Source organism: Castor canadensis, chromosome 11 (genome assembly GCF_047511655.1).
Source record: "Castor canadensis chromosome 11, mCasCan1.hap1v2, whole genome shotgun sequence".
Classification (NCBI taxonomy): Eukaryota; Metazoa; Chordata; class Mammalia; order Rodentia; family Castoridae; genus Castor; species Castor canadensis.
In genome coordinates this window covers 60,523,066-60,667,244 of record NC_133396.1, presented here as the reverse complement: position 1 = coordinate 60,667,244, position 144,179 = coordinate 60,523,066, and the positions used below count along the sequence as shown (strand labels likewise).

At 40.8% G+C, this 144,179-nt stretch overlaps 3 protein-coding genes and 1 long non-coding RNA gene across 11 annotated transcripts; 1 reads left to right on the top strand and 3 right to left on the bottom strand.

The window, feature by feature from the left end:
- Positions 1-38,925: 38,925 nt before the first annotated feature.
- Positions 38,926-42,819, bottom strand: LOC109701215 (C-type lectin domain family 10 member A-like). The gene is made up of 10 exons (XM_074047040.1): positions 42,561-42,819; positions 41,727-41,794; positions 40,990-41,103; positions 40,443-40,538; positions 40,288-40,359; positions 40,136-40,207; positions 39,897-39,983; positions 39,652-39,803; positions 39,471-39,577; positions 38,926-39,331 (listed from the first exon to the last, which is right to left on the bottom strand). Exons 2-10 carry the CDS (start codon positions 41,791-41,793, stop codon positions 39,175-39,177), a joined length of 924 nt encoding a protein of 307 aa, XP_073903141.1. The 5' UTR covers position 41,794; positions 42,561-42,819; the 3' UTR covers positions 38,926-39,174.
- Positions 42,820-78,964: 36,145 nt separating this feature from the next.
- Positions 78,965-121,329, bottom strand: LOC141413832 (C-type lectin domain family 10 member A-like). 4 transcript variants are annotated; one of them, XM_074047035.1, is made up of 12 exons: positions 108,229-121,329; positions 85,677-85,817; positions 83,153-83,357; positions 82,401-82,501; positions 81,629-81,742; positions 81,070-81,165; positions 80,913-80,984; positions 80,762-80,833; positions 80,522-80,608; positions 80,277-80,428; positions 80,096-80,202; positions 78,965-79,949 (listed from the first exon to the last, which is right to left on the bottom strand). In XM_074047035.1, exons 4-12 carry the CDS (start codon positions 82,465-82,467, stop codon positions 79,790-79,792), a joined length of 927 nt encoding a protein of 308 aa, XP_073903136.1. In that variant the 5' UTR covers positions 82,468-82,501; positions 83,153-83,357; positions 85,677-85,817; positions 108,229-121,329; the 3' UTR covers positions 78,965-79,789. The 4 variants fall into 4 exon arrangements, with proteins under 4 accessions (XP_073903136.1, XP_073903137.1, XP_073903138.1 ...); XM_074047036.1 differs by having other exon boundaries at positions 80,319-80,428; XM_074047038.1 differs by having other exon boundaries at positions 79,826-79,949; positions 80,055-80,202.
- On the top strand, positions 93,420-102,357 carry LOC141413833 (uncharacterized). The gene is made up of 3 exons (XR_012438768.1): positions 93,420-93,735; positions 97,385-97,453; positions 100,036-102,357. It is a non-coding gene; the product is annotated as an uncharacterized lncRNA (long non-coding RNA).
- Positions 121,330-121,485: 156 nt separating the features above from the next.
- On the bottom strand, positions 121,486-135,775 carry LOC109673998 (asialoglycoprotein receptor 2-like). 5 transcript variants are annotated; one of them, XM_074047034.1, is made up of 9 exons: positions 135,588-135,775; positions 135,091-135,245; positions 127,010-127,126; positions 126,695-126,790; positions 126,093-126,164; positions 125,459-125,545; positions 125,238-125,383; positions 122,131-122,237; positions 121,486-121,881 (listed from the first exon to the last, which is right to left on the bottom strand). In XM_074047034.1, the coding sequence occupies exons 2-9, from the start codon at positions 135,212-135,214 to the stop codon at positions 121,725-121,727; spliced, it is 906 nt and encodes a 301-aa protein (XP_073903135.1). In that variant the 5' UTR covers positions 135,215-135,245; positions 135,588-135,775; the 3' UTR covers positions 121,486-121,724. The 5 variants fall into 5 exon arrangements, with proteins under 5 accessions (XP_073903135.1, XP_073903132.1, XP_073903133.1 ...); XM_074047031.1 differs by lacking the exon at positions 135,588-135,775 and adding an exon at positions 135,407-135,430; XM_074047032.1 differs by lacking the exons at positions 135,091-135,245; positions 135,588-135,775 and adding an exon at positions 130,278-131,008 and having other exon boundaries at positions 121,486-121,772.
- Positions 135,776-144,179: the final 8,404 nt, after the last annotated feature.

The following is a 144,179-nucleotide window of genomic DNA, read 5'->3' as shown; positions in this document are numbered from 1 at the left end:
TTAAATACCCCTCAGTGAGACTCGGCATGATCTGATTGGTTAGGATCTTATGGTTCATGCTGATTTGAGGTTGGGGCAGAAGGAGAATTCAAGCTAGACTTGAAGCAAGACCATGACCCTGGGAAACAGAAGCTTAAGGGTGCAGTAAGAACCAAAACCTATCGGCGCCATTATTGCCAACAGGAGCCACACACCCAGTCCTGGAAATTCTTAATTAGATTTTTTTCCAATGTCATTTAGTTGTTGTTTTTATTTGTTTGGGTTTTGGTTTTTAATTTAACAAAATACAATTGTTACAGGTATAGAAACTGAGCATTGCAGAAATACCTTAACTGAAAAATCTGCAGTAGATCCTATTTGAAGCTGCAAATGAGACCTTTGGGTCCCTAGCATCAAAGCCCTTTGTCATCATGATCTTGCCCTACAACTGGGAGCACAGACCATCCATCCCAAATGTCCTTGAGTCTGTTTGAGGGGCTTTTATGCCTCTCCTCCCTGGGCCTGTCTTCTGGGTAGCAGACCTGGCTGATGTTCACACCTCCATGTCTAAGGGATAGCCACAGACAGCAGTGGGGAGGAGAGGGGAGGGTGTGGGCTGTGCTGGGCATCACACAGGCACCCCTGAATCCTTGGGGTGTAGGACTGAGCCACAGGGATGTGAAGGGAGTAGCTCCAGAGGCACTATCTCAGGCCCCTGAAACTTGTGGGAATGACCGATCACTGACTATCTTCTTACCTTTTCTAAACTGTTCATTCTCACTCTCCAAGCACTTGAGGGTTTCATACCTCACTGGGATCCTTGGGATCTAGTGATCGCTGAGGCTGTGGGGCTGAAGAGAATCTGGGATGGGGAAGTGTCAGGACTCCTTGGAGAAAGATGGGTCTTAAGTTGGTTTAGACCTTGATTTGGGACTAGGATTAGGGTGGGTTTTCAGCAAAGGTTGAAACAAGGATCAGAATTGGGGTTCAATGTGAGATTGGATGGGCTGGGGATTGACATCTGAATCAAGATGGAGATAAGAGGGGTTCTGTTGAATGAGATTTGGCCTCAAGCTGAAATTGTGCAGTGCTCGTATTGGGTTGGGGCTAGGTTCTGAGGTTGGAAATAGACTATCAGCTGAGGCTGAAGGTAGGCATGGGAGGGGCAGGTGGGAACTGCAGTTGGATGGAGGTTGGCCTTAGGGATGAATTTAGAACTGAAACTGGGGCTTACATTAAGATGGGTTTTGGCTCAAGCTGGTACTGACCTTGAAACTGAAGTTGAGACTAGGATTGTGTGTTTGGTCTGTCCAGCCCAAACACACTAAGATTGTGTGTTTGGGTCTGGCAGTTAGTGGGATAGTTCAATCTGTTATCTATACTCCCACTTATTTCCATACAAAACACTAAGTAACCCTTCTCCTGCTTCCCCCAATACACTTTCTGCCTCCCCAGTTACCTGCATAGAGTTGGAGGAGGTGATTGTTAGTTTTCTTGGACAGCACAGTAACCAGGGTCAGGAAATTCTGAAGGGAGAGCAGTAAGGTCAAGAAGATTTCTCACAAGAGACTGGGTCCTTCCTGTCTGTGTGTGTGTGAGGACCCAGGATTTTATAATCTGAGATCTCTTGTCTCCCAACTATGGACAGTAAATACAAAAGACATTGGTACCTAGGCAGAGGGTATAGGAAGCACTGGGCGATGAGCCCCATTTGCCTCCTCCAGGGTATGTTTATTCCCTTCCCCTTCTTTCTAGCTCCCTTCACTTCCTCATTTTTACCATTTCTAGCAGAAGGGACCACAGGTGCAGTTTATTCTTTCTCCTCTGTCATATCCTTTTTCACCTCCTGCTCTGAAATCCCTTTGATAAGGTCTCCAGATGTTTTTGGGCTGGTTTCAGTAGAAACCACTTCCCTTCTCTTGCCCAGTGCAGACCTAGCCTCCTACTATCTGAACCACTGACCCAGCTTCATCAGGTGACTCAGCCGTTAGGGTATCTATCTCTGGCCTTCCCTGCACTCAGAAGCAAAAATCAATCCAAGACTCAACCACAGGGGAAGGAGGAGAGACCATAACAGAAACAAAGATTTCCTGACTGGAATGGGAGGAGAGAGAAGTTGGGAAAAGGAGCAAACTTCTATTGAGCATCAAATCTCTGGTGGGGATTGTGCCAGTTGCTTGCCTAATGTAACAAATTTCTTCAGAGTCATTTTGGATGATGGATGAAAGGCTCAGACATTTTGAGATGTAACTAATATCACAAGATTCATAAGGGAGACAGCTGGGAGTCTGTTATAGTTTGGATTTTGAATGTCCTGCAAAAGCCCAAGTGATAAAGACTTGTTCCCCAGCTCATTGTTCCACTGGGAGGTGTTGGAACCTTTAGGAGATATAGCCTGGTGGAAGGAAGTTAATTTACTTGGGGCATGCTCTTGCAGGGGATATTAGGACATTGGCCCCTTCCTTTCCCTCATTTTTCTTCTTGTCTTCTATGACATGAGCAGCTCCCTCTGCCGTACATTCCTGTGCCTCACCATAGGACCAAAGGCAACGAAACCAAGCAACCATGGACTGAAACCTCTGAAACTATGAGCCAAAACAAACCTTTCATCTTTATCAGTTGGTTATCTCAGGTATTGTGTCACAGCAAGAAAAGCTGACTAACACAAAGTGCTGCCCAACACCCTGACCTGGTTCTGCATGCCTGATCTTCACAAGGGATTTCCATTTTATCTCATGATCCTTGCCAGTGCCCATAGCGGGCTGCCCTGGGTCTATGTATGAATCCCTTTGAAGAGGAAGGAACTTGAGTGTGGAGAAGAAAAGCAAATACATTATAGTTGATATATTACAGGTAAATGAAATCTTCTTCTGCATCTTGCCTTTTTAAAATTAACAATATAGCATCAATTTCCCTTCATGTCAAAAATAAAACTGTATTTCACTCCTTTTATCACCTATATAGTATCTTATGGGTCCTCTCTTGGGCAGGGAAATGATGAGGAAACTAGTGTCTCTGGAGTGCAATGAACAGGAAAAAGAAGAAGCAGATGAGTCTGGAGAATCAGGTGTGTGTGGATTATCTGGACCCTAAGTGCCATGATAAAGGATTTCCCTTGCCTCTCAGTCCAACAGGGAAGACTCTAAAAAGTTTTAACATACAAATTACATAATGAGACTTGGTTAAAACAGGATCACTTGGCCTGCAGTGGTGTGACTCATATGAAAGATAGCAAGGGCAGCACAAAGGATAGGAGTGAGCTTGTCTTAGTAATTTGTACTGCTATAACAGAATACTTAAGACTGGGTAATTTATAAAGAACAGAGATTTCTTTCTTTCTGGAGGCTGTGAAGTCCAAGATCAAGGGGCTGGCAATATGGAGAGAGACTTCAGGTTGCATCACCCTATAGCAGAAAGTAGAAGGAAAAAGTCTTGTGGAGTGGGGGGGTGAGAGAGAGACAGAAGGTGAGTCTTTTAAAACTTATCCACTCCTAAGATAATGATTCATTCATAAGGTCAGAGCCTCATGGCCTACTCACCTCAAACACATGGACTTTGTGGGACACATTCAAACCATAGCAGGGCTATTGGAATATTCCAGGTAAAATACAATGATGGCTTGATCAGGGTAATAGAAATGGAGTGGAGATGAGCATTCATATTGTAGACATATTCCAAAGGTTAAAGCTATCAGGATTTGTTTATGGGTTGGATACGGAGTTTGGGAGAATGAGGTCAAGGATAATTCTAGGTTTGAGGCTTGAGAAACTAGAAGAATAGTTAATTGAGATGGGAAATATTTTATGACAAACTGCTTTTGTAGGTGAGATAGAAGATAGAGTTTATTTTGAACAGGTTGAGTTTAAGAAGCTTGTTAGACTTCCTAATGGAATTTTTCGTTTTTCTTTTTCCTGTGCCCCATAATGAACATTTATTATTTTCTTCAAAAAGGTTACATCAGTCCCAGCAAGATATAGTCAGGAACACAAAAGAATTTATTTTAAAGATTTTAATGCACAGATAGTTATAGAATATCAGTGGGCCTGAGAAAATCAGCAAGGTTGGTTAATACCTTGTGATTAGGAACAGCAGAGCCACTACCATCCTTAGACCTGAAGGTAAAACTGGAAAGACTAGTGATCCTGGAGCCCTAAGAGATTTGGGGGTGTGGAAGGGAGGCCAGCAGGAGCGTTAGAACACAGTTCTACCAGAGTCATGGCAATGCTGAGAGGAGCGGCAGAACCAATACATGAGAGAGTTCTCTCTTCCTGCCCTCTGAGTTACTATCAGTGCCTCCACTTGGAAGGACCCAAAAGAGGTCATTTGGCAAAGGAATCATCATAAACAGTCCATAGCAATCAGCTTTCTGGAGCCCAGCAGTGCAAAGAAGGATGGAAAATGATTCTGGAATGAGATTCAAAGGATAATTAGCTCAGTACCCTGCTTTCATTCCTGTTCTTCACTTGGATGAAGTTTCATGTCCTCAAAACAAGGGATAAACACAAGCAGTTTCTGTATCATCAAGCGGTGATGGATACTCAGTCATGCTTTCAACTGAAACTAAAACATTAGCCATGCAAGTCTGTTGCATCTAAGTTAAACAGGGAAGGGAAGAATTGATTAATATGAAAAACATCTCCAAGGCTGGAGGTGTGGCTGAAGTGGTAGAGTGCCTGCCTAGCAAGTGCGAGGCCCTGAGTTCAAGCACCAGTATCACAAGAAAGGAAGAGAGGAAGGACAGAAAGAAGGAAGGGAGGGAGGGAAGGAGAAAGGGAGGAAGAAAGAAAGACAACTCTACTGTCTGTTTCAGTAGCTGGTCACAAGGCATAAAATGGTTATATATGTATAAAACTTCTTTCTTCCACCTCTTTTTCCACCATCCATTTATTCTCTGTTAGACCCTAATTTATCAGGTTTACTTTTTACCTGGGTGTGGGGGGATGGCCCAAATCTTCATTCTGTAATGTACAAATCTTTTAGTTTCTGTCTGACTTAGGTTGCTACTATTTGCCACCAATCATGATTAGTGGTCATGCAAGTACTAAAGTCACCCTTGGACCTCCCTAAGTTTCAAATAGACTTCTTGTCCTCAAGAGGTAACCTCCTCCCACTTTCTCCATGGTCATTGTGATCAGTCTCCACAATTACAATGAGAACCCTTTCCTCTACCTGTTGACTCAGGCATATGAGCCCAAAATGAACAGGAGTTATTCATAGATAAGAATTTAAGAAAACAGTGACTGTTTTCCTCTCAAGTGCATTTCCTTGGTCTAAGATCTCTTATCCCATTGATCCCAAGTATGTAAAGCAGGGAGAAAATTTTTCCACGTGTAGAATATATTAGTGAGAGACATATTAGTAAGAAACAAGGGATGATCACTGTCTCCATGAAGGACATGGCACCATATATTGTATAAGACATGGGCATGTGTCCTATAGGACACTACCTCAACCTGGTAGATATTGTCTCATAGCTGGTTCTGTTATTGGATCTTTTAGAAGCTGTTCCATCACCCAGTCAAGTCTTCTGCATTTGAGCACTAGCACACATGGAAATACTGTAGAAATCAGTTTACTGTTATACTTCCTTTACCTGAGAATGAGTTCCTTAGTTGGACATGATGTTGGTGGTGATATCATAGTAATCTGTGTCATGAATGCTGGTGCTGATTGTGAGAGAAGAAGTTATATTAATATTCAAAATATGTACTTATTCCTCTGAGAATAAATTGCTATTCTTTTTTTACATTTTTATTAGTATATATTAATTGCACAAAGGTGTTTCATTGTGATACTTACATACATCCAAATAATGTACTTTGATCAAATTCATCCTGCTGCTTCCTTCTTGATGGATGGAGTCCAATGTAGCTACTGCCATAGGCAAATGATTAGTTTTCTTGAAGTACTGATGCCATATTGGTCTCTGCCTTGGGCAGGTTGGACACTCAGCAGTGGAATAAAATAAAATCTGTGCTTTGAGCGAATGTGTAGCCTCCATCCCTGTTACAATGATCACTTTTTGCATGGACCAATTGAAAAAGCATCACAGTGGCTGGGCAAAGCTGACTGTCATTCAGAAAAGAGGTCATCTTAGCTATCTGATTATTGGAGCCCTTTACCTGTGACTGTCCCTTATGGATATTTACATGGGATACAAATATCTTCATCCTTTATGATCATTTTTAGATGTTCAGTCATTTATCTCTCCCCCATGACAATTGTCAATAATTTTCCAATCTTGTTCCTCCCAAGGCAGTTCTTTATCAGCTAGCTAACTCATTAAACTCCTGCCTATGGATTAGTATAGATTCTTATCTCAGGCCACATCCCCTTCTACCTACAATGGACAACCAAAAATACTTCCCAAAGATCTGCCTATTGGGAGGCAGTCCCATCATTGTTGCTTTCTAGGGTGTACCCTAAGTAGGGATATATTGTGACTGCCCTCCACTTGTGTATAGTTTTTAGCACTACTTGAAGAGCCATCTTCAAATCAGGACTATGATTTTTACTCTTCTATTAACTCATGAGATAGACGCTGCATGAGGTCCTAGATCTTTAACTTAAGGAAAAAGGAGCAAAAACTTAGGAACAGTTACCACAGAAATTTAAGCCATCTACCAATGTATTAGTGCCCTCTGGACTTTGCTATGTGCATGAAATGTTTCCTTGTACAATTGACTTCAACCCATGTCCAATTCTATGATTTTGATCCTTAGCTAAAACCTAGACCACGTGGCATTTTAGTCACTTAAAGTCTAATAGTTCGGCAATGAATCTTTTTTTTTTTCCATTTTTCTTTTATTATTCATATGTGCATACAAGGCTTGGTTCATTTCTCCCCCCTGCCCCCACCCCCTCCCTTATCACCCACTCCACTCCCTCCCGCTCCCCCCCCTCAATACCCAGCAGAAACTATTTTGCCCTTATCTCTAATTTTGTTGTAGAGAGAGTATAAGCAATAATAGAAAGGAACAAGGGGTTTTGCTGGTTGAGATAAGGATAGCTATACAGGGCATTGACTCACATTGATTTCCTGTGCGTGGGTGTTACCTTCTAGGTTAATTCTTTTTGATCTCACCTTTTCTCTAGTTCCTGGTCCCCTTTTCCTATTGGCCTCAGTTGCTTTAAGGTCGGCAATGAATCTTTACCAAGCCCTAGGAAAAAGCCCAGGAATTGCTTTTCAAATAGAGAATGTGTCAACAAAAGAGAAAACAATCTAATTCCAAAACCTAATTCTAGTGGTCTGTACTGTGATTCTCACACTTAAGTTTGCCAGAGGCTCAATGACCTCACTTGCCATAGATCACTGGGTATGCTCAGTTATAATGCTAAACAGTGAAAAAAATCTTACCCTGCAGCCAGGATCTGATACAGAGCCTTTTCTTGCCCTAGGCCACTTTGTTATTGGAGCAACAAACCCGGATAAACTATTCATTTTTTCCAATACTCAAGACATTCAAAACATCTTGTTCTTTCCTCCTCATGGACAGTGCAAGGTATGGCAACCGACTCCAACTTTGGAGAATATTAAGACATACCCAAGACCACTGTAGTTCTTTCTGGGTTTATCTGTCCTACCAAGAATGTCTTATAAAGACATTGAGGGGGCTTGCTACGTGTCTCAGTATACATATCTTGACCTTATTTACAATTGTATGACAAGCTTTTTAATTTTCTCAGTCATTCTCTAAAATCCATCTGACTTTTGCCATAGCCAAACAGACAATTGGAGATGTGACAGAAAGTAAGATGTTACCAAATATAATAAATTGTTGTACAATAACAAAGTGATAAATCCCAAGTGCCTTCCAGATTATATCATAATGGAAGACATTAGAGTTGGTACAGAGTTGACTGTGCCATGCATTATGGTAGAGAATAGTAAAGTTGACATAGATAAGACAGTGAAGGCATCCTGATGTCCTTGCTACATGAAGACAAACTGTTTCTGATTATTTTTAAAAGCATTTAAAAGAAAGCATTTGCTAAGTGAAGAGCTGCACGTTAGGTAGGTGTTAGCACATGTGTTGACTTGCTTCAGTAAAGACAATATCATATTAACCTTATTTATAATTGTGTAGCAACTTAATTAAGTTTCATAATGCTCATAGTTATTCTTTAGGACCCACCTGATTTTTGCAATGGCTGAACAGACAGCTTAATTGGAGATGTGGCAGATATCACAATTCCTATCTTTCCCTAAGTCTAATATTTTTTAATATGGCATTGCTTTGGTTTATTACCTTGGTATTTCTAATGACTTCCACTGGCTCTTCCTCCCACAGAGTGACACAAATTTAACCAAGTATTAGCTATCACTTCAGTGGCATTGCTGGATGTGTACATTGCCAAAACAGATTTATGACCCCTTGGGTACATGGTATGTAGCCATTGATTTGGAGAATGCATTCTTTTCCATTCCAATAAGAAAACAAGATCAGAAACAAGTCATATTCACTTGAGAGAAAATTTTAACTTAGATCTTCGTCTTGGGGATACTTAATTCTCCCATCCTGTATCCTAATATTACCAAAAGAGATCTGGATTTCCTAGACATCCCACAGACACTACATTAATCTATGACATCATGCTGTTTGGACAAAAGAACATGGGCACTGGAGGCCCATGTAAGGAGCATGCCTCCAGAGGGAGGAGAGGGATAAACCTTATAAAATACAGAACTAACCAGTTCAGTTAAATTGTTCAAGTTCTTATGATTGGGAGATTTCAGAGATATTCCTTCCAAAGTAAAAACAAAATATGCTCTTTACATTCCTTCCATCACAAAGAAGAAAATACAGGGTCTGGAGAGCTTCTTTGGTTTTGGAAGCAACCAAGAATACTGCTCTGGTCTATCCACTAAGTGACACTGAAAATCATGAGCTTTGAATGGGACCCAGAGCAGGAACAGGCACTGTGGCAGGTCAAGGCTACAATGCAATCAGCCCTGCTGCTTGTGTCATGTGACCCAGAATCTAGGTTTTGAAGAGATCATGTGCAGAATAAAGCTTATAGCAAATCCCATTGAGAGAATCACAGCACAGACTTCTGGGATTCTGGAGCAAAGCCATCTCATCTATAGCAGAGAATTATAAGCCTTTTAAGAAATGGCTCTTGACATGTTACGGAGTCCTGGAAGAGATGGAAGCCTTGGCCACAATATACCATGAGATCATGTGTCTGAAACTTCCCAGTACAAGTTGGGTTCTGTTAGACACAGCAAGTCTTAAAGTTGGAAGGCCCAACAACATCAATTATTGGGTGGAAATTGAGCCTAAACAAGGACAGACCAAAGAGTACAAGTGAGCTATATGAACAAGTTACCCACACCCCTGTATAACCCACCACATTTGAACCAGTTTCTCTTCCCTAGTTTGTAGTTAAAGGTGGGGGGGGGAGCTGTATCTTGGTCCAAGGATGGGTCAGCTTAGTACTTGCATTCAATTTAATGGACAGTAGCCATTTTGCTACATTGAAAAATGGTCTGCAAGACAATAGGGGAAAATCTTCCCAATAGACAGAGTTATCAGCAGTGCAGTGGGCCACTCACTTTGTGTGTAAGAAGCAGTCTGGGTAACAATATATAGAGTTCCTTGGGTAGTTGCCATTGACTTGGCTAACTAGTTGGAGGTCTGGATGAAAAAGACTTGAAAACCAGAAACAAGGAGCTCTGCCTCTAGGCAGGTAGAACATATTGGAGTATATTGAAAACCTCATCAAAGGACAGGCACTGAATAATCAAGTAGACAAGACACCTCATCCAGTTGGTGTTAGCCAGACTTCACCTTTGGTCAACCGAGAACTGTCAGGATGCATACATGAACAAAGTGACCTATACATGGGCCCAATCAATTACTTAGACATGATATTGTGTTAGTTACTTTCTGTGTCAATGTGACAAAATACCTGACATAAACAACTTAAGGGAGGAAGGATTTGTTGTGATTCACAGTTTCAGGGGTTTCAGTCCATGGTTACCTAGCTCCATTGCTTTGGGCCTGAGGCAAGGCTAATCGTTATGGTGATAGCAGCATGTGGAGAAGGAGGTTGCTCACCTCATTGAGGACAGGAAGCAGAGAGTGAGAAAGGGACTGAGGACCAGATATAACCTTCAAAGTTCTGCCCCAAGGACCTACTTCCTCCAGCTAGGCTCCAGCTCCCAAAATTTCCACTATCTCCCCAAATAGCATCACCACCTGGGACTGAGCCTATAATACATGGTATCCCATAAGATTGTACTTTGTGTGTTTTACATTTCGATTAAAAATAAATTTGAAAGGAAAATATTTTTTCAGTGACATTATAAACTAAGAAAAGAAAATACTTTTAAAGTAGCATTTGCACCGAAAAAAATGAGGAAGTCAAGGGAGCTCAAAAGAAGGGGGAAGAAAGTAGACACACATTAGAAGAGGAGAGCCTGGTTGACCCCACACCTACTGACACTTCCTGGGTCTGTCTGTGTCCCAATCTTAATTCATTCTCCTTTTATCTTTTTGATGGAAGTACTGGGCCTCACGCATGCTAAGCAGGTACTCTACCACTTGAGCCACTCCACCAGTCCTTCATTCACCTTTTAATTTATTTGCCAAAGTCTGGAGACAGGAGATGTCAGATTATAGAGTCCTGGTCTTATGTAGTGACTCTCCCTAGCTTTCTCTTCCTCCACTGTTCGCATTCTCTATCCACAAAGCTCCAAGTCCAAGTCAGGACTTCCTGACCCTGGTGACTGTTGCCAGGAATCAAGTCCTTCAGGCCTTCTGCAGGTGACTGAGTTAACGAGGCAGGTAGGAGAGAGAAGGTGAAGAGGATGTTAGAGGACTGGTAGAGTGGCTCAAGTGGTAAAGTGCCTGCTTAGCAGTTCAAACCCCAGTACCAACAAAAAAAGGGGGGAATGTTAGAAAAAGCAGGCAGTGGTGGAGGAGGAACTTTGCATTTTAGTTGTATTCTCATATCTGCTTCCACATTAACTCTGTTGCAGTAGTATCTAGGGCTGCAGGTGTGAGTCATGGCATCCAACTTTAGGGTGGTACACTTCTAATTAAACCTATATTTACACATTAGTGTCACCCAGAGTCTTCAGTTTATACTAAGATTCACTCTCGGTGTTGGACAATCTATAGGTTTGGACAAATTATTAAATTGACATGTATCCACCATTACAGTATCACACAATATAGTTTCACTGCCCTAAAAATTCTCTGTGCTCCAAGTATACATTGCTCCTCTTGCCCAATCAATGGCAACCACTGATCTTTTAACTGGCTCCACAGTTTTGCCTTTTCCAGAATGCCATATAGTTAGAATCAACAGTATGTGTGGCCTTTTCAGACTGGATTCTTTTACTTAGCACTACCCATTTACATTTTTCTATGTCTTTTGTGGCTTGCTAAGTTCACCTCTATTTAGCACTGAATAAGAAATATTCCATTGTCTGGAGGTAGCACAGTTTGTTTATTCAATTACCTATGGAGGACATCAAGTTGCTTCTAAATTTTGGCAATTATGCATCAACTTCGTGTACAGGTTTTTGTGTGAACACAAGTTTTTAACTCTTTTGGGAAAATGTCAAGGAGTGTGATTTCTGGATAGTATGGTAAGAATGTATTTAGTTTTTCAAAAAACCACCAAACTATCTTCCAAATTGCCTGTTTCACTTTGCATTCCCACCAGTAAGGAATGAGAATTCTTGTTGATCCACGTCCTTTCCAGCATTTGGTACTGGGAGTATTCTGGATTTTGGCTTAATAGATGGGTAGAAGCCTCCCATCATTGTTTTAATGTGTATTTTCCTGATAACATATGATGTGAAGCCATTTTTCATGTTCTTATTTGCTATCTGTTTATCTTTTTTGGTGAGCTGTCTGTTAAGATCTCTGCCTACTCTTTAAATCCAGTTGTTTGTTTTCTTACTGATGGATTTTAAGAATTCTTTGTACAGTTTGGATAACAGTCTTTTATTAGACATGTCTTTTGCAAATTTTTTTCCTCCCTGTCTGTGGCTTGTTTTTTCACTCTCTTGATGGTATCTTTTGCAGAATGTAAAAATTTTAATTTTAATGAAATCTAGCTTATCAATTCTTTCTTTCATAGATTACGTTTGGGGCTGTATTTAAAAAGTCATTGCCAAACAAACATAAAATCATCTCATCCAGATTTTCTCCAATGTTACATTCTAGGAGTTTTATCATTTTGCATTTTATATTTAGATCTGTGATCCATTTGAGCTCATTTTTGTGAAGGGTGTAGGGTCTGTATCTATATTCATTTTTTTCCTGTGGATGTCCAGTTATTCCAGAACATATCTCTATGTATTGTGTCTACAAAGTCACAACAATCAGTTGACTATATTTATGTGGGTCTATGATTGGGCTATTTCTGTTCTATTTGTCTGTTCTTTTTTTCTTTTTTTGGTGGTACTAAGGTTTGAACTCAGGGTCTCACACTTGCTAAGCAGGAACTCTGCCACTTGAGCCAGACCGCCAGTCCATTTTGCTCTGGTTATTTTGGAGATGGGGTCTATGAACTATTTGCCTGGGCTGGCCTCAAATCATGATCCTCCCAATCTCAGCCTCCCACATAGCTAGGATTATAAGCATGAGCCACCAGCAGTTCTATTTATCTATTCTTTAACCAATACCATGCTATCTTGATTACTGTAGCTTTATAGTAAATGTTGAAATAGTGTCAGTCCTACAACTTTGTTCTTTTCTTTCAATGTTTGTGTTATCCTGGTGTTTACCCTCTCTACATAAACTTTTGAATCAGGTTGTCAATGTTCACAAAATAACTTTCTGAGATCTTGTTTGGCAGTGTATTGATCAAATTGAGAGGACTGACATCTTAACAACATTGAGTTTTCCTATCCATGAACAACGGACTACCTCTCTCCTTTATTTAGTTCTTCTTTGGTTTCTTTCTCTTTTTAAAAAGCAATAAATATTCTTTAGGTTTATCTCGGATAAAAACTATCCAGAGGACATCAGTAATCATTTTGGCCCCTAATCTGTTAAAACTGGATCCTGAAAAGCTTTAATGAACTGTTAACTGTTGTGGGTTTTTCCTACTGCTCCACATCATGTACAGTATTAGAAAAAAGCAAAGCATTCTATCAACTTAGGTTCAATGTGTGACTGCAACCAAATCAGCCTCTTTCACTTCTTATCTTCTTCTTCGACGAAATAAGTTTTCATGGAATTTTTATTGGAACTTTCTTTCCAACTTGACTCTCCTTTTGAGATTCGACATCCTAGACTACTCTAATTATGTCACCTGTACGTGCCTGTCTGTAGCATCTCAGGATGAACAGCTTCTCAGTGTCAACCGGTTGGTCTTGAAGTGCTAACATCCTCAGCAGCTTTCTCAAACTCAGCCTGAGACGTGATTGCAAAGATTCCTAGGCGCCTACAGAGGAAGTGAAGAACAGGAAGCAGAGATTAAGAGTCAAACTGCAGCACTTGATCTTTTTCATTAGAGTTTTATAGTTTTCCTTACATAAATCTTATACATATTTGTATTTTGTTAAATTTATACCTAATTATTCAGTTTTAGGAAATGCTAATGTGATAGCATTGTGTTTTTAATTTAAAATTCCAGTTGTTCATGGGTTTTTGCATATTAGCCTTGAATACAGCAATTTTGTTGTAATCACATATTGGTTCCAGGAGTTGTTAGTTGATTCTTTCAAATTTTCTACATAGACAAACATGTTGTTTTTCAACAAAGACAGTTTTCTTCCCTTTACAATCTGTGTACATTTTATTTTCTATTATTATCTTGCTCATTTTCTTGGACTTCCAGTACAATGTTGAAGAGCAGAAGTAAGAGGAGGCATCACTTCCTTGTTCCTGTTGAGCTTAGTGGGGAAGATTCAAGTTTCTCACCATTAAGTGTGATGCTAACTGTAGGGCTTTTATAGATATTCTTTATCAAGTTGAAGAAGTTCCCCCGTGTTCCTAGAACTGAGAGGCTTATTATTATCATCTTGAATGGGTGTTGGATTTTGTCAAATGCTTTTTCATCATCTGTTGATGTGGTCATGTGATTTTTTTTTTTTAGCCTGTCTATGTGATGCACCTCATTAGTTGATTTTCGAATGTTGTACCAGCCTTGAACGCCTGGGATAAATCCCATTTAGTCATGGTGCATAACTTCTTTTATGCACTGTTGGATTCAATTTGCTAATATTTTGTGGAGGATTTTTTTGCATCTAAGTTCATGAGAGATATTGTTTTATAGTTTTCTTTTCCTGTAATGTCTTTGGCTTTAGTATTAGGTAATGCCAGTCTCACAGAATGAGTTAGAAGTATTTCTCCTGTTTCTATCTTCTGAATGAGATGGTAGGTAATTGGTAGATTGTAGATAATTTCTTCCTTAAATGTCCATTAGAATTCACCAGTGAGCACATCTGAGCCTGGTGCTTTCTGTTTTGGAAGTGTGCTGATTATTTGTTCCATTTTTTTTCAGTACTGTGGTTTGAACTCAGTTCCTTGTACTTGCTAGGCAAGCACTCTACCACTTGAGGTATGTCCTCAGTCCTCAGTATCTTCAATAAATATACTAACTTCTTATTTATTGTTGTGTGAATTTTGGCAGGTTGTGTCCTTCATGGAATTGGTCCAGCCCATGTAGGTTATCACATTTGAAGGCATAGGGCTGCTCATAGTATTGCTTGATTATCCTTCTAATGTCTGTGGCATCTGTAGTGATTCTCTTTTTTATTTTTGATGTTAGTATTTTATTTCCTCTCTCTTTTTTTTCTTAAGTTAGCTAGAGACATCAATTTTATTGATCTTTTCAAAGAATTAGCTTTTTGTGTCTTTAAAAATTAGCTTTATTGTATTTTTTATTAGAATACATTAATAATATGAGGGGGTTTTCATTGTATTGATTCCACAAATGTATACAGTGTACTTTGAACAAGTTCAGCCCCTCCATTATATTCCCATTTCCCTCCCCCCCTCTCCCATTTGTTTGGTGGATTTCATTATGCTGTCTTCATATGTATATATGTAGCATACTTCACCCTCATTGCCCCTCAGTGTTCTCCCCTTTCCCCCTTCTCACTTCCACTGATTCCTCCAGACCATCTCTGTTTCATTCATGTCTTATTATTATTATCATTGTCGTCATCATCACAATCCTCACCATCATTTTAAGTCTACATTCCACAAATAAACAAAAACATGTGATATTTGGCTTTTTGAGCTTGGCTTATCTCACTCAGCATGATGATTTCCAGTTCCATCCATTTTCCTGCTAATGACATAATTTCATTCTTCTTTATGGTTGAGAAATATATATAATATATATTTAATGTATATATACTTTATAATATGTATAATTTTCTTTATCCATTCAGTGGTTGTTGGGCACCTTGACTGATTCCATACTGATTTCCATAGTGGTTGCACTAGTTTCCATTCCCACCAATAATGTATGAGGGATCCTTTTCCCCCAAATTCTCACCAGCATTTCTTATTATTTGTTTTTTTGATTGCCAGTCTGACTGGAGAGAGATGGAATCTTGGTGTAGTTTTAATTTATATTTAATTTATGGCTAATGATGTTGAACATTCTTCATGTATTTTTTTAGCCACTTGTATCTCTTCTTCTGAGAACTTTCTGTTCAATTTATTTGCCATTTTATTAATTAGATTATTTGTTCTTTTGCTGTTTAGTTTTTTGAACTCTTTGTATATTCTGGATATTAATTCTTTTTCTATTGAATAGCTGGCAAAGATTTTCTCCCATTCTGTGGGTGATCTTTTGATTCTGGTAATTGTTTCCTTAGGTGTACAGAAACTTTGCATTCCATTTGCCAATTCTTGCTCTTATTTCCTGGGCAATTGAAGTCCTATTCAGAAAATAATTGTCTATGCCTATACCATCCAGAGTTTTTCCTGTAGTCGTTTTAAAGTTTCAGGTCTTATGTTAAGATCTTTGATCTGTACTGGCAGAGTGGCTCAAGTGGTAAAGTGCCTGCCTAGCAAGTGTGAGGCCCTGGTTTCAAACCAAAGTACCACCACCGCCAAAAAAAAAAAAAAAAAAAAAGATTTTGATCTATTTGAAGTTGATTTTTGCACAAGGTGAAAGATAGGGATCTAGATTTATTATTCTACATATAGATATACAATTTTCCCAGCACTATTTGTTGAAGAGGCTCTCTCTTCTCCAGTGTATGTGTTTGGTCCCTTTGTTAAAGATCAGACGGCTGTAGCTCTGTGATTTTATCTCTGTTCCATTGGCCTTTATGTCTCCTCCTGTGTCAGTCCCATGTTGTTTTTATTGCTATGGTTCTGTAGTATAATTTGAATCCTGGTATTGTGATACATCCAGCATTGCTCCTTTTTTACTCAAGATTACATTTGCTACATTTATTCTCCCATATGCATTTTAGGATTCATTTTTCTATTTCTGCAAAGAATGGCATTGGGATTTTGATGAGCATTGCATTGAATCTGTAGATTGCTTTCAGTACTATAGCCTGTTTTTTTTTTTTTTTTTTTACAGTACTGGAGTTTAAACCCAAGGCTTCACACTTGTGAGACATGTGCTCTACCACTTGATCCATGCCTCCTGCCCTTTTTTTGCTGGCCATTTTGGAGATAGGGCTCACTTTTTGTCCAGATTGGCCTCGACTATGATCCTATGTTTTAAGTTTCCAGCCATTGCTGGGATGACAGGCACATGATAGGATCTTGCAAACATTTTTGCCTGGGCTTCCCTAGAACTGCAATTCTGTGAATTTTAGCTTCCTATATAACTTGGGATGAGAGGCCTATGCCACTGTGCACAGCCCTTAGTTGAGATGGGGTCTCATTATCTTCTTGCATGGGCTGGTCTTGAACTGCTCAAGACCTGCCTCGTTCTCCTGATTAGTTAGGGTTACAGCTGTTAGCCATCATATCTGGCTTATTTTGCCAACTTTTAAAATGTATTGACTTTTGGTTATTTATTTGTAACAGCTCTTAATACATTCAGGAAAGTAGCCTTTGCCTCTTATGTGTTGTACTTCTGGTTCATTGCCTTTTAACTTTGGATGAAAGTCTTTCTACATATGACTATTAGATATTTTGTTGTTGAGTATTTTGTTCCATAGCTCTTGAAATTGTGTCATCTTTTTAAAAGCTTCCTCATTCTGAGACTATAGGAAAATTATTCTACATTTTCTGTTAATCAGGTAAAAAGTGAGACAGAACTTGGAAGGATGCATTTGCATGTGTTGGGAACCTGCTTTGTGGACGGGATGACTTTTCCTTGTGTTTCTGACTAGTTCCACCTATGGAGAGCCTTATGCATATTTCTCCTGTGTCCCTTAGGATTACTGAGTTGCTATGAACATTCAGGGGTGAATGAACCCATTGCTGCAGGATCCCCAGCCTCCAGCTGCATGCTCCTAACAACTGACACTGTCTGCCTGGAAGTGGGTGTCATATCTTCTACTAGCATCCATGAAATGACTAACTCATCAGCTCGTACACAGGGTAAAATCTAGACCCTTCAAAGATAACCTCAGAGTCTTTGTTTTTCTTGACATAAGTTATGCTTTTTTTTTGAAAAAAAATATTTTTACCATTTTAAAAACATGCAAAAGTAGTGTATGGGCTAGAGTGGTTTGATTAGTGCAGTCATGAGCTCTCCTGGAGCTCTTGATGCCTGACTATGATAGACAGTTCTCAGTTACCTATCTCCCAATTTCCTGTATGAAAGAGAAGTTTATTTCCTTAGTTAGCAAAAATTAATCTAAGTAGTTGAGGTTATACTGAAATGATAATGACATGGAAATATAACTTTGCATTCAAGGAAATATGAGATGTTTTAGTAATCAAAGGAAAAGAGAGTAGTTTTCTCCTTAAAGTGTTTAGTTGTTCCAGAATGTAAAAGAGGGTAGTGAAGGGAAAAACCCAAATGGATATAGAAAGTTGTAGGTTTGTAGAAATGAAATAAATTTTCTTTGGACTGTATCTAATACCTTCAAATAATGACACTGAAGAGGAGCAATGAAATGTGTTAAAACTTTGGCATCTGGCTTAATTTCAATGAGTTTATTAATGTTTTAAAAGGATGAACATTCTTTCCTGCATCAATATGTTAAATCAATGCAAGACTAGAATTTTTTTTTCTCTGTTAAGTAACAAGCTGGTCTTGGAGTGTTTGGTCTGTTCTAAAAAGTAGCAAAAATTATTTCTTATCATATATGTAGTCTGCTCAGACAGAAGAAATTCTGTAGCACATCATAATAACTTTCTGTGCTTTTGTTCCATCGGTTGTGCTCTCGAATATTGAAACAAATAAGCAGAAGTTGTTGCTAAGATGCTGGTTGCCCAATGCATCAATGTTCTTTCAATCTTGTTATTCTGCAGTTTTTAAAATTATTGCTCTGTCAACTCTGTATGCCAACTACAGCCATTCATTTTCCACAGGGATCGGTGCTATGCTTCAAATCTAAGGACCACTTTTCTCTGAGAACTATTTTAATTTTGTCCTCCCAAGATCAGGCCCTAAATCCAGAATAATAAAAATTTGAAGATTTCTTTTATCTTAAACTACCTTTGGGGTTTCTCAGAAGATCACAGGACAACCACAAAATGTTTTTCCTCTTACTTTAGAGAAAAAGGGATGCTTTAAGAGGTTTGTTTAATATGTTCCATATTCTTAATGACTTCATTAAGAGCTGCATGAGATGAGCTATCCAATTTAAAGAGGAATTATGTGTTAGCAAAATATCAATAACATAAGCGTACTTCAGTGACTGTACGCTCGATGTGCTGGATAGGAAAGTTATTTGGAGATCTGTCAGTGCTTCAATGTCTATCAAATGTTTCTCTTTGGGAAACATCAATCAAATCCTCATGAAATAGCTCTGTATCACACTTCCATAGGTAGCCTACTCTCCTCTTTTGATATTGCTGGTTATGATAATAGGTCAAGAGAAGCCATCCCCCCACCCCCTTAACAATGTGTGGTTTCTGTTTCCTCTCATGTTTGACCGAAGACTCTGCTATAAACCACATGTGTTTTTCTTCTTCTTCTTTTTTTTTTTTTTGCTGGTACTGGGGCTTGAACTCAGGGCCTCATACTTGCTATGTGGGGATGCTACTACTTGAGCCACTCCTCCAGTCCTGTTTTTCTTTAAAAAGAGTATCTTACAAAGGACAGTCTCAAAGTCTCATGGAAGGCATTGTACTATTTTTATTTTTATGTATTTATTGATTTTACTTTTTGAGACAGAGCCTCACTATATAGCCTATGCTGGGTTTGAGCTCATGGTCCTCCTGCTTCTGCCTCTCTAGTGCTGAGATTACAGGTATGCAGTACCACTCCCAACTTCCAAGTATTTTTAAGTACTATTATTTCAAGGACCTACACATGGATGTGGGCTGCTTATTGTCATTGTTGATGATGATGTGCTTCTTCTTATTATTATTAATTCTTATTCTTCCTTCCTCTTCTTTTTTTTGCAGGGTGAGAGGGGGCCTGGAGGGCAGGGACTCACTATATAGCCAAGGCTGTCTTGGGACTACATAGTCCAGGTTGGAGCTCCTCCTGCCTCAACCTCCTCAGCACAGGAGACACTGCAAAGACCACTGTCGGCTCTATCATCAGACAGAGTCAGCAATCCCAATGCTATCCTAGTCAGATCCATAAGACTTTGTGAGACCCGAATACTAACACAACATCCCGCAGAACAAGAAGTAGGACTGCATAAGCTGATGCTTAGGGAGGTGAATGTGCAGTTAGTTTGGAATATAACTGGTATTATTTCGATGTTCTATTTTATAGTTTTATAACAAAAACCTTTCTCTTTCTTCTTAATCTGTCTTAAGTAATTTAGTAAATTATTCTTTGGACATTTATGTTCTCACAGATTTTTCAGCATTCATGTGTCACATTTACATAGATTCAATAAGAGTATGCCTTCCTTTTTATTTTTTTAAACTAGGATATAGTTTGAAAACTTGGTTGTGCAACAAAGTTGAATTTTTGGATTATCACATTGAGATACATTTTATTAAAGTAGACATTTCCCTTTTGGGGGGAGGGGAGGAAATACTGTGATTTTGAGCAGTATATGTTAGTGAGTCCCGCCCTCACACCATGAGAGGGGGCAGTTAGTCATTGGGTAGTTGGTTGATTGGGTTGGCATCCAGTTCCCAACGGGAAATAACAACTGCAAGCTAGGATGGTAGATGGAGCAGAATTCAGGTCCAAGAAAAAGACGCTACAGGTCAGATCTCTGAGGGGCACACCTGAAGGAGGACAATGGGGCACAGACACCCAGAATATACTAACTTGATGTTGTTCTCATAGCAGGTCCCACCCACCCATTTCTAGACTCCTTCAGGGTCACTGAGGCCTATTCAGGTATACAAAGAGTGTACAAGTCTCTGGACAAAATCCTGGGGTGACAGAAAAACAATGGTGACTTCTCCCTATCCCAACCAACTCCATGCACTAGCAATTCTGAACATGAACTGTGCATTAAGTCAGTTGATAAGCTTTGCATGTTTATCCCCATGTCCAGGCCAGTTATAACTCTGAGAGCACAATGTAGATGGCAGTAGATTCTAAAGCTTCCAGATTGGTTGCAAAGTGCAGCCAAGGTTAAGAACCATTTCCATAAATGTGACATGTCTTAGGTGCTGACGAATCAGAGGCCCTCACCAGCTACTCCCTGGAGCCAAAGACCAGCGGTAGGCATTCTTCAGCTGGCAGTACTTTTCAGTCGTAGGCCAGGACTTCATAGATTGAAAGAATCAGTAACAGATGCCTTTGTGCTATACCCAATAAATGAAGGAACAGCTCATTTCAGAGCCTGATGAAGGAAAGAGAGAGTGAAGAGCTGAGGAGCTCAAGAACCCAATGTGCCATCTGCAGGAAAGTAGAATAAGCCACATCCATAACTGTCCATTGTTCTTGAGACCATCCATTGGCAAGTCAGAGACTTCAGGTCACTTGCCAGCTGCTGGACTCTGAGGACCATGTCAGATTGATCTGGGTACACAGAGAAAACTGAGTTCAGTGCACTGGGCATGGGCTCTGCTCAGCGACTTTCTAGGACTCAATGCCCTGTGCAGGGCCCAGTCTAGGAACTTCCCTGCATTCCCACACACCCCATGCCTGGTGCAGGGGCACAGCCATCTGACCTTCTTTGAGTTCCTCCTCCTTCTGAAAGGTGTTCTCTAGGGAAATCAGCTTGTGGTTGAATCTGCTGGCTGGAAAGGAGGCAACTCAGGTCCTGGAGGCCAATGCCATGCCCACCCTTCCTACACTCTTGGAGACCAGGTGTCTCACCCGTTTGCAGTTCCTGCCTATGATCCTCCACCTCAGCTTTTAGAAATGCTATTGTTTCTTCCAATCTGTGGCCTGGGGGACACAGGTATTCAAATTCAGGAGCCAGCCTCCCACACAGACCCATCCTATCCCAGAACCCTATCCAAGCCCAGCTCACATTGGGAGGTCAGTGCCTGGATGTCAGCCTCTGTGTCTGAGGTGATGTTGCTGAAGGTGGTTCTCAGGGTGACCAGGTCCCTTTGTAGCTGGGAATCTGATGAGGTGGAAGGCACAGTCAGCACCAAAACTGATCACATCCCACCTGTGCAGCTCTGAGCAGGGCACTTGACACGTATCGTCTCTTTCCATAACCTCACAGCAACCAAGTGGGGCAGCTCTGTTGTTATCCATAATTGCAAGTGAGGACACCTAGGCTTAGAAGGGGAAGGAATGAGGCCACATAACCCAATAATGAGTGAAACAGCCAGCAGCCATCCTGATCACTATCCCCACCCTGCTCTCCCCACCGTTCTCATTAGTCACTTCATTAAGATCACTTTCCATGATGGCCCTACTGGCTGTTGATAGCAGTGCCATTGTCAAGACCTCATTGATGTTCACTGTGTCCATCACTGTTCCTACTAAAGTTCTCACCATCACCCCATCGCTGCTCCACCACTGCATGCCATAATTTCTCCATTCCCTGCCCACCCCTGGTCACGTACTTTGGGATCCAATCACACAGACAACCACAGCAGAAGAAAGCTAAAGCCCAGGGAGAACAGAAGGAGATGGGTCTCAGAGTCAATATTCCTCAGAACAGTCTGGAGAGGAGGCACTGAAGGAGAAGAAGGTGTCAGGATTAAGGTAGTCCAGGAGGATTGAGAGAGACAGAAGGAGAGGGTCACAGGGACCAGTCTAGGGATGAAGTGTCATGCATGGCACTGCTGGAGACATAGCTGGAGGAACATGGGGCAGGAGATGCCTAGTACTTTGATCCTTCTCAAGCACCAGAAGTCCTCTGTTACATGGTCCTCTCACAGCTCTGGAGATCACATACACAGGCCTAGGAGCCCACATGCATATAACCACAGACAGACAGGAACAATAGTGATATGTGTGGTCTTGTCATCACAGCTGGGGAAGGTACTGATAAGACACAGAGTTGGATGCAGCCAGGTTCACACACATCTGCGTGATCAGTGTGCAAATAGATTGCCCTCCAAACCCAGCTACCTATAACGCACATCTCTCATCCTCTGCCCACAGAGCACAGGAAGCTGGGTCACTGATGTCTTCCCTGTCTCTGTCTGTCTGTGGACCTTTATCCTCTTCACAATGAGCCCTCAGAGCCCAGGAAGTGACCTCCTCAGAGTAGGGACCCAATACTGTATATGGTAGAGGTGACATACAGCAGAAATCCTACTGGACATAGAAAGGGGGTGCTGTAGGAGACTGCATTTCTCCTTCCCTTCTACCTTTTCCAATCCTGAGGCTTTTTTTCTCCCCACTCCCCAAATGCTGGAGATTTTTGTATTTCATTGTCATGCTTGAACAAGCACACAGATTCTGAGGGACCAGAGTCCAGGCTGGAGTGCAGCTGGGACTAAGGAGAAGGCTGGGAACAGGTGGAGCTGAAGTAAGCAATGCAATTCAGGTTGAGAATGAGCCTTGGATTAGGGATGGAATCAAAATAGGCCTGAGTTTTAGATAATGTTAGAAGTGAGTCAGGATTCAGCTTTGGGGTTAAGTTGAATTTGTGATTAAAACTGAAGGAAAAATTGGAGCTAAATTTATTGCTTTCACTGGGCCTAACATTGGGCTGGTCTTGAGGTTGTCTCACAGGCTAAGATTGGCATCAGAACTTATGTTGAGCCATGGGTTGAATTGGGCCTAAGCTTGGCACTGGAAATGGAAGTATATTAGAGCTGAGGTTCAGTTTGGGGTTGGAGCTGGAGTTAAGATTTAATTTGAATCTGGGTTGAAACTGATGTTGGGGATAAAGTAGGAGTTGAGGTTAGAGAATGAGGGCTGAGGATGAGGCTGGTATTGGGCCAAAGCGGGGGCTGAGTTGAATCTTAGTTTATGACTGGGGATTGTGGTTGCCATAAATCAATCTAGAATCCAGTGAAGGGAACAGGGTCTCAGTCCTTACTTGGTAATTAAATTCCACAGTGGTCCTTTCTATTTTTTCCCCATTTACTCTCACCTAAGACCCAAATTTCACCTCCCCCTGCTTCCTCTATTACCTTCTTTGTCCCTTGGTCTCACAGGCATCCCCAGCCCACTTACCTGTGCAAAGTCTGGAGGCTGTGATTCCTGTTGTCTTTTGCATCAATGACCAGAGGTAGGAAATTGCTCACACTTTCAAGAAAACTAAATGCTTGTGGGAAGGACCAAAGGAGGAGCCACACAAATGAGGGAGGACTGCTGTCTGAAAGCATATGAATCTCTATCTTGGGACATTGTCTTTCTTTGACTTTGGACGGTAAATAATATTGAGAATGAATTGTAACTGGAACACATGCAGTGAGTGTTTCGGGGATTGGGTATGGAGCCAGCTTTGTGCTCATCCTTTAACCAGTGGGGATTATTTGTTCACTGGAGGCATGGTTTCTAAGTGGACTGTGGAATCGAAACCCTTCCTCTTTCTCTTTTGCTTCCTGGTCATAAGGTGAGTGGTTTTGTTCCACTACAGATGGTGTCTTCTCCCTTTCCTCTTTCTGTTTTCACTTTTTGCTTCTTAATATTCCAGAAATGTTGGTGTCTCCATCATTGACTCCTAAACTTGGAATTCATTCTGTGCTCTTGCCTAATCCTAGCCCAAGTTCCTGTTATCTGGGCATAATTTGGGGCCTCAGCCATCAAGCCCCCCAGCATTAGCCTCTCTCACTCACTCCACTCAAAGCAAGGAAAGAGGGTGAGCAGACTAGCATGTTCTCACCAGAATGAAAGAAAAGGAGTTGGGAACAGGAGCAAACTTTCACTGAACATCAAATCTGTTATGGGAATTGTGTCAGACTCTTCCATTGTATTAACCATTTGATTCCCACAGGGATCTTGGGAGACATTTTAGATGATGGACCAAGAATTAGAGTCTTTTTTTTTTTGGTGGGACTAAGGTTTGAACTCACAGCTTCACACTTGCAAAGCAGGTGTTCTACTGCTCGAACCATACCTTCAGTCCATTTTGTTCTAGTTACTTTGGAAATGGGGGGGGGGTCTCATGAACTGTTTGTCTGCACTGGCCTCAAACCATGACCCTCCCAATCTCATATTCCCAAGTAGCTAGGATTATAGGCATGAACCACTGGTGCCCAGCTCAGAGACATTTTGTGACATATCTAAGACCACAAGGCTTATAAGGTAGACAGCCAGGAGTCAAATCCAGTACTACCCAACCCCTTGGCCTGGCTCTGTACATGCACTTTCTTCATAACAGGCTTCCATTTCATCCCATGAGTATGACCAGTGACCCCAAGGGGGCTGCCACAAGTATATGCACATATCTCTTTCAACAGGAAGGAATCTGAGTGTGGAGAAGCAAAGCAAATGTTCTGTAGATTATACATGGCATGTAAATGAGATGTGTTCTGGAACTTTTTCATTGAATTCACAGTGTATCATAGATATTTCTCCATCACATCAGTTCATTAAATGTGCTCTGTTTATCCATATCACATTTCACTATATGTACCATCATTTATTTATTAAGAATTTACATATTAGACAAGAGTGGTGGTACATGGTTGTAATCACAGCACTAGGAATACTGAGGTAGTACAAGTTCAAGACCAACCCACGCTACATAGTGAGACCCTGTCTCAAAAAACCAGAAAATATCTTTAGTCAAGTTTATACCTACACATTTTGTTATATTATATTATTTAAAGCTATTCTCAACGGGATTGTTTTCCTGGATTCTTTTTAAGCAAGTTTATTATTAATGTATGGAAAAGTTATGGATTTTTGCTTGTTGATTTTGTATCTTTACTATTACTTTGCTAAAAATGTTTATCAAACCTAATAATATTCTGGTGGAATCTTTAGAGTCTTTTAAGTATATATATCCAGTCATCTACAAACAGGGATATTTTGACTTCTTCCTTTCCTGTTCATATCCCTTTTACTTCTTTTTCTTGCCTATTGCTCTGTCTAAGATTTCAAGCACTGTATTGAATAAAAGTGGTGAGACTAGATACCTTTGTCTCATTCCTGATTTTATAGAACTGCCTTCGGTTTTTCCCATTCAGTGTAATGCTGGCTATTGGCTTGTTTTTTTATATACCTTTATTATATTGAGTTATCCTCCTATTCCTAGTTTCTTCAGAGCTCTTACCATGAAGGATGTTGACTTTTTCAAAGGCTTTGTCTGTTGAGATGATGATGTAATTTTTTCCACTCTATTTATATGCTGTATTATGTTTATTGATTTGACTTGTGTTTCTAGTATGAGACTAAGTTGATCATAGATCACCTTTTTAATGTGCTATTAAATTTGGTTTGCAAATATTTTATTAAGAATTTTAACAGGACTGTAAAATAGGTACAGTGTGTGTATGGGGAGTACTAGAAGGAGGGAGGAGGGTGAAGGAAGGAGATTAAGGTGACAGTATATGGTAGATGGACTTCATATTATAAACAGAACTAAGAAACCTCTTGCAATGCTTTAAGTGGGTTGGGAGGGTGTTGAGGGGAAGAAACAATGGGGGCAATTTAACTATTGTACAGTATAAGTCTAATTGGAATTGTCACTATGAATCTCCCCTTGTATAACATATATTCTAATAAAAGTTTTTTAAATAATTTTTCTGGGATGGTGGAGTGGCTCAAGTGGCAGAGCGTCTGCATAGCAAGTGTACTGCCCTGAGTTCAAACCTCAGTACCACCAAAAAAAGAATTTTTGCACCTATGTTCATCAAGGAAATTGGTCTATAGTTTTCTTTTATGTTAAAGTCTGATAGAATTCGGCAGTGAATCTCTCTGGTCCATTCTGGGGGTTTCTTTGCTGGGAGACTATTACTGCTGCAATCTCACTGTTCATTGTAGATCCATTTAGGTTTTCTATATCCTCTAGGTTTAATTTTGATAGGTCATATTTGTCTAGAAATATATCCATTTCTTCTAGGTTTTCCATTTTATTGGAGTATAAATTTTTCAAAATAGTTCCTGATGATCTGAATTTCAGTGATATCTGTTATACTCTCCCCCTTTTCATCTCTAATTTTATAATTTTGTGCTTCTCTTTCTTTCTTTCTTTCTTTTGGTTAATTTAACTAAGGGTTTGTCAATCTTGTCTTTTCAAAGAACCAACTCTGCCTCATTGATACTTTGTATTACACAAATTCTGGTAAGTAGAAAACTATTGCTTCTTTTTTCTTCTATGATCTCTCTCCTTTTAGACTCAAGTTTCTCACTAGAGGACCAAAAAGGGGAGCAGCAGGGAACCAGAAAGATCATGAAGAGAAATATGCAGTAGAAAGCAAAACCATAAAGTTGTTTATAGACTCCAGGGGCCAACAACTGAGTCAAACATGTGAAAGCATAATCCTAGCTTGTGTACTAAAGATTTTGAAGCCAGCCGTGGTGGCGCATGTTGGTAATGAACAAGCTGAAGAAGATGAGGCAGAAGGATCCTGAGTTCTAGGGCAGCTTGGGCTACACTTTAAAATAAGACTGAGAACTGAACTACTGGATAAACTATGGCTTATGTCTCAGAATAACCCCTGGGTGGCACCACTCAGCCAAGGCAGAGAACTAAAAAGGCCTGAGACAGCAGAATGTATCAAGAGTTTTATTTAACAGTAGATTTTTCAATCTCTTTAATAAGTTATGGAAACAGCCAAGATGCCCCACCACTGACGAATGGATTAAGAAAATGTGGTATCTATACACAATGGAATTTTATGCAGCCATGAAGAAGAACGAAATGTTATCATTCGCTGGTAAATGGATGGAATTGGAGAACATCATTCTGAGTGAGGTTAGCCTGGCCCAAAAGACCAAAAATCGTATGTTCTCCCTCATATGTGGACATTAGATCAAGGGCAAACACAACAAGGGGATTGGACTATGAGCACATGATAAAAGCGAGAGCACACAAGGGAGGGGTGAGGATAGGTAAGACACCTAAAAAACTAGCTAGCATTTGTTGCCCTTAACTCAGAGAAACTAAAGCAGATACCTTAAAAGCAACTGAGGCCAATAGGAAAAGGGGAACAGGTACTAGAGAAAAGGTTAGATCAAAAAGAATTAACCTAGAAGGTAACACCCACGCACAGGAAATCAATGTGAGTCAACTCCCTGTATAGCTATCCTTATCTCAACCAGCAAAAACCCTTGTTCCTTCCTATTATTGCTTATACTCTCTCTACAACAAAATTAGAAATAAGGGCAAAATAGTTTCTGCTGGGTATTGAGCGGGGGAGAGGGAGGGGGCGGAGTGGGTGGTAAAGGGAGGGGTTGGGGGCAGGGGGGAGAAATGAACCAAGCCTTGTATGCACATATGAATAATAAAAGAAAAAGGAGAAAAAAAGAGTTTTATTTATAAGGATAGGTCTCCAACACAAATGTTCTTAATCAGTTTCCCTGGCATGTACTTTTGTCTTTCAAGATACAGATTCAACTCTCATTTTTTCAGGAAGACTTCTTTGAATTGTGCCTTGAACTGTCTGTTCTATCTATTGTTTTGGTTTTCTTCTCAGAAATTCATCTATGTGTGTGCTGAATCTCCTTTGCCTGTCATACATGTGAACCTCTTTTGCATGTCGTATATGTATTTATTTTGCATATCATTATATATACATAGTGTCTCCCTTGGTTTTGGGTGCGTATGTGTGTGTATGTGCATTTGCTGTTGCTGCTGTTTTTTTGTTTTCTGAGACAAGCTCAGGCTGGTCTTGAACTCACTCCATACTGCTGGTATTACAAATATGTCCTCGTGTTGTTTTTAATTCTACTTTTATTTCCACTTCATGAGTTCACCTTTCTCATTTTAAGTCTTCACTTTCTTTACACTGCCTTCCATAGCATCTGTCCTTCAGGTTCCTTCCAATCTCATTTTAATTTTTCCAGGGTTTGTGGTTTTCTCCCATTTCTTTCTGAAATTCAGCTCTCACCTCATCTACTCCTGTTGTCTCATAATCTCTTTTCTGAGCTCTTACATTTTTGCCTTATCATTTCCCTTCATCAGGATGATTGCTTAATTATTTTTTGAAATTCATAACAAAATATTTAATCACAATTTTCAGTGGCTCCATGGCAATTTTTTTATGAGTATCCTTTATCTATTGCCAAATTTTACTGCTGTTTCCCACACTTCTTTCCTTTCTTTGTCTTGCTTGTGCTGTGCTAATTACTTCCCCTAGACTCATCATTGCATGGGTTGAATATTCCTGGACCAACTATTTGCACAGTTACTTTGCCAACATGACAAAACCAAGGTTCTCTCATTTTTATAATAGGGACAGTCTACTCTCTCTAAATAAAGCTCAATTGTGGCTTTCTCTGTGGGGCTGCAATTCTATATCAGCAGACAGACAATGGATGGCATGCTGTCCCTACAGCCTTGCTTCCTGAAGTTCTTGCTACTTGCTAAACCCCAAGGGTATACCCGAGAGAACTTCTCAAATTCAGAAGAGTATTTTTTTGCTCAGGGCTTCATAAAACTGAAGTTCCCTTCACTTTCCCATCATCTTCCTCCTTTTTCCTCCAAATCCCAGGTTCTGCCTATTCTGAGCTAAGGTTTGGATATGTCTATTTGTCATCTGCCATGGTTATGGCCTTGTGGACAGCAGAGCTAAGAAAACAATGCTAACAGAGAAAGAGGGAGTCCTCAGAGCATTTGAGTTCCTTCTGGGGTCTCAAAGATCAGCCTTGTCTGTCCTTCTCAAGGTTTGTTTATGGGAATCAGTAATTCTTTTTGTTTCTATCACCAAACAGGGTGTTCTAACACAGCAAGTGGACATGCTCTCTGGTGGTCCTGCCTTGCGTGTTTGTTTACTCCAGCCTACACCATAGTCTTGCTGCCCCAGCCTGACAGCACAATATGGCTGTTGTGCCACACTGGGAGCAGAAAATGGGTAAGCTACTATGGATTGGCATCAAAGATACCAAGAGGTGTGATCTGGCTGACCCATTTGAATCCTTACAGCAAAGCACAGCAGATCATGCCCACCCTCTAAGCCATGTCCCCCTCCTCATCATCTTCTCTGCTGTGTATTCCTAATCTACCTAGGACATCAATTTCCAAAGCTGCTCCCAAGCTCCCAGAGTTCACTGCCAGTGGTGCTGGATACACAGAAAGACATTTTAAGCAATACATAGTGATAAAAGATTCAATTTGCAAAGAATATGCACCAATTATAAAATTATATGAATTAAATGATTAACCTCAACAAATATAAACACTTGATAGAAGTAAAGAGAGAAATTTGATAAACCTACTATCAGAGTGAGTGATTTCAATGTGCCTTTTGCAATTAGTGATTAAAATTAGTATAGGTAATATACATATATGGCAAAGATTTGAAAAATATAATTTAAAATTTGGATTCAAAGACATATATAAATATGAAAGAGGGGGTGAATTTGTTTAAGGTATACTGTATTCATATATGGAATTATCACAATGAAGTCCCCTCATATTATTAATGTGTAATAGCTCAAAAATAAAATAAAATAACTAAAAAAGAATATATAAAGCTCTGCTCCAAATAATTAAAGATTATACATTCTACTGAATCACACCTGGAAGTCACACTAAATTAAGTTGGTAATAGGCTATAAAACAAGTCTCAACAAATTTCAAGAAAGGAAGTTCATATAGATCTCTGACTAAAATACAGTTAGTAAGAAGTCATTAGCAAATAAAGACATTTATGCAGTCCTATACATTTGGAAATGATAAAACTCACATCTAAAATCATATAGATCAAAGGAAAAATATAAAAATATTTGGAATTGAAGAATATTGTGAGATGCAGCAAAGGCAGAATACAGGAGAAAATTTATATTCATACATGCTTCTATTAGAAAAGAATAAAAATGAAATATCATTACCAAAGGGTATAAAATCCATGAATAGGTCGGGTATGGTGGCTTATGCCTATATAATCCTTGCTACCAGGGAGGCAGAAATCAGAAGGATCACTGTTTGAGGCCAGACCAGGAAAAATGTTCATAAGACCCCATCTCAACCAATAAGAAGCTGAGCATGGAAGCATGCACCTGTCATCCCAGCTAGTTGGGAAGCATAAATAGGATTGTGGCCCAGACAGGCTCAGGCATAAATGTGAGACCCTAGTCGAAAAATAACTAGAGCCAAAAGGGCTGGAGATGTGGTTCAAGTGGTAGAGTGCCAGCCTAGCAGGCCCAAGGCCCTGAGTTCAAACCCCAGTACCACCCCACACACAAAGAATAACCCAAAAGAAGTGAAAGAAGAAAGCTGACAACTAAAATTAACTCAAAAGAACACAAAGACAAAATAAAAACAACCACCAAAGGTAAAAGACATTTTTTTTTTTGAAATAGACATGCCTGTAATCCGAAAATACTGACCAATTAAAAAACAAAGCTAAAAAAGAACATAACTACAGATATAGGAGAGATTAAAAGGAAAAGAGAACACATTAAAAATCAAGCCAATATATTTGCCAACATGAAAAATGGAAAAAATACTAAGAAAATCAATTTTCAAAAAATTATTCAATAGCAAATAGAAATCCCTAATAATATGTAAAGCAAAGTGTTACCTCACAACCTCAGTAAGCATTGAGGTGGTAGAAGTATAACAAAGTTAAACAAGAGTACATTTTCTTGTTTCATAATAAGGTAAAATATATCTATATATGCTTACCTGGATAAACCCCAAAGACAAAGTACTGAGTGAATAATAGCAATTTGTGGAATGACTTTTAGTAGAACATCTCATTTAAAATTTAGAAATACACAGAGCAATGCAATTCATTCAAAAGATCATATCCTGTGATCAAGTTGGTTTCACTCCAGGGATACAATTTTCAATATATGAAAATCAACAAATGTAATACAGCACATAAATAGAATTAGGATAAAAATCTCATGGATCATCTCAATAGATTCAGAAAAAGCCTTTGATAAAATTAAATACCTATTCATGATAAAAGTCCTAAATAAATCAGTTACAGAAGGATCATACCTCAATGTAATAAAAGATATACTTGACAAACTCATAACCAACATCATACTAAATTGGAAAATAAAATTGAAAAGATTCCCGGTAACATTAGGAACGCAAAGTTGTCCATTCTCATCACTCTTATTCTATGTAGTGCTAGAAATTTTAACCAGAGCAAAGAAATAAAGAGTATACAATGAGGAAAGTAGGAAGGCAATTTATGCGTGTTTGCTGATAACTCCCTTAAAGACTCCACTAGAAGATTCTTAGAACTGATGAACAGATTCAGCAAAGTAGCAGGATAAAAAAAAAAAAACCAATAAACATCAATCAGTAGCTTTTCTATGCAACCAATAATGAAGTCACTGAGAAAGAAATCAGGAAAGCAATCCCATTCACAATACTCTCAACAAAAATAAAATAGGAACAAACCTAATAAGAAAGTTCTTGGATTGGGAGAATTAATATTGTTAAAATGTTCATACAGCTGAAAGTGAGCTACAGACTCAATGTGATCTCCATAAAAATGCCAAGGACATTAGTCACAGAAATAGAAAAATAATCTTCAAATTCCTATGGAAGCATAAAAGACCTCGAATAGCCAATGTAGTCCTGAGCAAAAAGAGCAACGCTGGAGGCATCAGAATACTCAATATCAAAATAAACTATAGAGCTATAATGAAAAAAACACCATGTTATTGGAAAAAAAGACACATAAATGAATGGAATAGACTAAAAGACTCAGAAATAAACTCATGCATCTATAGCCAACTGATTCTCAACAAAGGTGCCAAAAACATACATTGGAGAAAAGACAGCTCATCCACAGATGGTGCCAGGAAAACTAAATATTCACACGTAGAAGACTGAAACTAGACTGCTACCTCTCACCCTATACAAAACCCAGTTCAAAGTAGATCAAATATCTACATGTAAAACAAAGTTTGAAAGTACTAGAGGGAAACACTCCAGGGTATTGGCAAAGGCAATGATTTCCTTTGTAGAATTCCAGTTGCTCAGGACACAAAAGCAAGAATTGACAAATGGGGCTGCATCAAATTAAAAACCTGACTGGGGTGTAGCCCAAGTGGTAGAGCACCTGCCTAGCATGTGTGAGGCCCTAGGTTCAATCCCCAGAACTGCAAAAGTAAATAAATGAATATTCAGTTTAAAAAATAAAAACCTTTTGCATAGTAAAGGAAACAATTATCAGAGTGAAGAGACAACTTAAAGAATGAGAGAAAATCTTTACCAGCTATTCATCCAACAGAGGATTAATATCCAGAATATATAAAGAACTCAGAAAACTTAACAATGACAAAAAAGCGATCCAATTCCAATCCATCAGGGCCCATCACAGGTGTCCATGGGATCCTTTCCATCTGGTCAGCTAAGGAACAAAGACAAAGAACGAGAGGTACTACGGTTGGGGATGTAGTTCAGTGGTAGCATGCTTGCCTAGCAAGTGTGAGGCCATGGTTTCAATCCCTGTATTGAAGAGAAAGAAAGAAAGAGATAAAGAGACAGAGAGAGACAAAGGAAGAGGAGGAGAAAGAAGAGGGAGGGAAAGGAGGAGGGAGGGGGGTGAGAGAGAGAAGGGAAGAGGAAAGAAAAGAAAGAGAAAGGAAGGACAGAAGGAAGAAAGAAAGAGACCAAGCATGAGTCATTACCATCAGGCCCAGAGGTTTAAACATTTCACAACAGTGTCATCCAGAATCCAGTCACATTGCCCCAATCCACCTGCAAGGGAAGCCTGAAAGTCAAGACTCCTGTATCCACAGCAGAAGATAGAGCCATGTCTATCTGATAGTCTCTACTGCACGGATAAGGGACATTCTTAACTAATTGCTGCCATTTTCCCAGTGAAATAAGCAGCAAATTCCTTAGTAGAAAGTAGAAAAAACTGAAGCAAGGGAACAATGACTTTAAAGAGCTCCGGAATGGGTTGGCTAAAGGAATCTATTAAATGATGAAGATTCACTTGAAACTGGTCAAAATTTTGGAGTCCGATGAACTATCATGAGGTGAGGGCATTGTTTTTCCTACAGCCATATTCAGCCACTCAGGAACAAGAACAGGAACAGAGTAAGGGGAAAGGAGGATTTAACTGAGGTTGGAGCTTTTCGTGGAAAGAAAGAGGAAGAGGAGCAAGGGAATTCAGGATATGAAGGGTGTGGTTATAATGCCGCACTGAAGACTTCAAGCTCACTAACAAGAGGAGTGAGAAGACAACGTACAACTATGGGGAAGTGCTGTGTAGAGCCCCAGTGGTGCCCTTTAAAGACTGGCTCACCAAAACTGGACTGCATACTGTCCAGGAAATTTTGAGGAAAGTTTTGAGTCCCGAGACTTGTAGAATTTGCTACAAAGCAGTCCTGTTCGGTCAGGAATATGGACTTTTGCCAGGCAATCTACCATGGCCACCTCACTGTTGATTGGAGGCATCTCTGGAGGTCACAACAATCCTGTATCTCAGGAAATTGGAAAACCAACTGTAACAGCTGTGAGAGGTAGCATTTGCTTTTTCTCCTTCAGTTTTCAAGCAATGCTGGTCACATCAAAGTTAACTGAAAGTAAAAAAATAAGAATATTGAAAGAAAGCCAAGGACACATTAAAAGCTCCTCAGAGCAACCAGACACCTGCTGAGGTCAAAAGCGAACTGAGAAGGTGGCATTATTTGTGACAAAGAATGTTCTAGTGACTAGAGAATTTTTTGGAGGCTTTCTTCTTGTCCACCCTAAAAGTGACAACTTCATTTCCATTTGCCTGGTTTGTTTTTCTTGACTTTCATCAGAATACATTGATTTTTTTTTCCACAACCAGAAGCCTCTTCTCTCCCTTATAGGTATTGGGACTCTCCTCCTCCTCTTCTCCTCTGCCTACCTCCCTAAAGTGCAAATATAAATGACTTAAGAGAGGTGTTTGTTGGTACATGTTACCTAATATGGCCCTAGCAAGAGCTTGGTGATGGTGGAAGAGCCAGCAGAGATTCGGCTTCTCTCCCATGACACTGTTCACTTGGCTAATCTGGAGGTCAGCAAGAACGCTTCTTCTCCCTCTGCATAAGATACTTCTCCAAGCCTGTTGCAAGATGATGACTCAAGGTTGCAGATACGCAGATCCTCAGAAGTTGTCCCAACTGTTGATTTGGAAAAGAAATAGCAAGTGCGTAGGTACCTTGTTAGCACCTACTGCACGTAAAAGAACTAAATTTGGATGTAAGTATGTTAGTCAGCTTTCTGTTACTGTAGAAATACCTGAGATAATATACTTGAAAAGAGGAGAGGTTTATTTTTTACTAACAGTTTTGGAGGTTTCAGTCCATAGTCAGTTGTTTTTGGGCCTGTGGCAAGTGAGTACAACCTAGCAGGAATGTGTGGCAGAGAAAGCCCTCGCTGCATATTTAGAAGAAAAAGAAAGAGGAAGCTGCTGAGGTCCTAATATCCACTTCAGGGGCATGCACCCAGTAAAGAAAAGACCTTCCAATTGCCTCCATCTCCTAAAGGTTCAACATCTTCCCAATAGCACCACAGGTCTGGAGACCAAACCTGTGACACATGAGCCTTTGGGAAACACTAATTCAAACCACAATAACACAAAATATTTTGGTATATTGGTTTCTACTTTCTTTTTTACTTGGTATCACATTTCAGAAAGACAACTCTTTATACCTGTGCTTGTTATCCTGTCAAAAATGACAGCATAAATGCTACAATCAAAACATCTGAATACTTAATGAGGTATGCTGAATGTATGTGTTGTGCTGAAGGCATTTGGCAGAAAGGTCTTTGGGAAAAGAAGCCAACAGAAATACATCACTGAATAGTTAGAATTAGCAAATCAGTTAGGGCCACTAAGATATTGTCCATGGGATGTTTTCTATCATTCAGGATATGGATTTAGTGGCTGTTTCAAAGGAGTTGTGTTTTTTGGGTTTTTTTTATGATTAAGCCAGTGATTTTAGGTGGGTAAGGAAACAGTTCTCAGGTTGTTACTTCATAGAAAAGAAGCCATAGATCCATTGTACCAATTCTGCTATTTCTTTACGTAGTTAATATGAAATACAGCTTTTGAGGATACACTTGGAGAGTCAGAGCAAGATAGCAGAGTAGAAGTTTTCTCCATCTGTCTTTGAGAATAAGAGTCAAGACACTATATCTGGAAGAGTGTAAGAGTCCCAGGAACCAGAAAAAAAGGACAGAACAGCTGAAAAGCACAGAGAAACAGAAAGACAACAGAGTAAATTAAGAAAGTCTGCAGCTCAAGCCTCTGACAGACTGGCAGATCCAGGTGTGGGACAGGCTTCCAAGCCTTAAACCCAATGCAGGGATTTGATAGGACAGTGACTTCTCTGTTGTAACAGGCTAGTGTTGGACAAGAAAGACATTCTTTCTTTTTCCATATCTCAGAGAACGAGGGCCCACTATACAAGACTGAGATAGACACTTGGGGGCACTTGAAAACAAGGAATGATCATGACTCAGGGAATCTTGGGACACCATCTACAGTGTCTGCTGGGGAGGCAGCCACTATAAGGAGTCATGGAGAAGGAGAGGGTTTAACTTGTAACCATTGAGAAGTTTAAGCACCCAGGAGCTTGGGCAATGAAAGATGGGGTGGTAGGTAGTCCTGCCCTACCTGGTTAGAGTAAGTTCCATTGCCTGAGGATCACAGACAAAGCAGAGCACCAGGCTTGTGTCTGGTAGGATGCTCTAGCTCTATGAGCTTCCTGCTGCCCACAGGTGTTTGCTGCCAGGCAAGGTTTGATGCTGAGCTACTCTGAGAGCTTGAAAACCAAGGAACTGTGGCTCAGGGAGTCTTGGGATATCTTGCCACAGAATCTGGGTGGGAAACAGGCACAAGAGGTGGTTGTAGAGAGGGAAAGGATCTGACATGGACCTGCTGAGAAGTTTAGGCAACAGGAAGTGAAAGGTGCAGTGGCTGATGGCCCTGCTTCTCTGGTGAGCACAAGTCTCATTGCCTGAGGACCACTGCAGAAACAGCACCAAGCCCATGGCTGGCAGAGTGCTCAGTCTCCAGGCGCTGTCTGCAAGTTGAGGGGGTTTTCTTCCACATGAGGTGAGAGCTTTGAGCACAGGACCCCAGGGAAAAATGATAAGGAAGAGTAATAGGGGTTAATCTGATAAGAGTACAATATATCCATAGGTAGAATACCATGGTGAAGCCCATTTGAACAATGAACAAACTTTGGCTTTTAATCTGTTTTAGATATGTCTCTTAAGCACATAGTTGGATTTTTTTTTTAATTGAAGTCTGGAACTTTTTTTTTTTTGTCTTGTAACAAGAAGACTTACACTTTTACATTTAATATAATTAACAATTTATTTAGGTCCATAACTAACCTTTTATTTTGTGTCCTTTCTTATACACTGGTTCAGGGCTTTTTAAAAATCTCCTTTCCTCCCTTCTCCCTTCCTTTACTTTGTTCTCCATGTGTCATGTTTATGAGTTCAGAAATTATAACCTCAGCTAACAAGGAATTTATGTAAAAATTACTATAATCATAGTAAAAAACATGGAGTTTACATTGCCAGTTTATGTGTTTGTACACAGGATTTCCTTATGTAGCCCAGGTTAGCTTCCAACTTGAGACTCTCCTGCCTCAGTCTCCTGAGTGCTGGGATTATAGGTATATGCCACTAGGCACAGCCTACATTGCTGTTTTAAATATGAGAGTGTTAAATAATTCTATTCTCTATACCTTCACTTATTTAACATTTCTCCTTTCTAAACTAGTGTCTGAGGTTTTTGTCCTTCATATTTATATATTTAATTTGTTCACATTTTCAGGAGACACTTTTTTTGTTGTTGTTTTCTGTTTTTTTTTTTTTTTTTTTGCTTTTCTTTTTTTTATTGTTTTATTATTCATATGTGCATACAAGGCTTGGGTCATTTCTCCCCCCTGTCCCCACCCCCTCCCTTACCACCCACCCCACTCCCTCCTTCTCTCCCCCACCCCCTCAATACCCAGCAGAAACTATTTTGCCCTTATCTCTAATTTTGTTGAAGAGAGAATATAAGCAATAATAGGAAGGAACAAGTGTTTTTGCTATTTGAGATAAGGATAGCTATACAGAGAGTTGACTCACATTAATTTCCTGTGCGTGTGTGTTACCTTCTAGGTTAATTCTTTTTGATCTAACCTTTTCTCTAGTTCCTGGTCCCCTTCTCCTATTGGCCTCAGTTGCTTTTAAGGTATCTGTTTTAGTTTCTCTGCATTGAGGGCAACAAATGCTAGCTAATTTTTTAGGTGTCTTACCTATCCTCACCCCTCCCTTGTGTGCTCTCACTTTTATCATGTGCTCAAAGTCCAATCCTCAGGAGACACATTTGACTTTTATCTATCATATTTGTTCATTTTCTAATTCATTAATTTTTTACATGTGTTTCTCAATCTTTTTATCTTTTAAAATATTTTTATATATTTTTATAAATATCTTTCCTCTATTTGGGAGGATATTTTTGTTGTTATTCTTTATTTTTTATTTATTAATTTTTTTGGTGGGACTGGGGTTTGAACTCAGGACTTTACAGTTGTAAAGCAGGTACTCTACTTCTTGAGCCACATCTCTAGCCTATTTTGCTCTGTTTATTTTGGACATGGTGAGGGGTCTTTCAAACTATTTGACTGAGCTGGCCTCAAACCATGATCCTCCTGATCTCAGTCTCCCAAGCAGCTAGGATTACGGTGGTGTTGTTATTCTTTCTCAAGGTCCTTGAGTTAAAATATAGCTTATTCCACTACATCTTTTCTCGATTTTTAATAAACGTGCCATGGCTCCATGTACTTCCTCCTGAGCACTGCTTTAAACCATCCCATGGCTTCTGCATGCAGTGCTCACTGTACGCATTTCTAGAAGATTTGACCTGTTCCTTTCCATTTTCTCTTAAAACCAAAATTCTTTAGAAAGATGGTGAGAAAATTATATGTTGAGACAGCTCTTTTAGATTGTACCTTTATGTTCATTTCTAACTGCTTTACTCTGGTCAGAGCATTGCTCTGTTCTGGAATTAGCTGAGATCTTATTTATGGTCTAACATTTTGCTCACTTTTGTTAATCTGTAAATCCTAATTAGCTTGCCCTTGTTCCCATCCTTGGTTGTGGATTCCTCCATGGTCCTGGTTGTCCTTGTGTGTTTGGTGACTCTGGGTTGCTTTTCATGGTGTTTGTCACCTTTCTGTGAATGCAGATTCTGACTATTGTGATGCATGGCAGTGAGTGTCACTCACACAAAGTTTCTGGGATGGTTCAGTTCCAGGGGAGTGGCTGCCAGTAGGTGGTCACCAGTAACATTTTATCTTACAGCTGAGACTCAGAGAGGAGAGTAAGGTGCCCCAGTCCACACATCTGTAAATAACACAGCCGGGCTGCTAGTCAGGCCATCTGGCCCAAAGCCCACTCAGTTCTCATGATGACCTTGCTGGCCCAAAGCTTCCCAACACCGATGAGCCCATTCCCCAATGAACACAAAACTCATAGAATTTTAAGTGTACTTCTTTTCTTTTTTACTCTAAAAAAATTGACAATAATAAGCTGAACACTGCACAAAGTACCATGGGTTTTAATCTCCCCCACCCAAATATCACCCTACATTCCTCAGACACTACACTTTCCCCATCTCTTAAAATCCTACATAAAATTTCCCTAGAATGTAGCGACCCCAGACAGGAGGATTCTCAATTCCAGACCATGGCAGCTCAAGGCATCTAGGAAATAAATTAGTGGGAGGGAGGCTCCTAGCTGGCCTTGCCCAGCTCTGTCTCGCAGACCCAGTGGTAGAGCCTCTCACACACATCATCGTTCCAGCGTCCATCCCAGGTGAAGTGGGCACAGTCCTCGCCTCCTCCGAGCCCATGCCCATGCCAGTTATCTGGCTGCAGTGGGCTCCAGTTCCTACAAAGGGGAGACAGCCATGTGCCGCAGGAAAACAGACCAGGTCCTCAGGTGCCCCCAATGCTCTGGGACCAAAGATTGTGAAGGTGGAGTGGTAACAGGTGGAGGGAACCAGCTGTGGGTGGGCACACACACTCACTTGAATCCTTTGTCATAGTCAGTTCCGTCCACCCATCTCCAGGGCCCATTTTGATCAGTTAGACCCATCCAGTTAACTACTTGGCCCATGTGGTCTTGCAGAAATTTCTGTGGAGAGAAGGGTGGTGACCTCTCCATTACAAAAGCCAGCCTCCCAGAAGAGAGAGCCATCCAGGCCTCACCTGCTCTTCCATGGAGTTGACCACCACCAGATGGGCATTCTCCAGCTGGCAGTATCTGTCAGCCTGGGACCAAGATTTCCCAGACTGAGAGAACCAGTAGCAGCTGCCTTTGTGCTCCACCCAGTTAAGAGGGCAGCAGGTCTTTACAGACCCTAAGGAGAATAAAAGAGGGTAGGGAGGCTGAGGTGGTGCCATTGCAACATCTGTGGTATACTGGCATCAGCCATGCCCATAACCCTCCTCACCATTGCTCTTGACGTGGGCCAGCTCACAAGTCAGAGACCTCAGGTCCTTTTCCAGTTCCTTGATTTGCAGGACCATGTCAGATTGATCTGGAACACACAGAGAAGACTGAATACAGTTCACTAGGCATTGGCTCTGCTTGGTACTTGCTAGGGCTCAAATACCCTGCATAGGGCCCAGCCTAGGAATCTCCCCACGTTCCCACACACCCCATGCCTGTGCAGAGGCACAGCCATCTGACCTGCTTTGAATTCTTCCTCCTTCTTCTCAAATGTGCTCTCCAGGGAAACCACCTTCTCATTCAAACTGCGGGCTGGGAAGGAAGGCAGCTCAGCACCTGGAGGACATGGACACACCCACCCTTCCCACTCTCTTAAAGACCAGATGTCACACCTGTTTGCAGTTCCTGCCTGTGATCCTCCACTTGGACTTTCAAAAACTTTATCGTTTCTTGCAAGCTATGGCCTGGAGGACAAGAGAACTTGAGCTCAGTAGTCAACCCCCACCCAGGCCCACCCATCCCAGAGCCCTAGTCAAGCCCAGCTCACCCTGGGAAGTCAGTGTCTGGATGTCAGCCTCTGTGTGTGAGGTGATGTTGCTGAAGGTGGTTCTCAGGGTGACCAGGTCCCTCCGTAGCTGGGAATCTGATGAGGTGGAAGGCACAGTCAGCACCAAAACTGATCACGTCCCACCTGTGCAGCTCTGAGCAGGGCACTTGACACGTATCGTCTCTTTCCATAACCTCACAGCAACCAAGTGGGGCAGCTCTGTTGTTATCCATAATTGCAAGTGAGGACACCTAGGCTTAGAAGGGGAAGGAATGAGGCCACATAACCCAATAATGAGTGAAACAGCCAGCAGCCATCCTGATCACTATCCCCACCCTGCTCTCCCCACCATTCTCATTAGTCACTCCCTTAAGATCACTGCCCATGATGGCCCCTCTGGCTGTCAATAGCAGTGCCATTGTCAAGACCTCATTGATGTTCACTGTGTCCATCACTGTTCCTACTAAAGTTCTCACCATCACCCCATCGCTGCTCCACCACTGCATGCCATAATTTCTCCATTCCCTGCCCACCCCTGGTCACGTACTTTGGGATCCAATCACACAGACAACCACCAGCAGAAGGAAGCTGAAGCCCAGAGAGATCAGGAAAAGGCAGGTCCCTGAGCAGATATTCCTCAGGATGGACTGAAGAGGAGTCACTGAAAGACAAGAGGGTGTCTGGATGAGAGTGGTCCTGGATATCGAGAGACAGGAGGAGGAGAGAACTCCAAAGACCTTTCTAGGAATGACGACTTGACTCTTTTATTGCTCGGGTATAGCTATAGGGTTATTACCAGGACTTTGATCCCTCTCAAGCACCAGAAATCCCTTCTTACACAGTCCTTTCACAGTCCTGGAGACCCATATACACAGACCTATAAGTCCACATGCATAACCACAGACAGACAGGAACAATAGTGATATGTGTGGTCTTGTCATCACAGCTAGGGAAGGTACTGCTAGGGCACAGAGTTGGATGCAGCCAGGTTCACACACATCTTCATGACTGGTGTGCATATAGTTTGCCCTCTAAACCCAGCTACCTATAATACACATCTCTCATCCTCTGCCCACAGAGCACAGGAAGCCAGGTCACTGATGTCTTCCCGATCTCTGTCTGTCTGTGGACCTATATCCTTTTCACAATGGGCCCTCAGGAAGTAACCCCCTCAGAGTGGAGACCCTACACCATACATGGCAGAGGTGACATACAGCAGGAATCCTGCAGGACACAGTAGGGGGGCACAGTAGGAGAGTGTGTTTCTCCTTTCTTCCTTCCTACCTTTTCCAGTTCCGAGATTTTTCTCCTCACACCCCACGTCCTGGAAGTTTTCAAACTTCATTGTCATGCTTGAACAAAAACAAGGACTCTGAAGCTGTTAGAGCTGAAATTGAGGGACCAGTGTCCACACTGGTGTGGAGGTGGGCCCAAGGAGGAGGTGGGAGCAAGTGGAGCTGATGTAAGATATGATATCCAGTTTAAAATGAGCCTTGGTTTAGCCCTGAGTTTGCAATTCAGGGAGAAAAAGGGTTAGGATCAACTTTGAACCAGTGTTTAGTTGAATTTGGGATTAACACTGGAGGTAAAATTAGAGCTAATTTTATTGCTACGACTGGGTCTACAATTGGGCTGGATACGAGGTTGTGTCACAGGCTGGGATCAGCATTAACACTCATGTTGGAGCATATGTGGAACTGGGGCTCATCTTGCACTGAAACTGGAAGTAGAATCGAGTTGAGGTTCAATTTTGGGTTAGGTCGGTATGAAGATTCAACCCAAGTTGAATCCTGGGTTGTAGCTGAGGTTAGGGTTAAAAGTAGGAGTTTAGAAAAACACAGTAGGAGTTTAGGTTAGAACTTAGATTAGAGCTGAAGATGAAGCCAGAGTGGGAGCTAAATTTGAATCTAAGTTTTTAACTGGGGATCGTGGCTGCCATCATCCAATCTAGAATGCAGAAAAGGAAACCGTCTCGTATCTTCACTTGGTAACTAAATTCCACAGTGCTACCTTCTATTTCTTTCCATTTACTCCCATTCTAGACCCAAAGTCTCCCTCTCCCTGCTTCCTCTATGCATGCCATCTCCCTTGGTCTCCTGGCACCCCCAGTCCACTTACCTGGGCAAAGTCTGGAGGCTGTGATTCCTGGTTTTCTTGTGCAGCAATGACCAGAGGTAGGATGTCGCTCAGACTTTCAAGAACTAAATCCTGGAGAGTTGGGGTGGGAGGGATCAAAGGAGGAGCCACACATATGAGGGCGTGCTCCTGGTCTTGTGCCTGAAAGTCACAAGTCTATAATTCCATTTCCTCCAGTTTGGACAGTAAATAGCAATGAGAATAAATTGTAACTGGGACACATGCAGCTTGTGGGGGCAGTTATTGGGTGTGGGGCCAGCTTTGTGCTCATCCAGGGTGTATCTTCTCCTTTTCTCTTTCTTGGAGCTCTCCCATGACTTCCTCATTTTTCCTATATGGGAGGGGGAGCTGAACCAGAAAGGACAGACTGTTTTCCTCTTCTGCCATGCATCTTCATTCACTTCCTGCTTGTGAATTTCCCAGAATAGCTGTGTCTCCATCATTTACTGTTAAGATCAGGTGAACCCATTCTTGAGTTAGAACCCTCAGCCCTTAGGTTATAACCTAAGGCAGCTCCCTGGAACTCCTCTAGTGACCAGGATCCACAGTCCATCATCTTTGACTCTTTATACCCTTCTCTAAATTTCCACTGTTCTTTTTCATCTCTGCCACCTCCTCTTCCCAGCATCACTGCCCTTGGCCATTCTGTGGAACTCTTCAGTTGTCCTCTTGCCACTACTGCCACTACCACTTCTGCTTCTTTGCTGATACCGCACTGTTCTCTGTTCTCAGAAGTTCACTGCTCTCAGAATTCTCATGTTGCCAGCTCAGCCAATAAAATTCAAAAGTAGGCAAAGAAAAAAACATTTGGAAGAAGTCTTTTATTGGGCCTAATGTGGCAACACCAAAAGGCATCACAGTAGAGTCTCCTGGCTGGCTCAGAAAGTAAGCTGAACAGTCTGCTTACATAGCCAGAAAGAGTGGGGGGAGAGAGTGGTAAGAGTGTGTGTCAATCATGCTACAGTCATTCATCTAAGGACTGTGCTCGCACTAATCACAGCACAATCTTCCATGTAAATGAAGGACTGCCTTTTCACCTATTTGGACTTTCATTTGAAAGAAGGACTGTGTTTGCACCAATTATAACCCTTCTTCTGGGCCACCAGGGGAAGTATTTTCCCTCTGGCCTGGGTGAAACTGGCTGTTAGAGTTCACCAGGACTTGTAATGGCAAAAAAAGTATCTGGCACAAGTTATTTGAAATAGTTATGGCTGGAATAGTGCCTTATGGAACCAGAATTATGCTTTGACAGAAACAGCTGGGGTTGCAGTTTTGCTTCTTCAAGGTATCCATGGAGTGTTCAAATCAGCCAGGTTCCCATAAGGGCAGTCTAGCCAGCTGCTGAGCTGATAGTCCTTTGCTCAAGGCAGCTGAAACCTGGGAAGGGTTTAACAGCTATTAATTAGGGAGTCAAATCTCCTCATCCCCCAACATGTTAGCTTATTTAAAGGAAAAAAATCAACATTAAAAGGGTGCCTACAGGGGGAGGAGGAATAAAGGAGAATGATGAGGGGATGAATTCAACTATGATATATTGTAAGAACTTTTGTAACTGTCGCAATGTGCAACAAACAGTGCAACAAAAATAAAAAAAGAAAGAAAGGGGGTGCCTACAATAAAGGCCCAAATCAATATTAATAGTATTTTAACAGTGACTGCCTTACTCTTAACCAAATACCCTTAGGAAGAGTTGGGTCATTTTATCTGTCACATAAGCAGTCTTAGAGGCCTCAGTTGTCAAAGTCCGCAGCTCCAACTTAACTCTCTTCACTGCACTCCGAGGGAGGAAAGAAGGGGATAAAGAACAGGACATTCTGGCTGGAATATGAGAGGAGTCAGGAAAAGGAGCAAATGTTTATTGAGGATCTGCAATGGGGATTGTGCCAGACTTTCCTTGTATTAGCCATTTGATTTCCATAAGTAATTTGGTGGCATTTGCTCAGACCCATTTTGTGATATATCCAATATCACAGTTCATAAAAGAGAAAGTCAGGAGTTAAACTTAGTGCTGCCTGACACCCTGGCCTGGTTCTCTGACATGTACTATATTCACAAACCGGTTTCCATTACATTCTTGGAGACCTGCCAGTGCCTACAGGGGCATCTTGAGTACATGCACACATCCCTTTCAAGTGAAAGGAGTTCCTCAAGTGGTAGAGCACCTGCTTTGCAAATGCAAAGCCCTGAGTTCAAACTCCAGCCTCACCAAAAAAAAGAAATCAGAAAATCAGGAAGGAACCCAACTATAGTGAACCAAAGCAAACACCATGTAGCTTATATTTTCTACATAAATGGTCTTGTGTTCTGGAACTTACTTTTTTAAATTGAATTAAATCCAGGAATATCCTGGATACATATCATTGTGTGTACTGCCATTTATTTATGAAATATTTTTCTATTGGTAAACATGAAGTGTTTTTCCATTTTGTTTTTTTCATTTCCTTTAATTTGTTATTTAGTATTTTGATTAGTAAGTCTAGATTAGCGCTCTAGCTTGGATCTGAAATGTCCTTAGTACACAGACCCATGTCTCAGTGGCTTGGTACCCAGCTTGGCACTATTGGGAGGTAATGGAACCCATAAGAGGTAAGTCCTACTAGGAGGTCTCTAGTCAAGGACGCCTACCTTCTGAGGAGATTGTGGGACTCCAAACCCTTCCTCTTTCTCTTTTGCCCCCATCATAATGTGAGCAGTTTTGCTCTGTCACGCCATCCTGCCATGATATGCTGCCTTAACACAGCTCCAAAAGATCATGGACTGAAACTACTAAAAATCTGAGCCAAAATAAACCTTTTCTCCTTTTGAGTTCATTTGCACAGGTATTTGCTTTAGTAAAGGAAATCTGATTAATACAGCTGGTTTTGGGGAAGCTAATGCTGAGACTGAATTTGGGTGTGAACTATTTATTATCAAACAAACCTGGGAAAGGACAGGAGAAGAAGCAAAACTGGGCCAAGGGAGACCTGACATGGTGTTAGCCAGAAACTCTGAGAACTCTAGGGGTCCAAACAGTATTGTCATGAGAGTTGTCCTGCATTGGGCTGACAAGAATATTCTGTCTTCCCAGGATTGTTTGCTATTCCTGTTTGCTCTTGCTGGTGTTGCTGCCCTTTTGCTCAGTGACTTTCCTGAATTTATGCTATAAAATCTGTATTTGTACGATGGAGAAATAGCAGCCTCTTCAACAAAAACTGCTGGGAAAACTGGTTAGCAGTCTGCAAAAAACTGAAACTAGATCCATGTATATCACCCTATAACAATATTAACTCAAAATGGATCAAGGATCTTAATATCAGACCCCAAACTCTAAAGTTGATACAGGAAAGAGTAGGAAATACTCTGGAGTTAGTAGGTATAGGTAAGAACTTTCTCAATGGAACCCCAGCAGCACAGCAACTAAGAGATAGCATAGACAAATGGGACTTCATAAAACTAAAAAGCTTCTGTTCATCAAAAGAAATGGTCTCTGAACTGAAGAGAACACCCACAGAGTGGGAGAAAATATTTGCCAGCTACACATCAGACAAAGGACTGATAACCAGAATATATAGGGAACTCAAAAAACCCAAAATTAATGAACCAATAAAGAAATGGGCAAGTGAACTAAACAGAACTTTCTCAAAAGAAGAAATTCAAATGGCCAAAAAACACATGAAAAAATGCTCACCATCTCTAGCAATAAAGGAAATGCAAATTAAAACCACACTATGATTCCACCTCACCCCTGTTAGAATAGCCATCATCAGCAACACCACCAACAACAGGTGTTGGTGAGGATGCGGGGAAAAAGGAACCCTCTTACACTGTTGGTGGAAATGTAAACAAATACAGCCACTCTGGAAGAAAATTTGGAGGCTACTTAAAAAGCTAAACATTGATCTACCATTTGATCCAGCAATACCACTCTTGGGGATATACCCAAAAGACTGTGACACAGGTTACTCCAGAGGCACCTGCACACCCATGTTTATTGCGGCACTATTCACAATAGCCAAGTTATGGAAACAGTCAAGATGCCCTACTACTGACGAATGGATCAAGAAAATGTGGTATGTGTACACAATGGAATTTTATGCAGCCATGAAGAAGAACGAAATGTTATCATTCGCTGGTAAATGGATGGAATTGGAGAACATCATTCTGAGTGAGGTTAGCCTGGCCCAAAAGACCAAAAATCGTATGTTCTCCCTCATATGTGGACATTAGATCAAGGGCAAACACAACAAGGGGATTGGACTATGAGCACATGATAAAAGCGAGAGCACACAAGGAAGAGGTGAGGATAGGTAAGACACCTAAAAAATTAGCTAGCATTTGTTGCCCTCAATGCAGAGAAACTAAAGCAGATACCTTAAAAGCAACTGAGGCCAATAGGAAAAGGGGACCAGGAACTAGAGAAAAGGTGAGATCAAAAAGAATTAACCTAGAAGGTAACACCCACGCACAGGAAATCAATGTGAGTCAATGCCCTGTATAGCTATCCTTATCTCAACCAGCAAAAACACGTGTTCCTTCCTATTATTGCTTATACTCTCTCTTCAACAAAATTAGAAATAAGGGCAAAATAGTTTCTGCCGGGTATTGAGGAGGTGGGGGGAGAGGGAGGAGGTGGGGGCAGGGGGGAAAAATGACCCAAGCCTTGTATGCACATATGAATAATAAAACAATAAAAATTTTTTTAAAAATCTGTATTTGTTGTCATGTGTGGCCACAGATTCTTTAGCTTACTACACAACTTATGATTAGACAAAGATATTCTTAAAAGCTTTGGAACAGTCCTCCCAATCTTTGCCAGGGAATTCTGACTGTCTTAGGCATGCCTTTGTTATAGGTAATCATTCAAGGAAGTCTTGGTCCTTGTGCTCCAAATGGAAGAATTCAAGCAGAACACGTTAGCGTAAAGGGAGTTTATGAAAAGTTAGAAAAGGAAATACAAAGGGGGTGCAGGTGGCCTGCGCCGGCAGAGAGAGCGTGCTTTTATTTTTCAGGTTTTTTTTTGTTTTTTGGGTTTTCTTTGGTGCTGGGATCGAACCCAGGGCCTCACACATGCTAGACAAGCGCTGTACCTCCAAGCTACATCCCAGCCCTTTCAGGTGTTTTTAAAACCTACACTAACCCATGGGAGGGCAAACCCAGGAGATTCCCACCCAATAATGAACAAGTGGGGAGGGGCATGTGTGGTTCCCTGCTAGGTGAGGGTGGTCTGGGGGGCAACCTATATGAGTCCCAAAATTTACCTACTTCTAGCCTGCTTCAAATTCCCTGAGAGACAATATTCCAAAAAATTTGGGCTGGGATGTAGCTCGGTGGTACAGCACTTGCCTAGCATGCGTGAGGCCCTGGGTTCAATCCCAGCACCAAAAAAAAAAAAGAAAGAAAGAAAGAAAAGACAAAAAATTATTTTGCTGAAGGGGGGTGGTGGTCCACCTTCAGTGTCTGCTTCAAGTGGACAAGAGGCAGCAGACCCTACCTATAAAGGGAAATTGTCTTTCCTATTTCTTTCCCTTGGGGCTCATTTGGACACAAAGTGTCTGAATTATTGTCCAGCATAATTAAGGATTTTCACGGAGAATCCTTGAAGATGGGTTGCTCATGGAGATCTCGTTTATTTGTAGAGATTGAAAGCCTTGTTGCCTCATGATTTGGGTCCTAAAGACTTTTATCCTGGAAGAGATAAATTTGGTTTAGAAAGCATGACCTGAACAATGAACAATGATAGGAGCATCAGAAGGGGCCCTGCCAGGTGTGGCAGGAAGGATAAATTAATTTTGAAAAGTGACAGAGAGTCTTATGGTTACTTTGCCTACAGGTGTTTACATCTATAGCTATTTTTAACTCTTAGATGGCCCTCTATTTTGGACTGTTGTTATAGTGGGCAGTGAAAGGCTGACTACATTAGGGGTCAGGCATACTAGGGAGCAGGTGTCAGTCCAATTAGTTCTATACAGAAAGAAGATTCACAGCATCTCTAAGCGGAAGTTGGACTCCATTGAAAGTCATATTGCCTTTGCTTAAACAGAAGGCCTTGACTTTGCCTTTGCCAGAAGTCTAGAAGGCTTAAATATTACAGCACATGCATAAGAGCCCCTTTATAAAAATATCTTGGCTATGGTTACCTTTAGAGGCCTGGCATAATTGACTCCATCTGCATCCGGAGAGGTTCCCTCATTTGTGCAGTCTTTTCAAACTGTCTCGTGTAGCTGAACGCCACTTGTTTCTCTGAAAAGTTGGGGGACGCTGACCACTTGAGGGTCATGTCCTCTTAAACTGTTTTTTTTTAACAGTCGTCTCTGAAGATTTTGCCAGTTTGGCAGTTTTGTCCATCAGTACAGAAGTGCTTCCCTCAGAAAGTCAGATTCTGTCCCACAGAGGAGGGTGAGTAACATCAAACAAATCAGAAGTCTGTGCAAAAGAGACCCTTTTTGGCCAAATTAAGCAACAAAGAGACTTATTTAAAAATAGTTCTTAGGCTGGGCCTAATTAAATCTAATTGTCCCATAGAGGATGTACTGACACCTTTAAATTGCTGCAAAGTGTTAGCAGGTAGCAGTTATAAAGTTTTTACAAGGAAAATATAAAACTAGCTTAATACTTAAGAATGTCTGCCCTGGTTGATAGATAAGCACTTGTCAGAGTCATTTTTTATGGACTTGCCTGTGAATGTTCTTGAAGGATAGAACTGTAATGACAAAACTTAAAATAACCATGGTTAATTACAATTTAAACCTTGAATTTTGGTTAGGTAAAGTAACAAGTTACTGGTTGTCAGTACTGTCAAATCAGTACTGAAAATTAATAACCCTAACTTTTCCAATGGTTAGGGGAAGACAGTGCTAGTAATTTCAAATAGCCCTGTTTTGATGCTCAATTGTATATTATATATATATTAAACAATGTTTATGTAGCCAATGTCAGATAAACATTGGTTTATCTGACAGATGTCTGGCATAAATGGCAGAACTTTTTGCAGACCTTATTAGATAGAATGTATCTTAGAAAAAAGAACTATAGCTGTTTACACATATACATTTTTACAAGGCACTAGCAGTATAAGAGCCATTTAAAAGAATTTTTAGTTAGTTTAAACTTAGTTTTTTTGTTATTAGAAAAATGCCTTAGGGTTTTGGCAGGATGTAAAAAATAATAATCTTAAAAGGGTTATGAAGAAAACTAGTCATCTTATTTTTGGTTAGCAGGATCAAAGCATCTCCCAACACTTAAGGATACAACTAAGTTAATATGTTGACTTTCCCTACGCCAGCTGGTGGAAAGAGAAAGAGGAAAGGGGTGGGGGAGAATCCATTCACCCTTCCACCCCTGCATGAGGGCTCCTGAATGTAATTTACTATTCCAGCTGGTGGAAAAGTAAGAGAAAGGAAAAGGAGAGGAGGAAAGTTGCCCTTTCTGAGAGAGAAAAAAGAGAACTTTCTAGATTCTCAAAGTGTCCTTCTTGAAACTCCTGAAAACCTCAACACAGGTCCCTTTGACCTATTTTTGTCACACTCTGTGGAGCAAGCAAGTGGCATGGCACCTTGTCTTGAGAGTCAACTGTTCCCCTAAGGGTCTATCTCTTCCACCCCAGCACAAGGGGTTTTTTTAGATGGGATGCTGATCCTGAATGTTGACCGAACTATTAAAACACAGAACTATTATGCACTGGCCAAAGAGACTGATACCAAAACAACATGTAAAATGAAAAAAAAAATAACAATATGTAGGAAGACCACCTGTCGATTGTTACAAGGGAAATATCTTAATACAAACTTTTTGTACAACCAGTACAGAATTCACTATCAAATCTAATTCACACTGTAGTAGGAAGACAGGGAGGGGGAAGGGAGATAATGAGTACTACAGTGAAACAAAGAATAACCGGAGTTGGGGAATGTTACCTGGAGACCAGAGAAGGGTCATCTCCCCCCAGAGGTTAAAGCAGCCAATAAAATAGCACGTGATTATGTATGGGACAAGCTGTAAATCACCCCCATTTCTGTAATCTGCACTAAATGGTATATAAGGAAAGCCCCCTTTGTTCTTGGGGCTCAGCCTTTGGACTCAAGTCTGCTGGGTCACTGCCAGCTTGCTTAATAAACTGGCTTCCTGAAAGCTTTAGTCCCCTCTCAGTCTCTGTCTGAGCCCTCCTGCATTTCTCGGGTCCCACCCAGGATTTGGAGGGTGGTGTTTTCACCTCCTTGTCACCAGCTCAACATCCCTGACCTACCAGGAGGGCTGCCCCTGCCAGGCACCACTGGACCATGTTGATCTAAGGGAAGAGATCCCCTCTCCCAGCAAGCTGACAAGGCGAGTTCTGGTTGCACAAAGGAACCTGAAAAGGCTCAGGAACCAACCTGGGAGTCCCACTCATCAGACTCATAAGAAGCCGGGTTCAAATTCAGGCCTGCCTCAGGAGGTAGAAGGGGAGTCTGATCAACTCCCAAAGACACCCTAGTAACTGCCATTTTGGGCATGAAACCATGTCTTTGAGCTTCAGGGAATGGGGTAGAAGTACTGTGCTGTGTGAGAGTGTGTGAAGGTGTGAGCCTGAGACATAGCCTGGTTACAAAGCAAGTACGGAGTCCCAATCCCCAGGTCTGGGTAGACTCATATGGTCTAGGGTGAGACCTAAAGTGCCTTTGGTCCAGGGCTTATACGGACTCACTACAGCCAAGAGACACCTAAATCCCCACAAGGGGAGCAGCTGGAGATGGACAGGTGAGTGGTGTTATTTGTTCTCCCCTGTGTGCCAAAGAGGAGGACCCCTTACATCTTCTCCACAGCCTTCATCTTTCTTCCATCTTTGTCTCTGTCTAGAGGTCTCACAAATGGGAGGATAGGAAGGGGTCAGAGTAAGAACACCTCCCTAGAATGCATGCTTAAGAACCTTAAGAAGGGATTTAATGGAGATTACGGGGTCAAGCTGACTCCTGGCAAGCTTAGAACCTTCTGTGAAATAGACCAGCCTTCTTTTGGTGTAGGATGGCCCTTGGAAGTGTCATTAGATAAGGTCACAGTCAATAGAGTTTTTGAAGTGGTTGTAGGGGAGCCCGAAACATGCAGATGTTTCCTTATATTGACTGCGGGCAGGATGCAGTCCTCAGTCAGCACATGTGGCTAAAGCCCCACCTAGAGAAAGCATGTGGGTCATAGTAGCCAGGGTAGCAGCAGCTTCCAAGTGCAGGGAAAAATGTAAAAAGCCAGAGAAACCCATATTAGTGGGGGACCCTGAGGAGTCCCCACCCCCCCTTATGTGCCACTGTTCAGATTAGAAAATTTCTAGAAGCTGCTGGTTCCTGCCAGATCTGGATCCCCAATTACTCTCTCTGAACAAAACCCCTTTATGAAGCTGCAAAGGGGGAGGACAGAAACCCATGATCTGGGGAAAGGAGCAAGAAAAAGCCCGTAAAGAAATTAAGACCCCTGCTCTGGGCTTGCCAGATATGATGAAGCCCTTCTTCCTATATGTACATGAAAGACTGGGAACAGCTGTAGGAGTCTTGACCCAGCTGCTAGGTTCCTGGCACCACCCAGTGGTGGCCTATTTATCAAAGCAACTTGATGCAGTTTCCCGAGGCTGGCTGCCCTGCCTGTGCACCCTGGCAGCCACTGCCATCTTGGTGGATGAAGCAGACAAACTTACTTTGGGACAAGAACTCATAGTCCTAGTTCCCTACTGTGTTTTAACTCTCATGGACTATAAAGAAAATTATTGGTTAACAAACTCCTGAATGGCCAAATATCAAAGCATGTTATGTAAAAACATGCATGTCCGGCTAGAGGTTGTTAAGACTCTAAACCCAGCCACCCTATTATTCAGCCTCACTGGAGCATGACTGTCTAGAGATTATGGATGGGGTATTGTCCAGCCAGCCAGACTTGACCAACCACCCCATTAGTCATCCAGATACTGAGTATTGCATAGATGGTAGCAGCTTTGTCCAGGACAGCACACATTTTGCAGATACACAATAGTGACTCTGAATGCTATGTTTCATTGAAACACAAGCACTGCCAGTTGAGACCTCTGACTCGGGAAAAAAGTGTTATATATGGACAAAAAATTCTAAAATTACTAAAGGCTGTGTGGGCCCCTAAGCGAATAACAGTCATACATTGCTGAGGCACCAAAAGGCAGGGATGACAGCTGTTTGGGGAAACCTAAAGGTTGATAGGGAAGCCAAGCAAGCAGCCTTCACAGGAAGACAAAGTTCTGCCTCATTGGCAGCTTCCCTGTTCTCATGTCCCTTATCTGAATGGGACCCACTATATACTTCACAGCATAGTCTTGGATTGAGACTGAAGAAAGAAATTTTCTACCAGATGGATGGTGGAAGTTTACTGATGGCTGCATTGCCATACCTGAGTCACTGACTCCCACATTTGTCAAGCACTTCCATGAAGGAACTCACTCAGAGTGAACAACTCTTGAGACCACCTTGGCCCAGCATTTTTATGTCCCCAAGCTCTCCAGCATAAGTAAGACAGTATGTGAAAGGTGTAGCCTGTGTGCCAAAAACAATCCTGACAAGGGCCAAGATGTAAATATTTGCTGGTGTTTGTCTACACCTTCTCAGGACGGATGGAAGCCTTCCCCATTCAGACTGAGAAAGCCCAAGAAGTGGCCAGGTGCCTGTTAAAGGAAATCATCCCTCAATTCAAAATACCTGTGTCTATTGGGTCAGACAATGGGCCAACCTTTGTGGCTGAAGTGGTACAGTTGATGGCTAAGGTATTAAAAATAACTTAAAGCTACAATTGGGGAAGCTATGCCAGGAGACCCATCTACAATGGGATCAATTACTGCCTACTGCCCATAGCCTTGCTCAGGATTATGTCTGGCCTCACTAAACAGATGGGTCACTCCCCTTTCGAAATTCTTTTTGGGTGTCCACCCACTTTAGTCAAGGGCCTGCAAGAGGACCTTAAGGAAATAGGTGACCTCACCTTAAGACAACAGATACAGGCCCTTGGGTTGACTCACTCAAAAATCAATGACTGGGTAAGAGAGAGAGACTCTCCGTTAGCCTGACAACTCCCATCACCCTTATAAACCAGAGGATGCTGTTTGGGTAAAGGAATGAAATGTTTAACTGCTTAAGCTCCACTGGAGGGGCCCTTTTGTCCATTCCCACCACACTTATGATAGCAGAGATCATTCCCTAGATCCACCACAGCTGAGTGAAGTCAGCTTCCCTCAAATGGGATTGCATCTCCAACCCAGCCTCACCATACAAGATCACCCTTCAAAACACCAGCACCCTCCCCCAACAGGACCCTGCTTCCCAGGAGACAATAGGAGACCACAGAGGATGAGATGTCAGCCCTGCTTAGTCACTCTGGAAGCTCACTGCTCTACACACAGCAGAAGCTTGAGGAGTTGCCCATCTCACCTTTGAGGATGAGTCCATTCCATGTATTCTTCTTGCTAATCTTGGTAACTCTTTACCTGGGGACCCCCAGGCTTTGAACTGTGATTCATGTATGCACACTACCCAAGCAGGGAGTGCTGTTACCAAAATTCTGGTTTTTCCATACTTATTATTCCTGTGCAGGCACCATTGCTAGGTCATACAGCCACAACCATACCACCTACTCAGTGTGCTCTCATGATGGTCAGTATATCTGTTTTAACCCCATTTATTGCCCTTGGGAGCAATGGATAGAGGTCCAAGCTTCACCAGCACTGGGAAGCTCGTTAACCACACCCAGGTTAATGACCCCAACAAACCTGTGAGTTAAGTGGTAGAGCACCTGCCTAGCCTACTTTCTCTTTACAAGCTCCTAGGCTCCTTAGATGAGTGGAAAATACCATGTCTGGAAGAAGGAAGTTCTAAAGCACACTTCTTGTCCCCATGATTCTGGTGAGCCAAGATGATTCTTCCCTGTTTTAACTGCCATCTCAGCCACCAAGATCCATTATCTTTGAGTCTCTACTCCCATTTCCCACATGGGGGCAGGAAATGGTTCTCTTTTTCTTTTTCTTTTTCCGTTTTGTCCCACTTTTATCCTGTTATACTAAATTTCTGTCCTCATAAAGTTTACTATTATTTTTATTACATTTTTTGCATCTTGCTTGAATTCTTTTCTTGCCAGACACAAGAACCGAGGTATTTATCAGTGCTATTTTTCTGGCAACAGTGTTTTTCTTTAATAAACACTCCTCAGAATATTTTGAAGCTGTGGTTAATTACTAGAATTATGGCAGTAGTTTATTTTGATAGTTTTTGCCAATAATCTGATTGTTCTAATGGAAGAGTTTTTTGGAAATCCCTACTCTACCATTCCAGAAGTGCTACCTGTTACCATTGAGTTTTAAGCACTGTTTCCAGGTTGTATATGTAAGTCTTTTGTATTACATGTAACTTACAAATATACACAGCTTTCTTTCACTCTTCTCAATACTATCAGAATTTTTAATAAATGTTTCTTCTGTATTGATGAATTATTACTAATGTAAAGTACACAAAGTAAAGATTCAGTAAAGTCCATGTTTATCTAGGCACAATATAACATAAAACTCATTCCTTATTCCTGCACATACATAAATTATTTTTTCTCATGACTTTAGTGAAAACAATATTAAATAGTATCAGTGAAAGCAGGCATCCTATATTACACTCAATTTTCCTATCATTTTATTTGAATTGTGTTTTTTTTATTACATATTTCAATTCAAATGTAACACATACAAAAAAGGACAGAAGTAATGTTTGATATTGTTCAATGAATTTTCACAAAATAAACCAAGATAACCAGCATCAAGTTAGAGAATCAGAACGCCTCCAGCATCTCAGAAGCCCCACATAGTACCTTCCAGTGACTCACATCTTCCCAAGTATAACCACTATATTGACTTATAACACTATGGAATATGTGTGTGAATATGTGACTAGTAATTATACATACATATATGCTGTCAAACAATTGTACTCTTATCCTTGGCTTCTTTCACTCAATATCATATTTGTAAACCCACACACATTGCTTATTTTTACAGTTAATTCACTCCCATTGCTACATGGTAGTCTGTTTCAGAAGTAGGGCATGATAAATTTACCCAAACAACCATATGTGAACATTTGGCTTATTTTCTGTTTATCACTATTTTGAGCAGTACTACTAGAAACATTTTTGTATATATCTTTTGGTGAACATATCTCTTTTATATATTCAAGAATGAAATTGCTGACTCACAGAATATTAAACTGTTTGGCTTTAGTACATATTGCCAAATAGCTTTCCAAAGTGTTTGTGACAATTTACTCTCCCCTGAACAGTATACAAGATAACAGTTACTTCTTCTTCTGGCCAACACTTATTTTTCTTTCTCATTTTTGCCATTTGGAGCTATGTAATTGTATCACATTGCATTTTTATATCACCTTTATTGAGGTATAATTTGTGTACAATAAAATGTACTCATTTTAAGTAAAGTCCAATAAGTCTTTTTAAAAGTCCTATGCATTTTAAGGGTGATGTGTATGGCTCAAGTGGTAGAGTGTTTGTCTAGCAAGCACAAGGCCCTGAGTTTAAACCCCAGTACCATTAAAAAGTAGCAATAAAGTCTTATGCATTTTAATAAATATATTTTTGGTACAAATTTATTTTTGTTTAATATTTCCTTATCAAAAATTGGGTAATGTTGAGTAAGTCTTAATACATATAAACACATTATGCTACTTCTAGTCAACTGCCTGCTGCTTGGCCAGAAATAAACAGTGATCTGCATTCTATTGTTGCACATTACATTTTCTGTTTAGAGTCTCAAATATGTGTAATAATATAGCATCATCTACTTTGGGCTCCGGTTTCTTTCACTCACCATGGTTTTGAGAGTTATCCGTTCGTTAAAGAATTGGTGCCATTCCTGTCTTTTATTGAGTAACATGCCATTACATGGATACTTCACAAATTTGTTTATCCACCCACCTTCTGAGAACCTTGTCTACCCAACGCTATACATTTTTTTATTTTCCTTTAAAATGGTTATAGTTTCAGCTTTTATGTATGCATGACTATTATGAATTAGATTTATTCATATACATATATGTTGTTTTAGAAATGTTTATTGAAAATAATTTTTCTCCATTTAAGAAATAGCTACCTTTTCCTATATGTAATAGAATTCTCCAGAGAAGTTATCTGAAACTAGATATTTTCTTTGTTGGAAGGTTTTTAATTATGAGCTCATTTTAGATTCATACAGGCCCATTCAGATTTCCTATTTCTTTTTTACTTAGTTTGGCAATACATACTTTTCAAGAAATGTGTGCATTTCATCTAATTTATTGATAAATTTCTTGGCAAAAAGTTGTTCACAGTATCTTTTTTTTTCTGGTACTGGGGATTGGACTCAGGGCTTCATGCATGCTAGGTAAAGACTACCATTTGTGCCACACACTCATCCCTTTTTGCTTGTATTTTGTATTTTGTTTTTTAGGTAGAATCTTACTAACTTTTCCTGGGCTGGTCTCAAATTCACAATCTTCCTGCCTCTGCCTCTCAAGTAGCAAAGATTTTAAGTGCATACTACCATGTCCATATTTTTTTGGTAGTACTGGAGTTTGAACTCGGGGCCTTATACTTACTAGGCAGGTGATCTACCACTTGCCATGCTCCCAGTTCAACATTCATATTATTTTCAGATCAATCTGTCATCAATTTTATCAATCTTTTCAAAACATAGCATTTAGTATCATTAACTTTTCTTTTTTCTTTTTTTATTTCACTGAATTCTGTTCTTCACTTTCCTACTTTAGGCATAAACTGCTTTTCTATTTCTGGTCTCTTAGATTCTTTGATTTTTTTGTCTTGTTATCTTTTCTAATATAGTTGTCATTCCAGATATGTGAATTCCACATCAATGGATTCAACTAACAGCAGATTAAAAGTATCCCAAACACAACCATGTCCATACTGAACAGGTGCAGAGTTTTTTTATTATTATTATTCTCTAAAAGATAGGTATAACAGTTATTTCAAAACATTTACATGGCATTGCATTAGGTATTATAAGTCATCTAGAGATTAAAGTATAAAGGAGGACATGAATAGGTTTATGCAAATATTGTGCTACTTTATAGAAGGTACTTACCAGTCCATGAATCTTGGTATCCACAGAAAGATCCTGGAGCCAATCACCAAAGGACAACTAAACAGTCCACATTTTTAAGTCTCCTCTAAGCACTGTTTTGATAGATCATCTTCTCAATTTTCTTCAGTTCAAAGTATTGTCTAATTTGTCTTGTGATTTCTATGTTGATCTATACATGATTTTGAAGTATATTGCTTAGCTTGAGACTATTTGGGAATTTTCCACATATCTTTGATTTAAGATATGTAATATTTAATTCCATTTTGATCCCACATTTATTATTTTAAGGCTTTAAACACTTACGAAGGGTTTTCAGTTCCAGGTGAAATAAAATAAACACATTTCACCATTTCTCTCCAAATGAAAACAACTATAAAATCTGGGCAGAACATATGCATCAACTTTTGGAAGACTCCAATGTATAAACTGCAATAGATTTCCTGAAGTAAAACACCAGAATTTAAAGTATCACTAAATTGTCTTTTTATTCTTTCAGCCTTAGCTTCACACAGCCCCAAACCAGAAAATGAGCTCTGTGACATGCACAGAGAGGCCTCCAGGAGATACAGGCCAGCTCTGACTGGGGGACTGGAAATAGGAATGCCTAATACTCTGAGGAAAAAGGGAAGAACCCTTTGGTTTTTCCACTCTCTTCTCTTGAACTCAAGCCCACAGGTATCTCTCAGCAGCAATGGTAACCCTGAGACCAGAAAATCCATAACTCTAAGAGAGATTGTAGGAAAGTGATTATTAAGCTAATTGCCTGTAGGCACACTCTAGAGATAAGTGCACTGTTACTAAGTAGCCACTCAAGGACAAATAGTTGTAACTAACGTCTGGATTCACATGCAGTAGACATAATATCTTATATTGTAGCTAGATGCCACGTTTGTCTCTGTTGGTATAAAACCCATTGCACTGAGCTGTTGCTGCTGATGATGATAAGGATGGGAGCTGACTGACTGGCTGATGGCTGTAATGGATAATAAAGCATATAAACTCCTTCCTGGATCCTGTTTGAACTCCCTTGAATCAAAGAACCTATCTGCTTGAAGCAGAGTATTTGACTCACAATTGATGTAGCAGACAGGATACAGAGCAACCCAAAATGGAACCATGGAGATGAACCTTCCTCTCTGTTTGGTGCAGCTGCACCAAATGGGAAAATCATTGAGTTTTTTTCCCCTCTGTTTTCTCTTCAATTTGACCCTCAAGTTTTTCACTGAAGGACCAAAAAGGGGAACTACAGGGAACCTGAAAGTACCCGAAGACATGTGCAATAAATCACTAAAATTGCTTATGGACTCCAAGGCTCACATCTGAGCTAAACAAGTGAGAATCTAATCTGAATTAGTAGACTAAATACCTTCACTTCCTGAGCTCACTTTCTCATTTCTAGTCTCTATTTCCTCTATACTGTCTTCCACAGTGTCTTATTCTTCACATTCCTTCCAATCTCATTTTCATTTCTCTATTGTTTGAGGTTTTCTCTCATTTCTTTCTGAAACTGAACTCCTGGCTTCCCATAATCTCTTTTCTGAGCGCTGACATTTCTGCCTTGCCAGAATTGTTTTAAATTTATTTTAAAAATTCATACCAAAACATTTAATCACAATTTTCAACTGCTCATGGCAAATTTTTTACGGTTAATGTGGTCACAGATTGGCAAATTTTACTGCTGTTTCCTCCATTTTTTTTTCTTTTGGTATATTTTGTCAGTGCTGTGCTAGTTACTTCTTTAGACTTGTCATTGCATGGGTTGGATATTCCTGGGCCAACTACTTGCACAGTGACCTTGCTGGCATTATAACACCAAGACTCTTCCCTCCACTGTGAAAGGAACAGGCTGCTTTCTCTAAATAAGGCTCCACCGTGAAAGGAGAAAACTGAGAACAAAAATGAACTAAAGACAAAACAAAGACCCAATACAAATAAACACCAAAGCCAAAAGTAATTTCTTTGAAATGGACATGTCTGTAATCTGAAGGCACTGATTTAGGAAAAAATGGAGGGAGGAAGCAAGATGGCAGAAAAGAAGCACCCAGCAGTAATGGAGCCTCCATAGTAAGAACCAAAGCAATGGATAACTGCATATTCAGGTAAGTGAACAGTGGGAACCCTGGAATTCAATGGTAAAAAGATGGAAACCTGGTGAAATCCAAAGGCCATAGACAACACACATAACAAGAGAAACAAAATACCCCAGCACCAGTTGCCCAACTGCATCCCCAGCAGAAAGGGAGTGTCCCATAGGCCCGGATGAAAGGGATACTATCTAGCTCCAGCCACATCCCACTCTAACTGGAACCCCTGGCAGGCAGTTTAATCAGGGGAGAAAGGTTCCTAGCCACCAATGCATTGCCAAGTGTGCACAACTGCTCTGAGGTCTCACTCTAGGACAAACATGCACACACACAATAGAGAAAAACAAATTTTGTTTATGCCATCCCTACATGGGTCACCACATCAATCGATCCTACATCTTGTCTGGTAATACCAGGGATAAATTCCACAGAAGGTGGTGCTGGGATTTCAGCTCCCTCTCTCCCCACAAAACACATGCACCCACACCAATTTCTAATCTGAGGATAAGTGCTCCCATCCCTTTATCTCAACTGGGGCAGCCACTAACAGGGATCCTTTCAAGCCAAGTGTGATAGCACACACCTATAATCCTAGCATTCAGAAGGCTGAGATAAGAGGATCATGAATCTGAGACCAGCCTGTGTTATGTAGAGAGATCCTATTGAAAGAAAGAGAGAGAGGGAGGGAGGGAAGAGGAGGAGGGAGGGAAGGGGAAGGAAAGGAGGGGGGAGGGAGGGAAGAAAGAAAGAAAGAAATGAGTGAGAGAGTGAAGGAGGAAAGAGAAACAGAAAGAAAGGAAGAAAAACAAAAGAGAGACCTGTGCGTCTGAGTGTGGTCCCGTCAGTGGCTGTGACTCAGGAGAAAAACATGAAGGACAATCACAGTTAGCCTCATGTTTAAATCATAAGCATATGGTCTTGGTGACAGGAACATTTTTCTTGAACCATTGGAATTAAATGTCTCAGAATAATTCTGTTCGGAGATTCCAAGATGACGGCTAGAGATAGAAAGCAGAAAGCGAGCCTCCTATAGTGAAATCTTGGAGAGACGCTGGAGACACACTTTGCCGGCATAATCACTGAGAAAAGGCATAACTTTGACCCCTCCACATCTCCAGCCGGCACAGAGAATCTCCACTTCATGTTAAATGGAGAAATGAGGAGGGCCCCGGGGCCACCAGTGGCCAGCACCCACTGGGAAGACACGGACCAGGTGAGCTTCAGCAGTACCGCGGTTCTCCCACAGACAAGCCTGGGCCAGAGCAGCATAGCCCCCTGGACAGACTGACCTCCACCCGGGGAAAAAAAGAGAAACTGAGTAACAAGCAATAAGAACAATTAAGACACGCTGGAAAGAGGGTGGGGCACCCTGAGCACTGAAGATTGGGGGAAGGGAATCCTTCCCGGGACTGTAAATAAACAAGCTGGGCAGGCTGGAGAGCCTCTGGCAGGAGCGGGGCATGTGCCCAGCAACCAGGAGCAGGGAAGCTTGTGAGAGTGGCGGAGGGAGAAAAACTCCACAGGAGAGGAGGGAAGACCCACTTCCCACGTGAACTGTAAATAAACATGGCGGCCGGCAGGAGCAGCAGCACCAACCAGTAAGCAGGAGCAGGAAAGTTTGTGAAAGTGGCAGTGGGAGGAAAACTGCACAGGAGAGGGGGGAAGACCCACCTCCCACATGAACTGTAAATAAACACACAGGCCTGACAACGCGGGGGCAGTGTCACCTTTCCCAGTGCTTGGAAAGGGGAAAGCCTGTAGCAGAGGCTCCCGCACAGAAGAACTCTGAGCAAGCAAAGCCTGTGGGACCAGGTGAGTGCTAGCTCACCCCAGAGATCTGCATAAATAATGCCGCCAGCTACAACAGGCTGAGAACAGCAGGCAGACAAGCCACAGTTGCAGATACCACTCTCAGAACTGTCTCCAGACTCTTTTTTTTTTTCTTTTTCTCCCTACCTTTGATGAGAGAACAACGGAATTACACCTGCAAGCTGAAAAACTTACTGAAACTGTATTGCATTTGAACTTGGGACACTTGGTGGGGCTTTGTGTGTGTGTGTGTGAGTGTAGTTTTGTTCTACTTTATGCATACCCTTTGATGAGACAACTACAGAACAACATCTGAGGCACCAACTCCAGGACTGGAGATTGAGACGGACATGCAAATTATTAAGACTGAAACTGCATTGCATATAAACTTGGAAGTTTTTTGGGGTTTTTTTTTTATTTTCTATTTTCCATTTTATTTTAATTCATTTTTATATATAGATATTTCTTTCATTTACTTATTTTTTATTTTTTTATCTTTGATTTTCAATCCTCTCTCTGTCTCTCTAATGTCTCTTCAGCTTTCTGTCGATTAGTACACTAACACTCCCTGTTTATACCTTTGAAACTTTCTTGTCTGATACCTTGTTCTGCTTTCTCCCTCTTGTCTGTATATTTGTTTTCCCCTTTTCTTTAACTTCTTGCTTTCCATCTCAGCTCACCCTTCCATTCTAAATATTACCATTGTTATTATTACAAGCTAGAAAATACTCAATTGCACACAGTACAGGGACAGTAACGACACCAAAGACAATGACGGGAAGACAGAAAAAACAGGAAAACCAGTTTCCCCACAGCAAAAAATTAATACAGGAACCAGAGGGGAATGAAGAGAACAGAAACTCAGATCCAGACTCCAACAAAATGAAGATAAACTATGTCAAAGGACCCAATGAAGCCCACAAGAATAATTTAAAAGAAGACATACTACAAGTACTCAATGAGAATTTTATAGAGATGATACTGGATAGGGTCAACCAAAATGTACAGGAGACACTCAAGAAATTCCAAGATAACAAAAATAGAGAATTTGAAAAAGCAAAAGAAGAAATAAAGGAAACCATAGAAGCACTGTATAAACACCAAAGTGAAAGAGAGAACACAATGAATAAATGGATAAATGAACTCAGGACAAAAATAGACAACATTAAAGAGGAAAACTGCCAGGATATGGAAAACCTCAGAAAAAAGAACGAAACAGAACTGCAAAACAAAACAGAAGACCAATCCAGCAGAATAGAAAGACAGAATCTCAGAACTTGAAGATGAAATGGTAATTAAAGGAAAAACTGAAGAACTATTAATTAAACAACTCAAGACCTGTGAAAAGAAAATGCAAGAACTCACTGACTCCATCAAAAGACCAAACTTGAGAATCATGGGCATCGAAGAAGGAGAAGAGGTGCAAGCGAAGGGAATGCGTAATACAGTCAACAAAATAATAACGGAAAATTTCCCAAATCTACAGAAAGATATTCCCATACAGATGCAAGAGGCCTCCAGGACACCAAAGAGACCAGATCAAAATAGAACTACTCCATGACATATCATCATTAAAACAACAAGTTCAGAAACTAAGGAAAGAATATTGAAGGCTGTAAGAGAGAAAAAACAAGTAACATACAAAGGTAAACCCATCAAAATCACAGCAGACTTCTCAACAGAAACATTAAAAGCAAGAAGAGCGTGGGGTGAGATCTTCCGGGCACTGAATGAAAATAACTTCAACCCCAGGATACTCTACCCAGCAAAGCTATCATTCAAAATAGATGGAGCAATAAAAGTCTTCCATGATAAGCAGAAACTAAAACAATATGTGACCACAAAGCCACCATTACAAAAGATTCTGCAAGGGATTCCGCACACAGAAAGTGACATCCAACTTAACCATGAAAAGGCAGGCAGCACCAAACCACAGGAAAAGAAAAAGCAAGACAGTAGAAAGTAACATCAACTTAAGTACACACAATCAAACCTTCAAACAACTAAGACAACTAAATGACAGGAATCACCACATACCTATCAGTACTAACGCTTAATGTTAATGGACTTAATTCGCCCATCAAAAGACACAGTTTGACAAAATGGATTAAAAAAGAAGATTCAACAATTTGTTGCTTACAGGAGACTCATCTCACCGACAGAAATAAGCATAGGCTTAGGATGAAAGGCTGGAAGAAGATTTACCAAGCCAATGGCCCCCGAAAACAGGCAGGAGTAGCAATACTTATCTCTGACAAAGTAGACTTCAAACCTACATTGATCAATGAGATAAAGAAGGACATTCCATACTAATAAAAGGGGAAATAGACCAAAAGGAAATAATAATCATCAATTTGTATGCACCCAATGTCAACGCACCCAATTTCATCAATCATACCCTGAAAGACCTAAAAGCATATAAATGCCAACACAGTGGTTGTGGGAGACTTTAACACCCCATTATCATCAATAGATAGGTCATCCAAACAAAAAATCAATAAAGAAATCCAAGATCTAAAATATGCAATAGATCAAATGGACCTAGTAGATGTCTACAGAACATTTCATCCAACCTCTACACAATATCTTCTCAGCAGCCCATGGAACCTTCTCCAAAATAGATTATATTCTAGGGCACAAAGCAAGCCTCAGCAAGTATAAGAAAATAGAAATAATACCGTGCATACTATCTGATCACAAGGCAGTAAAAGTAGAACTCAACAACAAAAGTAATGACAAAAAACATGCAAACAGCTGGAAACTAAATAACTCATTACTTAATAAAGAATGGATCATTGATGAAATAAAAGAGGAAATTAAAAAGTTCCTGGAAGTCAATGAAAATGAAAACACAACCTACCGGAACCTATGGGACACAGCAAAGGCAGTCCTGAGAGGAAAGTTTATAGCCATGAGTGCATATATTAAAAAGACTGAAAGATCCCAAATCAATGACCTAATGATACATCTCAAACTCCTAGAAAAACAAGAACAAGCAAATCCCAAAACAAATAGAAGGAGAGAAATAATAAAAATAAGAGCTGAAATCAATGAAATAGAAACCAAAAAAACCATACAAAGAATTAATGAAACAAAAAGTTGGTTCTTTGAAAAAATAAACAAGATCGATAGACCCCTGGCAAACCTGACTAAAATGAGGAGAGAAAAAACCCAAATTAGTAGAATCAGGAATGCAAAAGGGGAGATAACAACAAACTCCATGGAAGGCCAGGAAATCATCAGAGACTACTTTGAGAACCTATATTCAAAGAAATTTGAAAATCTTAAAGAAATGGACAGATTTCTAGATACATATGATCATCCAAAACTGAACCAAGAGGAAATTAATCACCTGAATAGACCTATAACACAAAATGAAATTGAAGCAGCAATCAAGAGTCTCCCCAAAAAGAAAAGTCCAGGACCTGATGGATTCTCTGCTGAATACTATCAGACTTTTAAAGAAGAACTGATACCAACCCTCCTTAAACTGTTCCACGAAATAGAAAGGGAAGGAAAACTGCCAAACACATTTTATGAAGCCAGTATTACAGTTATCCCAACACCAGGCAAAAACACCTCCAAAAAGGAGAACTATAGGCCAATCTCCTTAATGAACATTGATGCAAAAATCCTCAACAAAATAATGGCAAATCGAATTCAAAAGCACATCAAAAAGATTATTCACCACGACCAAGTAGGCTTCATCCCAGGGATGCAGGGGTGGTTCAACATACGAAAATCAATAAATGTAATAAACAACATTAACAGAAACAAAGACAAAAACCACTTGATCATCTCAATAGATGCAGAAAAAGCCTTTGATAAGATCCAACACCATTTCATGATAAAAGCTCTAAGAAAACTAGGAATAGAAAGAGAGTACCTCAACATTATAAAAGCTATATATGACAAACCTACAGCCAGCATTATACTTAACGGAGAAAAACTGAAATCATTCCCTCTAAAATCAGAAACCAGACAAGGATGCCCACTATCTCCACTCCTATTCAACATAGTACTGGAATTCCTAGCCAGAGCAATTAGGCAAGAAGAAGGAATAAAAGGAACACAAATAGGTAAAGAAACTGTCAAAATATCCCTATTTGCAGACGACATGATCCTATACCTTAAAGACCCAAAAAACTACTCAGAAGCTTCTAGACATCATCAATAGCTATAGCAAGGTAGCAGGATATAAAATCAATATAGAAAAATCAGTAGCATTTCTATACACTAACAATGAGCAAACGGAAAAAGAATGTATGAAAACAATTCCATTTACAATAGCCTCAAAAAAAATCAAATACCTAGGTAAACCTAACAAAAGATGTGAAAGACCTCTACAAGGAAAACTATACACTTCTGAAGAAAGAGATTGAGGAAGATTATAGAAAGTGGAGAGATCTCCTATGCTCATGGATTGGTAAAATCAACATAGTAAAAATGTCGATACTCCCAAAAGTAATCTACATGTTTAATGCAATTCCCATCAAAATTCCAATGACATTCATTAAAGAGATTGAAAAATCTACTGTTAAATTTATATGGAAACACAAGAGGCCACGAATAGCCAAGGCAATACTCAGTCAAAAGAACAATGCAGGAGGTATCACAATACCTCACTTCAAACTATATTACAAAGAAATAACAATAAAAACAGCATGGTACTGGCACAAAAACAGACACGAAGACCAGTGGAACAGAATAGAGGACCCAGATATGAAGCCACACAACTATAACCAACTTATTTTTGACAAAGGAGCTAAAAATATACAATGGAGAAATAGCAGCCTCTTCAACAAAAACTGCTGGGAAAACTGGTTAGCAGTCTGCAAAAAACTGAAACTAGATCCATGTATATCACCCTATACCAAGATTAACTCAAAATGGATCAAGGATCTTAATATCAGACCCCAAACTCTTAAGTTGATACAGGAAAGAGTAGGAAATACTCTGGAGTTAGTAGGTATAGGTAAGAACTTTCTCAATGAAACCCCAGTAGCACAGCAACTAAGAGATAGCATAGATAAATGGGACCTCATAAAGCTAAAAAGCTTCTGTTCATCAAAAGAAATGGCCTCGGAAGGGGGTTGGGGCGGGGGGAGAAATGAACCAAGCCTTGTATGCACATATGAATAATAAAAGAAAAATGAAAAAAAAAAAAAGAAATGGTCTCTAAACTGAAGAGAACACCCACAGAGTGGGAGAAAATATTTGCCAACTATACATCAGACAAAGGACTGATAACCAGAATATATAGGGAACTTAAAAAACTAAATTCTCCCAAAACTAATGAACCAATAAAGAAATGGGCAAGTGAACTAAACAGAACTTTCTCAAAAGAAGAAATTCAAATGGCCAAAAAACACATGAAAAAATGCTCACCATCTCTAGAAATAAAGGAAATGCAAATTAAAACCACACTAAGATTCCACCTCACCCCTCTTAGAATAGCCATCATCAGCAACACCACCAACAACAGGTGTTGGCGAGGATGCGGGGAAAAAGGAACCCTCTTACACTGTTGGTGGGAATGTAGACTAGTACAACCACTCTGGAAACAAATTTGGAGGCTACTTAAAAAGCTAGACATCGATCTACCATTTGATCCAGTAATACCACTCTTGGGGATATACCCAAAAGACAGTGACACAGGTTACTCCAGAGGCACCTGCACATCCATGTTTATTGCGGCACTATTCACAATAGCCAAGTTATGGAAACAGCCAAGATGCCCCAGCACCAACGAATGGATTAAGAAAATGTGGTATCTATACACAATGGAATTCTATGCAGCCATGAAGAAGAACGAAATGTTATCATTCGCTGATAAATGGATGGAATTGGAGAACATCATTCTGAGTGAGGTTAGCCTGGCCCAAAAGACCAAAAATCGTATGTTCTCCCTCATATGTGGACATTAGATCAAGGGCAAACACAACAAGGGGATTGGACTTTGAGCACATGATAAAAGCGAGAGCACACAAGGAAGAGGTGAGGATAGGTAAGACACCTAAAAAACTAGCTAGCATTTGTTGCCCTCAATGCAGAGAAACTAAAGCAGATACCTTAAAAGCAACTGAGGCCAATAGGAAAAGGGGAACAGGTACTAGAGAAAAGGTTAGATCAAAAAGAATTAACCTAGAAGGTAACACCCACGCACAGGAAATCAATGTGAGTCAATGCCCTGTATAGCTATCCTTATCTCAACCAGCAAAAACCCTTGTTCCTTCCTATTATTGCTTATACTCTCTCTACAACAAAATTAGAAATAAGGGCAAAATAGTTTCTGCTGGGTATTGGGGGGGGAGGGAGGGGGTGGAGTGGGTGGTAAGGGAGGGGTTGGGGGCAGGGGGGAGAAATGAACCAAGCCTTGTATGCACATATGAATAATAAAAGAAAAAGGAAGAAAAAAAAAGAAAGAAAAACAAAAGAAAGGAAAAATACTTTCAAGAAATACTTTCAAGAGACAGAGCCAATATAGTGAGTGCATGGAGAAATCCCCATCACCAAATAAGGACCACATTCCCATCATAAGAATAACCACAGAGGGTGTACCCACATACTTTGCTGTTTGCACTGCACCTGCATGAACTGCTATAATGTCCCTCTCTCCTGAGACCTGCAAAGGCAGTGAGTCTCTCCAATTCTGATACAGTATACACTGTTCCCAAACTCACTAACCATAGCCAAAGAAACTACAGGGAAATTACACCATGGCACGCAGCTGAAATATATTCAGCATTGCAAAATTAACTGATATTTCAAGACCCACTGTCATCTGCTTACTAAGAAGGCCATCCCATAAAAGCAGAAGAGAGGGCTGATGGAGTGACTTGAGTGGTAGCATGCCTGCATAGCAAGTGTGACGTTCTGAGTTCAAACCCAAATACTGCCAAAGGGGCGGGGGGGAAGCAGCAGAGATACTCATCTAGCACATGTACAAATCTCAACAAAAAAACACAAGATGTGTGAAAAACAAGATAATGACATGTCTCCAGTAATGGAATCCATAGATATCAAAGTGGATGAAATGTTTGATAAAGAATTCAAAAGAATGACTTTTTAAAACTCCATGAAATCCAAGAGAATATAAATAAAAAGTAATTTGAAATAAGGACAATAATACAAATATTAATAAGAAACTCAGCAAAGGTTTTTGAAAATGAGCCCAACAGATATCTTGAAAATGAAAGGCTGAATAAGTCAGATAAACATTTAGTTGAAAACCTCAGTAACAAACTAGATCAAGCAGAAGAAAGATATTGGAACTTGAAGACAGGTTTCAAAAAATGCCTTAAAACAGAGACAAAGAAAGAAGGGACAGAAGGAAGAAACCATTCAAGATTGTTGAGACACCATGAAAAGATCAAACATCTGCATCATCAGTATACTCAAAAGGGAAAAAATAAAGAACAAGCACGTAGAAAACCTATTTAATGAAATAATAGCAGACAACTTCCTAAATGTTAGGGAAAATGTGGACATCCAGATACAAGGGGCCTTTAGAACCCCTAAGAGACATGACCAGAAAAGAAAATCATGACGATTTATAGTCAAACTGACAGATGTATAGGATGAGAAAAGAATTTTAAAATCTGTAAGAGAAAAGAACCAAGTCACATTTTAAAAGCAGATCCATTTAGGGTTGGTGGCATGGCTCAAGTAGAGTGCCTGCCTCAAGCACAAGTCCCTGAATTTAAACTCCAGTACCAGGAAAGGGAGACCTGTTAGAATAACAGCAGATTTCTCAGCAAAAGCCCTAAGTGTCAGCTGGGGGCATGGTTCAAGTAGTAGACTGCCTGCCTAACAACATGAGACCCTGAGTTCAAAACCCCAATGCTGCAAAAGAGAAAAATCAGAAGTTTGAAATTTTTGTGTTGGATCTGTGACTCAACTGGTAGAGCACCTGCCTAGCAAGTTCAAGTTCCTGAGTTCAAACCTAAGTACTGCCAAAAAAACCTAAAATAGTGTAAGGCCTTAGATTCAATCCCTAGTAACACACACACACACACACACACACACACACACACACATCTAAAAAATAGAACTACTATATGATCCAGCCATAGTATTCCTGGGTATGTACCCAAAAGAATCAAAGTCAGGAGCTGGGGCTGAAGCTCAGTGGTAGAGTACTTGCCTGGCATGTTCAAGGCCATGAGTTCCCTTAACACTGCAAGAAAAAAACGGAACAAAGTCAGCATACAATAGAGATACTTGCAGCACTATTCACAATATCCAAGTCATGGAATCAGTCTAGGTGTCCACCAACAGATAAATAGATAAAGAAAATGTGGTATATGTACTCTAAATAGAGTTTTATTCAACATAAAGATGAACAAAATTATGTCATTTGCAGGAAAATGGATGGAACTGGAGAACATCATGTTATGCTAAATAATCCAGACTTAGAAAGACAAATATCATGTTTTCTGTCCTATTCAGAATCAGTTTTTTTTTTAAAGACATGAAAGTAAAACAGGAACTATTTGGGAAGAGGAAGAGGGCTTGCAGGAGGGAGAAGGGAGGACAAGAGAGGGGACTGGGATGAATATGATCAAAGTGCATTTTATACATGTATGAAATATCATGCTGAAACCCATTATTTTTTATAATGAATATATGCTAATGTTTAAATTTTTAAATATGCTTAAGGGAATCCTACACCCAGAAATGGTAGAAAGAAAGCTATTATTATAAAGCATGGAAAATAAACCCCACTAGAAGAGTAGATGCACAAATGAAAAATAGGAAACAAACATTAGCAATATAGTAAACCACCAAACTATAAAGAATAAGAGAGGAAGAAACAAATAATATTCCAAAAAAAGTAAAAGATAATCAACAAAATGAAAGGAACAAATTCACACCCTTCAACAATAACTCTGAATATAGTCTTAATTCTCCAATTAAAAGACAGACTAGTTAAAGGAAATGAAAAACAAGACCTAACAATGAATTGACCTCACCAAAAAAGAAACACACAATCTGAAAGTGAAAGGAGTGAACATGATATTAAAATCAAATGGAATCCAAAAGCAAGCAGATGTAACTGTATTTATATCTGGCAAAATTGACTAAAACAAAACAGTAAGAAGAGATAAGTCAGTATACAATGATCAAGGGATCAATTCATCAAGAAGATTGAATAATTATAAATCTATATGCACCAAATGTCAGAGCACCCAATTTTATAAAATAATCACTATTAGACCTGAAGTGTGGGATTGGTTGCAATATGATAGCAGTGGCTGATTTCAATACCCTACTCTCACAAACAGATAGATAAAAAATTAACAAGGAAACATCAGGGTTAATTACACTATAGATCAAATGGATATAATAGACATTTACATAACAACACATCTAACATATATATATATGTATAATCTATACATATGTAATCTAACATATATATAACATATATACACATATATTAAGAACAGCATTTTATTTGTTTTACTCTGAAATTTTTTAAATGATTACATTATCATTTTACTGGGGGTAAATTGTGACATTTACAAAAGTGCTTACAATATATCTTAGTTAAATTCACCTCTCCACCATAGACTAGACCATATATTATGTCACAAAACAAGTCTTAAGAAATTCAAAAAATTGAAATAATATCCTTCATCTTTTCTGATAATAATAGAATGAAAGTAGAAGTCAAAAGCTAAAGAAATGGTAGAAATTATACAAATACATGGACCCAGAACAACACACTTTTGAACAAATAGTACGTCATTGAGGAAATCAGAGGGAAAATATTTTAATCCTTGAATTTAAATAAAAATGGAAGCACAGCATAAAACCCTGTGGGCTACAGCAAAAGCAGTACAAAGAGGGATATCTATAGCAATGAGGGCCTGCATTTAAAAAAAAAGTCTCAAAAAAAATCTAATGATTCAACTCAAGGTCTTACAAAAACAAGAATAAACCAAATCTAAAATTAGTAGAAGGAAAGAAATAGTAAAGATCAGAGCACAAATCAATAGTGACTGAAAGAATAATACAAATGACAAATAGGTAAAGAAACTGTCAAAATATCCCTATTTGCAGACGACATGATCCTATACCTTAAAGACCCAAAAAACTCTACTCAGAAGCTTCTAGACATCATCAATAGCTATAGCAAGGTAGCAGGATATAAAATCAACATAGAAAAATCATTAGCATTTCTATACACTAACAATGAGCAAACGGAAAAAGAATGTATGAAAACAATTCCATTTACAATAGCCTCAAAAAAAATCAAATACCTAGGTAAACCTAACAAAAGATGTGAAAGACCTCTACAAGGAAAACTATACACTTCTGAAGAAAGAGATTGAGGAAGATTATAGAAAGTGGAGAGATCTTCTATGCTCATGGATTGGTAGAATCAACATAGTAAAAATGTCGATACTCCCAAAAGTAATCTACATGTTTAATGCAATTCCCATCAAAATTCCAATGACATTCATTAAAGAGATTGAAAAATCTACTGTTAAATTTATATGGAAACACAAGAGGCCACGAATAGCCAAGGCAATACTCAGTCAAAAGAACAATGCAGGAGGTATCACAATACCTCACTTCAAACTATATTACAAAGCAATAACAATAAAAACAGCATGGTACTGGCACAAAAACAGACATGAAGACCAGTGGAACAGAATAGAGGATCCAGATATGAAGCCACAAACTATAAGCAACTTATTTTTGACAAAGGAGCTAAAAATATACGATGGAGAAATAGCAGCCTCTTCAACAAAAACTGCTGGGAAAACTGGTTAGCAGTCTGCAAAAAACTGAAACTAGATTCATGTATATCACCCTATACCAAGATTAACTCAAAATGGATCAAGGATCTTAATATCAGACCACAAACTCTTAAGTTGATACAAGAAAGAGTAGGAAATACTCTGGAGTTAGTAGGTATAGGTAAGAACTTTCTCAACGAAACCCCAGCAGCACAGCAACTAAGAGATAGCATAGATAAATGGGACCTCATAAAACTAAAAAGCTTCTGTTCATCAAAAGAAATGGTCTCTAAACTGAAGAGAACACCCACAGAGTGGGAGAAAATATTTGCCAACTATACATCAGACAAAGGACTGATAACCAGAATATATAGGGAACTTAAAAAACTAAATTCTCCCAAAACTAATGAACCAATAAAGAAATGGGCAAGTGAACTAAACAGAACTTTCTCAAAAGAAGAAATTCAAATGGCCAGAAAACACATGAAAAAATGCTCACCATCTCTAGCAATAAAGGAAATGCAAAATAAAACCACGCTAAGATTCCACCTCACCCCTGGTAGAATAGCCATCATCAGCAACACCACCAACAACAGGTGTTGGCGAGGATGCGGGGAAAAAGGAACCCTCTTACACTGTTGGTGGGAATGTAGACTAGTACAACCACTCTGGAAAAAAATTTGGAGGCTACTTAAAAAGATGGACATCGATCTACCATTTGATCCAGTAATACCACTCTTGGGGATATACCCAAAAGACTATTACTCCAGAGGCACCTGCACATCCATGTTTATTGCGGCACTATTCACAATAGCCAAGTTATGGAAACAGCCAAGATGCCCCAGCACCAACGAATGGATTAAGAAAATGTGGTATCTATACACAATGGAATTCTATGCAGCCATGAAGAAGAACGAAATGTTATCATTCGCTGGTAAATGGATGGAATTGGAGAACATCATTCTGAGTGAGGTTAGCCTGGCTCAAAAAACCAAAAATCGTATGTTCTCCCTCATATGTGGACATTAGATCAAGGGCAAACACAACAAGGGGATTGGACTATGAGCACATGATAAAAGCGAAAGCACACAAGGGAGGGGTGAGGATAGGTAAGACACCTAAAAAACTAGCTAGCATTTGTTGCCCTTAACGCAGAGAAACTAAAGCAGATACCTTAAAAGCAACTGAGGCCAATAGGAAAAGGGGAACAGGTACTAGAGAAAAGGTGAGATCAAAAAGAATTAACCTAGAAGGTAACACCCACACACAGGAAATCAATGTGAGTCAACTCCCTGTATAGCTATCCTTATCTCAACCAGCAAAAACCCTTGTTCCTTCCTATTATTGCTTATACTCTCTCTACAACAAAATTAGAAATAAGGGCAAAATAGTTTCTGCTGGGTATTGAGTGGGGGGGGAGAGGGAGGGGCGGAGTGGGTGGTAAGGGAGGTGGTGGGGGCAGGGGGGAGAAATGAACCAAGCCTTGTATGCACATGTGAATAATAAAAGAAAAATGAAAAAAAAAAGAATAATACAAATGATCAATGAAACAAAGATTGATTGTTTAAAAAGCTGTAAAAAAGAGTTGACAACCCTTTATCTACACTAAGTGAAAAGACTAGAAAGAGAAAAGACACAAAATTAGACATGAAAAAAGTAGACATTACATCTGATACCATGGAAATGAAAAGAATTATTAGATATTACTTTGAAAAACTAGATGCTAACAAACTGGAAAATCTGGAAGAAATGGACAAATTTCTGGATACATATGAACTATGAAAATTGAATTAAGAGGATATTAAAAATCTAAATAGACCAATAACAAGTAATGAATCAGTAATAAAAGTACAACAACAAAAAGCCCAGCACCAGATAACTTCACTGCTGAATTTTACCAAAATTTTAAAGAACTAACAAAATGCTCCTTAAAATATTCAATAGAAGCTGGGTACTGGTGGTTTTTATATAAGATCCTTGCTACTTGGGAGGCTAAGACTGGGAGGATCACTGTATGAAGCCAGCTTAGACAAACAGCTCCCAAGACTCCATCTCCAAAAAATCCTATCAAAATGGACAAGAAGCATGGCTCAAGTGGTTGGGCACTTGCTTTGCAAGCACAAAGCCCTGAGTTCAAACCCCATTCCCACCCAAAAATTTTTATAAATAAACACACACACACATATTCAATAGAATTGAAAGGTAGGGAAAACTTCCAAACTCATTTTATGGGGCCAGCATATCAAAACTTGACAAGGACACACACACACACACACACACACACACAACTGTAGACTAATATCTCCAATGAACATAGTTGCAAAACTTCTCAACAAAATACTAGAAAATTGAATTCAACAACATATCAATCAGAACATACACCATGATCAAGTTAGTTTCATTACAGGGATGAAAGGATGGTTCAACAAATGCAAATCAATACAAATAATACATTACATAAATAGAATCAAGAATAAAAATCAGATGATCATCTCAATAGATGCAGAAAAGGCATTTAAGAAAATTCAATGTCCTTTCATGATAAAAGGATCTTAGAAGGCTCACACTTATAGTAATGGCTAGATATGGCAAACGCATAGTTAATGTCATACTGAATCAAGAAAAACTGAAATTGTTTCTTCAATGAGCAGAAAAAACACAGGGATATCCACTTTCATTGCTCTTATTCAATATAATAGTACAAATTTTGCCCAGAGAAACTAGGCAGATAAACAAATCAAAAGCATATAAATAAGAAAAGAGAAGCTCTTTAAAAAACTAAGTATGATCCAACTATCCCACTCCTATGTATATGCCTAAAGGAAATAAAGTCAGCATGCAAAAGAGATATCATGTTTATTGTGAGATTTTTCATGTTAGCTAAAATATGGAGTTAGCCTAAGTATCCATTAACAGATGAATAGATAAAAAAAAAAAGTGTAGTATATTACACAAAGGAGTATTATTCAGCCATACAAAAAGAATGACATTTTGTTATTTATGTAAAAATGGATGGAAGTAGAAAACATCATATTGAACCAGACACAGCACAAGTATTACATGATCTCTCATATGTGGAAACTAAAAAACAAAAATAAGAAGTCAAACCAAGAGAAAATGGAACTTAAAAAGGACATATTCCAGGTACAGTACAGATTAGAAAGGAAATACGTAAACAACATTGAGCCTTATTTGTTCATATTTGACAGTATGAGCAAAATGTGCAAATGCTAGGGAAAAATTTTCAAAAACTTATTTAATAAAAAATAAAATGTCCCAACAATTTATAATACCAAAATATTGAACACAACCCCAGTGAACATCAATAGAAAATCTGAGGTGGTAGAAATATAATGAATGTAGTCAAACAACAGAAAAGTTTTCCTGTTTTCATAAAAAGCAAAAACACATTTATACATATTAACTTGAATAAACCTCAAATATAAAATACTTAGTGAAGAAAAGCAATTTGTGGAATGATTGATAAGTAAAATATAATTTATTTAAACTTTAGAAGCACACAAAACAATGCTATCCTTTGACAACAGGCATGTACATATAAAATAAATTATAAAAATTTGAGAACTGTACACAACAACTTCAGGATGATTGTAACCTAGCAGGGAGAAAGAGAGGATGGCAGGACTGGGAAGGGATCTACTGGTCACAATAAGCATATATATGTCCCTTAAAATAAATTAGAGGGGCTGTAGACGTGGTTCAAGTGGTGGGGTGCCTGCCTAGTAAGCACAACTGAGTTCAAACCCCAGTACCACCATAAACAAACAAACAAACATACTAAATATTAAAGAAGTACAACTACTAGGTGCTGGTATGTGTTTTTTAAAAGCTTTTCCTTTGCATTTTTCTATAGGGTTGAAACATCTCATAATATTACTTTTAACTAAAAGAACAGGAGGTAAAGAAGTGAAAAGGGTAATATGTAAAGAATTTTGTTCTACAGGGAAGTAAAGAATAGGGCACACTTAAGTGGGACCTGTTAGAAGTGGAAGTCTGAGATGGGAGTGATAAGAGTTTATTTGTAATCTTGTGGGAATGATTCAGAAACGAAAGAAAACTCATTAATGATGAGAAGAGCCACTCCATGATCTTTGATAGAAGCAGGGAGTACACAGGATTAGCAGGAGGGAAAGAGCCATGTATCATACAGCTGCAAGCATGGTAGTGTGATGTACTTGAAGTTGGGAAAGAGAAGGAGTGAAACCACAAAAGTGTGTTTCTTACAGCAGTAGAAACGCAGATCCAGTTTCTTCCCTGGGAAAATGGGATCCAGTTTCCTCATCCTTGGCTTTGCTGTCTACCAGAACCTCCTTATAGGTGTCCTTGGAATCCCTCTATCTGGCCAGCAAAGGAGCAAAGAGAGTGAGAAAGACCAAGCATGACTCATTGCCACCAGGCCTGGAGATGTAACATTTCAGTAGTGTATGCAAGGATCCATTCATGCTGTCCCAAACAACCAAGGGACACCATGAAATCAAGACCATCTGTGTCCAAAAACAGGAGATGGATGGCAGGCTCCACCACAAAGACGAGGAGGCATTCTCAGCAAATTGTTGCTATTACATTAGTGAAATGAGAAAATTCATTAGTAGAAAGTAGAAACAATTCAACAATAATTTGGAAGAGATAGAGAATGGATTGACTAAAAGAATCTGTAGGAATGTCAGGCAATGCTGAAGATGCACTTGAAATTGGTCAAAATTTTGTAGCCAGACCAGCTGTTACATGGTGATGACATTGTTATTGTTGTTATTTTTGTCATTCTTTTCTACAGCCACATTGAGCCACTCAAGTGCAGGAACAAAGTAAGAGAAAAGAAGAACTGAACTAGGGTTAGAGTTTTGCCTGGCAAGAAGCAGGAGGAGAAGAATGAGCGAATCGGGGTATGAAAGGCATTGCAGGCCGAGCTCACTGACAGGATGCATGAGGTCAGGACAGAGCAGGAGAATGGGAAAGGGCTGCCCAGACCTCGGTGCTGTCCCAGAGAAGACAGCTGAGCAAAACGTTTTTGTCCAGTCAATGGAACAGTGAGGAAATTTTGAGTCCCTGTGCCTGGCAGATCTTTCTATAAAGCAGCCACATTCAGACAGGAATCTGGGCCCTCTGTCTGAGCATGGCCATTCCACAACAATTGGAGGCATCCCTGAAGTATGCCCACTTTTGTATTCCAGGAGGTTTATGGTTTGAATTTTTTGGAGGCTTTCTGCTTGTCCATCCCAAAAGAGGACAACTTCACTTCCAATCGCCTGGGTTTATTTTCTTCTGACTTTCATCAGAATACATCAATTTTTTTCCACAACCAGCAGCCTCTACTCTCCCTCATTGGTATTAGGACTCTCTTCCTCCTCTTCTCCTCTGCCTACCTCCCTAAAGTGCAAATATAAATGACTTACAAGAGACATCTGTTGGTACACATTAACTAATATGGCCCTAACATGAGCTTGGTGATGGTGGAAGAGCCAGCAGAGATTCTGCTTCTTGCCCACGACACTGCTTACTTGGCTAATCTGGAGGTCAGCAAGAACATTTCTTCTCCACCTGCATAAGATACTTCTCCAATCTTGTTGTAAAAATGAATAACAAGTGCATAGACACCTTGTTAGCACCTACTGCATAGAGAAGAACTACATTTGGATGTAAGCATGTTAGTCAGCTTTCTGTTACTGTAGCAAATAACTGAAACAATACACACAATCACATCATTGCCAGAAGCAAAAGTGAGGAAGAGGCTAGTGGTCTCTTATCCCCATATCCTCTAGTGAACAGAAGTCCTTCTAGTACGCTAATCTCGTAAAGGTTCAACCACCTCCCAATAGCACTATAACCTTTAACACATGGACCTTTGGGGAACGTTTATCCACAACAGTATGAAATATTTTGGTATCTTAGTGTCTACTCTTTTTTAGATGGTGCTACATCACAGAAAGAGAGCTACCTGTACCTGTTATTATTATCCTGTCAAAATGCAGCATGGGCACTACAATTGAAGACTCTGAATATTTGATGGAAAGGTCTTTGGGGAAAGAAACTGATAGAAATACATCACTGAATGGTCAGCATTAGCAAATCATTGAGAACACTCAGATATTGTCCACAGGAAGTTTTCTAAAATCAGATATGGATTCATTGCCTTTTCAGTGGGTTTGTTTATGATAAAGCCAGTGGCTTTAGGTGGGTAGGGAAGCAGTTCTCAGGCTCTTACTTCATAGAAAAGAAGCATAGTGAACTCTACCAAAAGTTTGGATTTTTTTTCTTCTTTCTACTATTTCTTCATCCAAATAGTATGAATGTAACCTTTGAAGTTTTTGAGAAGTATTATCCCAAGCCCTCTACCAGAGTTCCATCACTGACCCTAGTTCACTAAATTTTGCTTGTATTTTTATAAATTCCTTTGGTCTATTTGAGAAAGTATTTTCCTATTCTCTTTCAGGCTTCGTGAATTAAAGTTCAGTTCAGCCTGTCTCAATTTTTAATAAACGTGCCATGGCTCCATGCACTTCCTCCTGAGCACTGCTTTAAACCATCCCATGGCTTCTGCATGCAGTGCTCACTGTACGCATTTCTAGAAGACTTGACCTGTTCCTTTCCATTTTCTCTTAAAACCAAAATTCTTTAGAAAGATGGTGAGAAAATTATATGTTGAGACAGCTCTTTTAGATTGTACCTTTATGTTCATTTCTAATTGCTTTACTCTGGTCAGAGCATTGCTCTGTTCTGGAATTAGCTGAGATCTTATTTATGGTCTAACATTTTGCTCACTTTTGTTAATCTGTAAATCCTAATTAGCTTGCCCTTGTTCCCATCCTTGGTTGTGGATTCCTCCATGGTCCTGGTTGTCCTTGTGTGTTTGGTGACTCTAGGTTGCTTTTCATGGTGTTTGTCACCTTTCTGTGAATGCAGATTCTGACTATTGTGATGCATGGCAGTGAGTGTCACTCACACAAAGTTTCTGGGATGGTTCAGTTCCAGGGGAGTGGCTGCCAGTAGGTGGTCGCCAGTAACATTTTATCTTACAGCTGAGACTCAGAGAGGAGAGTAAGGTGCCCCAGTCCACATGCCTGTAAATAACACAGCTGGGCTGCTAGTCAGGCCATCTGGCCCAAAGCCCACTCAGTTCTCATGATGACCTTGCTGGCCCAAAGCTTCCCAACACCGATGAGCCCATTCCCCAATGAACACAAAACTCATAGAATTTTAAGTGTACTTCTCTTCTTTTTACTTAAAAGAAGTTGACAATAGCAAGCCGCACGCGGCACAAAGTACCTTGGGTTCCAATCTCCCCCACCCAAACATCACCCTACACTCCTCAGACACTATATTAGAAGGCAAACTTCCTTAAAACTTCTTGATGGAAAGCCTAAGAATGTGGACACAGCAAGGTGGAGAATTCCCAATCCCAGAATTTGGCAGCTCAAGGCATTAAAGAAATAAATTGGGGAGAGGGTGGTTGTGCTCCTAGCTGGCTTTGCCCAGCTCTGCCTTGCAGATCCAATGGTAGATCTTCTTGCAGACATCGTCATTCCAATGACTATCACTGTCGGTGAAGTGGGCACAGTCCTCGCCTCCTCCCAGGCCATGCCCATGCCAGTTATCTGGCTGCTGGGGTCTCCAGTTCCTGCAAAGGGGATACAGCCATGTGCTCCAAGAGAACAGACTCTCAGTCAGGTCCCCAGGTGCCCCCACTGCTCTGGGGCCACAGGTTGTGAAGGTGGAGTGGTACCTGGTGGAGGGAACCAGCTGTGTGTGGGCACACACACTCACTTGAATCCTTTGTCATAATCAGTTCCGTCCACCCATCTCCAGGGCCCATTTTGGTCGGTTAGGCCCATCCAAGTATGCACAGGGCCTTTGTGGTCATGGATAAATTTCTGGGGAGAAAAGAAGGGGTGGTGACCTCTCCTTAAAATATCCAGCCTCCCAGAAGAGCTCACCCAGGCCTCACCTGCTCCTCCATGGAGTTGACCACCACCAGGTGGGCATTTACCAGCTGGCAGTACTTGTCAGCCTGGGGCCAGGACTTCCCAGATCTAGAGAACCAGTAGCAGTTGCCTTCATGCTCCATCCAGTTAAGAGGACAGCAGGTTTTTACAGACCCTAAGAGGTGTAAAAGAGGGTAGAGAGGCTGAAGTGCTGCAATTGTGACATCTGTAGTATACTGGCAGCAGCCACTTCCATAACCCTTCTTACCATTTCTCTTTATACCAGCCAGCTCACAAGTCAGAGACTTCAGGTCGTTTGTCAGCTGCTGGACTCGAAGGACCATGTCAGATTGATCTGGGACACACACAGAAGACAAAGTACAGTGCAGTGGGCATGGGCTGTGCTAGGTGAGTTTCTGGGGCTCAGACACCTATGCACAGCACAGCCTAGGAACCCCCCTGCATTCCCATACACACCATGCCTGGTGCAGGGGCACAGCCATCTGACCTGCTTTGAGTTCCTCTTCCTTCTTCTCAAATGTGCTCTCCAAGGAAACCACCTTCTGGTTTAAGCTGCTGGCTAGGAAGGAAGGCGACTCAGCCCTGGAGGCCAGTGCCACGCCCACCCTTCCTACTCTCTTGGAGACCAGGTGTCTCACCCGTTTGTAGCTCCTGCCTATTATTCTCCATCTCAGCTTTTAGAGATGTTATTGTTTCTTCCAATCTGTTGCCTGGAGAACACAGGTATTCAAATTTAGGAGCCAGCCCCCCACTCAGACTCACCCCATTCCAGAACCCTATCCAAGCCCAGCTCACCCTGGGAGATCAGTGCCTGAATGTCAGCCCCTGTGTCTGAGGTGATGTTGCTGAAGGTGGTTCTCAGAGTGACCAGGTCCCTCTGTAGCTGGGAATCTGATGAGGTGGAAGGCACAGTCAGCACCAAAACTGATCATGTCCCACCTGTGCCAGCTCTTAGCAGGGCACCTGATGTGTGTTTTCTCTTTCTATAACCACATAGCGACCTAGTGAGGCAGCACTGTTGTCATCCATAATTGCAAGTGAGGACACATAGGTTTATGAGGGGAAGGAGTGAGGCCACATAACCCAATAATGAGTGACACATGCAGCAGCCATACTGATCATGGGTCCTTCACTATCCCCACCATGCCCCCACCACTGTTCTCATCAGTCACTCCATTAAGATCACTGTCCATGATGGCCCCACTGGCTGTTGACAGCAGTGACATTGTCAACACCTCATTGATGTCCACTCTGTCCATCACTCTTCCAGCTAAAGTTCTCACCATCACCCCATCACTGCCCCACCACTGCACACCATGATTTCTCTATTTCCTGCCCACCCCTGGTCACGTACTTTGGGACCCAATCACACAGACAACCACCAGAAGAAGGAAGCTGAGGCCCAGGGAGAACAGAAGGAGATGGATCCCAGAGTAGATGTTCCTCAGAATGGACTGGAGAGGAGGCACTGAAAGAGAAGAAGGTGTCAGGATGAGAAGGTTCACAGTGTAAGAGAGAAAGAAGGAGAGGGTCCTAGTGACCTGTCTATCTGGGGATAAAAGCTAGACCTTGGTAATGCTGGTGGTATGCTGGATCTGGATATGAAGGATTGTGGGATGGAGAAGCTCAGGTGTTTGAACCCTCATGGAAGCCAGCAGAAGTCCTCACTCACACAGGCCTCTCACACTCATGGAGACTAATGTCCACAACCATGGGATCCTACAAGCATATAACCACACATAGACAAGGACAATGATGATATGTGCAGTTTTATCATCAGACTAGGGAAGGTACCTCTAGGACACTGAGAAAATTGGGGGCAGCCAGGCCCTTAGTGGATTCACACACATCTGCACAATCAAGTATGCAAATAATCAGTTTCCCCTCAAACCCAACTACCTGCTCCCCACAGAGCATGTGACACTAAGTCACTGAGGTCTTCTTTGTCCCTGTCTGAGGACCTTGCATTCTTTTCATAATGAGCTCTCAGAAGCTGAAACTAACAGTATCACAATAGGGACTCAACAGTGCATGTGGTAGAGGTGCAGACTAGACATGATGGCAAAAATTCTGCTGGACATGTTAAGAGGACACTTTAGGAGAGTCCATTTCTCCTTTCCCCTCACCTTTTCCAATCCCTTGGTTTTTCTCCTCCCTCTCCAAGTGTTGGAGGTTTTCAGACTTCATTGCCATGCTTGGACCCACACAGCCTCTGAGGCTGTCAGAGCTGTAATTGAGAAACCAGGGCCAAATATGAGGTAGAGCTAGAGCCAAGATGAGGCTGGAAGCAGGGTAGAGTTCAAATCAGGACCGGAATGGTAAGATATGACAGAAATATCCCTGAGTTTGCACCTGAGGTTAGAGGTGAAGTCAGGATTGGCCTTTGAGTTGAAGTGAACAGAGTTTGAAATTAACATTGCAGTAATTTTGGAGCTAAATCTATTCCTTCAGTTAGATCTAAAATTATTCTAAACTTGATATTCTGTCACGTGTCAACATTAGCATCAGTATACAACACGTCAGAGCCATGGATGGATTGGAGCTGAGTTTGATCTTTAGTTTTTGATTTAGGATTGTGGCTGCCATAATCCAATCTAGAATTCAGAGAAGGGAACAGAGTCTCAAGTCCTCACTTGGTAATTAAATTCCACAGTAGTCCCTTCTAATTCTTTTTTTTTTTTTTTTTGGTAGAACTGCGGTTTTAACTCAGGGCCCCATGCATGCTAGGCAAGGGCTCTACCATTTGAGCTATGCCTCCAGCCCCACCCCCTCTAAATCTTCCCATTTACTCCCACCCAAGTCCCAAAGTCCCCCTCTCCCTGCTTTCTCTAACACATTCCCTGTTCCTTGGTCTTACTGGCACCCCTAGTCCACTTACCTAGAGTCTGGAGACTGTGATTCCTGGTTTTCTTGGGCAGCAATGACCAGAGGTGGGAAGTCACTTAAACTTTCATCAACTAAGTCCTGGAGAGTTGGAGTGGGAGGGACCAAAGGAGAAGCCACACAAATGTGGGACCTCTGTTGGTTTTGTGTCTGAAAGCCACAAGTCTATAATTCCATTTCCTCAACTGTAGGCATTGTAACTGGAACAAACACAGAGATTTGGGAGAGTGGGTGTAATTGGGTGTGGGGCCAGCTTTGTGCTTATCCTCCAGGGTGCATCTTCTCCCTTTCCTCTTTCTTGGAGCTCCTTTGGCTGCCTCATTTTTGCTATGTAGGAAGGGGAGCTGGATCAGAAAGAACAAACAGTCTGTTTTTCATCTCTACCATACATCTTCACTCACTTCCTACCTGTGAATTTCCCAGAATTCTTGGTATTCCATCATTGTCCTCCAGGTCAATCCTAGTCTCAAATCCCAGCTCAAAGCCTAGTCTAACTCCCTGGCATCTGAGTATACTTTGCCTGGCTCTGCACCCACACTGTCTTCACAGCAGGCTTCCATCTCATCCCAGGAGCCCTGGCAGAGCCCTAAGAGAGCTGCCTGAGATCATTCACTCATCTTTTTCAACAGGAAGGTACGAAAGTGTGGAGAAGTAAAGCAAATATCTTGTACTTGATATTTTCTATTTAAATTGGATTGTGTTGTACTATTTGCTTTTTATTTTTATTGAATTGTGAATGTATTAGAAGCTGTTCTACACAGCAGCTCATGTATACTTTGTTCATCTGCATCTCACTTCATCCTATGTTCCACCACTCATTTATTAAGCATTTTCTTTTTTTTGTACAATTTTAATGGATCTCAGTATGCTATTTTTATACATGTTTCGAACATATTCACTCCCACTATGGTCTCTTTCACCCTCCCTCCCCGCATTGTCCCTTTCTTCTTTATGGCTGGATAATACTCCATTGTTTATACACATCACATTTTTCTTTAGCCATTCATCCGTTGATGAGCACATAGGATGATTACATTCCTTGGCTATTGTGAATAGTGCTGAAATAAATATGGAATGACACAACCTGACTTCTGTGAAACTGTTAATGGTGTGACTGTTGTGTTGTGATCTTCATGAAAAGGAACAAGTGCGGAAACAGAAACATCTTTAACATCCAGGTGAGAGATGATGGTGGTGTGTGCATGGAGGTAGTGAGAAGGGTTCCAATTCTGGATCCATTGTGCAAATGGCTGGACAGAATTCTGCTGATAAATTGCCTGTGGATTTCAAAAGAATAGTTCTCTTTCTAGTCCCCAAAATAAATTAAACTTTGAGCATTTCCCATAAATTGCTGACTCTCTAGGAAAAATAACCCTAACTCTGACTTCTGCAATGCTGATGACCAAGGACATGTCATGACTTTTTGTGCATATGAAAATCACATTTGAAAATGTGCTGAGTTTTGCCAGCAAGAGGGTACTGATCTAAACTTGTTAACATTGGTAATCTAGCAGACCTTGCCTCAGAATATCTATTGTTTGTTTGGTAAGATTGTTCTTCCGAAGACTGGTTCTTTTTCAACTTCTTTGCAAGCAGTCTTCTTTTCCTCCATGCTTCTGTTTCTGAAACTTCTTTCACATTGACAACCTTCTTCCAAAATCTTTCCCATGATCCCTTTCCCTCTCCTAACACTCTCACTGGTCAGGATTCTTTTTACTGGTGAGGTGACCCAAAACTTCATTTCCACAATATTCAGATCCTTAGGAGGCCTGTTTTTATGCCCTCAACCATTTTTATTACAGGACACAGGAATATTGTGTGATTCTCAGCAAGTCTTATAGAAGGCAGTCAGTCTCCCACTATGAAGCTGCAGGTCAATTCCCCTTCTTAATCAAAATCGGTCACCCCCAAAGGTGCCCTCATCCCCTGTTTAGTGGTTCAGTATTTTGAGAAGAACAAATCAGTCAGGAGTCAGTCTCAGCTGCCAACTTAAACAGACTGTCTTTCCTGATTGATGGTCTCTTTCCCTGGGTGATAGCATGCTAAAATTCCTTAAGTGGACTATTAGGTATCATGAGGAGAAGAGACATTACCTTCCTCTATCCCTTAACTGTACATGTGGCCACCAGGAGCAGGATGACTCCATACTGACCACTAAGTTAAGGCGTATGTTCACTGATGACTTTGAGCAGTAAAATAAGAAGTATACCCCATCTCTGACCCCCAAGTCTAGAGACAGCAATTTGATGTGTGCTTTTCAGGCATATTTCTTTGTATATTTACAAATGTGAAAACATACAGTTGGGCCTCCACAGCCACAGACTCAACCAACCACGTACTGAAAATATTTGGAAAACACTGCATCTGTATTGAACATGTACACATTTTTCTTGTCGTTAGTCCCTAAACAATATGGAACAAAGAGCTATTTATAAAGCATTTACATGTTATTACAAATAATCTAGAAGTGCATTAAAGTATACAGGAAGATATGCATAGGTTACATGAAAATACTTTACCTTTTTATAAATGGGACTTGAGAATCTATGAGTTTGGGTATCCAAGGGAATCCTGGACTCAATCCTCTGAGAATACCAAGGGATGACTGTACATGAATGTATGTAGTAGGTTGTGAATTTTTTCATAAATTTTTCTCCTGCCTAAAAAAAAAAAATCGATCTTAAGAATTTTTCCATGTCACTGCCCACTCATTTTTAAAACTGCATGGCAGTCCACTGTATAGAGAGGACAGATCTTATTTAATGACTCTTTATTGATGCATTTTTGAGACATTAGCATCTTGTGCTATTATAGGTACTACTGAAGTGAATAGACCTATATTTGTCTATTTGTGTTCCTTAAGAAGCAAACACTTCTCTTGTTTTGATATCTAAAAATAAATGCTGCAGGAAAACATCTATCTTAACCCTAAGAACTATACAGATACTTGTATGGCCAAATTAACACAAAAAGAATTTGTCAATTTATCTTCTTCACCATCATGTAGAAAGATGTCCATTTATCCACCCCTTCTCTGACAAACCTTTAAATTCTTACCACTCTGATGGTCAAGAAATACTGTCTATCTCATTATTTCAGTGAATGCTTGCCTGATTACTAGTATGGGGAAAAAAACAGTTTTGCATGATATTTTGGGTTTAGAATCTATCAGTGCTCTTTTATTTAATTGAAGTTTATTATGAACAAGTGTAACTGAAAGAGGGAAATGTATAACAACTACTTCAAAACATTAGACATGTATTAGACATTGCACCAAACTTGTCAGTGTGTGAAACAAGAGATAGAGTTTCAAGTGCTTAAAGAAGTTTTTGAAAGCATTCATTTTAAATTCAGTTACATCTACAGAGATTAACAAGCTCACTTTAAGAAAATTACTACATCCTGTATTAGCTATATTATCATGACTTCCCACCATTATCTAAATATTTCTCACAAAAATGTGCATTTCATATGAGAACAGATAGGCTCCCAAGTAAGATGAATTGACAAGAGTACCATTATGTCATTGCATCTAAAGAATACAAAAGAGAAACCTACCATGCAAAATAGAACATAAAGTATAGCCAAATTTAATCTTACTTGTGAGATTCACCCTGACCTGAGGGTTTCCTGCTGTTGTTGTTTTTGTTCTTATTATTGTTGTTTTGTTTTGGTTTTTGGTAGGGTCTTGCTATGTAGCCCAGGCAGGCGTCCAACTCAAGATCTTCCTGTCTCAGCCTCCTGAGTGCTGGGATTACAGGCCTGTACAGGCCTGCTGTAACCTGAAGTTTCACAAATAATTTGTTGTTTTTTCTCATTAGATTGGATAAGGCATTTTATGGCATAGCATCAATATGAGATCCAAGTGGTTTGCTTTACAGTTTACCTTTAATTCAAGTGGACTCTCTGTAAAGAGAGACACATATACCAGATTAGAAATTCTTCTTTCTCAACGATGGAGCTTGGGTTATTCTGTTTCCATATGAGAAAAGTAAGTCCCTCTTCCATGAATTGTGACTTTGTCACAATTTTTACAATTTTTGTAAATTTATATGTACTTCTTTAGGCAAATGGCATCCACTCCTCATGGCTCATTTTAGGAGCACCAACATGTATTACAGTCTTACTGCCTTTGCTGTGAAAGTGCCTTTTGTTAGATACTGTGTCATTTGTGTTATTTTAATTAACGCTTGTCTAGAATGTATTTTCATTAATTAACACATTTGTGTTGTTTTGCTTTAAATATATGTACACAGTTTACAAACACTATATAGATGGATTTTAAAAAATCAATCTAAGAGTTTCTATCATCTATTGCTAGAACTAAACCCACAAACATTCATAATTATGTTTTCGCTTTTCTAGCATCTTACTCAAGAGCCTACCTTTTCTACCTTATTTATATTCTTGCTTTTTTTTCTCCTGATCTGTGTGTGTGTGTGTGTGTGTGTGTGTGTGTGTGTGTGTGTGTGTTCATGCGTGCATGTGCTGGGGATGGAACCTGGGGCCTCACACATTAGGCAAGTGCTCTACCACTGAGCTATGCCCCATACCCCCAGCCTTCTTCCTATTTGATGATTTATTGTTATTTTCTTTCTTGAATTTTTCTTCTTGTAATGATTTAGAGATTACATACCTGGTTCCTATTCTTTCAGTAATTACCTTTAAATTTTTGTCTCTGGAAATCATTAATTATCTTACCTCCCAACATGATAGTCTGGCATTCATCCTAATGGAACTTGTTGTCAGCCCTTGGTGATTGACTGTGCGTGGAATTTGCTGGAGTCTGTCATTCAGTTGTGGGGACTTCTATTACTTCTTTTTAATTTTTTAATTATAAAAATATAGACACATAAATACATTAGAGTATAAAAACATAGAGCCAAAATGAGTGAATTGGTAGAATTAGAAGATAGAAGTTGAGGAAATCTCCCCAAAGTAGAGCAAACCCAGCATTGCTTTAAAGCTAGGAACAAGATAAAAGATGATCATGTTACAAATTCTTTGTGAGATTCAATCAGATGGTGCAGAAGCACAGCACAAAAAAATGAGTGCAATATCTAATATTAAAAGAAAAAAATTGGTCAATACTACTAAATTATATGATTGTCTACTTTAGAAATCTGAGAGAATCAGCATATAAATTATTAAATCTCAAAAATGCTAAGGTTTGTATCTTATTTTTAAATTTCCACTTCCCTCAAAGTTTGTCAAATGTGTGATGTTTGATCACCTTTCAAGTCAACTGGCTTGTTGCTGGAGTAATTTTCAATGTTTCTTCTTTGCAGATGGTTTTTTGAGACAAAGTTTCATTATGTAGCCTAGGCTGGCCTAGAACTCATGATCCTCCTGCTTTAGACTTTCAAGTGCTGGGATTACAGAGGTGAACCACCACAGCCAGCTCTCAGTGTTTAAAATCTAGGAATGTCTTAATTTCCCCCTCGGTTTTTTCTCCTTTTTTTTGGTTTTGGTTTTTTGTTTATTTGTTTGTTCAGTTGTTTGGTTGGTTTAGTTTGAGTTTTTTGATGCTGCTGTTATTGTCATTGTTGTTTTGAGACTGAATATGTTGCCTTTGTGGACCTCAGCTACTAGATTGAAGCAATCCTCCTATTTCTGCCTCCAGAGTGGTAGGGATTACAGGCATGAAGCACTGTACCTAGTTCCCCTTCATTTATGAAGGATAGTTTTGTAAAATATGCAGTTATTAGTTGGCAACTTTTCTTTCAGTATTTTGAGTATACTGTCTTACTGCCTTCTGGCCTCCATGGTATCTGATGTGAAATCAGCTGTCATTCTTACTGAGAATCCTTTGTACATGAGGAGTCATCTCTGTCTTGCTGCTTTTAAGATCCACTCTTTGTCTTTTGGCAGTTTGGTTATAAAATGTCTCTGTGTGGATCTGTTCATTTATCCTACTTGGCAGTTATTCAGTTTAGTAAATGAGCAGTTTCATGTCTTTCATCAAATTTGGGAAGTTTTCAGCTATTATTGCATCAAGTATTCTTTCTGTCCTTTTCTCACTCTTTTCCATCATGCGTGTGTTGGTATGCTTGATGGTGTCCTATAGTTCTTTGTAGCTCTGTTGATTTTTCCTCATTCATTTTTTTTCTTTCTGTTCCTCAGACTGTATGGTTTTATTGGCTTGCCTTTGGATTAAGTAATTCTTTCTTGTTTCAGTTCAAATCTGCTGTTGAGACACTGATGATTTTTTAAAATTTTATGTATTGAACTTCCCAATTATAAAATTTGTTTGTCCTTTTTATAGTTTCTCTTTATTGATATCCTCTATTTAGTTAGACATATTTTCTTCTCTTTTAAAAAAATGGTTTATTTGATTCTTTTGTTAATGACGCTGGTGCAGTCTGTGATCAGAAGATTCTGGTTTTGTGCTCCAAATGGAAAAATCCAAGCAGAGCATGTGGATGGAGTAAGGTAGGATAGCTTTATTGAGGAAAAGGGGAGTCACCTGCTCTGCCAGGTGAGGAATGGGAAGAAGAAGCAGAGGGCACAATGGGTGCAGGTAGAGTCCACCAACAGAGTGCTTTTCTTTTTCAGGTGCCTTTAAAACCTACACTACTCCATGGGAGGGCAGGCCCAGGAGGTTCCCACCCAATAATGAACTGTATGGGAAGGGGCATGGGCAGTTCCCAGCCAGGTGAGGGTGGTCTGCCCCATCCCCAGACAACCCATGAGCCCCAAACTTTTCTACTTCTAATTTGCCTCACTTTGAACATAGCTCATTTAAATTGTGTCTAGTAAATACACGTCAAAATGTGCTCGGCAGGCTTTTATGGGATGCTTTTTTTCTTATATATAGGGCCAATACTTTCATGTTCCTTTACATTTCTAATAATTTAAAAAATTGAAAGCTACGCATATTAAGTAATGCAATGTAGCAATACTGGAAATAAGATTTCTTCTTCCCAGGATTGTTTGCTATTCCTGTTTGCTCTTGCTGGTGCTGCTGCCCTTTTGCTCAGTGACTTTCCTGAACTAATGCTATAAAATCTGTATTTGTTGTCATGTGTGGCCACTGGTTTCTTAGCTTAGTATATAGCAAATAATAGATAAAGATATTCCTAAATGTCTTGGAACAAACCTCCCTGTCTTTGCCAGGGAACTCTGAGTACCTTGGACATGCCTTCAGTGCTCCAGCAGGTGAAAACTCTGCCTTAGCCTTCACTTCCTGTCTGTGCAGCTGGAGGTGAGAATTCATCACTTCCACACATCTTTGGGCATGTGCACAGCCTGCACATGTGCTTGGCCTTCTAGACTCCTAGAGCTTTTCACAGCTCTATGGAAATAGCATTTCCCAATTTTTCCTTGGAGGTCTTGTTCACCTCTTACTTGCACCAACAGTTATCCCAGCCCCAGGCCTCAGGATTTAACAACTGCTCTGGTTTGTTTTTGAGAAATGCCCAGGAGAAAGGCTATTTGCAGTGAATAAGCTCTGAATTTGGTCAAATAATGATGAATGTTGCAAGTAGGGGTGTCCAGGGGCTTCCAGACATGTCAAATTCTAACCCTTCTCTGGGAATGGAGATTTGTATATAGCTCCAGACCCACTCTTCCCTCCACTGGCTACTTGGCTGCTGCTTTTCACAGATAACACAGGGGCAAGGACATGGGTTTTCAAGGTTTTTATGGAGCTGGGAAGAAGAGGATTGGAATAGGACAAATTAAAACACCATAAAACTCTTGTTTACCAAGATTCAGATTTTTTTAGCTTCAGTAAACACTCCTTATAATTTTTCAAGCCTTTGATTAATTTCTGGAATTCTGAAAGTTTATTCTAACAATTTTTGCCAATATTCTCATTGCTTTTATTAACCAGTGGATTTTTGGAAGTCCTTACGCTACCATGACAGAAATACTGTCTCTTATTATTAAGTTTTAGAGTTTATATAGAGTCTAATCACATGTGATTTACAAATATATTTTCAGACTCTGTGACTTTTCTTTTCATTCCTTTAACACTGTCAGAAATTTTTTTTGGTTTGATTTGGTTTTTGTGTTGGGGAGCATTGAGAAGTTGGGATTTTTTTTTCTGGGATTTTGTGTGTGTGTGTGTGTGTGTGTGTGTGTGTGTGTGTGTGTGTGTATTACAGTCTGCTCTGTGATAGTCTCTAATAAGGGGTGCTCTCTCCTCCAATCCGCTTTTCAAAGAAGGGAATGTAAGCAAACATTGAATGAAAGCTCTCATAATTTTTTGTGAGTTTCATGGTAATATCTCCATACAAGCACATAATGTACTTTGGTAAAATTCACCTCCTCTATTACTCTTTTTTATTCTCCCTAACTCCCCTTTAAACAATTTTAATAGGTTTACTTATTCTATTTTCATATAAATTTCTTCAACCATATTCATCCCACCACCCCCCATATTTTGCCCTCCCATTCCTGCTGAGCCCCAACCCCAAAGAGTTCCCATCAAACACTTGTGTCATTCTTTTTTTTTTTTTTCTGTCTAGATTCTACATGTAAGAGAGAACATGTGATATTTGTCTTTCTCAGTCTGGCTTATTTCACTTAACATCACGATCTTTGGCTCTATCCATTTTCCTATGGATGACATAACTTCATTCCTCTTTAAGGTTTAATAATACTCCATTGTGTATATACACTACATTTTCTTTATCCATTCATAAGTTAATGACATCAAGGCTGATTCCAAGACCGGGCTACTGTGAATAGTGCCAAAATGAGCATGGGTTTTATCGTGTGCTGATTTATATTCCTTTGGATATATGCCCAGGAGAGGGGTAGCAGGATCACATGGCATTTCTCTTTAGTTTTTTGAGGAATCTCCATACTGATTTCCATAGTGGCTGCACTAATTTACATTCCCACCAGTAGTGTATAAGTACCCCTTTCTCTCACACCCTGCATCCTCATCAGCATTTGTTATTTTTTTATGTTCTTGCTGATAACCATTCTGACTGGGTGAAATGAAATCTCAATGTCATTTTGATGCGCATTTCCTATATGGCTAAGGATGTCGAATATTTCTTCATGTATTTATTTATTGGCCATTTGTACTTCTGAGAACTGTCTGTTTAGTTTATTTCTCCATTTATTTTTTGGTATTGGTATTAACAGTGAGGACAGTCATGTTAGGACCAGACCCCCTACCCCCTTACAGGTGGCTTACTAGAAACTCCCCACCCAACCCCAAAGTCTGACAAAGGGACAATTGTTAACCTTTATCTACCCGGATGGATGCCAAGGACAGTTGAGCAGATAGTGACCTAACCACAACTTATCTTTCTTGGTTGCCCAGTAACAGGATTCCTTTGTGATCTTCTGGTACTTTTCCACTAGCCCCCTCTATCTAGCCAAGCCTGTGTGTGGCAATGGGCTCCAGCTCTCTTGCTGGGGTCCCCCTCTACAAGTCTCCTGCTTGAACAATAAACCCTGTGCTAGTGTTTGAGCTGTCTCTCTGCCTCTTCCATGCCTCTTTCATTTCTAACATTTGGTGCTGCAACCCAGCAGTTTAGAGCGGGGTTGCAGCACCCCAAACTGCCCAACCTCTCTCCAAATCTCTCTTTCTTCCTTCTCTCTCTCTTTCTTTCCCTGTTCACTGTTTTCTTAATGACTCTGAAATGATCATGTTTTCTGCTGAGCCTCCCCATCATACTGACAATTGTTTTGGGCACAGGATTAGGAGAAACTGCTCCTTCCGATTGGACTCGAGCCCAAAAAATATTGTTAGTCAGCTTTTTCTAACTAATAGCCACACTGCTCTGAGGCCTGATCTTTTGGTCATACATACGCCCCTAACTTCCTGTTCCTCTGCGACCTTCTGCAGGGCCCTGAACGATTCCACTCCACACACTCAACACCGGCTCCAATTTCTACAGGGACGGGCAAGACCTGGCCTCTCCATCTGGCTCTCCATGGTGACTCAGTGGTCTCTGGCCATTCTCGCCTTCAGTGTTCCTATCTCTAACCCTCCCTTTTACCCTCTGTCCGTTTGGCCCCTGGCTATGTAGGTTAGAGATGTCTACCTATGGTCCCAGGTTCATTTTTCAAGTTTTCTCCAGGGGACGCCCTAGGAAAAACTTCCTAACCTTGGCCAAAGGCAATACCCACTCTAAAATTCCCTCTGACTCACCCCTGGGGTGTCTTACACAACCTTACTAAACTGGGCCCAAAGGGCGATCTAAAACCAAAAACCTCATCCATTTTTCTATGAAAATTTAAAACTTTTAATCCCAACGTCCTCCAAGACCTTATCAACGTTATCATGAGAAACAGCAAGAGGCTCCCTATCTCCAGGCTTTCTTCTACCTCAAATCCCAACCCCCACCTTTGTTCAAACTGCTGAGGCATAGAGGTTTGACTCCAGCTCTCCGCTGTCACAACCTGACAAGCGATGGACAGCAGCAGCTCTTCCCAGGTTCACTCTCGGGCCCTAAAAGGAGGTTAGAGTCTTCCTCCCCCATTCCCTGCTGCTTCTCCCTCCCTTTTCACTGCTCTATCTCTCCCACCCTTTCTTTTCTTTCCTGTCTTTGACGACTCCATCAGGGACCACTCCCCATCGCTGGACCCTCCATCCAACACTGATCTTCAATTTTGGTGAGTTTTCCTCTTCATCCAGGTCTCTCTCTAGTCCTACTGTACATGTTCCACAGACACTCCCTTTGTCCACCAACTGGGTGGGCTCACCTGTTATTTTCTGGGGATGCCTAGAAAATATACAGGTGCACTTTCTCAGAGGCATATCATAGATTATCAGTAGGTAGTAAAGACATTCCTGCCCTCTGACATGTCTGTCCTACCGGGTAGGACCACTGCGGGGATTACTCACCACCATTTTCCACAAAAATGGACCAGAAATCCCTGAGGGACAGTCCACTGGGATGTCCCCTCCAAAACCTCCAGGACCTGGGTCTCACAGGAATCTTAAGCCTAAACTGAGTTTCTACTGTAACACAGTCTGACACCAATATAAATTGGACAATAATAACTATTGACAAAAACAGGACACTTTCAATTTCCAAATTCAGCATGATCTCAAAAACTTCCTCCAGTGCTGTGGGACACGGTGTGAGGTGCCCCTATATCTAGCTTTGTTTTTCTCCCCTCTAGACTCTCCCTCTGTCAATCTTGTTTGCCTGATCAGATTCGCCGCCTAAACAAAAATCCCTCTGGAGTTCCTCTGTCTTCCATTAAAAACCCCTCCTCCTCTGACTGTAACCCAACTCTATGTCATCCTTTTCTCTCCTCATCTCACAATATATAAAAAAGCTTTAATTTAAAAACTCTTCTCTCTGAATCTGTCTCAGCCATCATGGAGGTTTCTTTCACCCCTCCTACTCCGTAGCCTGTTCCTGTCTCCTCTCCTGGACTGGCCATCCAAGTGAGGACAGCAGAGACAGAGACAGACAAGGAAAACAAAAAGAGAGAAAAGTCCTACTCAAATTACATTGTCAATTTTCTTAGCCTCCTGAGTGACTCACATGATCCCAGGACTACGAACACAAAATCAATTAAAAATCTAAATGACATATGGCTGAGGATTTGAAACACTTTTCTATCTCAACCTCCTGGATTGTTTTTTTCCACCTAATGCTAAGCCTCTAAGTCTGCCTAAACACTCTACTAATAGTTTTCTCCTTTAAGTCCTGCTTTTGAGATGGGCGTTTTCCCCACTGCAGACATGTCAAGGCTGGGAGGGGGATCAAGTCATATTCAGGTCACTGCAGGTGGTGACCCTGGGCTGGCTCGTTTGCTCTCCTGGCCAAGACACCACATAGTCAGGACTATGGACCTATGCCCTCAGCCTTATATGTTCACAGGCTAAAGGGACCAAAGACAAAATTTCAGTTCTCTGTCTAAAATGCCCCATATATTTAAAATTAAAATTTCAGTTTCCCAGGTTATAACATTAGCTAAAAGGCAAAAGGACAGCCTTCCTGAGTTCTGCTATGGATTCAATAAGGCATTTAGATTCTTTTTTTTTCATTAGGCCCCTCACCTAAAATTAAGTCTTGATGGGCTAATTCAGTCTATCTTTTTCCATGCTTTTTATCACCAGTTTCAATGGAGATGTAATCCTTTTTATCACAACAGGCTACCCTTTTCCCATCCTGTCATACAAATTCTAATTTAAAAACAAATTTTTAATGTGAATAAGAAAATAAGCTTATACACCCCCTCATAATCCCATATCCTTTGCATGGGATGCCAACACCACACCAAGACTAGACTCCATAAATTTACTTTAAAGATTTGGCTAATAACAAAGCTATTATAGCCCAAGGTAAACTATTATTAAAAATTATTAAAAACACCCTCTAGAGGTAAATCTAAAGCCTTCAATATCTAAGAGTACACTTAAAATTAATGTAATTGTTTTGTGTGTCATTTTGTAAACTTTGTGTATGTCGATTGTATGATTAACTTATTAGAGACAAAAATATAATAGCTATGACAACAGTCTTATTAAAAACTAAGACTGACTTAAAACACTTTCTTAAAATTGACTTTTACTTCAGCTCTCAGCCGCCCAAAATCAGTGCTAAAAGAACAGAATGGGACACACCTCAATCCGCTCTTAAAATTTTTTTTTAAACTGATCAATATATTTGTGGCTACTTAATTAATTTTTACATGTTCTTGAGCTCTTGAATGTATGCATGCTTAAATTGACATTTATAGCATGTCTAATCTAAAACTTTTTACATATCCATGTATTTAAACATCTTTAGGATGATTCTTATTACAGAGTTAATATAAAAAATAAAAGGCTTCTGTTCTTTTCCCTCCCCATCTCTTCTCCTGCTACTTTTAAGACAAACCAGTTTTTTAATGTTTTATGCCAATCAGGTCTAACTAGAATATAGGGATTATTTTATGGACAGTAACCTTAATCTGTTTCATCCTGTGTAAGTGTAATTTACATTCAATTCTTTTATAATTAGATCTATTAACAAATGGTGTCTTTATAAGTTACTTATTATATAAAAACAGTTTAATATTACCTTTCTTCATTGGTCTATAAAAGACATAAAAAGGTATTAAAATATCTCCAGAAAAAAGTTAAAAGAAATAAAAAAGTAGTATTAAATAAAAAAGGATTTTATTAAAAGGGTTGTCCTAATGAAAGAGGGATAAGGACAAACCATCAAAAGTTTCAAAACGTCACATAAAGGTCCTGATTAGGTGTTAAAAGTATATAAGAGATGAAATTTATAAAAGCTTAGGTATGTGATTAAGTTGACTATAATCTAAGAGTTGCCTAAAAGATTTTCTAGGGTCATGTCAAAGTAAAATCTTCTCTATGTCCATAAAATAACAAGCCTATCTTAATATTGTTCTGCTCTGAGTAACATCTGTAAATAATATAAATAAAACTGTTATAGGAAAAGATTTTATCAAAATAATTACTTGTATTTTCTGTTGATCTTGTCAAGCTTTAAATACTACTAAATCAGAGTTCATTTACATATTTGCTCATGCAAAGTTCTCTTAAATGACCACCTTATAACTGTGTTCTGTGTCTAGACTTTATCTAAATATCGTACAAACATTTTTAGAGTTAAAAGTGTGTCAGCTTAATATATGTAAAATGACCAGCTAAAGCTCTCTTTTATCCAGAAGCATTTCATCTAAACCTTTGGCATATAAAATAATTAATGAAACTTTTGGCAGTTCTGATGTTTATAATCAGTAACATTCAGGAAAACTTTGCAATTTGGGCAATCCTGCTACTTACATAAGTTTTAGTTTTAGTCAAGTAAGTGTTTCTATGTATGTGTGTGTGTATATATATTTTTATATATATATATATATATATATATATATACACATACATATGAAATGTACTTACTTGTACATTAGAAAATGAAGCTATTTGGGATCACAGGCATTGTCAGGCTAACTTGTAAGAGATCTAAAGTTAACAATGCTAGACTTTTGCAAGCTTGTGTCCATGGGTTCCTAATTTTAACAAGGAGCACTTAGTGTTGCCTCCTTAATGCTGTCAGTCAAAATGTTATCTACAATGAAAATAATAGGTGTTCTGACAATTCCTGAACTACTTTTCAGTATTTTATCCCTGGCTCTTCTAAGTCTTGTCATTAGCAGTCTGGGTTCTTCTCTGGAGCACTTACAATCAAACCCCAAAAAATGATTCTAACAAGTACCTATTTTTCAATGAGTCAGCCTTCTAAATATTTGCTTTTGTTGACTTTTTGGAAAACTTTTAACTGTTGTCTGTTAGCATTCTGCAGCATTTTAAAGTTATCAGGACATCATCGATAGTCCAGACAGAACTAAAAATGGATGCCAGGTAAGCCCACTTCTTCTAAACTGCTTTTTTTTTTTCATTTTTCTTTTATTATTCATATGTGCATACAAGGCTTGGTTCATTTCTCCCCCCTGCCCCCACCCCCTCCCTTACCACCCACTCCACCCCCTCCCGCTCCCCCCCCTTAATACCCAGCAGAAACTATTTTGCCCTTATCTCTAATTTTGTTGTAGAGAGAGTATAAGCAATAATAGGAAGGAACAAGGGTTTTTGCTGGTTGAGATAAGGATAGCTATACAGGGCATTGACTCACATTGATTTCCTGTGCGTGGGTGTTACCTTCTAGGTTAATTCTTTTTGATCTAACCTTTTCTCTAGTACCTGTTCCCCTTTTCCTATTGGCCTCAGTTGCTTTAAGGTATCTGCTTTAGTTTCTCTGCATTAAGGGCAACAAATGCTAGCTAGTTTTTTAGGTGTCTTACCTATCCTCACCCCTCCCTTGTGTGCTCTCGCTTTTATCATGTGCTCATAGTCCAATCCCCTTGTTGTGTTTGCCCTTGATCTAATGTCCACATATGAGGGAGAACATACGATTTTTGGTCTTTTGGGCCAGGCTAACCTCACTCAGAATGATGTTCTCCAGTTCCATCCATTTACCAGCGAATGATAACATTTCGTTCTTCTTCATGGCTGCATAGAATTCCATTGTGTATAGATACCACATTTTCTTAATCCATTCGTCAGTGGTGGGGCATCTTGGCTGTTTCCATAACTTGGCTATTGTGAATAGTGCCGCAATAAACATGGATGTGCAGGTGCCTCTGGAGTAACAGTCTTTTGGGTATATCCCCAAGAGTGGTATTGCTGGATCAAATGGTAGATCGATGTCCAGCTTTTTAAGTAGCCTCCAAATTTTTTTCCAGAGTGGTTGTACTAGTCTACATTCCCACCAACAGTGTAAGAGGGTTCCTTTTTCCCCGCATCCTCGCCAACACCTGTTGTTGGTGGTGTTGCTGATGATGGCTATTCTAACAGGGGTGAGGTGGAATCTTAGTGTGGTTTTAATTTGCATTTCCTTTATTGCTAAAGATGGTGAGCATTTTTTCATGTGTTTTCTGGCCATTTGAATTTCTCCTTTTGAGAAAGTTCTGTTTAGTTCACATGCCCATTTCTTTATTGGTTCATTAGTTTTGGGAGAATTTAGTTTTTTAAGTTCCCTGTATATTCTGGTTATCAGTCCTTTGTCTGATGTATAATTGGCAAATATTTTCTCCCACTCTGTGGGTGTTCTCTTCAGTTTAGAGACCATTTCTTTTGATGAACAGAAGCTTTTTAGTTTTATGAGGTCCCATTTATCTATGCTATCTCTTAGTTGCTGTGCTGCTGGGGTTTCATTGAAAAAGTTCTTACCTATACCTACTAACTCCAGAGTATTTCCTATTCTTTCTTGTATCAACTTAAGAGTTTGGGGTCTGATATTAAGATACTTGATCCATTTTGAGTTAATCTTGGTATAGGGTGATATACATGGATCTAGTTTCAACTAAACTGCTTTTGTTGCTTATAATTTGGCCAAATGGGTTTTAACTGGGACTGATTCTCACCTGACCTGCCTGGCCCTTCCCCTCCAACATCAAAAACATCCAGAAAAGCTATTCTGGCACCAAGGACTTTCATTAACCAGAATGGTTAATTGACAAAATCTTCAGAGGAGACTCTTCAGAGACACATTGAAGACAAGAGGGGAAAAGCTGTCACAATCCAGATGGACTCACCTGTGCCAGACTTCACAAAATTTACTAAAGCCAAAAGGTTTTTAAAAAGTGACCTTACACAGGGCTACTAAACATCCAAGCACTTGCAGGCACCTCTGACAAAAGGCAAACACATATTTTAGGCCAAGGACTTTTATTTAAGTAAAGACAAATTATTTTTGCTGGCTCCAAACTTATCTTTTTAGTCGTCCATGCTCATGGAGTTATTTTCTTTGAGCAGTCTATTTAACTGGGAGTTTTCTTTTACTTACTCTGTATTCTACTTTATAAAAGTGTTTCTAGTTTTAAACTTAAATAACAAATATTTTTTATTTAGCTGTCAGTTATCTGTCCCCTTCTCCTGTATTTGTCACTGGCCAAAAGACCCTAGTTCCCTGGTTTCCCAGGTACTTGGACTGCTTTTATTAAAAGGCACTGACTCCCCGCTTGGGCCCACAGAGTAACTAAAAACAGAAAAACATAACATCTCTCCATTTTATCTATTGTCCTTTGCTCTGAGCCATTCTCTCCTGTAGCCAACTTGGGAGTCAAGAAAGGACAGAAATGATCAATGACATCTTTGTGATAAGGGACTTAAAGTACCTTCAACAACAGACTCTACTCAGAATGGAACACCCTCTAGATAACAACTCTAGAACCTCTCCCAAAACCAGAACTGAAATGGTGACTAACACAATCTCACCTGTGGTTGGGACCATTTACTGTGCATGCCTTTGTCCCCTACCCCCAGTTCTTCTGTCTACCTAGGCCTGTAGCCAATGTCTGACCCCAAGATCCCTTGGTTTTCTCTCATGCTGATAACCATTGGCCATGTGTATTTAACTGCATGTCTCCCCTTATCTCCCAAAGCCTACATTCCTTTATACAGGTTGCCACTCAAAACCATCTGCTTCTACAGGAAAACGCTGCTTTTATGTCAACTGTCCAGGATTGTTAATGATACCTAAGAGATCTCAAAATGTGCTGCCATCCTTCAACAACAGACAATGGACAGTTGGGGACAGTGGTCTTCCTGGGTGAAAGACTCCAGGCTTTCGTCCAGGACACTACCCAGATCAACTTAATCCTGTTCCTCCAACAGGCCTGCTATAGCAAAAAAAAAAAAAACCCTGTAGCTAACCCCTCTCCTTAAGAGACCTCAACACCCCACCTCAGCAGAAAGTTACTAAATAAAATTTCATCATCCTTTTCCTATCTATCTATCTATCATCTGTCTATCTATCAAAAGGCAGGAATGTTGGGGTTAACAGTGAGGACAGCCATATTAGGTCCAGACCCCCCCTTCCCCTTGCAGGTGGCTTACTAGAAACTCCCCACCCAACCTCAAAGACTGACAAAGGAACAGTTGTTAACCTTTATCTCTGGATAGGTGCCAAGGACAGTTGAGCAGACAGTGACCTAACCACAACTTATCTTTCTTGGTTGCCTAGCAACAGTATTCCTTAGTGACCTTCCTGGTACTTTTCCACTCAAGCCTGTGTATGGCAATGGGCTCTAGCTCTCTTGCTGGGGTCGCCCTCCACAGGGCTCCTGCCTGAACAATAAACTCTGTGCTGGTGTTTGAGCTGTCTCTCTGCCTCTTTCATTTCTAACAGTTGGATTATTTGATCTTTTTGGTGTTTAAAATTTTGCTCTTTATATACTCTGGATATTAATCCTTTAGCCAATAAATAGCTTGCAAAGATTTTTCTCTCATTATGTAGGCTGTCTGTTGGTTCCAGTAATTGTTTCCATTGCTGTATAGAAGTTTTTTAATTTGATGCAACCCCATGTGTCAATTCTTGTTCATATGTCCTGAGCAATTAGAATACTATTCAGAAGGGTGATACCTATACCTCTATGCAAGTGTCTACCCTATGTTTTCCTCTAGTAATTTCAAAGTTTCAGATCTTATGTTAAGATCTTTGATCTATGTTGAGTTAATTTTTGTACAGCATAAGAAAAAGAAAGTTAGGGATCTAATGTCAGTCTTCTACAGTTTTCCCAACATCATTTGTTAAAAAGACTATCTTTTCTCTGATGTATGTTTTTAGGGCATTTATCAAGAATCAGATAACTATAATTCATTTCTGGGCCTTCTATCCTATTTCCTTGGTCTATATGTCTGCTTTCATGCTCAGACCATGTGATTTTGCTACTGTGGCTGTGTAGTATAATTTGAAGTCTAGCATTGTGATACCTCTAGCATTGCCCTTTTTGCTTACAATTGCTTTGGCTATTCAGGGTCTTTTGTGATTCCAAATTAACTTTTGGATTTTTTTTTCTATATTTCTGTTAAGAATGTCATTGGAATTTTGATGGGGATTTCATTAAATCTGTAGATCACTTTGGGCAATATAGTCATTTTCACAATATTAATTCTGCCAATCCATAAACATGAGACATTTTTCCATTTTCTAATGCCTTCAATTTCTTTCTTCAGTGTGTTACAGTTTTCACCATAGAAGTCTTTCACTTCCTTTGTTAGATTTATCCCTAGGTATTTTATTTTATTTTTGAGGCTATTGTGAATATAACTGTTTTCTTTCTCACACTGTTCATTATTGGTATATAGAAAAGCTACTGGTTTTTATTGTTGATTTTGTATCCTTCTACTTTGCTAAAAGTGTTAATAAGATCTGAGCATTTTCTGGTGGAATCTTTAGGTCTTTTAAGTATAGAATCACATCATCTGCAAATAGGAATAATTTGACTTCTTCCTTTCCCTTTCTTTCTTTCTCTTTTCTTACTTCCCTGGCTGAGAATTAAAGTACTGTATTGAATAAGAGTAAAGAAAGTGGATACCCTTATTAGTTTTTCCCCATTTAGTACAATGTTGGCTGTAAGTTTGTTGTATATAACTTTTATTATGTTGAGGTATGATCTTCCTATTCCTAGTTTTTTCAGTTTTTTTTTTATCATGAATGAATGTTGAATTTGACAAAGCTTTCCTGTATCTATTGTAGCAATCATGTGGTTTTTGTCCCTGATTCTATTTATGTGCTGTATTATATTTATTTATTTGTATATGTTGAACCATCCTTGAATTCCTGAAATAAAATCAACTTGATTGTGGTATATGATCTTTTAGTATGTTGTTGAATTAGTTTTGCAAGTATTTTTAACTTTATTTTCTCACTGCACAGGAGGTGTTCACTTTTGAGAGTTTCAAATAAATAGAATACTATGCTAAGTACCAATTTGGGGCCTGGCTTCTTTCATTCACCATGGTTTTTTTATTATTCCATATTGTTGCAAAGATCAGTAGTCCATTCTTTTCATCATTGAGTCATATGCCATTATATAAATAGATCACAATTTGTTTATCCACCCAACTGTTACAAGACTTTTTGTTTTTGTTTTTGTTTTTCTGAATTTGGCTATTATGAATAAAGCTACTATAAACATACAGTATAAGTCTTTATGTGCATGTATTTTTTCATTTCTCTTAAGTAAATACCTAAGGAAATTGCTGAATTACATTGTGTGTATTAAACTTTATAAGAAGCTGCCAAGCTATTTTCCAATGAACTTCTATCATTCTACTGTCCTAAAAGTCATTAATGAGACTTCCAGGTATTACATATCCTCTCCAACAGTTTATCTTTTCAGAATTTATTTATTTATTTATGTTGGGACTGGGGTTTGAACTCAGGGTTTTGAGCTTGCTAGGCAAGCACTCAATGACTTGAGCCACAACCTCAGTCCCAGAATTTTTTATTTTATTCATTCTATTAGGTCTATAGTGACATCTAATTAAGGCTATAATAGATTTCCCTGCTGACTAATCTATCCAGTCTCTTTTCACAGACTTATTGGCCATCTCATTATTTTCTTTTGAGAAGTTTCTGTTCAAAACTTTTTCCTTTACTTAAAATTTGATTGTTCATGTTCTTACTGCACACTTGTAGCAATTCTTCATATTCTGAATGTAAATCTTTATCAGATAAAATTACTGGTAATATTTTCAAACCATCTTATCTTCATTTCCTTCATATTGGCTTACAAGGAACAGAATATTTTATCTTTATGAAGTCCAGTTATCAACTTTTTCTTTTATGAACCGTGCTTTTTGTAGTCTATCTGAGACCTTTGCAACCCATGGTAGCAAAGATTTCCTATGTTCTGTCTTAGAATTGTTACAGTTTCAAATTTTTTATATTTCTATGAACATTATAAATTAATGTTTATATAGAGAGAGCATCATTTATTGGGAACACATCTTTCTCCATTTATTAGATAGTTATCTTTTCCTACATGTTTTTGATAGAACTCACCAAAGAAGTTATCCGGATATTTTCTTTTATGTAAGGTATTTTTGGTTTTGGTTTTTGTTGTTGTTGTTTGGTGAAACTGGGGTTTGAGCTTAGGGCTTCATGCTTGCAAAGCAAACACTCTGCCTCACAGTGTATAGTCTCTGAAGGGACACAATTCTGCCCATAACAGGAGAGAAGATATGAAAGATAAATAGAACTGTAAGGGGGAAAAGTTTCTGTGTTCCAATTAGAATAACAAAGCATTGATTCCAGGTGGACTATAAAATGTTAAATGTATATTACAAATATCAGAGCAACCATTTTTTAACTATAGAAAAACATAGTCAAAAATCACAACATAAAATTTAAAATGGAATGCTGTGAAATGTTTAACCCAAAAGAAGTCCAGAAATGGGAAACAGAAAATAACAAAGAGAGGAGAAATAGAAAACAAATCATGTTAAACCTTAATCCAAGCATATCAATTATAACCCTGAACATAAATGGCACAAACATGCCAATTAAAGGCAATGAATGACAGAGTGGGTTTGGTTTTGTTTGGGGGGAGAGGTTGGGGTTTTTTTGTGGAATTGGGGTTTGAACTCAAGGCTTCACACTTGCTACACAGGCACTGTACCCTTAAAGCCACTCTGCCATCCCTAGAGTGGGTTTTTTAATTATCGACTACATACTGCCTACAAGCAACTCACTTCAAATATAATGATATAAGTAGGTGAAAACATTAAAAGTAAAAAAGATGAGAAAGATAATTACTTAGCTAGAAAAACACCAACTGAAAGAAAACTGGAGTGGCTATATTAATATCAAAGTAAAATTTAGAGCAAATTCATTTGCAAAGGAAAAGATGGACTATACATAACAATAATAGGGTCAATTAATCAACAAGACATAACAATCCCAAATATGAATGTATCTAAAAGCAGACCTTCAAAATACATGGTGCAAAAATTACCAGAGCTGAAAACAGAGACAAATCCATCCTCATAGTCGAGAACTTCAAGACTCCCTTCTGTGTAACAGATAGTGCATGTGGACATAAAATAACCAAAAATATGGAAGACCTGAGCAATGCCAGCGGCAACTACATCCAAGTAACATTAGAGAACATTACACTCAACAACAGAAGAACATACCCTCTTTCCAAGTGTTCATGGAACTTCCACCAAGATACACCATATCTTAGATAAAAAAACAAATCTTATCAAGTTTCAACAGATAGTTTTTTAATTAAACTAGAAATCAATAACAACACAATTTTATATCCCCAACACTTGAAAATTAAGCAACACAGTTCTCAAGAAGCTTAATGTCAAAGAGAAAGTCTCAAGAAAAATTAGAAACTAAATTGAACTGAACTACAATTAAAATACACATATCAAAACCCATGGATGCAGCTGGGTACCAGGGCATGTTTTTATAATGCCAGCACTCGGGAGGTAGGGACAGGAGAATCACAAGTTTGAGGCCAGCCTGGGCTACATAGCAAAACCCTGTCTCAAAATAATTTTAATTTAATAATTGTAATTTTTTAAATTTTTGAATGCAGCTAAAGAAATTCTTAGAAATTTATATCATTAAATGTTTATATTAAAAAGGTCTTCTGTCAATAACCTGAGGTTCCACTTTAAGAAGTTGAAACAGAAGAACAAAGCAAATCCAAAACAATAAGAAGAAAGGAAATAAAGATAAGAGCAAAAATCAATGAAACCAAGAGCTGATTATTTGAAAAACTCAATACAACTGATAAACCTCTAGCAAGAATGATAAAGAAAAAAGGGAGAAAACACAAATTACTAATAGCAAGAAGAAAAGAAGGGATTTCCTTACCAACCCTGAAAAAATTAAAAGAAATATTATGACTGGGCGCCGGTGGCTCACACCCATAATCCTAGCTAGTCAGGAGGCAGAAATCAGGAGGATCACGGTTCGAAGCCAGCCCAGGCAAATTGTTCAGCGAGACCCTCTCTCGAAGAACCCGTCACAAAAATAGGGCTGGTCGAGTGGCTCAAGGTGAAGGCCCTGAGTTCAAGCCCCAGTACCAGTACTACAAAAAAAGAATATTATTCACATTATGAATCATTCTGTGCACAAAATTTCAATAACTTGGAGGTGTGGCTCAAGTGGTAGACCACTTATTTTGCAAGCGTGAAGCCCTGAGTTCAAACCCCAGTACCACAAAAAAAGAAAAAAATTTAATAATTTCATTGAATTATAAGTGCTCAAAAACTATAAACTACCAAACTGATCCAAGATTAAGTAAACTGAACAATTCTGTAACTATAAATGAGTTCACAGTTTTAAATATTCCAAAAAAGAAATCTCCAAGTCCAGGTGGCTTAACAAGAGAATTCTTCCAAACTCCTAAAGAAGAAATAATACCAACTCTACACAGCCTTTTTCCAGAAAATAAATGAAGAGGGAATCCTTAACTCATTTTATAAGACTGGTACTTTCCCTGATACAAAAACAAGACAAAGAAAAGAAAATTACAACCAGGCACGGGTGGCTCACACCTGTAAGCTACTTGGGAGGCTGAGATCAAGAGGATGATAGTTTGATGCTAGCCCTGGGAAATAGTTCAAGAGACCTCATCTCCAAAATAACCAGAGCAAAATGGACTGAGGTAAAGCTCAAGAGGTAGGGAACCTGCTTTGCAAGTAGAAAGCCCTTAGCTCAAACCCCAATCCCACCAAAAAGGAAGGAAGGAAGGAAGGAAGGAAGGAAGGAAGGAGTCTCAAAAACAACCACCAAAAATTCTCCACAAAATAGCAATTTGAAAATAGTAGCATATAAAAAAGGATAATACACAACTCAGTGGGGTTTATCTCTGGATTGACAGGCTGGTTAAATATTCAGAAACTAATCAATGTAATCCACTGTATTATCAGACTACAAAGAAAAACTACATATTATATCAACTCATGCAGAAAAGGCATTAGACAAAATCCAATAGTCACATGTGATTTTTTTTTCATTTCTTTTTTCTTCTTTTTTTATTGTTGTGCTGAAAGGGGGTACACTGTGGCATTTACAAAAGTTCTTACAATATATCAAATATATCATAGTTGAATTTGTCCACTCCATCATTCTCCTTTATCCCCCCTCCCCACATTTCTGGAATAGTTTCAACAGGTCTCTTTTTCCATTTACAATACATGTGTACACAGCATTTGCACCATATTTACCCTCCCCCACCCTTTCCTTGTGTCCTCTACCCCCTCCACTGTGCTAACCCCTGGACAGGATCTGTTCCCTTCCACCCAGTTAGGAATAAAAAAGAATGTCTGTAACGTGCACCATACATCACCTGTCATTCATTGTTACTAAATAGACTGTTTGCATTTTCCTTTGCTACACATTCAGAAACAATCTTCAACAACAATCTTCATTTCAGGTCTCTAAAGTCCAGTCCAAACTAAGCCAATCTTTAACCTCACCTGCCACCAAAGCTTCATGCAGCAGTGACAGGGGTCTGCCACAGACAGGGCTTTGCTTGGCTCAGGTGCTTCAACTTTTTATGCACATTGGTTCTTAGTGTGAATTTTTCTTTTGGCGGTACAGGGGCTTGAAATCAGGGCCTTGCTCTTTTAGGCAGGTGTTCTACTACTTGAGCCTTATGCTTGCCCCCTCCTGCCCTCCCTTTTTTGGCTTTACTTTTGGGATAAGGTCTCACATTTTTCCCTAGGCCAGCCTGGACTGCAATCCTACTATTTATGCCTCCCTTATGACTGGATGACAGGCATATGCCACTGCACCCAGCTATCAGTTGAGATGGGAGCTCATGAACTTTTTGCCCAGAATGGCTTCAGCCTTGATCCTCCCAGTCTCTGCCTTCTGAGTAGCTGGGATTACAGCTGTAAGTCACCACGCCTGGCCAACGTGATTTTCTTCTTAAATAAAAGGTCAACATCAGTGCCTCTTTTCAAAGGACTGCACTCATTTGGGCACATAGAGGGCTTAAGTATCTTTGTTGCAGGAATCTCAAGCTGAGATATGAGACAGTGAGGCAGTTTAACAGGAAGCAACATTTTATTGTGCCAGCACAGACTCAGTGCCTAAAGGCTGAGCCCTGAGAACAAAGGGGCCTCACCTTATATACCCTTGCAAGCAGGTTACAGAAGCAAAAAGCAAAGCTCAACCTACGTGACTTCACTGGCTATTTCATTTCCCCAGTGCTATGTGACCTTTGTGTTTCAATTCTTTAAGTTTTATCTCTCTAAGGGCAAAATAGTTTCTGCTGGGTATTGAGGGGGGGGAGCGGGAGGGGGTGGAGTGGGTGGTAAGGGAGGGGGTGGGGGCAGGGGGGAGAAATGAACCAAGCCTTGTATGCACATATGAATAATAAAAGAAAAATGAAAAATAAATAAATAAATAAATAAATAAATAAAAGTTTTATCTCTCTGCAATGCCATCCCCTCCCCCTGCCTCATTATCAGAACACAAATTTGTCTGTTTCTTTTCTGGTCCTCCTCCCTGCTACACCTTGGGATTTACATTCTTGCCAACCACAAGCAGCTGTTAACCCAAGACTGATGGGTGCCAAGATCTAAATATTCCAGTTCCCTTCTTTCTACGGGAACAACTCTGAGATGTGACCTCTGCTGTCTCCATTGTTCCCCTGTGGGACTGAGCTCAAGTTACACAATCACCACCACCACAGGACTTCATTTGAAATTGCCTACAAATGCTTCCTAATGAATCACTTTCACAAGAATTCTGTATTAATTTCTCCTGCCCTCTTGCTTGGCCTCCCTCCCTTCCTCATCGTGCTTCCCCATTTCCCTACCTGCTTTATCCTCAGAACACTTTCACAGAATCCTCATGTCAGACTGTTCCGAAAAAAGGTGAAACCCAAGGCATAGACTGTTCAGTTTCTCCTCACTGATTCTCAAGAGCAAAGAAGAGAGTTCCAGGACACAAGGCTACCAAGAGATGGTCAAGCTGCTCATCACAGCAAGCATCCTGCACTGGCCTGTCACAGGGGTGGTGTTGCTGCTTCAGAGATCCTCTGCCCCATGGCAGTTCCCCGAGAAGATGGTGCTCTCTGGTTCATATCCGTTCCTGCCCAGATTGCACCCACAGCCTCTTTTAGCCTCACTTTGTCATGCAGCCCTCTGGGCCAAGGTCGTCTCAAGTTCTCTGACATCCGTGCCCTGACAAATCACCAAGTGCAGCCTGATCAACTGATGAGTGGGTCAGGGGCTTGCCCAAGTATTTGCCTTCTAGTTCTCCTGTCAAAAAGCAGAATTGGGTCTGTTTCTTTCTTTCTTTCTTTTTTTTTTTTTCTTTGCAGTACTGGGGTTTGAACTCAGTGCCTATACCTTGAGCCACTCCACCAGCCCCTTTTTTGTGATTTTTTTTTTTTTTTTTTTGAGATAGAGTCTCTCAAACTATTTGCCCAGGCTGGCTTTGAACCATGACCCTCCTGATTTCTGCCTCCTAAGTAGCTAGAATTATAGGCATGAGCCACTGGTGCCCAGCTGAGTCTGTTTCTTTATGATTACCTCAAAACCCTGGAAGGCACATCCACCACCTCTCCTAAAACTCTTCTTGCCCCTCTCAAGAAGCAGTCCATGGAGATTCAAACCATATCTGCAGCTTAGGTACCATGCAGCCTGATACAGATGTGCCTGTCTTACCCCTTGCAGACAATCACTGCATGGCTCCCTTGCTACTCCATCATCTGGCTGGAGAGTGTGTGACGTACCATTTTGCTTCCCAGGTGGAGAGAAAAAGAGTTAAGTACTCCCCCCTACAAACTCCACTGCTGATTTGCTTGTTTTGCCACCTCTTTGTAAGTCCTGCCATATCACCCAGCTCCTCTAGGTTTTAAACATACAGGCACTGCTAGCAATCTTTCTCAGCGTTGGGAATCCAGCCAAATTTCCATAAAAACAGGAAACGTGTCCTTTAACCTCCTATTTCATGTGGTCATGTCACTCTTCTCAGTTCCTTAATTGGCCTTGCCAAGATTTTATTGATTATGTTAGTCTTTTTTTGGAAATGGGTTTCTGTTAAGAGGATGAAAAGTTACCGACTTGGGAAAAATATTTGCAGATCAAAGGCTTACTATCTAGAACATATAAAGAATTCTGGAAACTCAAGAGTAAAACTAACAAACCCAACTAGAAAACGGGCAAAAGACATGAAGAGACATTCCACTGATGAGGACATAATGATAGAAAAGCACTTGAAAGACGCAAGCCACCGTACTATATCACCACACACCTATCCGAACAGCTAAAATAAAAAACATGGATAACAACCAAATGTAGGTGAAAAGCAGACAAATTGGATAATTTTTACATTGTTGAGGATATAAAAAATAGTTTGGCAGTTTCTTTTACAACTAAACATGTTACAACTATATGACTCCATGTTTGTGTTTAGCACAAAGAAATGAAAATTTATGCCCACACAAAACTTTGAATATGAACATTCATAGAAGATTTATTTGTAAAAGCCAAATCTGGAAACAACCCAGAAGTCCTTCAATAGATGAATGGTTAAACACACTGGTATCTCTATACCAGAGAACAGTACTCAGCAATGAAATAATGAAAACTGACACCAGCAATGTCCGGACAGATCTCCAGGGAATTACATTGGCTGAAAATAACCCAATCCAACAAGATTACATGCTGTACGATTACCACCTTAAAACTACAAAATTATAAAAATTTGGAAGCAGATTTGCGACTGTCAGGACGTAAATGGAGGTGTGGAGGCAAGGGATGGATATACCTGTGGCTATAAAAGGTAATGAGGCAGGCTGGGTTAGGGATAGTCTGGGGGCCTGTTTCCCCTCTTGACTCAAGACTCCTCCACCAGCTCACAGGTGAGAGGAGCCAGGTGATGACACATTGTCTCCCCATCTCTAAGTTCAAGGTGGTATAAAAACAACCTACCAAAGACCCCAGCCCTTCTTCTTCCCTTCCCTCACCTCGCAGAATGGGTGACTGTCATTCCTCAATGAAGCTATTCTCCCTCACCCCATACAGAGTTCTGCTTGGATTCCTCCATTCGAACACAAGGACAAAGATCAGTAACAGGAAGCTGGATGTGGTGGGGCACATCTGTAATCACAGCTACTCAGGAGGCAGCGATAGAAGGATTGCCACAGCTACTCAGGAGGCAGCGGTAGAAGGATTGCAAGTTCAAGGCCAGCATGGGCAAGGTCAGCAAGACCCTATCTCAAAAAAAAAGTAAAAACAAAAGAGCTAGCTCAAGTGGAAGAGGACTGGGTTCACTCCCCAATACCATTAAAAAAAAAAAAAAAAAAGGAGCCAGAAGGATCCTTGTGGTGATGGAAATGTTCCCTAAAGTGGCAGTGTCATGTCAATGTCCTGGTTGTGTGATAGTTTTGCAAGATGTCACTGTTGAAGGAAACAGGGTAAGGGTCATGCAGGATCTCACTGTGTTAACTCTCACAACTGCATGTGAGCCTCGAATTTTCTAAAATGAAAAGATTTGCTTTTTAAAATGGGTTGGAGGGGAGGAGCAGCTATGGCCAGGCAGCTCCAGGAAGGCTCCTGCACTCCACAGACCCCAACCATGGCACGCGCGCCCCCCTGTGCCACCATCATGCCCAAGAGGAAGGTCAAGAGGAGGTCGGTGAGGTTGTCAGCTAAGCCTAAAAGGCAGTGGGGAAGGAGAAGTCTTCAGATGAGAAAGTGCAAGCAAAAGGAAAAAGGGGAGCAAAGGGAAAACAAGCTGAAGTAGCGAACCAAGACACTAAGGAACATTTTCCCGCAAAAAACGGAGAAACTAAAAACGAGGAGCTCGCAGCTTCTGACGACGCAGAAGAGAACGAAGCCATGGCTGACAATCGCACACCAAGTCTCACCCGTGCTCCCCGTCCCCTTCTTGTACATCCACAGGTATATTTTTATCAACTAGTTTGCAAATGCAAGTTTTTTAGTAGCTCTAGAAACATTTTTTAAAAGGAGGGAATCCCACCTCATCCCATTTTTTAAGTATAAATGATTTTTTTAAGAAGTAAAATCACTTGCTGGTTGTTTATTTTTTGTTGCAACCAGAAAACAGTGGGGTATTGAATTGCGGAGGCGTTGGCTGTCTGCGTGTCAGCCTAACATTCCATAGGTGAGAGTTAGTTTTATATCCTGCAATACAAAGCATACTAAATTTTGGCAATTTGGGTCATGGCCATGCATTTAATATGTCTTGAATATTTTAAACTGTAGTCCTGTGTTGTTTTCTAGTAGAACTGTTTCCTAAAGAAAACCACTCCTTGATCGTTGCTGTCAAAATTGTGTATATTCTGTAACATTTGGTCCTAGTAGTCCAGTTTTCCTAATCTGTTAGTGTGCTGTGAAAGATGGAAAACTTTCGTATGTGGTGAATGTGACACAAAATTGTGACTCCGTGGAAGTTAAGTAGCAGCTGATCAGCATTTGAAGATATAGTACATGATGTCCTCAAGGAAAATTTGCCTCCAATTTTGAAGCTGGAATGTCACTGGAATAACTTAAAAAAGAAATAATACATGGCTTTAGATTTTTGGTATGTGTGTGAAAAGTTGTGCACAAATTGAAATGTCTGTGTGCTGATCCTCAACACAATAAAATCTCAATTGTGAAAGAATGTTTTGAAAAAAAATGGGTTGGAATCATATACTATTCCATCATTACTAATTCCCTCCTATTACTGCATTTTGGTTTATTTTATAGTTGTTTTTTCTAACTTTAAGTTAGATACTTGGTTTGTTTCTTTTTAGTCTTTTTTAGTTATTAAAAAAAAATCTTGAGGGCAAGATGTACAGCTCAAGTGGTAGGCATCTGCCTAGCAAGCATGAGACCCTGAGTTCAAACCCCAGTACCAAAAAAGAAAAGAAAAGAAAACAATGAGGCTGTACATTTTCATCTGAGCCTAGTTTTAGCTATATCCAGTACGCTTTGATATATTTCATTAGTTCACAGATAACTTCCCCTTTGGATCATGACCATATGGAAAATATTTCATTGTTTACAATAACTAAGCCCTTTGTCTTATTTTTCTATACAATTTTAATTTAATTGTACTACAACAGGAGAATGCACCCTTTAAAAACCTCTCCCTTTCAAGAATTTTAAGGTCTGTCTTTGGTAGATTGTTGTAGCAAACATACTTCTAAAAGCTCCAGACAAACGACCTTTGTTTTCACTTATTGTTGGATGGTGTTGCTGTCATGATTTACCCAGCTTTCACGGGCAATTTACCTTATCAAATGTCCCAGGGTGACCCAGAACGTGCTTGAGATCACATCCTCCCACAGTCGTCTCAACACCACCAAAGGACAGAAAAGTATTTGTCTTAATATTCACTTTATTCTTCGTTTCCTTTTCTTTGTCCTCCATTAGTGTGGTACATTTGTTACAACTTAGAAGCCAATATTGACCTGCTAGTATCAGCCAAAGTCCACAGTTTAGAGTTTACTCTGTCATCCATTCTATGAGCTTTCACCAATGTATGCTGCAACAGACCCACTTTTACAGTATCTCGTAGAAGAGTTTTACTGTTCTAAAAACTCTCTGATTCCCACCCACTCAACTCTCACTTTCCCTGCCAAAGCCCTGGCAGTCACTGAGCTTTTTACTGTCCCCATGGTTTTGCCTTTTCCAGAATGTCATATAGTGTGACATTCTGGAAATCATTCAATGTGCCGAACCATTCAGTGTATATCCTTTACAGGTTGGCTTTTTTCAGGTAGCAATACTTAGCACTTTTTCTTTTTGCTGTCAAATATCAATTTTTATTATGAATCTAGCAAGCCAATGCAATAAAACTGAATGGTGTTACTACTTATGAGTATTTCAAAAGTTCTAAACATTTAGAACCTAAAAGCATATCAAATGCAAAACTGCTTATTATATGAAATCTAGCAAAATAAAGGGAATGATCATATAGTTATGTTGGAATATTTTTAAAACTCAGTAGATAAAAATATACAGCTGATTACAGTAAACCTTTATTAGAATAGAAATGGAATAAATTCTTTTCTCTACTGAAAATCTATTGTAGTGAGCACCTTTTGTTCACAAAGTATAATTGAACACCCTTCCTCTCTGTAGGGAATGAATCATCTTAGAAATTCATGCTTCCTCCAGAAACAAGCCCAAAACTTACTTCTCAGGCTGTGCTTACTGAGGACTATGGAACAGAACACAGAAACAGCTTCTGCAAATCCTTCAAAAGGGATTTACTGTCCCCATGCTGACTTCCAGAGCTCATTAATTTATTTTAGATAGTAGCAACTAATCTTAAAAATTCTCTTTCCATGATTTCACAGAAATTACTAGAAAAGTTTTTGAATTTTATTATTTTAATAATATTTAATAATGAGTCAATAGTCATTGCTTCAAACTTGGTTCTGCATAATCTCTGATGTAGAATTTTCTGCAACTTTTTTATTAAAGCTATCCTTTGGGGAGGTCTGTTATGACATTTTCATGCATGCATACTCTGTACATTGATTATATTCACCCCCATCATCTTCTCTGGCTTCCCCTCTTTCACCTGCTGATCTCTCCCCCACCTCAAATAATTCCCTTCCTATTTTCATGTGTTTTTTTTAAAATCTATATCCCACTTATGAGAGAAACACATGCAAAATTTGTCCTGAGTCTGACTTATTTTGTGTAACATGATCCTCTCCTGTTCCATCCATTTTCTTGCAAGCAACATGAATTCATTCTTCTTTGTGGCTGAATTATACTCCTTTGTGTGTTCATATCACATTTTTTTTAATCCATTCATCTGTTGATGGGCGCCTAGGCTGATTCCAAGACTTGGCTATTGTGAATAATACTGTTGCACACAGATGTGCAGGTGTCTCTCTTGTATGTTGATTTACACTCACTTGAGTATATGTCCAGGAGTGGTATAGCAGGATCATACTTTTTAGTTTCTGATGGAACCTCCATACAGATTTCCATACTGGTGCACTAAATTACATTCCCACCAACACTGTATAGAGAGCTTCCTTTTCCCCCACATCCTCTCCAGCATTTGTTGTTGTTTGTTTCTTGATAATAGCCATTCTGACTGTGGTGAGATAGAATCTTAGTTCAGTTTTTATTTGCATTTCCTTTATAGTTAAGGGTATTGAACATTTTTTCATGTATTTACTGGCCATTTATACTTCTTTTGAGAAGTGTTTATTTAATTATTTAATTCATTTGTCTATTCACTGATTGGATTATTTGTTCTTTCGGTGTTTAATTTTTTTGAGCTATCTATATATTTTGGATATTAATCCCTTATCAGATGAATAGCTGGCAAAGATTTTTCTCCCATTCTATAGACTGTCTCTTCACTCTGGTTATTGTTTCCTTTCTGTAAGAAGTTTTTTAATTTCATGCAATCTCATGTGTCAATTCTTGCTATTATTTCCTGAGCTACTGAATTCCTATTCAGAAAGTTTTTGCCTATGTTACGTCTTGAAGTGTTTTCCTGGAGTAATTTCAAACTTTCAGGTCTTGCATTAAGGTCTTTGATCCATTTTAAATTGATTTTGTACAGGGTGAGAGATCAGGATCTAGTTTCAATCTTGTATGTAAGACTATCCAGATTCCCCAGCACCATTTGTTGAAGAGACTGTCTTTTGTCATAAATCAGCTATAGCTGTGCAAGCTTATTTCTGGACCTTCTATTCTATTCTCTTGGTCTGCATGTCTGTTTTCGTGCCAGTACTATGCTGGTTTTTGAACTTGAGGTCGTTGTTTTTGACAGTACTGGGGTTTGAACTCAGGGCCTTGTGCTTGATAGGCAGGCACTCTACCACTTGAGCTATGCCTTCAGCCCTACTATGTTGTTTTTGTTACTATGGCTCAAATTATAATTTGAAGTCAGGTATTGAGATGCCTCCAGCATTGCTCTTTTTGCTCAGGATCACTTTGGCTAGTCAGAGTTTTTGTGCTTCCATATGAAATTTAGGATTTTTTTCTATTTCTGTGAAGAAATGCATTGGAATTTTCATGACAACTGAATTGAATCTGTACACCACTTCTAATAATATAGACATGTTCACAACATTAATTCTGCCAACCCATGAACATTTGACATCTTTCTGTCTTCTAGTATCTTCAGTTTCTTTCTTCAGTGTCTTATAGTTTTCATTGTAAGGGTCTTTCACCTCCTTAGTTAGGTTTATTCCTAGGTATTTTATTTTTTGAGGCTATTTTGAGTGGGATTGTTTTCTTGATTTTTTTCCAGCATGTTCATCACTGATATATAGAAAAGCTTCTGAGAATTGGAGGCATAGCAAGTATGAAGCCCCAAGTTCAATCCCCAGTACCAAAAAAAAAAATAGCTATTGATTTTTTAATTTGTATCCTGCTACTTTGCTGAAAGTGTTTATCAGACCTAAGAATCTTTTGGTGGGGTCTTTTGGGTCTTTTATGTGTAAGAACATATTCTGCAAACTCATCCTTTCCTATTTGTATCCCTTTTATCTCTTTCTCTTCCCTAATTTCTCTGGCTAGAAAATCAAGCACTATATTGAATAAGAGTCGACATCCTTGTATTGTTACTGATTTTAGAGAAAATGCTTTCAGTTTTCCCCCATTTAGGACAATATTAGCTATGAGTATATTGTATATAGCCTTTATTACGTGGAGGAACATTTCTTCTATTCCCGGTTTCTTCAGGGCTTTTATCATAAAAGGATGTTGAATTTTGGCAAAGACTTTCTCTGCATCTATTGAGATTATCATGTAATTTTTGTCCCTGATTCTGTTTATCTCTTAGCACTTACTTTTTTGTTTTCCTCAATGCTGGACCCAACACAGAAGCTTATGCATGCTAAGAAAGTGTTCTACCACTGAGCTACATCCCGGGCCCTAACACTTACTTTAATAAAATAGTTTAAGGGTTATATTTTTAATTCAGAACATGGATCAGTGGTTTAAAAAGAATATGTTTGAAAGATGAACCTTAAATCTTAGATACAAAAGAAACTCGTAAACAACTATGTGCCACGTTTGTCATTGTTGCCTGCCCACGTTTCTGAAGATTCTCACAAGAACCTCGGAGATTCAAAGTATGGAGGAAGACAGTGCCTGACACAGCCCACAAGTATCAGCAAAATCCTCACCCTGACCCCAAAGACCACTTTCAGGCACTTCTCTTTTTCTTTCTTTTTTGGTACTGAGGTTTGAACTCAGGGCCTAATACTTGCTAGGCAGGTGCTTTTACCACTTAAGCTATTCCATCAGCCCTTTTTTATACTGGATATTTTTGAGATAAGCTCTTCCAAACTATTTGCCAGGGCTGGCTTCAAATCACAATCCTCCTGATCTCTGCCTCCTGAGTAGCTAGGATTACAGGCCTGAGCCACCAGTGCCCAGCTTCATCCGCTTCTCTTACCACATCTCCTCCCACTAATCCAGATTTAAAACAAAAAGTCTAGTAAGAACCTAGTATAATAAAAGAAAGAAAATCCCTGGGTCACTCAGCTGTCCATTACTTTAACAAAATATCTGAGATAATCAATTTATAAAAAGCAAAGGTTTATTTTGGTTCACAGGCTTAGAGATTTCAGCCCATGACCAATTAGCCCCATTGCTGTGAGTTTGTGTCGGTAGTGGCTGAGGAAGCCCATTTGCCTCTTGACTGGGTGTGAAAAAGAAAGAAACTGAGGTCTCACAATCCTCTTTGTCAGCACACCTCCAATAATCTGAAACCTCTCTATTGAGGCCTATTGGCCCCACCTCCCAAGCCTTCAACACATGATTCTTTGTGGAACATTCCAGATCCGAACTACAGCAAGTCCCAACCATAGTGTTGCAGGAAATGGTGAGGGAAAGTGGTGAGACCATTTTGCAGGAAGCAGGAATTTTTTTTACACCAGTGGACTCAAGGGAGATAATTTCTCAAAGCCCTAAGCCCCATCAGAGTCAGGAGATGAGTTATATACCCCCCAGGTGGTTTATGTAACTGGGAGGTTTTGCAGTGGATGGTTCACAGGTGGTCAGAAAGACAAGCCAGTTACAGAGAAATAGGCTTGTACAGAGTTTTCTCCTCTACCCCCATATAGACTGTGGTCATAGTTACAGGAAACCTTGCAGGGCCTAGCTGGAGGTCTGTGACACTTTTGAGCTTGCAGAAAGCTGCTTGTGGCCCCAGAGTAGGAAATCCAAAGCATATTCCAGACACATAGTGAATCCCAGAAAAATAGCCATGTTGGCTCCAACAACAGAACTAGAAGACCTAAAGGAGGAGGAGAGGGGGTCATATACAAAGGATTAAACCTAAAAGTACTACTAGATCTCTTCACAGCCCATCGAAAGCTAGGAAACAAGGTCCATAAAACATTGGAAATTATTTTTACCTAGAATTCTATATTTCCACAAATAATTGATCAAAATATGCTTCTCCTTTATGTTAAGTGAAATTAGCTGGACAGAAAGACAAATACCTCATGTTCTCACTCATATGTAGAAGATAATAAAGTTGATCTCATAGAAGGAGAGAGTAGGAATAGCAATTAACAATGGCTGGGAAAGGTAGGGGAGGAGTTGACGAAGTAGGATGGGTTAATAGGTACAAAAACTGCAGTTAAATGGAAAGAGTTAGTAAGTTCTAGTGTTCTGTAGCTCAGTAGAGTGACTATAGCTACCAATGATCCATCATTCATTTCAAAGTAGCTACAAAAAAGGATTTAGAATGTGAACAACAAAAAGAAATGATAAATGTTTGAGTTGATGAATATGCTAAGTATCCTGATTTGATCACTACATATTGTGATCATGAATCAAAATATCACACTGTACCCTATAAATGTGTCAATTAAAAATCAAACTTTAGAGCTAAGCGCTGGTGACCTCTACATGTAATCCTAGTTACTTGGGAGTCTGAGATTGGGAGGATTGCAGTTTGAGCCAGTCCAGGTCAAAAGGTTCACAAGAACTCTTCAGAAAAAGCTGGATTTGGTGACCCCTGTCATCCCAGCTACACAGGAAAATAGGATGATTCCAGTCCAGACAGCCTGGGTAAAAAATACCCAGAGCAAAAAGGGCTGGTGGAGTGGCTCAGTGGCAAAATGCCTGCCTAGCAAGGGTGAAGCCCTGATTTCAAACCCCAAAATAGCCAAAAAAATTAAAAACAAACATTTGGGGGACTGGGAACACAACTCAATGGTAGAGCACTTGCCTGGTATACACTAGGCCCTGGGTTTGATCCCTAGTGCCACAAAAAAATTGTTACAAAAAAAATTATACAGGGCCAGAGGGTGTAGCTCAAGAAGTAGAGTACCTGCCTTGAAGCCCTGAGTAAAACCCCAGTACTGCCAAATATACACAGATATAGACAGATTTAGATATAGATGATTTAGAGATAGAGTTAGAGATTAGATAATATAGATATATACACTGGCTAGGCAGATACTCTACCACTAAGCCATACTTCCAGGCCTTTTCAATTTATTTATTTGGGAGAGAGGTGAACTGGGGTTTGAACTCAGGGCTTCATGCTTGCAAAGCAGGTACTCTACCACTTGAACTGCACCTCCAGTCCATTTCACTCTGGTTATGTTGGAGATGAGGTCTCTCGAGCTATTTGCCCGATCTGGCCTCAAACCTTAATCCTCCAGATCTCAGCCTTCCAAGTAGCTAGCATTACAGGCATGAATCACCAGCACCCAGATCCCAGCCCTTTTTTGCTTTATTTTTCAGGTAGTGTCTTGTATTTTTGCCTGAAGCCAGTTTCAGGCCTACAGAATAATGGGATCACAGGAATGTTCCACCATGCCCACCTTCTTTGTTGAGATGAGGTTTCCCTAACTGGCTCTTCACCCTGGGCTGGCCTCATATGGCAATCCTCCCAGTCTCTGCCTCCTGTACAGCTTGGTTCACAGGCTTGAGCCACTGAATCCAGCTTTATTGGGTTTTTTTTGCAACTATGTAGCCCAGTCTATGTAGCCCAGTCTGGCCTAGATGTTGAGATCCTCCTGCTTCAGCATCCCAAGTGCTGGGATTACAGCATGGGTTGCCATGCCTGGAAAATTATAACAGTTAAGTAAGAAGTACCCAGTGGAGTGCCTGACACAGAGGAGACATGCTCAGTAAACAGTTATCTTTTCTTGGACTTTTGCCTTCTGTGTCAAGCCACACATAAGAAGTAGATATAGGGTCTAAACCATTTTTTTCCTAGATGCTGGGGATTGAACCCAGGGCCTTGTGCATGGTAGGCAAGTGTTCTACCACTGAGCCACACGCCCTGCCTGATTATTAATAACTTTTTAGGTTCCTCCCATACATACATTTTCAAGAAGCTACTAGAGAGGATACACCAACAAAACAAGGAACATACCAAGAAAGAAGATATGGATCCTGGCAAGAGAGGATCCAACCCAGGAGGAAGAGAACGACCCAGAAGATTCCCACCATGAGCAGGAAGTCCCAACACACAAAGCTGGAGAACAGGTCTGGGGGCACAGCTCAAGTAGTAGAGTGCCTGTCTAGCAAGCACAAGATTCTGAGTTCAAACCCCAGTACCTCCAAAAACAAAGAAGCTTCAGAACAACTTCCCTGGTGGGAGCTGAGAACAGAGGGGCAGAGGGTTCAGAAGTAGAGCCATTTATAACTCGAGTTCAGGACTCTTCGTGGGCACGCGTGTGGCTCCGCATGGGTTCCTTACAAAGGAGGCCCCGGGAGGGCCTTAGCAACATCCTCATGTGACCGTAGGTTTTTGTCAATTATGAAAACAAATTATTTCAGCTATTAACAGTTAAGGTGATCACTGTCAGCCTCTGCTCCACCTTTGTGTCAGGTGACTTTTTTAACCCATTGAAGTTAGGTTGGAAATACATTTGACTTGAGCCAAGAAGGATATGTGGGTTGCAGTCACATCACCTATGTTTCTGGTTGGTCCCCCAGCACCAGAATGGCTTCCAAAGACTCACTCGGGGAAGGGGGTAACAGAAAGACGGGACAGGAGCTGCCCCAGGGCTCCTGACACCAGTAATAGAGAGGGAAGAGGCTGGGAGCAGAAATGCCTGGTGGCCAGCATTTGGATGGGCTGGAGAGACCAACCTGTCTTGCAGGGGCTACCAAAAGAGGAGTTCTCCCTGTATTTGGGGTCTCCCCAAACTGGGTTGTACAAATTCTGAATTAGAAATTAAATAAAAATTGTCATAGACAAAATTGCCTCATCTACATGAAATAGCAACTAAATAATGTCCACAATGAATAAATATAGAGATATCAGTTTATACACATTGTATAGGATGACAGATGTCAATAGTAGAAGAAATACCATTGAAAACAGCTTGTCTGCACAGCAGGAGCAGCTAAAGGGAGCAGGTTAGGTGACCGTGGCTCTGCAACTTTACAGTTCATGTATTGTTGCTTCTATTTTTTTTTTTATTTAATGCCAATCATGTACATCTAAAGAAACAATCCCAGAAAATTTTTAACTAAGCAATGGAAAATCTTAACCAATAACTAGCTTCCAAGCAAAAAATTACTTGAAACTTTATATGTGAAAACAAGAAAAAAATGGCAAATACTTGCTCACCAACAGAGAATAATTAAACAATGTATACTTTGGAATTCTCTACAGCTGCTACATTCAATGAGACAAAACCTGTCAGGTGCCAGATGCCAGTGGCTCACGCCTATAATCCTAGCTACCCAGGAGGCAGCAATCAGGAGGATGGAGGTTCAAAGCCAGCCCAGGCAAATAGTTCAAGAGACCCTACCTCGAAAAAACCCATCACAAAAACAGGGTTGGCAGAGTGGCTCAAGTAGTAGAGCACCTGCCTAGCAAGCCTGAGGCCCTGAGTTCAAACCTGTTTCACAAAAAAGAAAGAAAGAAAGAAAAACTTGTCAGGGAATGAATGGCAAAGATGGCCTCTCCAGCCCATCCAAATGCTGGCCACCAAGCATTTCTGCTCCCAGCCTCTTCCCTCAGATGACCTGTGACCCTCAGATAGGGTGTCAAGGAGCAGCTATTCAGGACTTATACCTTGCCTCCTCCATACCCTTCCCTCTCACAGTCTCTGTACCCTACACATCCCAGTTCCAAATAACCAGACCACACAGACTTCAAGTATTTGTTTCTTCTTTTCCTACTCCATTGAGGAGGTTAAAAATTATAGTTACAAGAAATTGTGGGAGAAGGTGGGATCTCAGCCAGCTCTCCCAGAGTCTGAGACAATTAAGCCACCCCCTTTCTCATCTTCCTCAACCCCTCCCCATGCCCAGGACTTTATTTTTCTTTCTTTCTTCATAGTTCTTTATGGAGAAGCTAGGGTGACACAGCAGTGAGGTGCACATGAGGCTCCTAACCAGTGATATTCTGTCTCATCTCACACGCCCAACGGTTCACCTGCTGGCAGAAATTGTCATTCCACTGGCCGTTCGACAAGACTTCAACACAGTCTTCACTTCCACCCAGCTCGTGACCCTCCCAGTTATCTGGCTGAGTGATGGCCCAGTTCCTAAGAAGGCAGGACAAAACTCAAGCTCTCACCTCACCACCTCCCTCCCAGCAGCCTGTCCCTCACCCCAAGAAAGCACAGCCTTGGAGGAGTTCAGGGGTCCAAAATGGGGGCTCAGAGGTGGAGAATCAGGAAGGAGATGGCTGGAGAAGTTGGTCCCTAAAGGACCTGTGGAAGTGTGTTGAGGGCGAAAGACTAAGTGGCTGAACCTGGGGCAAACTGACAAGGAGATGGAGAGAAGTCACTTACTTGTAGCTGTTATCATAGTCAGTTCCATCCACCCATTTCCAGGAGCCATTCCTGTCATTGAGACCTATCCAGGTATGAAACGGATTTGTGTGCTGGACAATGAATTTCTGGAAAAAGAAATGTTGAGGGATGTTGCTAGTTTCTTGTGCCTTCAATCATGGTGGCATCCCCATCCCTACCTCAGCCTTCCCTAGCCTGTTGTGCCTCAGCTGAAGTATCAGTTCCCAACACAACTGCTTCCTTGCTTTTTCCTTTGTAACCACAGGTGTTTAATGAACATTTACTGGACTAACCTTTGTAATAAGTGTTTTACAAGGATTATCTCACTTACTCCTCAGAAGCCCTCTAAATTGGGTGCCATAATGAATCTCACTTTGCAAGGTAGTTGTTAAAACCTGTAGAGCCAATCCAGTGTCTAGTTTGTAACCACCAGCTTCTGTTCACAGCCCTGGCTAACATCCCACTCCCTTCCCATCATGGCTGCTACCCTGATTCCGATCCTATCCCTGTCTTCTGCCTATACCTGCAAGCTCTTGGAATCCCTGCTCTGCTCCTGCTGCCCCCACAGACTCCAGAGGTCATAAAGAATCTCAGCTTCACTGCCCCATTAGGTACATCTGCTCCTGGTTGCTCCTGTTCTGTGTAGCTGCCATTTCCTTAAATTTGCCAGGCCCCAAGCTTCCAAGCTTGGGCCCACAGCCCATCATGACCTAGCTACGTGGAGCCTGGCAGTTTGTACTGAACATAGGAGGATGCCCTGGAAGTGAGAGGGAAGTCCAGTCATCCAGCTGGCAGGAACTTGAGCGAAAGTGTCTCTGAACTCGTAGATAGCTCCCAGGATTCATGTACACTCTCTAGGACAATAGTCCCTCTAAGTGGCTATCACTGGGAACATAAATCCCAAAGTCTGGCAGGGTTGCAGGAGAACCAACCAAAAAAGTTGGAAATGTCTGATGGACAGAGGTACACTAAACAAATGCAAGCAAAAAAGAAAATAAGGGCCGTGCTATTTATATCAGCTAAAGATGAGTTCAAGGCCAAAAGCATTAAATGGGACACTGGTATTCACTTCATAATGATAAGAGCACCATCCACCACCAAGCTGTAGCCACTATGAACTTGGGAGCCAAATCAGAGAGCTTGGAGACCTTAGGTTGAATGACATGAAACTGACCTTTTCTTTTTTTTTTTTAGAGTTACTTGGGGTTGAACCCAGAGCCTTGTGCCTGCTAGGCAGGTACTCTACCACTTGAGCCACTTTACCAGCCCAAAATTCACATTTTTATAGATCAAAATTGACCAGAGACAATGTTAACCCGCTCAGTAAAGCAAAGTGTCTGTGATCACTTTACCATGTAGAGGGCTTACATAGCCTTGTGGACAGCAAATGCTTGATAAATATATTCTAGCTTCTGGATCCTATGGCTGAATATTTCAAGTTCATACAGAACAAAGTCCCCATAAACCCACAGAATTAATGCAGCAGGTAGAAGTTGAAAACTGGATGTGGTGAAACATGCCTGTAATCCCAGCACTCAGGAGGCTGAGGCAAGAAGATCATGAGTTCCAGGCCAGGCTGGGCTATGTAGCAATATCCTCTCAAGAAGGGAGAGAGAGAGAGAGAGAGAGAGAGAGAGAGAGAGAGAGAGAACAGCTGGCTAACAAAACCGAGTTGATCAGAATTCTGACTCCATCATGACTTACTAGCTCTGTGGCAAGTCACTTAACCCCTCTGTTCCTTAGTACCCTCATCTCAATGGGAGGATATTAAGGGTGCCTACCCACCAGGGTTGTGAAGATGAAGTAAGTATATGAGCTGTATGCCAGTGGGTCATGCCTGTAATTCTAGCTACACAAGAGGCTGAGGATCAGGAGGATCATGAGTTGAGGCCAGCCCAGGCAAAAAGTTTGAGAAACTTCATCTTAACCAATAGCTGGGTACAATCACCTGCTCCTATCATCCCAGCTACTTAGGAGGTGGAGATTAGGAAGATCATGGTTCCAGTCCAGTCCAGGAAAAAAAGTTTGAGACCCCAATCTCAATGAAAAAAACTGGGTGCCATGGCATGTACCTGTCATCCCAGCTACTGCAGGAAGTATAAATAGGAGAATCATGGTTGTAGTTCAGGCTAACCAGGGAAAAAGTGAGACCCTATCTCAAAAATAACCAAAGAAAAAAGTGCTGGAGGCATAGCTCAAGTGGTAGCAAGCACAAAGCCCTAAGTTCAAACCCCAGTACCACAATAAATAAATAAATAAATAAATAAATAAATAAATAAATAAATAAATAAGAAGTAGATAAACATACCCAGAACATAGTAAATATTCAGTTAATGCTACCATTATTACCCTCCTTGTCCAAAAACATCCTGCTTATTCTAATAGGTTGGTTCTTCCTCATGAATTTCCATATTCAGGCTGCTGTCTGGTGGGAACAGGGCTGTCTGGTAGGAGACGCAGAGTGCCTTGGAGGGACCCCGTAACCCAATGCAGGAATTCTGCTCACTCTATTCCTTTCACTCAAGTGATAGGATGTGAGGGCAATCTGGCTGCAACATCTGTCACCCCATTGATCACCAGGGTTGATTCAGCTGATCTGGCTGGCTAGGCAGATATCCCCTTCCTCCCTCACCGCTCCATGTTCGTCCTTGCCGAAGCTGCATGTTCAGTCGAAGAGGATAACCGTCACTGATAGAGGAGGACCGTTCTTCAGTCAAAGGTATACAAGTGCCTGCACTCCCCTGCTAGAACCTCCAAACAAGCTGTCAAGTGACAACCACATCCAAAGGCTAGCACAGAAAGAAAGACTCACAGACCCTCCAGTGTATTCTCCCATATCTTAGCCTGGAGGTCATCCTGGCTGACAACCTGTCTGACTGGCTCCTTATCACCCAGTCACTGACACCTGGCTCTCTGCCTGAGTTCCAGGCTGCCATCTCCCACCTCTTAGAATCAATGGTTGCTCCATTTTGAACCTCTCAGAGCTCTACAACACTTGTGATTCTGCACGCTATCTTAGGTTCCCAGGGGAAAAAGCAAGCCTGATCAGACTTCCGGAATGAGCCTGCTTCTCAAAAGCCTCCCGCCTTTGAGAAGCAGGACCTCACCTGCTCCTCCCAAGAGTTAATGACCACCAGGTGGGCATTCCCCAGCCGGCAGTACTGGTCAGCCTCAGTCCAGGTCATCCCAGCTCGAGAAAACCAGTAGCAGCTGCCTCCATGCTCCACCCAGTTAACAGGGCAGCATTCTGTGCCTGAGGGAACAGAAGGAAGTGAGATTCAGCTGGAGAGGACAGGACACATGGGCCCAAAGACACTACTATCCCTACCATTGCTTCTAAAGAATGCCATCTGACAAGTCAGGGTACGCAGATCCACTGGGAAGTGCTTCAGGTGAAGGAGCAAGGTAGAGTGATCTAGGGGACAGATGGACAGACAGTGAAATTAGAAGACATGTGGGTCCCCACCTGCCAGGACCAAGCACAGGACTCCAGCTGTTGGCTGGGGGAGCTCACACACACCCCACACCACACACCATACACACCCCACTCCAAACACACCACACCATATACAACACCCATACCACACCACACACTATATACCACACCCCACACCACACCACACACTGCACACATCACCCTCCACACACACCACACCACACACACACACCACACATCACATACAGCATACCATTATACATCACACCATATGCTACATGCACACAACACCACACAGCATACACCATGAACCACATCAGACCATACACACACCACACCATCCACACACATACCACACATAGCACACTACATACTACATCTAAACCACACACACACCACACAAGTGCCACACATACTCATATATTCCCCACACAGCACACTGACATATCACACATACAAATACACACCATACATCCACACACCCACGCATGCTTCACATAACACACCCTCTGGGAGGGTCTCTGACCTGCTTTTAGGTCCTGCTGCTTTTTCTCCAGTTTGGCTCCCAGGGATGTCAACTTGTCACTTGTGCTGCCTCCTAAAAAAGAAGGAAGTTAAATTATTTCCCCTCATTCTACCACCTGAATGTGCCTCATGCTTCTGGGACACCAGTTGGTGTCCATTTCCTTGACCAAGATGTTGCCTGGACTACACCTGCCCCTCCAGCCCCAACCAGATTCCCCACACTGCTGTGGGGGCTCAGGCCACTGTGCTGTTTAAAACCCTCCACTGGGTCCCCATGTTCTTGCAACCAAGCTCCACTCAGGCCACACAGCTTGCTGCAGGGCCTGGCCCCTCCTCACAGTGACCTCCTCACCACTGCTCCACCCTGTGCAGAGGCCTTCCTCACCTCCTGGCTGTCACAGCTTCTTCTACTGGCCTGGCACTAATCTCCCTCCTCTTAATCTGCCTGCCCCAGTGCATCCTCAGGGACCCTCAGGTCAGGGCCAGAGTCCCTGGAAGTCTTGCCAGCTCCTTGGGCTGGGTGATCTGACCTGGCCTTCGTCCCCACAGCCCAACCTCAACAACCTGTTGGGATAAACCGGTGCCAACCATCCATCCACTCACCATAAGAGCCCAGAGCCTGGACCTCCGCCAGGGTGCTGGAGGAGAAGTTGCTAAAAGCTTCTTTCAGGGCGTGGAGTTCCACTTGCAGCTGTGTGCCTTGTCAGGAGACAGTAGGGACAAGAAGGGGTGTGGGGCTGCGTCCCCGTAACTGTCCATGTGACTATCCCCCCACTGCCCATCACTGCCACCATGATTGACCCTCGTTTGTGCCCAGTACACGCCCCATGCTGCCTCCTCCTCCCCTCTCATTGTCTCCATCACTGCCCCATTGTTCCCTATAACTTCCCCATCCTTGCCTCATCCCTAGGGTCTCACTTTGGGACCCAATGACACAGATGACCACCAGCAGTGGGACATTGAAGCTCAGAGCAAACAGACTGAGATGGAGCCTGGAGCAGAGGCGCAGTGGAAAGGTCCGGGAAGGAGGATGTCCTGTGAAAGAAGGGATGTCAGGAGCCTGATGTCCAGGGATCAGGTGCTGGAAAGCAGGACACACTGGCGCACAGGGGCACAGAGGAAACACAACCTGGGCTAGGGAGGAAACTGAGTGGGAGGTGGTGGAGGATTCAACGGGATTTGACCCCACATCTGTACCCACATGAGCATGTACAAGGAGCACATGACATGCACCCACATGACACAGGATATTCACACCAATTGTGTCCAAAGCCAAGATGCTTCGTCCCACAGAAGGACCTGGAGGACAGACCTGGCCTTTACTAGACACACATTCCAAGAAAGGAGGTCTGAGAATGGCCTTCCTTCCTCCTCACCAGTGCAAGAGCCTGCAAGTCACTTCTGGCCTTAGACTCTGTCCTTCTACAGCTCTATCCCTTCAGAATGGTGTCCCTAGAAGCCGGACCCTGTGTTCTTAAAAATCAACAACCACATCCTTCATACAAGCCCCAAACTGGAATAAGCCCTCCACCTCAAAATTCCACTAGAATCCTTCAGCCAAGGCCATCGTACCATAGAGCTCTCCCCAGGAGCCACCTCTAGACCTGTCCAGTCTCCACATCCCCCCAACTCAAAGCCCCTCCCCAGAATCCAGTGCCACTCTTCCCGCCGTGGTCAGTCTGCACCCTGACCACCACACACACTCGCAAGCACATTTTCCACTCTCACACACGTGGTCAGTCTGCACCCTGACCACCGCACACACTCGCAAGCACATTTTCCACTCTCACACACACACGTGGTCAGTCTGCACCCTAACCACCGCACACACTCGCAAGCACATTTTCCACTCTCTCACACACGTGGTCAGTCTGCACCCTGACCACCGCACACACTCGCAAGCACCTTTTCCACTCTCTCACACGTGGTCAGTCTGCACCCTGACCACCACACACACTCGCAAGCACATTTTCCACTCTCTCACACACACGTGGTCAGTCTGCACCCTGACCACCGCACACACTCGCAAGCACATTTTCCACTCTCTCACACACACGTGGTCAGTCTGCACCCTGACCACCGCACACACTCGCAAGCACATTTTCCACTCTCTCACACACGTGGTCAGTCTGCACCCTGACCACCGCACACACTCACAAGCACATTTTCCACTCTCTCACACGTGGTCAGTCTGCACCCTGACCACCACACACACTCGCAAGCGCATTGTCCACTCTCTCTCACACGTGGTCAGTCTGCACCCTGACCACCGCACACACTCGCAAGCACATTTTCCACTCACACACACTTGGTCAGTCTGCACCCTGACCACCGCACACACTCGCAAGCACATTTTCCACTCTCTCACACACGTGGTCAGTCTGCACCCTGACCACCGCACACACTTGCAAGCACATTTTCCACTCTCACACACGTGGTCAGTCTGCACCCTGACCACCGCACACACTCGCAAGCACATTTTCCACTCTCTCACGTGGTCAGCTGCACCCTCACCACCGCACACACTCACAAGCACATTTTCCACTCTCACACACACACGTGGTCAGCTGCACCCTGACCACCGCACACACTCGCAAGCACATTTTCCACTCTCACACGTGGTCAGTCTGCACCCTGACCACCGCACACACTCGCAAGCACATTTTCCACTCTCTCACACGTGGTCAGTCTGCACCCTGACCACCGCACACACTCGCAAGCACATTTTCCACTCTCACACACACACGTGGTCAGTCTGCACCCTGACCACCGCACACACTCGCAAGCACATTTTCCACTCTCTCATACACACGTGGTCAGTCTGCACCCTGACCACCGCACACACTCACGAGCACATTTTCCACTCTCTCACACACGTGGTCAGTCTGCACCTTCACCACCGCACACACTCACAAGCACATTTTCCACTCTCTCACACGTGGTCAGTCTGCACCCTGACCACCACACACACTCGCAAGCACATTGTCCACTCTCTCTCACACGTGGTCAGTCTGCACCCTGACCACCGCACACACTCGCAAGCACATTTTCCACTCACACACACTTGGTCAGTCTGCACCCTGACCACCGCACACACTCGCAAGCACATTTTCCACTCTCTCTCACACGTGGTCAGTCTGCACCCTGACCACTGCACACACTCGCAAGCACATTTTCCACTCACACACACGTGGTCAGTCTGCACCCTGACCACCGCACACACTCGCAAGCACATTTTCCACTCTCTCACACACGTGGTCAGTCTGCACCCTGACCACCGCACACACTCGCAAGCACATTTTCCACTCTCTCACGTGGTCAGCTGCACCCTGACCACCGCACACACTCACAAGCACATTTTCCACTCTCACACACACACGTGGTCAGCTGCACCCTGACCACTGCACACACTCGCAAGCACATTTTCCACTCTCACACGTGGTCAGTCTGCACCCTGACCACCGCACACACTCGCAAGCACATTTTCCACTCTCACACACACACGTGGTCAGTCTGCACCCTGACCACCGCACACACTCGCAAGCACATTTTCCACTCTCACACACACACGTGGTCAGCTGCACCCTGACCACCGCACACACTCGCAAGCACATTTTCCACTCTCTCACGTGGTCAGCTGCACCCTGACCACCGCACACACTCGCAAGCACATTTTCCACTCTCTCTCACACGTGGTCAGTCTGCACCCTGACCACCGCACACACTCGCAAGCACATTTTCCACTCTCACACACACTTGAGCACACGCTCAACACACATTCTTTCGTACATTCTCACATACTCAGATAGTGATACATACATCATTTGGGGAGGGGGACCACACTGGGATTTAAACTCAGAGCCCACACTTTCTAGGCAGGCACTAGAGCCACATCTCCTGCCCTTTCTCCTTTTGAGTTAGGATCTTGCATTTTTTGCCCAGGCTGACCTGGACAACAGGCTAGCCTAGACTTCCATCCTCCTATTTACACCTCCCTTGTGGCTGGGGTGACAGGCACAAATCAATACACCTGCCTGATGCACACATTTTTACACTTCCTCACACACATATGCACACTGACACACAATTCTCACACACCCACATCACACATAGGAGCTGGCCTAACCCTCCACTGTCTCTCAAGACCCAGAGGAGCAACCCACCTCCCAGATTTTGCACCACGCACCTGTGGACAGACACTTCAGACACTTTCTCTTCTCTGCAGCAGACCCTGACTCTGTGGAGCTCCCTCTCTCATTGCCATCACACGCTGGCACTCCCACATCCTGGGGAGGCTTAGTCAGGGGCCCAGAATCTTGCTCCTCAGGTCCCCTCCTACCACTGCCTCTATGAGAGACTGTCATCTTCCTCACTACAGCTATGCTCAGGAACCCCATCTTGACCCGGAGAGGCTGTGCCTCTGATGCCTCTACTACCCACAACCCCAGAGCACAGCCTCTACTGCCTCTTACCTCCTCCCACATCCACCCAATGCCTGGGTTCTATGGTCAGAATGTATTCCCCAAAGTATTGGAAATTTGATCCGCAATACAGCAGTGTTTAGGAGGTAGGGCATAATAGGAGGTGGTTAAGTCTTGAGGACTCTGCCCTCAAAACAGATTAATGCATCATGTTAAGAGCTTCCCTCTTGCTGTCTTTCTTGCCCTCCCTTTGCCTTTCCTCCATGGGATGATGTAGCCAGAAGGCCCTGCCAGATGCAGCCCCACAGTCTTAGACTTTCTAAACTCCAGAACCATGAGCCAATAAAATTCTGTTCATTCTAAGTTATCCAGTCTCAGGTATTCTGTTTTAGCAGCACAAAACAGCCTAAGACACACTCCTTCCAGAAGTTCTCTCTGACCACAGATTTCCCCAACCCAGCTTGGGACTCCACAGCTGAGCCAGTGACCAGTCTTCCTAGTCCCATGTAGAGGACCTTTGTCCTGCTTTCCAGCTAACCTGTGACCTATCACCCCCGACTCGGGGTCAGCCCAGTGGGCATAGTCCAGCTGTGCCACCAATCTATTCTAATAGAATGGACAAGTCATTCAATCTCTTGTGCCTTCGTTTTTTCACGTATAAAATGGCAATGACAAAAGCAGCCACCTGGTTAGACTGTTCTAGAGATTACAACATTAAAGTGCAAAGTTCTAGGAGTTAAAACATTAAAGAGCTGGTTAGGCAAATTTGAAAGTCAAAGAATGGCTTTCTGCCAGACAGAATAACAGGGCCAAATTTACCCTTCTCCCAGAAACAGAAAAAAGTAAAAAACAAATGACAACAACAACAAAACTATAAGAAGCAACAGTTTTTGTTTTTGTTTTTGGTGGGACCAGGGTTTGAACTCAGGGCTTCATGCTCTACCACTTGAGCCACAGTTCCAAGAAGCAAGAGTTTTCAAGACACTGGGTATCACAAAAAGGAAAATGATTTCTGAGAAGCTGGGAACAAACAAGAGGAATCCTCCAATATCCCATTTTACTGCTCAGAGAAGAGAAATCAAGGCAGAGCCCAGCAGACTCCCCAAATTGAGGAGATGAGGCTGAAAGTCTGAGACCAAGAGAATGAGGGCTCCTTGGATCAGACAGATTCCAAGTTACTTAACTGCATCTCAGAAGAAAGCACAAGACTCAAGTGGTAGAGCGCTGGCTTTGCAAGCACAAAGCCCTGAGTTCAAACCCCAGTCCCCCAAAAAAATCTCCAGAAGAAAACACAAGAATAGTTAGAGGCATCCAAAAACATCCAGCACCCAGCAAGATAAAATTCCCAATGTCTGGCATCCAGTCAAAGATTATAAGATATGCAATGAAACAGGAAAACACAACTCCTATTGAAGAGGTTAATAAACCTAACAAAATGGGCTGGGAATGTAAAGCACTTGCCTAGCATGTGTGAAGTCATGAGCTCCATCCCCAGCACAATAAATGAATGAATGAATAAATAAATCAATAAAGAGGCAGAACTGACACAGGTGTTAGAATTAGTAGACAACGATACTGCAACAGATAATTGTATTCCATATGTTTAAAACATTAAGCAGTACATTATACGCATTTATAGAAACATCATAATAACCCCCATTGTATCATTTTTTTAAAGCAAAACAATATTGAACAGAACTGTGGAAGATATTGAAAAGTCCCAAGTTGAACTTCTAGAGATAAAAACTACAAATGTTTGGAATAAAAAAACACGCTGGGTGAAACTGATAGAATATTAGAAATACGTAAGAAGAATTTGATTAACTTAAAGAAGACATAGCAATAACTATAAAATGAAACACTGACAAAGAAAGAATTAAAAACAAAAAGAAAGAGCATCAATGATCTTTGGGACCATTCACATGTACATAATGGGAGTTCTTGAAAGAAAGGAAGGGAGTAGAAGCAGAAAAAATATCTGAGAAAATACACTGGTCAAAACATTTCCAAATGTGTTGAAAACTGTAGACACATAAAGTGGTAGTCAACACTAAAGACAGGCTCCTTGGACTGTGACCCTGAGAGGCAGGACTGTGACCCTGGAAAACAGAAGCTTAAGGGTGCAGTAAGAACTGAAACCTATGGGCACCATTACTGCCAACAGTAATGAGTTCATTCAAACTCACTGAATGCCCCTTGATACTGTTACATGCTGATGTGAAATGTTGTGGGTGGGTGTCAAGGGTCCTTGCCTTCACAGGCCAGAGAACTGGCTTGTGAGGCAGACGATTGACTTGTGAGCCAAAGCCGGTACAGGAAGCAGGATTTATTAGAGAGAAAGGAAAGGCTATAGCTAGAGTATGCAGCAGAGACCTGAAACTGGTGGCTCTCTGATCAGGTGAAGCCTGGGGCTTTTATGCACATTTTAACTCTGGGTTTGGGTAAGGGTTAGGTGGGCTCTTCTCATTGGCCATGGGTTCAAGGGCTCTTTTAGATAAGTTGCCCATTATTAGAGCATCGTGGGGTGGGGGAGCAATCTTGAGAGCTTTTTGCTCATCAGCCCTGTGGCAGATCTATGAGACCCTACATCTCCTCTTCAGGGTACAGATTTACACCTCCTTCTCAGGATGCAGAGCTCATAGAGCTCTCCATGGGGGATGAGATATTCACTCATCTGCCCTTTAAGTCTCCAGACCCAACAATACTAACGCTGATTTTGATAAAATGAGAACTAACACCTCATAGCATTTTCTCTGTGTCAGTTTCCCTTCTAAAAGTATATTACCTCATTTGGGAATTAAAAATCAACCTTTTTTTTTTTTCCAACAAGAAAACTGCAAAAAAAAAATAAATAAAAAGAAGAACACTGAGGTACAAAAAATTATTTAAAATTTATCTGACAGACTGGGGGGGCATGGCTTAAGAGGGAGTACCTGCCTAGCAAGCATGAGGCCCTGAGTTCAAATCCTAGTACCACCAAAAACAAATTTAAAAAATTAAATTAAATAAATAAAATTTATCTGGCAAGCCAATATTTGGACCCAGGCAACCTGGCACATGAGTTCACATGAATTACCACCTTTCATCTGGCCTAATGGATTATCTTTGACTTAATTTCTAAATGATATTTTGTATCTGATTGTTAATTTGTATGGAATACATATATATTCATAACATATATATAGTAGATAATATAAGTATCTATTGTATGAGTTAACTAGAAAACTTTTGGATGGAATTGCTTTTATTCCAGTGAAATGAAGAAATCAACATCATGAGTAAGTGTTGTTATTAAGACAAAATAAAGTGATTTAGTATTATCAGTTCGAATGAAATGTTTTTGGAAGACTTTTCTGAAGTTCTTTTAGTGAAATCATGGCTCAAACTGGTATATATTATTTAACTTGCGTGAGTTGTGTTTTAAACAGGTAACACCTTGGGGTGCAACTCAGTGGTGGAGTACTTGGCAAGCATGCTTGAGGCCCTGGGTTCCATCCCCAGCAAAACACACACACACACTCACACACACACACACACACACACACACACACACACACACCCCACACTTACACAAACACAACCCCTCCAAAGATTTCTAAAAATCAAAAAAAAATAAAAAAATAAAGACAGGCTCCTGTGACAACTTCCCCACCCAGGCAGCAGGGGCTGTTGGAAAGAAACGCATGACTTGTTTGCAGCAGCTCAGTTTCCCCTCAGTGCTGCCCCTCAGTCCAAAATCTGTGCACTGTCTCCAAGTCTCCCATTCAACTTCTGAAATATGTCACCCCAGAAGATTCAGCAATATCCAAAGTCATTGAGTGTTTACTAGTCCCAGGTACCATGTCAGCCATGGAGAGCTGGAGAGGAGAGTGAGGCAGGAGTGGCCTCAGTCCCCATGGAGCGTCTGCTTTTGGAAAGGCCTGCCAGCCCACTTCTCCAGGAAGAAGCTAAGGTGGAATAACTCTCCCTTCTGCTCCCTCCTTCTCTGCCCAGCACAAGCCCTCCCCAGTCTGCCAACCCCAGGGTATCTATCCCCAACCCTGAGCTTGAGCCTTGGCTCTTCCTGTCTCCACAGAACCAGTTTCCATCACCAACACCTGTACCTGACACTTTCCTCCATCCCTGCCTTTCTGCCTAGACCCACTCAGATTTCTCTTGCCTTAAAACCTTTTCCCAGTTACGTGGGGCCCTGTTTTCAAGATTTGCTAGAGGCAGGAAGCCTGGGAGGGATGGGGCTCTTCCAGGAGTTCTCTGTGTCCATTTTCCCACCAACCCCAACTCACCCCAGTCCTGGCTGACTGTGCATTCCTTCTTTGCACATACATGCACTTGCATACACACAGCATACATGTGCCTCGGGGGTGAGAGGAAGAGAGAGGAAGTCTTCTCCAGTGAGGGATCACCTCTGGAGACATTCCCTTTCTGGGGCCCTCTGCAATCAGAGGTGTCAGCAGCTCAAGCCTAGAGAGACTCAGTCCCACTTCCCTAAGTGAATGTGACAGGGACCTCAGAAAGACAGACAGCAACCAGCAGCTGAGACAGGCATTCAGGTGAAGCCCCCCAAAAATGGACACTTGCCTTTCCAAAATGGATTTTCTGTCCTGCAGTTCTGCTCACGAGTGCCTGGCTCCTCGCCACCACTGAGCTGATGGTCATTTTCCTCAGAGTCCAGCTGCTGGATGTCTTGAAAGTCTTTTTCCATGATGGGCCAAGAACTGGAGCCAGATCTGGAACTGAGTTGAGGTGACTCTTATGGCTAGGACTGGGCTGAGTTTGGGGGTGGGGTTTTTGCTAATTTGTGGAGAGACTGAACTAGGGTCTAAAAATAGGTCAAGGTGACGGCTGAGACTGGGTCTAAGATTGAACATGAGTTTGGAGCAAAGCTTTGACGTACTGCAGAGTCCTGTCCATCTCTGGAGATGGCTTCACCTTGACGTGGCCAGGAGGCTTTTCTCCACATTCTCAGGAACCAAACAACCACACATCTTCCCATCCATCCCCCTCAGTGTCCCTGAACCAAGGTCCCTTCAACCCCAGACATCCCCAGTCCCACATGCCTCCCAGACCTTAGTTACCTGTTAAAGGTATAAGAGCTGACTTTAGCTCCCACAGGCAGCCCAAGCCTCAGGGAAAAAGAGGGGTTAAAGCCTGGAGAATTGGGGCAGGTGGTGCTAGATGAGAAGAGAGGAGGGGGTTGGTCCAGGCAAGGGCACTGGGCCTGGTACGTCTGAGTGTCCAAGTGAGTCTAACCTGGCATCTCTGGCCCCTGGGACTTTGGACAGTAAACAGAAGTGAAACAGAGTTGGAACTCAGGCAATGAGTAGTGGGGGGTGGGAACACAACCATTTCTGTTCTCCTCCCTAGAAAAAGGGGTCTCCTGGTCAGTCCCCCTAACACCCTCACAATCCAGACAACTCGCTCCTCATTGCACAATTTAGGAGGGGGAGCCAGGCCTATAAGGGAGGAATAGGAGTGCAGTTGCTGTTTCCCCTCTGTCCCTCCCCCTTTCACTTCCTACCTCTGAATTTCCCAAAATTATTGGTGTCTCCAAATTTTCCTGTCCAAGATCAGAGGACCAACCAGTTCCCTCCTCTTGCCCAATCTGGGCCTGTGACCCTGGCATCCCAGACACAGAAAGTCACAGGGAGAGGTGGAAGAAGCACCTCAGAAATAAGCTCCTCTGAATGCAGGAGAAATAAGCACCTTGTGTGACCCAGGCACTGCAGCAGGCCCAGGAGCACAACATTCATCACATGCCCAGCCACTGTTACAAGTTAGCTATATGTTTTCTTGTTTAACCCCCGCCCCAACACTCCCACAAGGGAGGTACAGTTGTTATTCCCATTTCTCAAAGAGGAAATGGAACCTCAGGGAGATTAAGTGACTTGCTCTAAGTGGGAGCTACTAAAGTTTGGATCTAGACTATCCCTCAAAGGCTCATATGTTAAAGATTTGGTCCCCAGAATATGGCACTATTGAGAAATGTAGAAATTTTGAGCTGGGGCCTAGTGGGAAGTCTTTGGGTCATTGGGTGTGCCCTCAAAGGGCATTCCCATCCTCTCCTGATTCTCAGATATGAGGAAAATGGCTTTGTTCCACCACACTCTCCTGCCACGATGGGCTACCTCACCACACGTTAAAAGCAACAACGCCAATTAATCACAGACCAAAACCTCTACAATCACAAGCCAAAAAGTTTCTTCTCAATATAAGTTGATTTACTTCAATTATTTGTGTTACTGGACCCAGGTCCAGTCAACTGCTCACTGTTCCAAAGCCAATACTTGGGAGATAAAAGTTGGTGGGAAGGAAATCAGTTTTACTCAAGAGCCAGCACCATGAATCCCATGGAAAAAACTTCACAGGGCAGGCCCAGACCCACCCCACCAGGAGACCACCTGTAGTACTTGAGTGGAGAGTGCTAGCAGCACAGAAGCTGCTCCACACACACACACCCAGCTACTGCCTTGTGCCTGGAGCAGCCCTGCCCCCTCCAACCAACTTCTGAAGTAGGAGCTGTCCCCTCATCCCCACCCTGTCAGCTGCCGCTGAGACACTGGACCTGTCCCACTCACCAAAGTTGTTGCTATCGAGGGAACCTGCCCCACACCCACTGAGCTGCCACTGTGTGCCTAGAGAACAAAGAAAAGATATTGAAACTGCAAGAGAGAAACACCAACTTACTTAAAAAGGTAAACACATTAAAATTACTTGAGACCTCTCAGCCTCTCAGCAGAAACCCTAAAAGCCAGGAAAATGTGGAATGATATATTTCAAGCTCTGAAAAAGAAAATAATTGCTAATCAAGATTAATATACCCAGCAAAGCTGTCCTTTAAAATTGATGGTATATACCTTCCAAGATAAACATAAGATAAAACAGTTCATGTCCACCAAGCCTGCATTGCAGAAGATACTTAAAGAAACACTACATTCAGATGAAGAAAAAGGGCTGAAGGCATGGCTCAGGTGGTAGACCACTTGCCTAGAAGTGCAGTACCCTGAGTTCAAACCCAAGTACTGCCAAAGAAAAAAGGTACAGATAGTAAGAAAGACAGTCACAAACACAAGGGCTCAAAAAAGAATAAATTTCATGAGAGGAATAGATGAGCACATGAAAATTAGGTAAGAATTAAACATGTTCAATTCAGCAAACCATCAGAATTCTGAGATGAATAAAGGTAAAAGAAAAGAATAAATAAAACTCAAATCAACCTGGGGGAAAAAACAACAGACTTATAGGAATGGTAAGCACAATAATAACCTTCAATGTAAATTGTTAACTCTCCAATCAAAAGACATACACTGGCTGATTGGTTTAAAAAACAAGATCCAACTATTCATTGTCTGAAAGAGACACACCTTTTGTGTATGGCAAAGACATACACATATAGATTGAAAACACAAGGATGGAAAATAATACACCAACCAAGTGGAAACTGAAAGCAAGCAGGAGTAGCTATACTCATGTCTGATTAAGTAGATGTTAAGTCAAAATTAGTTAGAAGAGATAAAGAACACTGCATTTTAATAAAGGGAACAATCCATCAAGAAGATGGATTGTAAATTTATATGCACTAAACCTTGGTGCACCTAAAACAAACACTATTGAACATCAAGAGATAAATAGGTCCAGATACAATAATAGTGTGTAACTCTAATACTCCACTCTCATCAATTGATAGATAGCTAATCAAGGCAAAAATCAATGAAGAGTAGACTGCACTGTGAGCAAATGGACTTAATAGGCATCAACAGATTATTCCATCCAACAGCTGTGGAATACACATTCTTTTCATCAGTCCAAGGAACTGTCCCTAAAATAGAACACACTTGGGCCATAAAGCAAGTCTTAACAAGTACAAGAAAACTGAAATTGTTTCTTGTATCTTATCAAATCATAATGAAATAAAATTAGACATAGAGAAACTACAGAAACACATAGAGATTGAACAATATATATTTGAATGATCAGTGAGTCATTGAAGAAATTGGCAAGGAAATTTGAAAATACCTAGATCAAATGAAAATACAATATAACAGAACCTGTGGGATATAGCAAAGCAGTTCTAAGAGGGAAGTTTATGAGTGTCTATGTTAAAAATCAGAGAGATCTAACAAAGAAATAATTCTTTGAAAAGATAAACAAGATTGACAAACCCTTAGCCAAACTAACCAACAGAGAGAGAGAGAGAGAGAAGACCCAGATAAGTAAAATTATACATGAAAAGGGGGATATTACAACATATACCAATGACATTCAGAGGATCATCAGGGAAGATTTTTTTAAAACCTTACATTCCAATAAATTGGAAAATCTAGAAGACACATATGATTTACCAAAATTGAGCCAAGAGGCTATAAATACTTTGAACAGATCTAATGAACAATGATATTGAAGCAGAAATAGTTTCCCAACAAAGAAGAGCCCAAGACCAGATGGATTCTACCAGATCTCTTTTTCTTTTCTTTTCTTTTCTTTTTTGGGGGGGGGGGGGTATTACTGGAGTTTGAACTCAGGGCCTTGGCTTAAAGCAGGCACTCTACCACTAAGCCATGGCCAAGCCCTTTTTCTTTCATTATTTTTCAAATAGGCCCATACCAGTCTGGACCACAATTCTATTTACATCCTCCTGGATAGCTGGGATGACAGGCCCACACCATTCCACCCAGCTTTATTGGTTGAGATAGGGTCTCATTAACTTTTTTGCCTGGGATATCCTTAAAACACAATCCTCCCTATTTCCACCTTACAAGCAAGCTGGGATTACAGGTATGAGCCACTGCCCCTGGCCATATTAAAATATTAAACCTTTAAAGAAGAACTAACACCAGTGCTACTCAACTATTCCATGAAATAGAGAAGGAAAGAATACTAGCAAACACATTCTACAAAGCCAGCATTACCTGATACCAAAGATAGTAAAGGACATGAAAAAACAAAACAACACAAAAACACTACAGACAGACTTCCTTGATGAACATAGACCTAAAATTTCTTAATATATACTTGCAAACTGAATTCACAACACATTAAAAAAATCATGTGCTGGTGGTGAGGAGGGAGGGGTAAGGGAGAGTAATGGAAGGGGTTGAACTGACCAAAGTAAAGTATACTCACAGAGGGATACATTGAGAAACCTCTTTGAACATCAACTTAGCAATTTAATAATGAAAGACAGGACTGTAAAATAGGTACAGTGGGGGAGAGGTACTTATGGGAGGGAGGAAGCAGGAATGGAGGAGAGGAAGGTGAGAATATGGTTGATGGGCCTTAATATACATATATGAAATAGAATGTTGAAACCTCTTGTAAGTGCTTTAAGTGGGGCAGGATGGAGGTTGTAGGGGAAGAGATGGTGGGGATGATCTAACCAATGTACAATGTAGGCCTATTCAAAATTAGCACAATGAATTCCCCCCTGTACAATGAATATATCCTAATTAAAGCTGAAAACAAAAAACCAGTATGTACCATAATCAAGTCAATTCCATTACAAGGATGCAAGGATGGTTTAACGTATGAATATCAATAAATGTAACACAGCACACAAACAGAATCAAGGACAAAAGTCACATGGTCATCTCAATAGACACAGAAAATGCCTTTGACAAAATTCTGCATTCCTTCATGATAAAAGCCCCACAGAAGCAAGGAATAGAGGAACATACCTCAACACAGCAAAGGCTACATACAACAAACCTATAGCCAACATTGTTCTAAATGGGGAAAAACTGAAAAATTTCTTCTACAATCAGGAGTAATACAAGGATATCCATTCTCTCCACTTTCATTCAATATAGTACTTAAATTGCTAGCCAGAGCAATAAGCAAGAGAAAGAAATAAAAACGACACAGATAAAAAAGGAAGAAGCCAAATTATCCCTATTTACAGATAATATGATCCTATACTTAAAAAACCCAAAAGTCTACCAGAAAACTCTTAGATTTGATAATCACTTTTGTCAAAGTAACAGGAAACAAAATCAACATACAAAAATAAGTAGCTTTTCTATATACAAATAATGAACATGCTGAGAAAGAAATCAGGAAAATCATGCCATTCACAATATTCTCAAAAAAAGAAAAATACCTAGGTATTAAACTTAACTAAAGAAGTGAAAGACTTCTACAATGAAAACTAGCAAACCTTAAAGAAAGAAATTGAACATGGGAAGGCCTCCAATGTTCATGGATCAGAATCAATATTGTGAAAATGGCTATATTACTAAAAGCAACCTACATATTCCATGCAATCCCCATCAATATACCAATGACAACCTTCACAAAAATGGAAAAAAATCTAAAATTCATATGGAAGCATAAAGACTCCAAATAGTCAAAGCAATCCTAGGCCAAATGATCAATGCTGGAGGTATCACTATACCAGACTTTAAATTATACTACAGAACTAAAATAACAAAAGCAGACATGTAGACCAATGGAATAGAATGGAAGATCCAGAAATAAGTTCATCCAGCTATATCATCTGATTCTTAACACAGTTGCCCAAAACATGGAGAAGAGACAGCCTCTTCAACAAATAGTGCTGGGAAAACTGGATACACACTTATTGAAGACAAAAACCAGATCCCCATTTCTCACCCTGGAAAAAGTCCACTCAAAATGGATCAAGTACCTCAATGTAAGACCTAAAATTTTGAACCTACTAAAGAAAAACATAGGGAAAACACTTCAAGATACAGGCATAATCACAACTTTCTGAACAGGACTGTAGTCGCTCAGGATGTAAGAGCATGAAAAAAGAAGTGACAAATGGGATTGAGGCAGGCTAGAAGTAGCAAAATTTTGGGGCTCACGTAGGTTGCCTAGGGATGAGCCAGACCACCCTCAGCTGGCTGGGAACTGCCCATGCCCCTCCCCACTTGTTCATTATTGGGTTCGGGAACCTCCTGGGCCGGCCCTCTCATGGGGTAGTATAAAAAGCTCTCTCTCTCTCTGCTGGTGGACTCCACCCTCTTCTTCTTCCCTTTCCTCACCTGGCAGAACAGATGACTCCCCTTTTCTCAATAAAGCTATTCTACTTCACCCCATCCACATGCTGTGTTTAGATTTTTCCATTTGGAGCACAAAAACCAGGATCTTGTGATCAAAGTCTGCACCAGTGCTGTTAACAGGATCACATCAGCTCGAAATTTCTGCACATCAAAGGAAACAGTTTATCAGAGTTAAGAGATGGCTTAGAATGGAAGAAAATCTTTGCCAGCTATTCATCTGACAAGGGATTAATATCTAGAATATATAAAGAGCTCAAAAAATTTAACACCAAGTACAAATAATCCAAATAATAAATGGGCAAATGAATTGAATGGATAGCTCTCAAAAGAATAAATACAAATTACCAATAAACACATGAATAAATGTTCAACATCCTTATCATAAAAGAAATGCAAGTGAAAATAACACTGAGATTCCATCTTCTCACCAGAGGATGGATGAAAGGGCTCCCACAGCTTCCCAGTTTCCACACAAAATCAGATTTTGAAAAACACTGAAAAGTATTTCAAGGTGTCTCACAACAAGGAGTCTCACAAGGTGGAAGTTTTAGCAAGGATTCATTTTAGTATAACAGGATAAAGTATAAACAAAATAGGGGGAACAAAAGAGAAAAGCATTTTCTGTTCCCCACACAGAAAATGAGAGCAAAGACTCAAAATGGTGGCCCACTATCTGTGGTCTTATACTTTCCTGGAATGGGAAAATTCACATCACCAGAGTCTAGCAACCTTAACCATTAGATAATGGTTCTGAGTGCCCAAGATGGGTGTTTTTTATTATTGTAAAACATAGAGATGTTATCTTAGGCCAACCCAAAACACAGGGACAATAGGTAAGCTTTAGGACTTCCCTTTACCAGACAAGCCTTTCCTTTCACCCACTCAAGGATCTTTGCAGCATGTTAACATCTCAAAGGGAAAGCAGAAGCAGGTAGCTCCTTTGTCTCCCTGTTCTTCTAACTTAGCATGTAAAAGGAGATGAAAGGGGCTAAGCTGCTCTGGCTTTTCAGTTTTTACTTCCTTATTCCAATGTTTGAGTCTGGCCCTATAAATATTTATTAAAACAACATAATTTCCCTGACTCCTCACCTATCTATCCTGCCTCACATCTCACCCCAGCCAAAATGGCTATCATCAAAAAAGCAAACAACAAATGCTGGTAAGAACGCAGGGTGAAAGGAAGCCTTATGGGATTGTAAATTAAGGCAGCCACTATGCAAATCATATGACCATATGACCCAACTGTTGGAATTAAAGCCCCTCCAGTGCCAAAAATAGACACACGAGAGACAGAAAATCTTGACAAGGCAATTTCTTTTGATCAAAAGGGTGCAAGCACACATTCACTCCAGCTGAGCAGACACGCAAGCACAAAATGGCGGACAGCGGCTTCTCCTTATTTCCCTGACACAGTTGTACCTGCCTCTCACCTGGGATTTGTCCAGGCCAAAGGTTACAGTCTCTCCTGATTGGCTAAAAGGCTTGGGGGGTGAGTTAAGGCACACAGTTTGGTTTGGTGGGCAAGTTTCATGGGCAATGGAGCTGTACAGGAATCCAGAAAAAGAAACAGGAAGCTTTTAAACAGTACAAGCCATCCAAGATGGTGACATGAGGAATTTTAAACAACCTAAGAGGGGGACATATACTCTGATAGAAAAGATCATTTTTCTCACACTACTAAACCACCGCTAGGAATATACCTGAAGGAAAGCAGGGCAACATACAATACAGGCACCTGGATACCCATGCTCATTTTGGCATTATTCACAATAGCTATAAAGTTAAAACAAAAAGTTACAGAATCAGCCTAGGTACCCATCAACAGATAAATGGATAAAGAAAATGTGATGTGTGTGTGTGTGTGTGTGTGTCTTGCTTGATCTTAGGCAGTTAGGGCTGAGGGCCATAAAGGAGTGATTAAAATCAGCAGGATACAGATGTTAGGCAAGAAAACAGAGATAACACAGACTGGCCCTTAGAATGCAAGAGTAGGGTCAGAATAAAGAGGGAATAAAGGACCACCCAAAGCCCTACCTATCAGAAAGCTGTTTCCAGGGACTTGCAAAGTCTGCCCCAAAAGCGTGGCAAAAACTAGATAAAAATTCTAGATATTGCAGTTGCCATTCTCAGTCTTTCTGAGTCCCACCCATACAAGTGCTCTGTTTTTCTTTACTTCAATCAACTTCTTTCTCACTTACCACTCATGCATTGTCCAAGCTTGTTGTTCTTCCACCAACCCAACAAGGACCCAATGAACTCTAAACCAGTATCATACACATAATGGAGTATTATTCAGCCATAAAGAAAAATGAAATTATGATATTTGCAAGAAAATGGATGGAACTCAAGATCATCAGGTTAAGTGAAATAAGAGTGATACTTAAAAAGGTAAATACTACATGTTTTCTCTTGTTTATGGAATCTAGATCTAAAAAAAAAAAAAAAAAGGACATGAACATAAATGGATTATTATTGGGAGCTGGGAACCACTAGGAGGTAAGAGGAGGAAAAAGGGAAAGAATGTTTGAAATGCATTATACATACTTATGAAAATGTCATAATGAAAGTCATACTGTGGGGGAAGGGGGGAGAAATGACCCAAACATTGTACAATAAAATAAGTCATACTGTCACCAGAGGAGGGTGAGG

Bases quoted from the DNA above. Each gene is read 5' to 3' on its own strand.
- LOC109701215 (XM_074047040.1), bottom strand. From the start codon at position 41,793: ATGACAATGAAGTTTGAAAACTTCCAGGACGTGGGGTGTGAGGAGAAA. The intron at 39,984-40,135 runs GTCAGATGGCTG...TGTGTGTTCCAG, and splicing joins GGAGGAAGAATTCAAAGCAG to ATCAATCTGACATGGTCCTG. The intron at 39,332-39,470 runs GTGAGTGTGTGT...TCCCCTTTGTAG, and splicing joins GACTATGACAAAGGATTCAA to GAACTGGAGCCCACTGCAGC.
- LOC141413832 (XM_074047035.1), bottom strand. From the start codon at position 82,467: ATGGCAATGAAGTCTGAAAACCTCCAACACTTGGAGAGGGAGGAGAAA. The intron at 81,166-81,628 runs GTACGTGACCAG...CCACCTCATCAG, and splicing joins CTGTGTGATTGGGTCCCAAA to ATTCCCAGCTACAGAGGGAC. The intron at 80,429-80,521 runs GTAAGAAGGGTT...TACACCTCTTAG, and splicing joins GGCTGGTATAAAGAGAAATG to GGTCTGTAAAAACCTGCTGT.
- LOC109673998 (XM_074047030.1), bottom strand. From the start codon at position 130,575: ATGTGGGAGGAGGTAAGAGGCAGTAGAGGCTGTGCTCTGGGGTTGTGG. The intron at 126,165-126,694 runs GTGAGTGGATGG...CTTCTTTTTTAG, and splicing joins CCAGGCTCTGGGCTCTTATG to GAGGCAGCACAAGTGACAAG. The intron at 125,384-125,458 runs GTAGGGATAGTA...CTGTTCCCTCAG, and splicing joins GGCATTCTTTAGAAGCAATG to GCACAGAATGCTGCCCTGTT.